The 144,179-nt window shown below is 38.6% G+C and overlaps 1 protein-coding gene across 2 annotated transcripts; it reads left to right on the forward strand.

Annotated features, from left to right (window-relative positions):
- The first annotated feature begins 38,159 nt into the window (after nt 1-38,159).
- LOC124272088 (plexin A3-like) lies at nt 38,160-107,261 on the forward strand. Of its 2 annotated transcripts, none has more exons than XM_046707231.1 (35): nt 38,160-38,277; nt 55,947-56,156; nt 56,805-56,933; nt 59,003-59,103; nt 67,583-67,715; nt 68,560-68,713; nt 72,927-73,023; nt 73,345-73,453; nt 73,864-73,995; nt 74,347-74,451; nt 74,908-75,001; nt 75,387-75,556; nt 77,967-78,118; nt 79,043-79,148; nt 79,808-79,944; nt 80,325-80,498; nt 81,223-81,334; nt 82,135-82,407; nt 82,810-82,977; nt 85,409-85,649; nt 86,171-86,313; nt 86,493-86,623; nt 88,637-88,696; nt 89,458-89,532; nt 90,409-90,475; nt 91,622-91,768; nt 92,905-93,052; nt 93,981-94,145; nt 95,691-95,779; nt 96,883-96,966; nt 97,859-98,019; nt 98,419-98,566; nt 99,999-100,139; nt 100,814-100,888; nt 103,078-107,261. In XM_046707231.1, the coding sequence occupies exons 2-35, from the start codon at nt 56,019-56,021 to the stop codon at nt 103,189-103,191; spliced, it is 4,473 nt and encodes a 1,490-aa protein (XP_046563187.1). In that variant the 5' UTR covers nt 38,160-38,277; nt 55,947-56,018; the 3' UTR covers nt 103,192-107,261. The 2 variants fall into 2 exon arrangements, with proteins under 2 accessions (XP_046563187.1, XP_046563188.1); XM_046707232.1 differs by having other exon boundaries at nt 95,727-95,779.
- Nucleotides 107,262-144,179: the final 36,918 nt, after the last annotated feature.

The raw sequence follows: 144,179 nt of genomic DNA on the forward strand, positions 1-144,179 counted from the left end.
ACCTTATTCATTGTTTCCCTTATTTTGAATCAGCTTCAATATTGTCGAAAACCATACTCATTATATTTAATGTGGTGAAGTTGCCAAGTGTTTGCTCGCCATGCTGTAGACCTGGGTTTGATTCCCCACATGGGTACAATGTAAGAAGCTGATTCCTGGTGTCCCCCCACCATGATATTGATGGAATATTGTTAAAAGCACCGTAAGCGCCATGAGCAACCACTTGGTGATTGGATATAAGGCGCTATACAAATGAACTTATTATTATTATTATTAAGACAATACTCATTCACCCTTATTGTGAGACATCTTCAGTATTGCTAAAAGCAGCATATATTTAGGGTGGTGGGGTGGCCTTGTAGTTAAGTGTTTTCTCATCATGATGAAGACCTGGGTTTGATCCCCACATTGATAATGTGTTAGGCCCATTACTGATATCCATTGCTTTGATTTTGCTGGAATATTGCCAAAAGGAGCCTAAAACCATTGTCACTCATGATCTCGTATATATGAAATCTGATATGTGAACATTATCCAGTGTGTGGAGCTATATTTACATATTAATCCTGTTCTTGCAGTAAATAATTAATGCCATTCTCAATGCTACTCTACTTTTTGGGAAATGATCAAATGTTTCTTCAGACATCAAAGATAATTAAATCCTTGTTTGGAGGAGCATTTTTTGGTTCATTCCTTTGATTTATTCTTTTAACAAATATGAGCACTGTAAAAAATAACCTCAACAAAAGAAATACTGAAATACTAACTGCTTCTGAAGGGCAATCGTATTGGTATTCCATTTAGCAGAACAAAACCATAATCAGCATTTGATATCGCGATAAAAGGGAATAAATCACATTGTAAAAGGAAAGTAGGCATATCAGAGCAATGTGTGAGATAGTAGAAAGCATTTGATTTGGTCTGCTGTATTCTTTATCCTTTATCAATTCCTTGTATTTTCAAGTCCAACAATGATTTAAGTATCTATTTTGGGTCAGTTTGCATCAAAATGTTCTTTAATTTCTATCACATGTCTAGCACGAGTTGTAGCAACAGAAACATACTACATGTACCTGCATGGTCCAGTGGATAGAGTGTTTGCCTGTAGGACAATGGTTGGTAGTTCTATTCCCATCATATCAAAAGACATTAACAGATGATACTTGTTGTAGAGGAGATGAGGCAAAGACAGTTCATTGTGCAGCAAGTATAGTGTGTCTGAGAGGTATACGGTCTTAAAGTATGGAATGGTACAGTAGTTTTCACTGTAGAACTTGGTACTAGCAGCCATGTGCACAAGCAAGTGCAAAAATCTTGAACATGACTTTTAAACCTCATTTCATGTTTAAACCCCATTTCACATTTAAACCCCATTTCACGTCTTGTCATAGCTGTTCAGATTGTAGTGTATCTGAAATGTCAGTTGCAAGGAAAGGCCCATGGTGGGAAGTACTTCACAGTTTTCTCCTACTCTAGAGACATTCCTGTGAAGATCTGCATGCATGCTGAAATTATTACAGAAATATATATAATTTCCTTCCTGATAGTTTGCTTCCATTTCTTATAGATTTGGTTTTTGCTGTTTGGGAGTTTTGAATTCAGCATGTAAATGGGTGCAAACTTAGTTCAAACTGCTAATTCCCTGATGGCTGCAGAAAGAAGTAATTTAATATCTCTGAACAGGGTCGGTAACAAGTGTACAAAACAAGGAAAAACATGGAAATGCTTTAAGGGATATTGCTCTCTGACATTCTACTTCTTGGACAATGGAAAATTGACACTCACTGTGTAACTAACACTCTCATGTGTACTAAGGCAACTCTAAGTCCTTGTTTTGGTTTGTCTCTGTACTTTGTTTTGCAAACATCTATAAAAATATAATATCCTGCAGAAACCATACCTCTATTACATCTTGGCCATGATACTGTATTGTGTCTGTTGTCACACAATTAACATCTTTAGAAAATTCATTACAAGTCATTTACACCATCAGATACTCCTATTTTTGGTGTGTGGGTAATAGTTTTCTTCTACCAATGCTTTGTGCATTGCAAGGCAGGAAGATTTTCAACAGAAGTCCTGTTCACCATCAGATAGTATAGTTCAGTTGTGTGGGTAATAGTTTTCCTCTACCAATGCTTTTGTGCATTGCAAGGCAGGACGATTTTCAACAGAAGTCCTGTTCACCATCAGATAGTATAGTTCAGTTGTGTGGTTAATAGTTTTCCTCTACCAATACTTTTGAACATTGTAAGGCAGGAGTGAGTGAGTTTAGTTTTACGCCGCACCACTCAGCAATATTCCAGCTATATGGTGGTGGTCTGTAAATAATCGAGTCTGGACCAGACAATCCAGTGATCAACAGCATGAGCATCGATCTGCGCAATTAGGAACCGATGACATGTGTTAACCAAGTCAGCGAGCCTGACCACCCGATCCCATTAGTCGCTCTTACTACAAGCATAGTCGCCTTTTGTGGCAGGCATGGGTTACTAAAGACCTACCCCTGATCTTCACGGGTCTGTAAGGCAGGAAGATTTTCCACAGAAGTCCCTATTCAGGATCATCACCTTTATCAAAAACACCTTGCATCACCACTAGAGGACACATGCTTAACGATATTCGAATTGTACACTCAACTGATTTTACCCAAGAATCTGTGTGAATACGGATTTTGTTGATTCTATTTGATATATTTTTTGCCCAGACGTGTTAATAATTTTCCAATGTGTTAGCATCAACCTTTAACTTACTCTTAAGAAGTTCGGAGCATAGGACACCAACACATTTTGATTTTCATGCCAGGTTGGATTTCTTCTGTCTTGATGCAGGAGAAATCCTCTCATCTCTTATGTGCCAATTTTTCCTGGAATTTAAATTCCTTCATTATTATTTTTATGGGAGTTTAATCATTAGTGCCACTTCAATTTGTCCTTCTGTTGCTGAGCTGAGGGCCAGGCTGGTGATTATTTGGTTTCCAGCTCTCAAATTTCATTGATGGAACTCTAAAGTTTCAAAGTAAAAAGTGACATTTCATATAGCTCATTTGTGCAAGAAGTCTAATGAAAAAAAACACTTTTGAATGATTCATTTGAAAACTGTCATCCCATTTGTTCGACTGTAAGGAGGAAGAATTCTGCTGAACAGAAAATGTCAAAGTGCCCCTATTGATAATTAGTTATTGATAATTTGTACAAGTAGTCATTCAAAGAAAAAGATTCAGTTAAAGATTTGTTTATGTAGGCGTGAATGTTTATGTATGAGAATGTATATTTTCGTACCATTTGTCCTTTCCATCTTTACAAGTTTTCGATGAAAAACGATGAATTAAGTCATTCCATAAACATTTCCGAACTTTCCTTTGGTTGTTTATGTGAAGGTGTGGACGTCACCAGATTTTGTGCCCACCTAGCAACAACTTTACGTTGGTGGATCCAGACAGGAGTCGTAGCCTCTGATTGGTTGAATTTCCTCTTGCTGAACTTGCATGGAAGTGCTAGTTCTGAAGCATAAGTGCCAGTGTTGAATAGCTGTGGAATTTCATGGATTATGGTAGTTTGGTTTAATGTCCTAAAATCGTAACCTGTAGACTGTTGACAGGCAAATAGTGTTGTTTGTGTTCGAGGGATGTAACTATCAGGATTAGGTAAGGTTGATTTGATAGTACTGATTGATATGTTAGATTTTGTTTAATCAATGATGCAGTTATTCATTTCAACAATGTATTTTTCTCCTTTCTCGATAGTTTCATTTTACCATGTCACTGGTTTTTTCTAGTATGGAATGAATGTTTGGAGAAATGGTGTCATTGTCCAGATATGTTTATGTAACATGAAGAAAATCACTGGCATTGAGTTCCAAGTTTATTTTATGCCATGGAACCAACAATGGTAAGATAAAGAAGCATTTGCATGAATCATGGACAAATTGTGATAAATACTGGCAGAGAATTTACCATGGGTATTATCTGTCACTGTTTATTGCAGATTTACCATGATTAATGCAGATATTTAGAGTAACGCAAGCAGGTGATGTTGGATTCAGTTGAAGAAAATTGAGAATGTCCCCAACATTGCAATGTCAGGCTGTCAGAACATTAAGACAGATTCTGTTGGCGTAAAACTGTTTTCCTGAAGACATATGCACAAAAATGATGAAAGGTTAGTGATATGACATTATATTAGGATTCCTGGAACAGTTTGCAGGCAGGATGTGATGGAAAACTCGTCTAAAAACTATAAATGCATTGATAAATATTTGTCTTTTTCTGTTCGCAGATGCTGTGAATACATGCAGGTGCTCTATGTGAGGATAAGTGTTTTGGTAAGTATTAGCTGTTGTTATTGTTCTTCAATTGAACGTTGTTTCCTTTAGCTTAACGTCCTTAGCGCATAGCTGGGTGTCTGGTGCCAGCCAAATGCAACAACTTCCTGGGAATTGTGAAAATAAGTCATAATTAAAAATTAATCTTTCATTCGTGTTATGTCTTTGAAGAAATATTTGTTGCTCTTGCAGTAATCTTATTTTATCATGGTGTCTCTGTGATCAGCTCAGCTGTGTCTTTTAGGAACACAGAAGATGCTTAGAGTGTATGTTTTTTGTAAGAATGTCCTATTAGGATAGGTACGAGCATAGCATTTGTAATATTTGGCAAAATTGTCTATTATATATAAAAGTATGTGGAAACAATTCTTAAATAAACAAGCTGAACATTTGTGTTGGTAACTTATGCTTGCTTTAGATTATATTGATGATCTTATGGAAATTTGATTTATGACATTTGAAAAACAGTTTTGATGGAAGCTGATGCAGGTCTGAGGGGATCCTGTAGAGATCTTATGGAGTATCTTAGTGATATTTGAAGGTTAGATGTTAAGGATTCATGCAGTGGATTTCACAGTAGAACATTGTCTATTTCATGACTAGGCTAATGGTTAACCTCTGAATATATATATAATTTTGATTGAAACAAATTATTCCTTTTGGAATTAAAAGGAACCTCAGTGAGAAGGGAGATTCTGAACCTGAGAAAATCTAGACTTGCTTCATTTACGGCTTTAACCTTGCAGTAAGGTTTGGTGGGAGGGAAAATGATGTGGTTCAGGGAATGTGAGACTGAGGAAGTCGATTCAGCAATTTTTCCAATATCTGGTATTAGATGGTGTATTGGTGTTCTTGCCATTATCTGCTTGAAGATCATGGACACTCAGTTTTGTCAACTGTAAGAGATATGTCACTTTTATTACAGCATTCATGAAGTTGTTTTGTGACATGATTCAACAGGTGGTTGTGGATAGAATGAGTACAGAGTGTCCTAATTCTGATGAAACATGTTCAGCAATGTCTGACCTGACATTTCGTTGACATTTCCGTCAAATTCATGATGATTATTAGTAACGACTATTGAAAAGTTTGCAGCAATTAGGGAACATGTATTTGCTGAGAGTATGTAGGATGGTATTTGGCCTAATGGACTATATATTTTGACATGCTGTGAGAAACTGATTGTTCAATCATGAACAATGTTCTTGGCTTAATCGTGTTTCAATTCTGTTTCTCACAGAATTTTTGTCTTGGGGGCAGAATTTGATCAGATACACATAATGTTTTTCTCATCTTGAAGCTTGGGCTTGGCAGTCATTAATATCATATTTCACTTTAAATTATGCAATGGTGGAACCTCCCTATCACAAGCGAGTCATGGCGAGACAGGGCTGGTGTTCCGTGCACTTAAAACAACAAGATTTTTATAACCTCTGATGCACGGAGTTCATGGTTAAGCTGGGAATCTATAATACGAATGACATTCACTTCAGCACTTGGAGGTACCGGTCTCCTTCCCCAAGGGCCGAACATGTGGAAACCATTACACCGTAGAGCACACAAGAACACATTCAGTTATGTGTTGGGAGCTGTCATTGTGGGTAATTTCTGGGGAGAGCTCTTTGAGACAGGTCATATTTTGGTGTAACTTTGCGAGCGAAATGGGTGTAGCATGGAAATGAGGCATGATGTCTTGGTGTGCAGAGATGGAGTCTCCGTTGTGTGGATATGTCAGAGTTATTAGCATTGGTCCAGAACACACTTCCAGACAAGAAAACAGTTGTAACTGATGTAGATATTGGTGAGAAGAAATGTAGCTGAGAAAACCCTTTGGGACTCTCTTAGGAGCTGTTGTTTGCTTGAAGAGGTAGGAGCTGGTCCTGTGATGTTCTTTCTTCTTTGAGTAGGAATGTGATTTGATTGCTGACAATAAACAGAAGTAGAGTCAAACATTTGTCATTTTGAATATGTTTACTTCAGTCAAGTGAATTAAAATCACTGGGCTGAAACAACCTGTGATATGTATTGGTAGTCTGGTTGTCAGGAATAAAACACTGCTGTTTCTGTTGTGAGAAAGATGTATTGGACTATGTTACATGTGTCCTTCGGGGAAGCCAAGGTCAGGTAAGGGAAGCCAAGGTCAGATAGGTCTAGTATCTCCGAACTGACTAACATTTGGATTGGCTGTTCAACATGGATGATTGCATATCATCCTAGCCATGTCATATGCTTCAGTGACTTCAGTCGTAGCACAGAGTTGATTGTTTCCATGTTTCTGATGGAATATTGCTGAATTTTACTTGTTTTGTCTTATATATGATATTTTCTAGATGTTGCGCGAACTTATTTCAACACAATTTCTGTATTAGTACTCTTAGATGGTAGATTGACTTTGTACAGTACTGTAGCTCTAATGTTTCATTTCAAGGTCAACCATGGAGATTCTGGAATAGAACTGGTTCCTAGCAACCTCTGCTTGTGAGAGGAAACCAAATTGGTCTGTGTTAGGCTCAGTGACTTGTTTGTCTGAGTGTCAGAACACCTGCCAGGATGGATTGATGCTCATAGTATTGATCACTGGAATCTGTTGTCAAGACTAATTGCATAGATTGATGTTCCTGATGTCAATCACTTCAATGCCTGGTTCTGACTTCATTATTTACAGACCGCAGTCATATAGCTAGAATATATAGAATATATATATAGAATGTTGTGTGTGACGTTAAACAAAAAGAAACAGAACAAAAGTTTCCAGACTTGAATGGGTGCAGGACCCCATTACAACACATCAGCGATCATTTAAAGGGCACTTGGGTAGCTCCCTGGCTAGTACTTCTACTGATCTGTAAAGACATAATCTTGGTTCCTAGGTTTGTTTGATGTAGATCTTTCATTTTATGATATGTATAAGCAGTCCTTGTGAGATAAATCACACATCTATTTTGTGTTTCCTATCACAGTTAGAATGTTCAGCACATCAGGACGCAAATACATTTACTTCCTCTCCTATTTCATTCAGTGTGTTTCCATAATCGATTTAAGCCATGAAATGCACACTCTCTCAAAATTAGATTTCAATTACCACAATAGCAATAGAAATACGTTTTCACTTTTCAGAGAAGAATTAATTCCTCAATCAAATTAGGTTCTTTTCAACACTTATTGGTAGGTACTTTACAAGAGTCTATCAATCTGCGGCACCATGATGTTAGTCATCGTGTAGTAGCGTAGCCGATGTAATAACTCCAAGATACATTTCCATCAATAGATTTCCCAGAATTCTCCTGAGTCTATACGATAGGCGTATCTCATAGAAGCCAGATTTAAGTGACTAACTTTAGACAAGTACATCAAGGTTAGACGAGCTTGATGTCTTCGTGCACCATCATTCCTTGTGGATTGATGGAGGGGAAGTTTCATTCCCAAAGCACATGTGCAATCAGTTTCAAGTGCAGGACTTGCAGTAATCGCTGGGAATATACTTGACGTCATGTTATCATTGGCCGTAAAGGAGAATTACCTACTGATCTAGGTATATACTTTGAGACTAGTTGATTAAATTGAAGACAGATCTGTAATTGCATTAAAACCACAAAGTAATCCTTATGCATTTCAATATGCGTTGAATGTTACATCAGGTAAAATCGGAACAAAAAGGTTTTGATTTGTTAAAGCATAAATGTCAAATTTTATGCTTGTGCTGAATGTGATATTTTTCATTCTGTCAATACACAAAAAGCCATGAATTCTCAGTTGAGTGATATATATTTTGCCACCACTCATTAAGTGTGGGTCTTTCTACACCAGCTCTACCAGCCTTTTTCTGGTGGTTATAAGGGAGATAACTCACAAACACAACAAATCTGCATACCACTAGCGAGTAGAATGTCAGTACACTGACAAAACTAAAGATGTTTGGCACAAAAACAGTGGAGTTCCTTCCCTTAGACATGCAAGGATTCAAATCCTTGATCCACCTGAAAATGATCATTGGTTTGTTAGCATCGTAACCATTTTTGTGGATTTCACTAAAGTGGATGAGACCTCCATTGCTGACAGTTTTTTCATTTTTTATCCGAATAGCTTTGGTACGACTTCTATAATGTTCTCGAAGGCATTCATCTCTTGCTCCCAAAAAGCGTATTTTACATTTTCCTGTTTTCAGAGAAACATTTATGATTAAAGCATCAAGCGATTTTCATCTGTATTCTGAAGTCAGCCCTTGTTGAACAAAATATGTACTGACTTTTCAGACTAACATATAGGTTCTGAAATCATATATTACATGACTGATCTTTCCTCCAGAGTTATTTTTGTAAATTATGTTTGGAGTGGTAGACTTGTTTTTACAAATTCTTGATTGATTTTCCCTCATAAAATACTTATTCCATATGCAAGACTAGATTGAATGTAGCAGTATGAATTTCCTAATTTCCGAATTCTAAATTTGCCCCAACACTGATTATGAGGCTCACCCTCATTCATCTCATGTCATTTACCATAGAAAATAGAATCTGTTGTCTTCGCTGCAGACAGGTTTCAATTTGGCCACAGACAATTGTCTGGCTGCAATCATGGAGTAATTAACCAACTAGTAATTCAGGCCATCTGTCTATTTTTTTAACTGGACCTTTTTGTTTCAATTTTGGTCAGGAACTGAACTGGAATCAATACGCTCTGCCATCTTATGAAGTTCCTTGCAGTCTGTTTCTAGTTCCTTTCCACTTGGGGCTTTCTACTCTCGTCACCCCTATGCATGGGAATAATGGTCGTTTTTTCACACTTTACGCCTACCGGAGAACTGGGTGTCAGAAGGTGTAAGAGTTTTCAAGAGTCGGTTTCGGTAATGGAGAAAGTATTTCAGCTTCGTTTATGAACCTTGGAAATGTGCTTGCCCACTTGAACTGATTCATGAGAAGAATGAAGTCCAATGACATTTGCACTGAGGTTGCCATAGCTGCAATAACATCCCTGGTCATGCTTGTGAGGAGGTGAAGAGGGGGCATTCCACTGTTTGCTGAGATCTGTCAGTGCAAGGGGTTCTTGGTCTTTGGTTTCAGTAAGGTTCCTGATGGTCAATGTTCATGTATGGCTGGTCTTGCAGAAGAAGCAATAGCATTTGATAGTAGAATGGAATTGATTCTTTTTCTTCAGGAAATCAGCTTCGGTTAAATACTTATGTAAACTTTTAAAGACCTTTCTGAATGTATCTTAAACAGATCTTTTGATACCTTTTTGCGTTACATATTCATTTAGCGTTGGGGGTGGCATCTGCTTGTCATGTCGAAGACCCAGTTTCGATTCCCCACATGGGTACAATGTGTGAAGCTGAATCCTGGTGTACCCCGCTGTGATATTGCTGGAATATTGCTAAAAGCTGCGTGTGACATTGAATATAGTGTAAACCAAGCCAATGGTCCACCCAGCACTCTGGCAGCTCGCTCACTCACTCACTCACTCACTCACTCACTCACTCACTCACTCACTCACTCACTCACTCACTCACTCACTCACTCGCAGAAGAAGCCATAATATTTGATGGAAGAATGTGATTGTGGACTTTGATTTTGGAGAGAAACCAGGGACCTGTTGTTGATTTGGAGATGAGTGATGTGCATCTTTTACTTCATCTGTTGGATCTGATGTACAGGTGGGGTTAAAGGTGTTGCGATAGTTTTGGGTTGATTTTTTAATTATCAGTGAAACATTCATATAATTTTCATAACTGTTTTACCTTTGATAATCTGACAAAACAGATTCCATTGACCTTCAGACTTTATATTCTCTTGCTTCGATATTTAATGTTTGCAGTTGCTATTTGTTAGCAAATTGGGTAACAAAAACGTTAGGGTGGGTTTGCCTAACCTGGGTTTGATTCCTCACATGGTCAATATACGAACCTGATGATTATTCTGTGCTTTGTAAATAAACAGGTTTTCCATCATGACACTGTTTTATAATTGATAGATCACATAATTTGAACAAACATTCTTGAAGACGTGACAGTGAATGAAGGTTTGTACAAGTAAACTGCCACGGGCAACTCCATAAAGAAGACGAGTTTTGTCAGCCATTGATTGACTTCTCAGTATGCGCAGTATTTAAAGGGCTGATGAACTGTTGTCAGGGCTGGTTGTCTTGTGGTCTCATGACTTGTTCAAATATACCCAGATACATTACCATTTGGGCGGGCTGACACTTAAAGTTAAAATAGTGGTTGGATAGGCTAGTGGTTAGGATTTGCTCCTATTGCCAAAGGTCCAGGTTTTGTTCTCATTGTGGGCACTATGTTGGGATATTGCTGGAGTGAGTGAGTGAGTATGGTTTTAGGTTACTTTTAGCAATATTCCAGCAATATCACACAGGGGGGAAGACACCAGAAATGGCCTTCACACATAGGATATTGCAGAAATATTCCTGAAGTGATAAAATCCTGACTCCTTCAATAAATCACTAAATTCTTTCAAATGCTACTGAGACATTGCGTATTATGGAGAGGTATTGGAGAGATGTGCTTATCTTCATTTCATAGTCTTGTCATAAAGAATATTAAAAAAATTAAATTAATTTAGGTTGTAATTATGGTTGATTATTTGTATGTTTCTGTTTGTTTATTTATTTGTTGTTTAATGCCACAGTCAGCAATATTCCAGCTGTATGGCGGCGGTCTGTAAATGATTGAATCTGGACCAGACAATCCAGTGATCAAAAGCATGAGCATCAATCTACGCTATGGGGATACAATGACATGTGTCAACCAAGTTGGCGAGCCTGACCATCCAATGCTGTTAGCAGTGTATGAAATAAGCCAAAAATCCAGCCAGACATCTGGGCTGGTAACTTCAAAATGTTACCAGCCCAAAATAGATTTAACCTGACCAAATATGATGAAGTTACTCAGATGTATGGAACATCTAAAAATTTAACCAGACCATCCTGCTGGTTATCTGTAAATTCGGACCGTCTGACAGAAATCTTGCCCATCTCGGACGGTCGGACGTGCGTTATTTCATACACTGCCGTTAGTCGCTCTTACGACAAGCATGGGATGCGGAAGAACATTTCTGCATTTTACTGAATTGATCTGTGATTTTGGGAAGTCAAAGAGTTGGCAATGGGAGACAACTGTACCAGGGTAGTGAAGGAACACATTCCTCACAGCCAGATCTAAGGAGATAGGAAGTGTTTGTGGTGACATCATACAGTGGCAGAGAATGCACCCTGCTGCTGCATCTTGCTGCATCTCTACGCTCCGCCGGACCGATGAATGCTTCAGTTGGCAAAGACACATAGATAACAGCAGTACGTGCTGTATAAAGTACTCAAGATCTTCAAAACGAGCATATCTGAAGACTTCTAAAAGAGCCTGAGAATATCTAGAAGATGATAGAGACATTATAAGCATCATTTATCTCAAAAGCGAATTTTTTAAATGAAAAAAAGATTAACCCATGTGGATTTGTTGCTTGAAGGGAGCGAAACCTTCTCTTGTCACTCATATGTAAAGAAAGTGTTGACATTGAAAATAAGTTCTGTAAAGGTATGTTGTCAGGAAAGTAGCAGGAACCTTCAGCTCAGTGTGTGAACACTCCATGCTGGTTGGGCTGGAGATTGTTTAGCTTGTCAGACAGCACAGGAATGTGTACAGACACCAGGCTATACTCCGCCTATTTATCTGAAAAATTGCCTCACAGAAAGTAGCATGCAGACACATGGATCCCGGGATGCAATTTGTCCCGGTGTTGAGAAAAACCTCAGCATGTGCTCTGCTCAAGTTATTACAGTTTCTATAGAACTGACATTTGTAACATGGTGCGACATGAGAAATGCCCCAAAAAATGATTTCGGAAAATGTTTTTCTTCTTTAGTTTTGCTCTGTGTGGCTTAAACTGTCGCCAGTAGTTTCGACATCACTTATTATGTGTGTGTTTTCGTTTGTTTTTTGTAATTTTGGTTCTGGAAACATGAACATTAAGAATCGGGTTGCTGAGACAAGATTAATTAAGCCAGTTGTAAAAACAGTTTCTCTAAACAAAGTTTACATTTCTGAAACGAAGAAGCAGACCAATATTCTGTAAGTTGGGCTAATTAGTTTGTCTTTCCAGATGAGCTGGTCCTATTTAGAGGATATGTCTCAGTTTCACAATTTTACGATACTGGCCGTCTCATTAGCATAGTTTTTTCGTCCAGAGTGTTATGTTCAATATTTTTCATCGGACTATCTTTCTGGGTTCGGCCATAACAGACTTGTAAGTCATCATGTGACATTGTTCGACATGGTACTCCTTCAATTGGCGATTAATTTCCTTTCACGTAAAGTTATTCAGAGTTATGTCAATATAAATATTTTGATAGTATCTTAGTAACATTAAGTGATTTTTACGCAGTTTATGTTAGTCATTGAAAGCTTTGTAATCCAAGTTTTCCGGGGACAGTTTAGACCAACAAAGCATCCACCTTGGGCCGATTAGTCAGTGAACTGCCAACCCACCTAGTACCGCCCCGGGCTGCAAATTAAACATTGTAATCACAAGTACTTGTTTGTTGCATTCAATTGTAAGGGCCAATCTTGTCAACTGAACACGGCAACCCCTTTATTTCACTTTTCACTGCCCTAAGGGGATTTGTGTAGGCTCCCTCAACGTTGAATCTTTCCGTCTTAAGGTCAGGCATCCATGACTAAACCCAGTTTAGGATCACACAGTCAGGTGTATTACTGAAGAGAATTAGGGATCCCCTCATCGGGGGATCGGCCTGCCCTGCCACCTTATTGTTAATCAGCCTCCATTGTTGCAAGTGTGATGTAAGAGACGTACACCTTAATTATTTGTCATTCACCTGTGTGGCGGGTTACAGGTAAGCCGAACAGGTAGATTTTACAGGTAGAACACTTAGATAGTTACAGGTGGGTGGCTGTTCGTCGGAAGGTTTATATCACTGGTGTTAGTGTCATCGGACTTTGGAATAGCAGTGGTGATCAAATAATTCATCGTCACATGTGAACAGGTAAGATAAACTTAATCTTGGGGGTTGTTAAATTCTTGTAGCATCAGCAGCAGATTTTGTATATTGATGATTGTGATTAATGCCATAGGTTTGGGTAGGTAAAAGATTCTTGTTGACACAACTGTCATATTTCATAAAAGATTTAGATTTCCGTTTTCAACCGTGGTTGAAAGTGGACATTTTGTATCATACAAAGAAAATGGAAAGGTTGAAATTTCACAGTATTATCAATATCATTTTTAATGTCTTATTCATTCTTTGGTCATTGTTTTTCTGTCTTTAGAGACAGGTATTTATATGATATAAATGTATTTCTTAAGCATAACATTTATAGTCAAGATATGGGTAAAACACTGAAAATCCTAACTCGCCTCATGTAAGTCAGGATCATTAAACTAGTACTGACCAATACTACAATTGATTATATTGGAGAAAACAAAGACTGATGACCTGTAGCATAGTGACCTGTGATAACTGAGCATGGGCAAGTCAAACTAGTGGATGATAGTGTGAGTGTCAACATTGTTTGAACGTTACGATCATTAGCCTCTCGTAGAAACCAGAGATCTGTTCTCACCAGCATTGCCCTAGGAGATTGAAGTGTAAGAGCAGAATGCACAACCTCAGTTAAATTTCAGTTAAACAAATAATTATGCCAATAAGAAAATATTTCCTGAAGGCTTACAATAGTTTCATCCTTTGTTACAAGTATGACAAGGGATTTAAGTTCAGATTAATTTCAACAATCTGTCTGTTAAGGAGGAGTTAAAAATGCACTTAGGCGCCAGGTTGATGCTTGAGTAAAAACTAGAGTATTTTGTTGCCATGTGAAGTCACTGTGATGACACGTGTAAACAGATTCCGTGATGACGGTGGTAAGTTTATGGCCGTGTCTAGCATACATACTGTAAGAGAAGAACATCAGCCAGCCATGCGGATCGAGATGACGAAGATGATAAGGGATGACGTTGTTTCATGTGTCGTTGAGTGGAAAAAGGTTTTCACTGGAGTCAATAGAGATTGTCATCAAGGTATGGCTTCAAGGTGGATGGCTTTGAGGTAGGAAGGTGGCACGTTGTGCTCACGCGTGATTACAAATCCTGACACCGAACGTTTCCGGATATGGGGAAACTGATATCACGGTTTGCATGTGGGAAGTTTTATTACAAACAGAAATTACTTCCATTGGTTTGTCATCTTTGAGACGAGGCGTATATGTGACTAAATTACGTGTTTGTGTTAGATGCTCATATGGTATCTTCGTCACAAGAATAAAGGGAGGTGTGGTTAAGGTGTTGAACTGTTGGAAGCCTGGTTTGAGTCCACACATTCTTCTTCTTGATATCCACGTTGTGTGAAGAGCATTCATCATGAGTATTATGGTGAGTTGAGTTGAAATGGGGTTTGATGTTGTGTTTAATATTGTATGTCGATGTGCTTGAACGTTTTCTGCTTGTATAAAGTTGGTGTTACCTAGGGTTTGTAATGTAGACCACTGAGATTCTGTTCTGTTGAATAATGGACTTCAAAAACTGTATCCATGTGGGGCATTGAACCCAGGTCTTAATTGTAACAACCAGATAGTCTAACTTCTCTCTCTCTCTCTCTCTCTCTCTCTCTTCTCTCTCCCCCCTACTTACTTAGTGCCCATAAAACAATCATCCTTTATATTTTCTTGTTTCTATGTTGGACAAGATATCCACAAAGATGTCCTGGGTTTCAACCTTGTGATAAACATCTAAGATATGCAGCACCTCAGGCTGTCCTACCACATCAAGGGAGATAACCGTGATATCCCTGGAATACTCTTAAAGTGAATTTAAACCCAACTCACTCAGTAACTCACTCACACATGCACAAACTCACTCACTCACTCACTCTGATGATGAATAAACGTAATGAAGACCAGTAAAAGCTATTCAGAATAATAAGTCCTGAATTTCCCGTAACTTTACCATATGCACTTTGAACTATTTTTGTGTACTTTACTGCAATCGGCATAATTGTTTATGATGGGGACTTGTCACCTGAACGGACATTACAAGATGTGAGAAAAAGTTATCAGGACGTAAAATACTTTGAAGGATATTGAAATTATTGTTTCGGCAAAACTGTCTTAAAGTTCTGCAATTGCTAATGTTTTACCATATTCATTTAATGGCTGTCGTAGGTGTCGTCAAACTTGCCGATATTTCCTTCAAAGCTTGCACATTTTGACAGTTTTATTCCGGAACGGTCACATTCTGAGCATATTCTTTTTTATCTTCATATAAATCACCTTCATGAAAAACAGATTTGACAGATTGGAAGAACTTTTATTATTGGCCCATTTTTATGACAACATTTCAAATTAGGATATGTTGTATATTCCGCCATTCTAATGAAATAACCGATTTGCAGTTTTGCTACGGATTTGACTAAAACCAGAGATTCCCAGAGAAGGGTAGACCCGATTTTTCATGTCAGTTTCAACTCCCTCAAGATGTCTGCTATAAAATTTGTTTGGTGAAGGGAAGCTTATAACCAGATTGCTTGTCAAGCTCCTGCAATGAATCCACAAACGTATGTGTATAAATCAGAGGTATTGACCAATACATTAACCAGAGGATCCGTTGCAGGACGATTCATGCTTTCCTTTGTCAGATAGTTGACATGACTTTTCCATAACAGTGATGTATTATGTAACATAATACTCCAATAAATCAAATGGCTTTAGTCTCAGAATAGTTGTAAATAAATATCCCGAGGATTAGAGTTCCTGGATCTTTGTGGGCTTGTTGCAATGGCTGCAACTTTATGGGGCTGGGATAATGGATGAAGATGGGTAGGGCTGCTAAAGTACCCAGGTGATGAAGGTGATAGGTCCCGGGGTGGGATATGGACAGGTGATATGGCAAGTATTCACCTCCCGGCATGGTATATATGACAATTTGCCAGGAATGTCTCCGTCAGCAGGCGTTCGGTGATCAGCAGATGGCAATAAAACTATACTACTCCACATAAACAATGGGGAATGATTAAAGAGGCAAAGCACCCCACCATCTTGGCATGCACCCCCTGTGATCGGGGAAGTAGATTCATTTCAGGATCAACCGCTGCCTGCCACTGATACAGACTGTGGCATTTCCTTGTCTTTCAGTTGGCTAAAGGGCTGTGGATGAGAAGTTGAGAGAGTGAAAATGGTGTTACAAGGCACGGAGATCAGTTACATGAAATAAAGACAGCTTTCTGAACAAAAAGGCAGGGCATTTTGGCATCTATCATCGTTACCTCCGAGTGAGAAATCCAAGCATAACAGTTTATCGTAAGGAGGAGCTTTTTCCAGGAGATATTTTTACCAGCGAATTGGGCAACATTTCTGTGTAAATACACACAATGTAGTTTGTTAGCTGATTAAATTGAGAAGCCAGTGGTTATGAAATCGTTTTGATCATAATTTGATATCTGGTATATAGCCAGATAAAGCTTATCACCAAGCTGTTTGTCTGTCAACGTCTTGGACACACGACACCTCACTGTCACCTTTTAGCTGGAAGCATTAGGGTCGTGTTGCAACAGTTTCGGCAATAAGGATCATATGTGCCTTTTAATCTGATGGGGAGTACATAATGTTGAGCTAGTAAATTGCCAGTGTATCGGATGAATGGTGGGCTACTTGGCACCCTGATCCAGGGGATACATATGAAGGATCAAGTGGCACCAGTTCCATGGATTTCACAGATAGAGGTGGTAGACACATCACAACAACATGTCTTTAGGAAAAGACATAGGATTAAGATCTTTTGTAACCAGGCAACCGTCCAACATTAACCATGGCATTTATACATTTTTGACATATGTATGAATGAAAATGTAGATAAATTTTGATTTTTTTAAATTTTATATATCAGAATATGTTTTTTAAAGATTAATTTCTGAGAATGTTATGCCCATAGAAACTGTATTCCGATTTTTTAGATCAAATATTTTCATGATTAATGTAACATGGCAATGTATGTTGTTAAAGTGCTTTACCTCATTAAAGGGACAGATCATGTTTTTGAATACCCATTTTTTTACGCTTTACCTGATTTGGTTTTTGGAAAGCATGTTTTCATTGTATAATCTTAGAAACGATGAAATATGGTTTGCTGGCTATCGTGGATGTAGATCTTGTTATTCTTAGCTCAAGGCAGTGACTTGCATTAACGATTGTACATGAGATGCCTCATCTTTTTCTCCAAGTTAAGGTTCAAATGACAGTTAGCGGTTAATTTTCATCTCTAGAGAAAGACTTTGGCTGAAGATGGAAGCAGCATCTAGCTTCTGAAGGCTCATCGATGGCTGTAGGCTGTTGTGTTTATTCAGTTCTCGATAACAGCCATGATGATTTGTCCGCCATTATCTCCCAATATCCTATTGTTGAAGTAAACTACCAATATCCTTTTGTTGCAAGTAGAATTGCTCGAGCATATCTTATGAGTTGTTGTGCCTTGATCTGAATGAGAATGCAGAAAGACATGTACAATGCATCTTTGTATCTTCGGGGCGGAATAATGTCTTCTGATTCTATTTCCAGTCTCCCAACGTACAAAGCAACCATTTTCCTTCAAGTCGGTTGTATACGGTTATCGTGCATTAATCATATCATGAAACAGACAACTAGTTTCTGAGGCCAAGACAAAATTGTATCTTGTTTTACTGATTTTCTAGACTTTTCATTGTCAATAAAAGCGGGGGGAAATGAAATGTGAAAAATATTGTTTGGGGAAGATATTCTAACAACATTCTGAAAAACAACAACAATTTATTGAAAATTGAAAATAAAATTCCTTGAAATACACTTCCTCTATTAAGTCATAGAGTATTATGTCAAGTAGTATTCTTAGAATTATACATAACGATGTTGGGTTTTTAGTAAGTATTTTGACATCAAACACAGAAAATATGATTTGGGAATATCTTTATCATTTTTATCAAAATCACTCATTTTATCATAGCTGGTGCTATGGCAGAATTAGTCTTAAGATTCTCTGAAAACAAAACAAACCGATCTGGCCAGAAATGGATTGATATGTTTTTGAAGAACTATGAGATTTTGTTTCATAGGTTCTTCATCGATTGTCAGTAACCATGCCTTGGTTCTCTTTATTCAACTAATCACTAATGCTGTTGGTCCATTTTGGTTCATATACAAAGCAAATACAAGTAATTGACATGTGTTGGTTTTGGCCTGCCGATCTGTATGCAGATTGTACACGTGCATGTTGAACCCTACTGTTCCGATTTTGTGTTACTCTGTTAATTCCTGGCCGCCATTACGTATTCCTGGCGGACCGGCGTTGGCCCCAACAGTCGCACATTGTCCCAGTTCTAGTCAATATGCAATACAAACTTGGCATTTTAATATCCAAGGAAATCAAGCTGATGTCCAGATCATGTGTCTGGTCTCAAGAGGGGAGGGCCTCTGTTCTTTCAGTCATTAAATTGGGACAATCTCATTATTCATACTGGACAATGGGCAGTTTGACCACGTTTGTCATTAACGGCCAGACTGTGTGGTCGGGAATTTTGGTCAGGGATTGGCTGAAGGCCAGTGGACACTCGAGCCAGGCTGAAGCAGGTGTGTCAGGACAAGGATGTGTTGGAGAGGAGGAGAGAGTGAGTGAAGTGTTTGGCTGGTCAGGAAAGTGTTGAGTGAGAGTCGCACGACAGGTGGGAAGTGTGGTCCTTCCAGAGACACATGTGTTTATTGGAGGTCTTCGTTGATAAGGCAAACTTTGTGGAGGGTAGATTCTGTTACAAGTTAATTGGGATTACTTGCAAGTGCTCGTCAACGCCTCCAGGTGTAAATGCAGGTATTGTAGTGTTAATTGAAATAATTGGGAGTTGTGCCAGGGCTTTGGAACTTGTGTTTTTAGCAAATAAAGAATTTATTTTCAATTAGTGAAACAAGACAAATTGATATAGTGGATATTTTTGTGTTTATGTCAACAACAACGACTACTGCTGACTAAACCATAGCCTGTGAAACATTTCTTTTAAATCATTGTTATATGTTGTCAATAGAACCTTTTCTCCTCAAGGAATCAAGGAACTTAGACATACTCCAGTTTGATCAATATCTTCCTTGTCCAAACTAAATTTAAGACCATACATACATGTGCCATGTGACTAGCACAACTGCTGTGGACATTTCTAGTGAAAAGTCTATATTATGATTTGATTGCTTTTCTTAAAGGAATACTTTTCAGCGTAAGGTTATAAAATCTGTCCTCACAAAGTCTAAAGCATGGTTTAGGATCTCCCAGGTCTAATCTGCTATTTAAGATCCTCGTCAAATTGATTTTGGACGAGTAAACCATGGGTTTCCACCATAATGTTTTGTCGCAAAATCCAGCATTACATCGAGGATGGTGAAATACCGTGGATGTTCTCAAGCGACTGTCACAGCCAATCATCAGATGAATATCTTATTTCTTTATCAGACAAGCTAAGACTCTGTCTCATGGCTGAATCCTGCTAATGATACCTTTATTCGAAATTGTTGTTTTGAATGCCCCTGCAAGATCTCAAAATAGGTCTTGTGAAGTAAAGACGATTTTGGCCATCTTTATCAGGCACACCTTGCTATTAACATGTTTCTTGAGAAAATGTCACGACTTTGTGATTAATGCCGTTTTTTCTTATAATTGAGATTGAGGTTGTTGAGGTTTTCCTACGCGGAGGGGAATGGATATATGGAAGCGTCCCTGATTTCTCGAAGGTCTTTGGATGACTGATGTTCAATTACTTGTAGTCATGCAATATTTATTAGTTGTTAGGAACATGTTGTTATTATGATGGTCAGGTACTGTGTTCCTCACCACTGATGATGTCTTGATGATAGTGATTAGACAACCAGGCTCTCGCATGAATAACAGGATGAGCGTATCATACTTCCATAACAACTGATTCAGACACTAGTGGGTGCTTCAGTTGGTCTGAAGAAGACATCATATTCCGTGTAAATATCACGTGTTTCATAACATGTTGACACACTTTGAAAAATGGTGCTTATGTTGCCCCATGCTGTCCTACAATCGCCTTCACAGAAAGTAAAATGTGTATTTTGTATCTATTTAGAGCACTAAATTTCCATCAGCATAGCAATTTGTGCTTAGGTGACAAAAGTGGCTGAGAGTATGTTTTGGGGAAGCCAGCATCAACAGTTTCTATTCTCTGTTGTCATGGGTAACGCCATGCAGACTTTGTTACTCATCATTGAGAACACAGCCGCAAACAGACATCAGAGCTCAACAAATATCCACTGCTCATATTTACCATACATATAATACTAAGTCCTGATGAGGATGCTCTATCGACTCTTGGAGTAATTCTCATGCTAAGTACCATATTTGACTTGGAAATTATTTTACTGTCTTTGATCGTGGGTTTTACAATTTTTTCTGTTGTTATGGCTACCATAAATTTGGAATTATATTTATTCACTGCAGTCATATCACTTGCATATCAATAGTTTTGTTTTACTTACAGTAAAATATTCAAGTTTTTAGGAAAATATCACCAAGAGCATGCATTCAGAATTTCAGAATTTTAAGCTTTCATGTGTGAATAGAAGAAATTGTTGTGCGTAAGTGGAGTTTTTAGGACACTATCACACATAGTTTCATAATCTTAACCTTTCATATATGAAAGATTATTTGTTTTCTTTCATGACAAGCATCAAGACATTTGTGAGGTGTTAGAGACAAATGTCTGAGTGTGAAAGAGCCTGTTCAGAAATGAAGAGAACAGTGATAGTATCCTATCACGATTCGATAAGACAGCCATTTTGTCTGACCATTAATTGTCAGTTGATGCAGTATACCTATCAACCGACCAGTCGTAACAAGGCTACAAGTTTTCTCGTCAATTCCGCGATAATTGTTGCAATGTTCACCTCTCCCAACCGAGCAACTACGATGGTTAGACGCTCTTCAATGACTGCCCCACGTTAATGTAATTGTGTGCAACATTACAATTGCTGGCCACTTTCACATCAGAAAGAGCCTGTGAGATCAGCGAAGCTAATCGGCCTTATTGACTGTTTCCGTCAAATTGGCGATGTTCCCCACATCCCTATTCACTAATGGAATCTACATGGTAGAACATTTTGTTTGAAGGTATATTCGTAACCTAAATGTGAATTTATCACATTGACATAACAGTACATCAATATGAAATGATAGGTTTACAAAGTTGTTTTGGGTGTGTGTGTTACTGATTCCAGGCTGTCTGTGATGCAGATTGCCGCTAGATTTGAGGATCACTGGCATATATGCATACGGGTTTATGTTTTGGGGGCTAACAATGTTATCAATGTGATGAAATAGATCAATATGATACTGTACCTTACACGGTGACAGAGCCTGTGATATCGATGATGGTGAAGCAGTGTAAAAACGGGTGTTGCCGGAGTTTGTGGCAATAATTCTCTGAAAGCTTCCGCCACAATTAGAAAAGTACCTGCTCTTTCTCAATTACTGCATCCCAGTTGAAATGGGCTTAGCAATGGCAAGAAGTCGTCCCCAAGATCCCTGACTGGAGAACGATTTCTATCCCATGATGATGGGAACGGCAGTATTGGGTAACTGAGGCAGGGTGTTGGCATATTCGCGGATTTAATACTGGATCTGGAGGTATCTCTGTTCATCCCTTGTTAATTCTCGTGGTTATTCCTGGTACGAACTGCTGTAATGATGTTAATTTGATACCCATAGAAACAGCAAACCTGTGGAAGAAAAACAGGTTTGATATTGTGAGGACCGAGTCCCCCTGCTGCTTACAGTGCAGTGTGTGGAGTTTACACCGGCAGGATCGGATTGCCGCAAGTTGGACGGAGCAGATTGTAATTCTTGGAGTTGGATACTTCACTTGTCTGGGGCCCCTTCCATTAGACCCGGAATGGCTACAAGTTGGACTGTGTTTGTACAGATGTTATTGTTTAACATAGCCCACTGAAGCAGTCAGTTTTGTATGTAATGCAAATATTTTGAAGTGAACGTGTTACTCTTTGGAACAGTTGGTACTTAGAGAGTTGTGCAGGCCTTACTCTATCACGGACCATGTGCTCTACTTTATATTCTGTGTGAATCAGGTGAGTTGTCTTAGTTTTGTTAGATTTCCATCATTTGAGGATTTTCTGCCCTCTTTGAGGATTTTCTGGCCTATCTCAGTCTGGGTTTGAAGTAGGTTCCATATAGACTTGTTTTGAGTTTGTAGCAAGGCACTTGTTGTTATGCGAATGTAAGAGGTGCTTCATGATGGCTCGTTATCAGGGTTAGCGGTGATGTTAATTAGCGCATGACTCGAGTATCGGCCCACAATGTCAAGTGGCTCTGCCATATGGGACGAAGGCACTCGAGTGGCAGGAGGCACGACTCTTTATCAATGATGGTTGGTTGGGACCTGCTAAAGAGGAATAAATATTATTCCTGGAGGTTCCAAAGCTGGATGGCTGTTTGTGTCTGGGTGTAGCGATCTCTATCTCCCTGTCCAGATTGTTGAGTTCATCCTCCAGCTTTGACACTGGATCCTAGTTATGTAAGTACATGAATAATAATTAAGAATAATGGTTATATGCGCATGGTTTTGGAAACGTGATGGCTGTGATATAATTAGCCAGGATGGTCACGATACTCAGACATTTAATGGCCTGGTGATAGACATGTCTTGCTGTTTTGCAGCATTAGTCAGACAGGACATTTAAGCCATGATGTCACCTACATTTTTCCTATTACACAGAAAAGCACTTTCTGATGTTTATATTTTGACACATTAGTAATGAATCTGATGATGACTTTTCATGAGTGATTACGTTTTGTAAATGAGAGGTCATCACTTTTATGCAACACAGAATAGCTCTTTATTGCATTTTGTTAATTATTTTCTTATGAAAATAGATAAAAAGAATGGGAAAGAAACTGCTTTTTATGTAATGTTAATGCAAATTGATTTCAAAATTTGAAAAATGATAGGGTGCGACTTTTCTTAGATATGTTGCAGGGGTTCCTCCTTCTGTGGTACATGTAATAACAATATATACATAATTCCTATTCTGGTAGATCTCCAGACCTGGGTTACTTGTACTCTCATCCCTGCATGATCGGCTAGTTTTATAGTGTTCACGTCTAGCCACAGACATTGATATGATTCTGGGTGTGACATATGTGAGAGATATATGCGGCTCGTCAGTATCCAGTTCTGTGTTTGTGTGTGGCTTGCTGCCGTTTCTCTGCAAGAGAGTTGGCACTTGTGTATGTGCACCTACCCTTGGTTTGAAGCAATCTGTTAACCAGACTTTCTGACGGACTGCCTATTTCTTGATGCAGCACCTCAACTTCATCTTTGTAAACTCTGACAATTCCGACAATTGCAGGTAATTTACACGCACATATATTATTCTCCTAGGCACAAACTTTTGACAGGTACTTTTTACCACTGCAGTTTATGCATTCTCAAAATGCTAATATTATCCTATTATTGTCAGTCTCAGGAAGGTAGTACGTAAACTGAGACGCTAACTGGTCATGCTCTAATTGGAGTAATTAGCTAATTAAGTGCTTAATTTAGCCAGGTTGTGCAGTGCAGTTGTTAAGGCACATTGTGAGAGGAATGGATCTTACAGAGATTAAGAAATCAACTTAATAGCTATGTCAACTGGTTTGAACAGGGGATTATGTCAGGAAATGAATACTACAAAGTTGCTCAGTTGTGGATAGATATTCTTCAGTGTCCTCTTGGTCTGTGAAAACATGTCTTTGTGTTCCTGTTGATCAATTCTTATGATGTTCCGGCAGTGTATAGATTGATTGTTTGCAAAAGGCTGGGTTTAGGAGTAATATCTCTGTAGTGAGTGGTGTTTGTATCTGCAGTGCTTTGTTTATCTTCATCAGATTTGTCTTGTAATAAGGTAGGTAATTACTTGTGAGTAAAATGTTTTGTTTATTTTCATTGACCTCTGTAGTAGTCTTTAGGACAATACTACAAAAATTGTCAAAACTAACTTGACATTCTTGGGAGATGGAGGATGTGTGTTGAACTGAGATTTGATGCAAAATGGATGTGAGTTATTTATTTACTCAAAATTGATTAATATTTTAAATTTACTACTGTATTAAGTATTCTAGTGTTGTATCTGATCTTCATCAGAAAGTTATTAATCATGTATGCCACTCAGAATCATTACTACACCAGTTCACAAGAAGTACACATAATTACAAGTGAAAGTCTTATTAACTTGAACATGACTTAACCAACCATTATGATTTTGTTGCAATTGTCACAATATTGTGATTCAAATTGGTTAATATTATGCAGTGGAATATTGCAAAGTATGAAATAAAATACATGTAATATTAGAGCAAGATATTGATATCAATACAGTCATTATCACATACATGACCAGTTGGTTGGTAATCTACTAATCATTGTATGAAATGACATTTCAAAAGATTTTTTTTTTCATCCATTCTGTATATCCAGACGTGTAATAATGATTATTTTCTAGAACAACTACACACCATGTCTTCCAGATATTCTTAAAGGACTCAGCTTATAGTTACTGGTGTTCATTTAGTTGTCAAAGGTTGATCAGAAGGTCAAAATGTGTAAAGAACCAAACATAAACCATTTTTGCCCTCCTCTCAACTTCGCAAATGTTCTAAATGTGTTCAAGCTTATTCACAACATACTTGGAGAGAAAGATTGAAGGTAGTGTCCTTTTGAAAATGTAGCGCTGATGTTAATATCTGTGTGTGATTTTGTTAGTTGTGATCTGGTTTTAGTGAAGTTAACATTGAGAAAACAGCAAAATGTGGTTGATGATATATTTTCCTGATCAATTGGTTGTGACGATCGTGATTTTGCAACCAAATCTCTGTTGTGGGCATCTTTTTAAATCCAAAATTTGTATTTATCATGAACAACACTAGAGAAGCATAATGATCAAACATTTAAGATGTGGGTAAACATGAGACAGAGTTGAAGCAGACATGACACTTTAACACACCAACTGATGTCGACAATGGCTTTCACAGAAGTCAGGAGAGGCAAAGCTCACACATTGTGATGATATTGCGCCAAGTTTGATAGTCTGTCTCACAGTCTCTGAACCATCATATGCTCTTCCGCCTTACAGTATTCAAAAGACTTAAATGCATGTCTAGATTTTCCTCAGGTCCAAAATGTCCAATCTCACTAGGGTTTCTCTTCAATTTAATTTGAGCAATTTGTTTCTATCAAAATCTTGTTATATTTTCAGAGGTTGTGTGTTAGTCTTTGAGTCTGGTTGACCTTCAAGAATTTCCTGGCAGCCATTACCATATGAGTGTGCTGTTTTCTTGATGCCTGCTCAAAGGTTGTTTTGTTTGATCTTCAGATGTTTGTAAGGTGTTTGGGGCTGTGTTATAAGTATGATAGATTTATACAATTGTATATTCAGTACAATCTGTCACAGTACAATGACTGACTCATGTAGAAATGTCGGCATTTCTGGAAACATTATTCCATTCAAAGTGCCAGTGTTGTATTGGGATGAAGAAAGGTGTTCTGTGATAGACACTGAAACTACTTTCATAGTGACAAGCTGTCTTGTGAAATTGTATGCATTCCAACCCATGAATTCTTTCCATTCTCTGTGTGATATTTTTGAAGTTGTATTTTTATATCGAATTTAAGAATGTTTTGCATCTTGAAATTGTATCTCTCTCTGATTAGACGATGCTACTCTTCACAGCCATTGATTTAGTTATCAACTTATTATGTAATGGACGAAAATGGTTTGATGTAAGGAGCTTTGGGGGAATCACGAAATGGAGTATTTTTTCTGTGTGTTTATTTTCAAGCCTTGTCACCAATATGTTTTACCATCATTGATAAGATACTGCCATGCTTCATTGAAACTAATTATCTTTGAAGTTATACAGATATTGATGTTAGCTCCAGGGCTGTGGAAAAATTTCAAACGTTACCCAATTTTATGAGACTATCAAAGAAGTCTGGTAAAGCATGGAAAACGTTCAACTGATATAGGTTCCAACAGAAGATGTCTCTGGCTTCATATAAACCTAATTTTCTGCACATTTGTAGTTGGTATTGAGGGAGATAGTATCTTTGAAGATTGTCCCTGACTCCTGTGATAGTGGAGAGTTTATGCTTTGTTTATCAAGTAATCCGTCGCGCTCTCTGTCTCGAGAGAAAAAGTCGTGTGAAGGGTGGTCTTCGGTTGATGACATGTGTTGGAATAATGCCAATCATCTGTGTACCACCCATTGTTCTCAGCTATTGTTTTAAGGCTCTCTAACACATATGTAAATCATTCTAATAATCTTTCAACATTTCGGCTATGTTCATTCAAGGTTCAACATGTATACAACTGATGGAATTGAGACATGTGGAAACTATCGTTTATCCATAGTCGCAAAAACAATGCTGCTACTCCGTTGTTGGATTTTACGGGGTTTTTTGGAGCTGCTGTCTTGGTTATATTTAGGTGTTAATATATGTGACAGGTGCTGATTGTTTATTTTTGCTTTGAATGTAGGCTGTATTGTTTGTGTTCCATTGTTCAAGTAAATATTGACGGTGATTTGTTACATTTCCTTTTTTCTAAGTAAACAGTGGAATAAGACAGGAAGTGTATGTCGATTTCCATCACATTTTTTTTCTAAAGAACCAGGTTTTCTTATTGTTTAGATGAAAATATTTGGTAAGAAAAACTCAAAGAATAAGCAGCAATTTTACTGCAGCTTTTGTTCTTTCTTTTTTTGTTGACATCTTAAATTTCACTCAAGCAGAGTGGTTTGTTGTGAATTTGTTTACGAGAGAAAAATATTTTTTTGTCTTTTGTTGTCATCGTTACGGCTCTTTATGAAAGTCATTGTGGAGAATTCTATACAAAGATTTCAAAAGAGTTTAATCCAGCAGGGATAATCATAGGCAGATAATGAATCAGGAATTATGGGCAATTAACTCATTCATTGTTGTCCTCAGGATGATCCAAGCTTATTCCTCAAGCTTAAGTCTTCTAAAGCCAGGAGCAGATCTTAATCACTCTTTTCTCATTACAAACAATTTCCAATTTGTTTTACGACAAGCCTGCTTGTGAGGTAGATGACCCAACAGTCTGGAGTCACCCTTGATTTGGTTGCTCATGTGTTTATGCCAGGTCTTGGCCACTTGGCGATCTATCTTGCATGGATTGTAAGTGTCTTGTATCATACCACAAGCGATGGGAATGCACTCTATGGGTAGTTTACCGGCTAATGCATTTTCTGATCAAAGCAAGTCAGGAGCTAACTAAGAGGTTTTCATGTGAGGGATAGGTGTGCTCCTTGATCAATATTGCCCGAGAAATTCACAGGTTTTGTACATGCACTTTTCAAGGCCTCTTAGATCTTTATGGGAAGGCGATGGACCGTGACGGTAAGCACATGTATTAGAGCACACAACTTGCAAATTGTAAGTGAATAAAGTGGCCATATGTCCAGTGCACATCTCTGCTGAATGTAGTGTTAATGGTCAGAGAGAATGTGGAGGAGGTCTTCAGTTGTGGATATTGAGGTGGAAGGAAGAATTGTGGCCTTTTTGAGATGTGAGTAGAATATAACTGCATTCTTAAATTATGGATATGAGTTGATCGAACGAAACTTTTTAGAAAATTATCTTATATTTGAGAAGAATCAAAATGGAAAGCAAATGAGGTTCATTGTTAATGAAAGGGATGTTTATTATCAGGCATCAGTACATATTTAGATTGATGCTGATGGTGTTTTGTACTTTGAGGGGGAAGTTGGGTAGCCTAATGGTTCAAGCTTTCACTCATCATGCTGAAGACCTGGCTTTGATTCCCCATATGGGTACATTTCTGGTGTCCCCCAACACGAATGTTGGTGGAATATTGCTGAAAGTGGCAGAAAACCATACTCACTCCCTCAGACTTTGACAATTTTTTTACGCAAGTAACATCAAAACTAATGCAACGTTTAGCAATATTTACTCAATCTGTGGATGAACATTTATTTTATTGACTTGCCTACTGATTATATGACTCAAACTCTTTGATTCTAATTCAACAAGTTCTCCCAATCAGGAAAATAGTATAAACGCTTTCAAGGGCTTGCTTATTATTCAATTCTGAAAGATATTAATTTTCTTGGAAAATCCCATGGCATTTTCTTTTGTTTGCTTAATATTATTCGTTCCGTGTAAGATACAAATTACAGTCAACGTATCTTACTGGTCTGGTGATAATGTCCTTTACTATTGTTAATAATCAATTTACTAGCTTGACACCATTCGTAACAGAATATGGTATTCTTGACCCCTGTCTGTGATCACAGGGTGAACAGTAGGCAATAACAGAAATGCCTTGACCACATGATGGGATATCTACTGGTCATCACTCGCCTTATTGGTCAGTGCTTCACAGGGTGGGCAGAACAGATTGATATACACAGTAGGCTTGCTGTGAGTGGTCATTGCTGTGTTCAATCTCTTCCATACTACTTGGGGAACAACTAATAATGATAAAAGTTAATGAATCGCCTGTGGTGAGTGCATGTTTAGAAGCAGCCAGGCTGCATCAGGATGCTGATAGAATAACCATCAACAAAAGTTGTTAATGGATCTCCCGCAAGAACCCTGATTTTGTTTGTTGAACTTACTCATGTAGTATATCACAGTCTGTCATGGTAGTGGAATAATCTTTAAACAAATGTCAGTAGTCTGTTGTATGGACTGTGCATATATAAGAACATCAATCAGCCTTGATCTGCTCAAACAGTGTGCTGTATCAGTGATTTGTACAATTGATTGGACAGTTACAACAATCAGTTTCAATCAATTATTGGTCCTTAGACTGTGAAAGCAATGAGAAATGCCTCTTAGTATGAATTTATGATTGTCAGTAAGAGCTACTAATAAATTATTGATGATGCACTGAAGAATTAATTTGCATTATCCTCAAGTACCGACCTTTAAGCGGTCAGAAAGCCGGTGTTATTGTTAGAAAACAGAATATTTTTTGTTACTGCACTGAAACAGTTTTATTCTCTAAAAGAAGGATCCAAACAACTGTTGTTTATGCGTAATATTTTCAGTATATCCAACTGATCGAGTGAACAATTTTATCATTTTTTTACATCCTGCCTTCAAATTATTATAAAAAGATATACCCCCAACATCAAATATCAAATGGTCTGTCCCATAATACTATTTTATTATTTTCTAACATCCTACCTCCAAATTATTGTACAAAGATATACTCCCCACATCAAATATTAAATGGTCTGCCCCATAATACTATTGGTTGAACAACTAATAATGTTTGTAGTATATGAGGTAGATGCAAGCAATCATGTGATAGGCAAATAGGAGACAGGTGTAGGCAAATTGTTATGGGATATTCAATAGGCAACATATGTATAATGAACTGTGTGAAGTGCATTTGTCTACAGTTCAGTTGACCACCCTAGATAAAGTAAATTACTAGGTAAACGGGTGCGATTGGTTGATTAGCTACACAGCAGCTTTGATCTCAGCAGGCTAGCTTGGTTTGATTGGTCAGTGCAGCACATGTAACAGATTTCACTGACCAATGTCCAGGGGCGGAGCCAGTACCATGTGATAATGATTAACACATGACCATTGTGGAGACTACAGCTGGGATGGATTACTATAAACTGCTAAACATTTAGGGAATGGACAGCAAGCTGATGTGGTCAGTGAGTGGACAATGACCCAGTGTGGGGGTGCATGTGGTTTCAGGGGAGAGCGACACTGAAACTGTAATTAATTGTAGGCAAGAATGTGGTGAAGGGTGCCTCCCGTTACACAAGCAGGAGAAGGAATGCTAACTCTCTAGCTCCTCCCACTTTGGTATGAAGCATGACCAGTGGCACTGAAGGTCTTGCCGAGACTCAGTGACCAGTGACTAGGCGGAGAGACTCCATGACTTGTTCCTTGCTTCCTACTTGAGCAGTCATACACTCTGGATATTTAACGCACCAGCCAGGTAGATACAGTTTTATGAAGATGAGGCTTACCACAACACTATGCTATGCTATAACATCCATAGCGTCCCTGCCAGCTTTATAAGGAGTGTCAAGGTTTCTTCTTCACATGATCCAGGAATGACTGATCCCTGATACATATCGATTCTCTGTGTTTATAAAGGATAGTATGTCAGTCTCATTTACAGGTAAGCATAAAATGTTATCTTTCCTTGACCAACTGCTGTTGATTCTGGGAGATCAAGTTCTTACATCTCTCATCTCTTTTATAAGATAATGGTAACATTATTCATTGCAAGAGCTCAGATCATAGCTTCATGAACAAGAGCGTGTTTTATATGTCAGTAATACTAATTCCGTTTGTTTCTAATGTTTGTTTGCTTAGAGGTGATACAATCTTGTAGTATTTTTCCTTATGAAACGAAAGAGGGCCAGGCCTTGCTGAACAAATAACGAATTTGAAAGATAACCTGTGCATATGACAGCGATGCTCTAGACATTGATATCTTTCCTTTGTGAAAAGTCAAGTGATGCTTATAAAGCTTCTTCTGTTGCTATGGGATACATCATCGTTAACGTAGCCTTAATTACTTACGTATTGTGCACGTATATTGTCGGTTGTATATAAAATGTTATTTTGCACACATAGAAGATGAAGCCGGGAATATATCGTGACATTTCCTAGACTCGGCAGCGCCCTGCTCGTACCAAAGGAACCTCTTTACTGCCCTATTGTTACGCTTAGGGAAGTAGTGCGCACATGTATTTATTTACAGCCACTTACGTTGGAGGGTTCCGTCATACTTGGGGGATCGTATTGTTCCCCGGTAACATATGAGAGTGATCAAGAAGAATATCATTGTTGTCGATAACCTTTATACCTCAAGAGGGAGATATTCCCTCGTAAAACTCTCCACATACCTAAAGCAACAGTCTGTCTAGAAATGTCTCAGCCTAGCATTGCTTCAGGGTTCTGTTAAGTTTTGTCACCATATCAAAGAAACCGTTCACTATCACTTGCTCAACGACAGAACAAGCCAACTTTGTCAACTTTTAAAGACTTGTTGGCATTTCTGTTAACTTATGTTGACCTGCAACTTTAATGAACTGTTCCTTGTTCATGTTTAAAGCTAAACGATATTTGATATAACAGTAGTTTCTATGCAGCAAAGGCTTGTCAATATTTAATGGGCTTTAATAAAATTATTTTTGACATTTATGTTAAATTTATATTGGCTCGAAATAATCTTGGAGTCTTTCATGGCTTTTGCAACATGATAAGGTACCAAGTGTTCCATTGTTTATGAAAGAGCTCTAGTTGAGCCCCATTAAATTAGAATAGTCATAACACGATTAGTACCGGTGTTACTGTTGATGTGGTAAACCATCTATTTAATATCGGGTTCAAGAAGCTTTACGTGGTTGTCATTTACCATTAAGCTCAAGGATGACTGTTTGGTTATCAGGATGTAATGAGAAGTACTAGACTGACAACTGCTTCAAATTATTGAAAACATTTATGACTGAAAGTCGGTATGAAACTGCAGCATTTAGCTGATATGGTTTGAAAGTTGTAGAAAATATGAATTATATTAAGTTTTGATTACATAGAAACTCTTTAACTTTTCAGTGTTGATAAATATAAAATATATAAGTATCCTTTTGAAAAACATCTTAATGCTAACTTATCCTGAAGCATATTTGTTTGAAGAATTAATATTTTAGAAACACTTAAATATTTTCCATTAAAGATAAAGTATATAATTTAGATAAAGATGTTTTGGTTAAACTTTGCAAAGTGTTATTCTGGTTTGAAAATATTTCAAAGAATATTTAATGAATAGCTGTTTTATGTTCGAAAGTTTGTAATATCCCTGAGGGAAGTAGTATAACTTTATTCATTTTTATCACATTCTGTGTTCGCTGTTTGCCAAGTCAACAGGAGAAACATGTTTAGCGGGCATGTTCCATATTCCGATAGCTTCAGCGTATCTCATGTCAATGTGTTGCGGTAAAGACCCAGGAGAGTGGCTAACGTTGAGATTGAAATGTGGAATCCATTCATATCCACCAGCTGAAATCTTGTTTAATGGCCACCATGTGGCTTGTGGAATGTTTTATAAGAACACAGCATAGAGCCATGATATTTTAATGTAATTTAAATTGCTCGCCAGTTGACAGGAAAGCCTCCCAAAAAATCTGCTTCAGCCCAGTTCCTGGGAGCTGTGAGTCGGCTTGTGTGTATTTCCTTTTGTGAACACTCTCAGATTTCACTTCATAATTTGGACATTTTTCTGCGACGTTGTACTGGGCAAGGTTACACAAAGTGGGAAATAACTGTACGCTGAGACTCTGGACTTGGGTGTTGTACTGTTTGGTGACTACTCGTGACATATCGCCTCAGATGGGTGAGAAAATATGGCTTCCTTCGGGATTTGACGGTTGATGTGTGAAAAAATCTGTAGAAGGTCTTCGCTTCACCTGTGTGAACTCGGTTCTGAGTTTGCTTGTACCATGTTGTTTCAGGGAGGTGAAATTACCCGAGTTGCTTATCTTCATGTGCAGATTACGTCTGTCTGTTTGCTGAGCGATGACTATGGTGCTGTTGTTGTCACTGTTGCATATCCTGGAACTTAGATGAGCCAGAACACTAGCAGAACGCTGACATAACACGGCGGAACACAAGCAAATCCTTGTTCTGATTGTTAGCATTTTTATGCTAGTCTCAAACAGAGTCAAGTACAAGCTCTCTGACGTTGTTTGTGATGGGTCGACTCCGAATTACTCCGAAAGATAAATGGATGTTTGTCCGTGTCGGAATAAGTAGAATCGACATTGTTTGTCATGCAAGAATTTATTGCTCCTGAAAGCCTACTGAAAATGTTTTTCTTGTTGGGAATTTTTTTTCATTACAGCTGTGAGGATGGTGTGAACAGAACAGGAACATGATAGTTTGTTGGATGGCCGATAACTACAATTGTTTTGTGTCGGCAGTTTGAGAACGAGTTTGACAAATCACCTTGTTTGTTTGTGATTGTGGCATTATTATTTTCTGTTCCATTTGTCTCTTTTCTGCCTGAGGAAGATGGAGATGGTAAGGATTCTGAGAGGAAAACGCAATTTGGCTTTTGTTTGTTTTCACAATTAACTGTAATTGTGCTCAGGGCAAGTGGTAGTCTTCAGGGCAAGTGGTAGTCTTCAGGGCAAGTGGTAGTCTTCAGGGCAAGCGCTGGCTCATCATGGCGTAGATCCGGGTTCGATTCCCCACATAGGTGCAATGTGTCTAGTTCCTTTCTGGTGTCCCCTCTGTGATATTGCTGGAATATTGCTAGAAGTGGCGTAAATAGAGATGTCACCCTCGTGTCTACTGATATCAGTTATATCAACACGAGTTGATAAAGTTACAAATATCCGAGGCTTGCCAAGGATATTTTTACCTTTATCAACGAGTGTTGATATAATTGATATCAGTAGACACGAGGGTGAGATTCTATTTATCTTTAAAAATCATTCTTCATTTGTTTTCAGTGAAAATGTACATCTCTCAACACTGTACTTCCATTAGACTTGCAGTGCAGCGATGTCATAGCATTGTGATGTCATCAAGTTGATGACATCATAGCATTGTCAGGGCATTGTACAAAATCTAGTCAATATGATATCTCCTAGGAGATATCATATGGTCTCACACAAGCGATATCTCCTGTGGAACATAGTTTTGGATGATAAAACCATACTCACTCACTCAGCAGGTCAATAAGTAGTCTCAACAAGTCAAATACCAGTTTACTTACTTTAGCTTTGTTTTGTAGATCATTCTAATAGTTAATTTTATAGGGACAGATGCAATGTTGAAGCAATTGGCAGCAAGATGGAGCAACACCTGTTTCACATAGGAAATTAAGTTTAAATGTTTTAAGCAGTACTTGCTGTCTGTGTACAGGAGTTTGAATCAAATAGATTTTAAGACAGGCTCTACACTTGATAATAAGTCAAGTTCGTTGTGAAGTATTCTTTTTAAAATGTGTTTGAAATTGTTGCTTGCTTCTCATCTTATTTTAATGTTTTCAATTCTCTTTTGTTTTAGGAAATGTGACATGGCTGATGTTCAAAGAATTTTTGTTTCCTTTTTGTGAATGTCAGATATGAAATATCTTCAGAAATTGCTTGATGCTTTGGATCACATCAAAATGAGATCGCATTTATATTTGTTTTTCTTCTGATGTTTTGTTTCATTGTGACTTGACAATTTGATTGAAGCTATATTTAGATGTGATGAGTTAGACATCAATGGTAAATTCAATATGAGGCTAAATTAAATGGGCATTCATAAAATTTTATTTTATTTTGACATTTTAAATGTCAGCTACATTTTGTCTTCAGATCAATTTCACAGATTTGAATAAAGCATTTGCATTGAAGAAATAAAATCCTCACTGTGAAATGCCATAACTGAATTTATCCCAAATTGACTATCAAGCATGCATATTAACCCTATCAGTGCCAGTCAGAACTGTCATGTACACTGTTAGTTAAGTTGTATGTACAACACAATGCCAACATGGCATGTATTGGGTTAAATGTGTCAGTGAAGTTTCGGCTGTTTATCTATTCATTGAGTTGTGTAATCAGATTATAGGATTAAGTCCACACTATCTAATCTCCTTCTGACTGACCTCTGCTACAACAACTGGACATTGGTCAACCTGTCTGTGCTGTGGTCAATTAGTATCCATGCTGGCTTGGCATGCTGACCAATATGGCAAACAAACCAGGAAATTGGAGAATTACAGTTTAAAAGCCTCGTCCCGGTGGTGGTAAATTGTCAGGAACTTTTACATCTGATCAACATGGGTAAATACTTAGGTTTCATTAATGACCTATTTAGCACTGTATTTGGTTACTGCTGCTTTTACTAATGCTGAGGATATAATCCGAGGGGGGTCGGAGCTTATAAGGAAAGAACTCCCTAGGGGGGATGTATGTTAAGAGAAAAGTAGCATCAAGGGACCTCACTCAAGGGGTTTATGTGACCTTAGGGGGTATTTAGGAAGTCTTTGAAGGGGGGATTAACAACTGACCTGCGGTCAGATGTTAGAGTAGCGGGCTGACCAATGTTCAGGGTAGTCATGTGGTGGAAGGAGGTGAAGCAGGTTACACCTGAGACAGGTTAATTGGACAGGTGTGAGATAATTACAGGTGAAAGTGTCACAGTCTTTAATTAGTGGTCTTGGTAATTGGTCTAAATTGTAAATGGTTCGAGGCAGAAGTAATTGTGTAATTCCAGTTGATTTGTTTCATTGTGGAGACAAATGCACTTGTGAACTGAATGTGGATGTGTTAGAAGGAAAGTAGCATTGAGGTGTTGTGATAATTGGGAAGTTTGCTACTTCTCAAGACCTGCTGTTGACTGTCAGGGAAATTGCGAGTGTTGGTAATATTGTATCTGTTTCTTGTAATGTGGTTAAAATTTTGGGCAGCTCAGCATTTTTAATTTTGGACAGGTTCAGGGTGTTTCCTGTCACAGAAAGTAGAACTTGAGTAGAAACTGTTCATGTTCCATGTGTCATAATATTTACCCGAAGACTTATCATGCCTCGGTGTGTGAGCCATGCTGGTTATACAGTATATCCTGCGGTACTTGTCCACTCAAGTAGCACGTGATAATTGGTCACATGTTACGGAAAAACTGGCCATCTTGTTGTAGCCAACATGTCTGTACCAGTGTACTGGCTTCTTCTTTCAACCAGTCAACCAACGGCTTCAACCAGTCACTACCATTTCTCACAGTCTTCCGGATTTACTGCAGTGTTCGTTATGACTTTAACTTAACCTAATTGTGCTCTTGGGAACCGTAATCAACTGGAAATGTTTTTTCATGAAGTGAAATATGATATCTCCCCGAAGGGATGTCATTCTTCATTTGTCATGGTGTAAACTTCTGATCTTTACAGAAATCTGTTTCCATTTCATGAAAGGAATTTCGACTTCAAATGTTTTCATTAGCACAGTCATTGAATTTTGTCATTGTCTCTGATGTACATGAATGTTTTGTGTTGAAAGTGATGGAGTACTGAAATCTAGTTCTGCTGATTTTGTGAAAAGACAAGGATTTTCTAATTACACTGAAATTTTTGGGTAACCCTGGCAACCAAATTCTGATATTTTCTCTCAGCCAGGTAATTAGATAAGATTTTTTTCAAATGATGCTTCTAAGATTTTGTCTATCAATCAAAATGAGATTTGGGCTGTTTTGAGTGATAGAGATGTGTGCATCTAATAGAGGGATGGCTGTACTTGTGAGTGTTTACCAGATTTAGATAAGAGACATATGTTTTTGTAAGTGGGCTTTGCAGGATTTGAAGTGTGTTGTGTTGGGACTGGCACCACAGCGGCTTGACATGAGATTCTCGACAAGTGCTTTTCTCGCAAATACACAAATTACTCATCAGAATGTGTTTTTATTCATGTGCTCATGTAGAACGCAGAAAATAAAATCTGTTTGAAGAGCTTCAAAGGGAGGCAAGTTGGAAGTGCCCTTGCTGGGAAAATGACGGCAATAATTGCCGCCAAGTCTATGTTAAGTGGCAACCACTTGGAACACAGTAATGGTATAACTGCCTTCTTTCTGCTTTCAGATTATGTGACATGCTCGCTGTTGCTACTTTGAAATACGTGTGAGGAAACAGAAAAGGCGAGAGAGAAGACACCAAAAATGGAGAATTGATGGTACAAAGTATTAATTCGGAACACATGTGCAGAGGATGAGAAAGAAGCAAGATGTCAACTAAGATGGGTGTTAAGATTGCCGCGATGTCCTTGGTTCTGGGACTCTGCGGCCATCTTGTTTGTGGGATGTATTTGGGCCGTCATCTAACACACATGGCTATTGACAATGAGACAGGTGTTGTTTACGTGGGTGGGGTCAATCGTATTTATCAATTGGACTCTGAGTTGACGTTGATGGTTGAAGCCGAAACTGGTCCGAGGAATGACAGTCCCAACTGTGCTCCTCCTCCCGATTCCTGCTCCTATGAAAAACATGAAACTTCCAACTTCAACAAGATATTGCTGATTGATCGGAACAGGAATAAGCTTGTCACTTGCGGCAGTGTGTACCAAGGGGCATGCGAAACGAGGAATTTAATTAATGTATCAAAAGTTAAGGAATTTTATGATGGCGACCAAGTCACTGATTATGCTGTAGCAGCCAATGAACCCAATGCGTCGACAGTCGCCTTTGTCGCCCCAGGCCCACCACCAACCAATCACGATGTTCTCTATGTAGGGACCACCTTTACAGGACGAACGCGTGAAGATCGTATCTACAGAGACGAATTGCCCGCAATTAGCAGTCGTAGTTTACGGAAGGACAAGTTCTCCCTAGCTGCAGTAACTAATGCTTTACAAGGTCGATCGTCATCAATTTATCTGAAAAGAGAAATCAGTCCTGTGTATCGAATCAAATATGTCTCCGGTTTCAGTTCAGGGAACTTCAGTTATTTTCTAACTGTTCAGCGGGATTCTCTTGATGATAACAGGATGACCAAAAATGTATCCAAAATTATTCAGCTGTGTCAGAAAGATCCAAATTTCTTCTCCTATGCTGATGTACCATTGAAATGTGAGCATAATGGTGTGGATTATAATGAGATTCACACATCTACTGTGATAAAACCTGCATCTGAACTACGTGATTCTCTCTACCTGGGTGAAGACGACGAGATTCTCATCGGCCTCTTCTCCCGCTACAACGATGACATGGACCGAACCGACGCCGCTATCTGTGTGTATCCCATGAAGGATGTGCGTGCTAAAATTCTGGAAAATATTAAATTGTGTCACCAAGGCAACACATCAGTGAGCGGGGGTGGATACCTAAGAGTTGGTCCCCCGTGGCAACTGCAACCAACAGGTAAGAAAAGCGTCATTTTTTTCCACCATTGCCATGCAACACTGTTGCACCTTACACAAACATTGACTGTCTGTCAAACTTTACAAATAGGTAAAACATGTACAACCCAGCAATATTGTCTGTAAAACTCATGTTGTGGGGGATAATCTTCCAACAGAAATAGTCACAACAAAAATATCCCCCAAACTATTCATGTTAACTAACTATTTTTGTTCAGTATATGAATTACCAGAAACCAAAACAATACCTTGAAAGTACAAATGTCGACCATGAATGAACAGAATATCCCCCTAAATGTTCACAATCCCTGACTTCCTTAGTTCTGTACATAAATTACCTGAAGTCTAAATAAACTATGTTGTAGCATCAATGAACAGAATGTGCCCCCACATATTCTCAATCCCCGACTAGTTTTGTTCAGTATTTGAATAGCCCAGAGGCATGAAAACCCTTCTAAATACAATGGTGAAGCATTAATGAACAGTCATATATTTCGCAGACATTAACTTGAGCAGTGAATTAAAGTCCCAGGAGGGGAATCATTATATTTGTTTGATTTCTTTTTCTCATTTATAACTCCATTATGGAAGCAACAGGGAAGTGATAAAAACCAAGACATTGTGAATTGTACAGTAATGAAAACCACACACAGGTAACAGCTGGTTTCAGGAAAGTAGTACCTTGATTGTGTGCTGGTTATTATTGTGGATGTAAATGAGCAAGCTGATGAAACAAATCAAAGGAATAGGGATGTTACTCTGTGAGGAGGAAACGTCCACGTGAAATAGACGAAATCAATACTTGAAACAGAGTGGCGAGTAGATGTCTGATGTTGTTGCTGTCGCTGCAGCAGGTGGGGACATAATGGACGTGCTTCGTCACCTGGCTGTTGTTTGAAGGAAGGAGGGGATAAATTGTTCAAATGGGAAAATAATCTATTGGAATGAAAGTTTAGAAACTATTTGATATGTTTTGTGGTGTTTTAATATTGACTGGATTTTACTAAATGTAAAATATTGGTATCTTTCGTGTTAAAAATTCGAATTGATGGAAATAATTCCATTAGAACAAAAAAGTATTAGTATTGGGTTGACTGAATAAAAATTCATAAAAAATAATTGAAGCATGTTTGTATGTTTTTGGAATCGCAGATACAATCAATATTTAGCACCAAGATTCAATTTATATAATTTAACATTAATGCCAGAGAAAACCCAGTCTAAGGATATAGCATTGAAAATGGTTTGAGTGGATTACTGAAATTTGATAATGACACCAGGTGTTCACGTGGAGGGTACTTCACCTCTATAAACATAAGGCATCATGCATGCTTCAGACTTCATCTGTTTTGTTTAGGTACAGTGGTCACTCTGGGACCCAAATGTTCTTCCTGTTGCCCCCAAATTATTACTGAGAGTCCCCACAAATACACCAAGATAGATCCCTGGTAGTTATTTCAGTAACTTAATGAATTTAGTTGATGGGGTAGCCCAGTGGTTAAAGCGTTAGCTCATCACGACGAAGATCCGTGTTCTCCACATAGGTACAATATGTGAAACCCATTTCTGGTGTCCCTCCTGTGATATTGCTAGAATATTGTTAAAAGCGGCGTAAAACTCAACTCACTCACTCAGCTTACTGAATTTGTTTGCCCTTTTGTATTAATCATTGAATTGATTGCTTGAAATTATTCGTGATTTCATCTATTTCTTGTATTAATTAAATATTACTGTGAAATAAATCATTGAAATATGTAATTAATGTTGCATGCAGCTTCAGAACAATGCACAGAGCAGTTAATTTGGCAGTGGGTGGCTGTGTGGTTAAAAGCGCTGTATTGTCTTGCCTATGACCCGAGTTCAGTTCTCCATGTGGGTGGTGTATTTAAAGCAGTTATCTCCTGTGGTTATATGGCTTGAACAGTGGTACAATCAATAAAACAATGCACGCTTGTTCATCTGTTACAGCACCTGAACATTTAACTAGCTGCACGTTGTATGGTAATTAATATCATATAATAATGGCCACAGTCCATTGTCTTCATAATACGGTGAAACTGGAACATTAATGATGATGAGTGTGATGTATATCATGTGATGGTAAGGATGATGGGTCTCTAAGTATTACTTCTAGAGCGTGGGGGGCGGTGGGACAGTGGGGCAGCCTAGTGGTTAAAGCGTTGGCTCGTCACACCGAAGACCCGGGTTCGAATCCCCACATGGGTACAATGTGTGAAGCCCATTTCAGGTGTCCCCTGCCGTGATGTTGCTGAAATATTGCTAAAAGCGGCGTAAAAACTAAACTCAGTCAGTCAGTCTAGAGCTTGGGTGGTTTGTCCTATAAGGTGCTACAAATTAATTCACAGAGTTGTGTCCCTTGGAATGCGAGGCACCTGTGGTCATGGGTTCTAATAGCAAGGTTCTCCATGATTGTGTGTAGGTTTGTCAGCATATATTAATGATTAATGGTTTCAGGGAAGTAGTATACATCAAGGGCCTACATTATTTAGAATGTCCTCCAACATAAGGCGGAAACACTCACTCACTCTTTGACACTCGTGCAGGGATGGCAATTTTCCGCGTATTTTATTTCAAATTGTTCAATTTTGAATCGTCTAAATCCATTGTGAAACCCCCATTCAATGACACAATATTAAGTTTTCCGCTGAAAATAGATTTTCCTGTTGCCATCCCTGCATATGGGGCGGTGGGGTAGCCTAGTGGTTAAAGCGTTGGCTCGTCACGCCGAAGACCCAGGTTCGAATCCCCACATGGGTACAATGTGTGAAGCCCATTTCTGGTGTCCCCTGCCGTGATGTTGCTGGAATATTGCTAAAAGTGGCGTAAAACCAAACTCAGTCAGTCATGCAGTCATGGCTGGGCTTGTCCAAGTTAACGTAGTCATGACTAGATAATCGTATCATTAAACTTGATTGAAACAAAATGAATATGATCCTATAATGTGTCATACTAGATTGGAAATGTCAAGATTTGGTTATGTACTGGAGAGTAGATGCAGAATCAAACTCAGCCTTCCAGCTGGGGCGGATGGGTAGCCTAATTGATTAAACCATTTGCTTGTTCCGCTGAAGACCCAGGTTTGGTTCTCCACATGGGTACAGTGTGTGAAACCCATTTTGGGTGTTCCCTGCTGTGATATTGCTTGAATATTGCTAAAAGTAGCATAACATTCACTACAATAACAAATATAGCAGTAGCACACTAACCACTGGGCTACCGCCAGAAAACCCAAGTAAAACATTATAATGGAAGTAATCCCCAGAATGAGATAATGGTATTGGTAGTTTTATGGCATCAACATGAAGACTTAAACGTCTCTCTCAAACCACCAGAGACATTAGAATACGGAACCAGATAAAGGGTTTTGTCGGCCGTTCCTGTCAACTTCCAGTTGACGGCAGTACTAGTAACGAGACTGTTTGCACATAGATCAGTGTACAGTATTGAATTAGGGTTTGATTCCTGGCTGACTAACAAGCCATTATCCGCGACGTGCCTTGAAGGGGAGATTCTCCAACCTCGAATCATTATCCTCGTCCATGGGAGTCCACGGGAGGCTGGATCGGAACCCGAGGCACGGCCAGTATGTGCCAGAGCACTTACGTCTGGGACAGCCCGACATTTAATCAGGGCGATATCTTCGTTAGCCATACTTAATTTGGCGGCTTGAACAAGGACTTGAGACAATTTCCTGCTCATTAGACATAGATATGAAATTGTATATTGGAAATATACTGGAGCAGACGTACGCGAGATTGAATGTCGAGGCAGAATATCATGTAGGTATCATCCTCGAGGGTTACTCTAGTACAGTGTGTTAAATGTCAGAGGATGTTTAATTCAAAATGTATAAAAACAGGTATTAACCTACATTAATACTCATTTCAGTCATGACTCTTTGTTGTACTGTCTGACATTTCAAAGATATTTATTTACAAAACTGCCATGCTCAGCATTTTGACAAGACATTCGGATCAAGGAGTACATTGTACCCTGGTATGAGAATTTCCAAAATGGCTAGATTTTTCAAATTCTGTCTTCTAAAAGTGTGCAGATGTCACGAATGTTTATATTTATTGACAGTTGAAATCCCCAAACTTACACCATCCTTTGAAAATACAACATCTTCACTGGAATGATCTATAATCCATAGTCAGGGCTTGTCTAGTTCACATTCCAGCCCTTCTCAAGGATCCAGTCATCAATATGAGTCCAGACGAAGTATTTCAGCCTGGGAAAGATTTCCTTGTTTTGACACGACTTGAATTTTACCCTTTGTGGTGTTTGGCTAAGATCCTTGATGATACAGTAAGACTGTACCCTAGCAAAGTGGCATCACATAATATCACTAAAAGCCATTTGACTACAATGCTGCCCAGAAGCTCACCAATTCCTATTCTGTTCCAACAGAACTTATCTTATTTCCAACATCGAGCTTGTCTTTCCTTGTGCATCAATTTGGTTCATGCTGGCTTTTTGTGGTGTTAAAAGGCTAGGAGGATCATGCACTACTGGATTAAGTCATTTTTATTAAGTAGACAGATATTTTCATTTTCAGAGAAATTAGATTTCTCATAGAAATGCCAAACGGAACTGTGTAAGAAGATGCTAAATTTTTTGGCCAGCCATTATCGTAATGTAATGATGGCCGTAGGTTGCCAGAGCAATCTTGTTTTCTATTAACAAAGAGGTGGTTAAGAGCAATGGGCTCACTTCTTCCAGTGAAGTCTATGGGAATTTTTTCTCTGTTCTGTGTAAAAACATTGCGTAGATATGCAGTCCTTGATAACTGGGTATTGATTTCTAAATGTAAATAAACTTTCTTGTGTGATTCAGAAAGCTTATGTGGATCGATTGCAGTACTAAAAAACCTGTTAATGGATGAGCACTATGTCTATGGAAACCCTATTCCTACTCGCGTTTCTAAGTATATCAATAAATTTGGAGGTTGTTGAATTCTGCCTAATGGACTACGGTTCAAACAGGTTGGTATATTCCTGTACAGATTTGGTTGTACTTAGTCATTGAAACATAAAGTGAATTTCGGTGCTGAATGAGTAATGGCTGCCTTCCCTCTTTGACAGAAGAGCTCCGCTGTGAACTTTTCAGGGGAGAGAGATAGGAAGGAAGTCCGATGCCATGGGTCTATTTCTATCACCAGCATTCTTAAGAGTTTGCGTTTTATTGGTATCTGAGGTGGTGGGTAGCCTAATGGGTTAAGCGTTCACTCATGATGAAAACGTGGGTTTGGCTCTCAATATGGGTACAGTGTGAAGTCTGTATCACTCTCACTCACTCACTCACTAATTGCGTAGATCGATGCTCATGCAATTGATCACTGGATTGTCTGATGGAGACACAATTATTTACAGACCGCTGCCATATAGCTGGAATATTGCTCTCACTCACTCACTCACTCACTCACTCACTCACTCACTCAAGTAAGTGCTGGTTCATCTTTGAGCTTGCTACATGAGATAAGTGTGTATGGCAGTTCCATCACTAGTGAGGAGGCTGCTGGGGGTCAGTGCACTCATTGTATAGAAGAGCTGCTGCATATTGTGTGAGAACAGCTGGCCCTCATCTCCAGGCAGAGTCTAGGGTTCAGTTGGTGCCGACCTCCGTTACTTCAAACATTCTCTTCAGGGCTCATTGCATGTCTTTTTGAAATACAATTTCATTGAATTTCTTCTTCATTGACCGTCTTAGCTATAAACTTGGCTAAGATTTCTTTTTCTTAAATAGCATCCCAGTTGATGTTGACAGGCGAAAAACAGGATTATATGCTCTTTAATCTCAAATTTCTGAAACAGATGTTCATTTTTTGAGATGTCCCCCAGCATAAGATCAATATGTCTTTGTAAACGTAGGCAAGAAAGATGAGGTGGTCAGATAGCTTTAAACCTGGAAGTGTGTGATCTTGTTTTTACAGTTTTGATGTCATCACATCTGATGAAATGTGATCCTAGTGAGCAAGTTATGAAGCCTGGAATGCAACATCAAACATGGCCGCGTGTCTTTCTGTGGGAACCGAAAGAGTTAATGACTTAATGAGTTGTTTTCATGTGGTGGATGCATAGCTTCTTCAGCCATGGTGGTCAATGTAGATCATGCTCTTTATCACTAGGAGCTCCAGACAATGAGAGATTCTGATGGGAAATTGGAAGGTTAACAAATTATCATTAGGTGATTGAATCAATAGATTGTCCCTGCCCTGCGTCACTGTATAAGATGTTTATGTGATAGTTATTGAAAAGAGGATATTTGTGGCATGACAACAATTCCATTATTGAAATTAAATATGTATTTTTCATTAATGAGAGTTTAGCAGGTAGAAATTGGCCTCCTATTGAAAATACATTATAGGTCCCACATAAACTAGAATTTACATTTAAATTTAAAGAGTAAATGATTTTTTTAATTGGATTAATTTGTTTGACATTGTCGTTCATGACTCATCAAAGGTTTCCATCTATTTTATGTGTGAGGTTCATTTTCAGTCTTGCCCACATGTGATTTAGCTCTACAGTCTATTAGCGGTGGTGGGGTAGCCTAGTGGTTAAAGTGTTCGCTCGTCACGCTGAAGGCCCTGGTTCGATTCCCCACATGGGTGCAATGTGTGAAGCCCATTTCTGGTGTCCCTGCTGGAATATTGCTGGAAAGGAGTAAAATTAAACTCACTCACTCAACTTACTGAATTTGTTTGCCTTTTGTATTTATCATTGAATTGATTGCTTGAAATTATTTGTGATTTCATCTATTTCTTGTATTAATTAAATATCACTGTGGCCATTGCTGGTGTCCCCCGCTGTAATATTGCTAAAAGCATCGTAAAACAAAACTCACCAACTCACTTCAGTCTACTGAAAACTACACCTTAGCAGTTTTATTTCATCTCATACAATCTCAAAATATTGGTTTCAATTTATGGCTTTAGAGGCAGACTGTCTTTATCTAAACTGACATTTAGACGATGGAACTGCTCCTGCTAACACCGAGGGACAGTTAGCAGTGTAAAGAAGATGGTTAAATAGACTACAAAGCTGCTGCTAACACCGAGGGACAGTTAGCAGTGTAAAGAAGATGGCTAAATAGACTACTAGCTGCTGCATATTTCATAAAGCAGCATAGAGGTCTGTACTGTATACAAGGAACAAGATAGATGAAGCTAAGGAACTAATGGAATCTTGGACCTGAAGTGATCTCCAAGTCATATTCTTCAATAGGTCGGTACCTCCCAATCGATGTGGGGATAAGGAAAGGTAGTCATTAGACGCGGAGCTCTCTTCCCCAACAATGGCTGCTGTCAGTGGGGAAGGAACTTACTTCGCTCAGGTAGAGCCGGACACAATCAATCAGGAGTAAATTTGACGCGAGGAAATTCTCTGACAAAATGACAAATGGATGGCAATTCGAAAGATTTCTTGGGATTAATGTTAATTAGATTTAGTTTGTGAAGGAACGGGACACTGTGTTCAACAGTAGATGCATCATGGGTAGTATAGAGGAGCATTATGGGTAACGGAGGACGACATCGAGTCAAGTTGTCCGATACAGGGAGATATCTCAATCACAGTGTAATTGGTGTCATTCATGTTTGTTATTAGCTTGGTTAGCGGGAAGTTGTTCAATGTACACAGAGTAGGGGTGTGAGGACCTTGGGATGTCAGATAAATGATAGACTAGTCGGCTAGTTTAACATCTGAACGACTAGTTGCGAAGTTTAACATTTGAAGGACCATGGAATGGTATGATATTACATTCCGCTAACATCTGCTCCTTGTTCATTTACACGCTACATCAAATTCAAAACTTATTAATACTTGCAATTTTTCTGACTTATTTCACATTTTACGTGTATGATTATTAATTATGGAAATTTTGACATTTAATTGTTCTTCATATATCTAATCCTTGTTAATACTGGCAATGTTTTGACCTAGTTCACATTTTAAAGCCATTTTATTTTGTTACGAATATGAATATTAATATGAAAAATTAAGTTTGAAAAGTTCTTGGTACATCTATTGGATGTTAATTATCACACTACAACATTCAAAGCTTGTTAACATTTGTGATTTTTCAATCATATCCACATTATGTTTGAAAGCCTTATAATAATATCTTGTTACAAATATAGTAATTAATTATTGAATATTGGACTACTAAAATATTTATTTTCGTATCTTAAAAGTAAAAGTCAATGATTATAAACAGCTTATCAAATATATTAAGGGAAATGTTAGGTACTATTGATAGAAAATTGTTCTTTACGACTTCTTCCACTCAAAAGATATTTGATAATGTAACAATGAAATCATGCATATCTACTTTCTGTATATTAACCTATAGTCAATTGGTGATATGTGCTTTCTTAAACGAGATTAGTATACATCAACTTGAGTAGAATATAGCCGGTAATCTGTTAGGCAAAACTAATTACATGGCTTTAATATTTGATTCTTTAAGACTTCTGTTGAACAATCTGTTTTTGTTGGAAATGAATGATGTGATAATATACTATTCTGGGATTGAATGCTAGAAAATATAAAGCTTGAAATGTCGTAGGTTTCAATCCGTCAGCAAATGAACAGTATCATAGGAGATTAATCTTGCAGAGATACTTAAAAAATCTTTATGTATGTTGTAATGTTTTCAAAAACACACCAGTGTATTCAAGGCCTTGAAATGATGTCTGGGAAACCGGGGAATATGTTTTTGAATAAACCATGGCGCAACTTGGCAACGCTTGTTAAACTTATGTGTTTGTGAGGCATTTTCCAAATGTCAGATATATCTACATATTTCATTATAAGATTATGTTGGCAGTGTCGCAGAGATTTAGCAAGCATTTATGGCTTACATTAATATATTAAAATGTAATTCTGAAAGTTTTTTTGTGATAGGAACATCAGTACAGATCGGTGATAGATCCACACAGTGTCATAATGATGATGTTGGTTATAATCAGACTAGGATAATAATTGCCAGGCAAAAATTAAAATGGAGACAGCATTTTATCAAATACAATATTTTCAGATGTAATTGCCATTGTTCTCAACTGGATTCATGTTTGATATGTTAACTTGCTCGCTCGCTCACTCACTGACTCACTCACTCACTCACTCACTCACTCACTCACTCACTCACTCACTCACTCACTCATTACTCGTTAAAGTAAGTGGTGGTTCATCTTTGAGCTTGATATATGAGATAAGTGTGTATGGCAGCTCCACTCACTCACTCACTTACTCACACAGGTGGAAGTGATACACTGTCTGAATTCAAGATTTAAAGTAATGTTTTTAAACATGATGTGTATGCATTCAATACCAGTACCCACCCTATTAAAATACCCCTAACAAATAAATGCATAGTCATGAATTTAAAAGAGTAGAACTGAATGTGTTGAGACAAGAATGTTTGGATGTTTATTCAGATGTTGGTTGAAGTGAGTGAGTGAGTTTAGTTTCACGCCACACTCAGCAATATTCCAGCTAAATGACTGCGGTCTGTAAATAATCGAGTCTGGACCTGACAATCCAGTGATCAGCATCATGAGCATCGATCTACGCAATTGGGAACCGATGACATGTGTCAACCAAGTCAGCGAGCCTGACCACCCGATCCTGTTAGTCACCTCTTACGACAAGCATGGGTTACTGTAGATCAGTATTCTAACCCGGATCTTCACGGGTTGTGGGAGGAAAGAAAAAATGATGGTCTTGGAGTGTTTCATCTTATGTAAAATCCAAACAGGTATAATGCTGAAACTTACACTGAATCCAAATTGACTCCATTACTGAATGTGACTTTAATTTTTGGTTAGTTTCAAAACAATGTTAGGGACAAACAGAAACAGCTGTAGAAAGAAACTGAAAAGTACACAAAACATAACTATCCAAAATCATACAAAAAGGCCTAGATCTACAGTGTGGGTTACTGAAGATCAATTCTAACATGGATCTTCACGGGCCTAGTTGAAGTGACCTCCACGTTGGTTCAAGAGATAATAAAACAGATGAACACTTGACTTCCCTTTGCATGTGTTTGTGATGTCACCAGTGATTTTGCAGACACCAGGCAGCATCGCTATTTAGTAGTCATTCACAAACACAGGCTTATTATGCGAAAAATAAGACTGGATCATAATATGGATTAAGCTTAAGCAGAATTTTTTTTACGATTATAGAAAGGATCTTGTTGCTTGTATTATCAGTATTGAAATGGCTTTGTCATTTTTATGCAGCATCTGTATGCCTGTTATCCGAAAATATATAGTGGAATATTTCCTGAATTTAGAGAAAAAACATTGTATCGGATAAAGTGAGAACTGACATTTTTTGTTTTAATATGATTCTCCAAAAATTGGCAAAAAGGAAAAATGGCAATTCTAGAATAAGCATTGAAATGCACCGTGGTGATTGTCACATTTCAGAGACAATTCAATCTGTGCGTTGTATCTGGAATTCACATTCACTTTGACAAAAAGCCTCTCGCTTTCTCCTCAGAGCTTGTTCAAGTAGCGCATGAGGTGCTGATGTATTTATAGGAGCCTGTGTTTGTCTTTGTTTGGTGGTTTTCCCCACATTTGTTTGTACAGAACATTACTCACGTGGGTCGTTACATCATCATAAAGTTACTGTTTCGCTGGTGAGTTAATTATGTATGTTCGAAGAACTGTCGTTAAGTCGAACTGCATAACACTGCTTCTGGTTATTGCCTGGCTGGGGAAGAAGTTGCCGCAGCAACTGAACTCGGGAAGAAGTGCTGTAAACATCAACTTGTACATTGAGCAGGCTTGGTGAAAAAGAAAATAATCTGGCTTTCTTGAAGGTGTGTTTATGGGATGTGTCTGTTTAACATGTGTGGTAGGGTGAGAGGGTTGGGGACATTAGTTGTGGTTGGAGCTGATTGAGTTGGTAAATATCAATTGCTCTCACTGGCATCACAAGGAGTGAGTGAGTGAGTTTGGTTTTACGCCGCTTGTAGCAATATTCCAGCAACATAACGGCGGGGAACACCAGAAATGGGCTTCACACATTGTACCCATGTGTGGATTCGAACCCGGATCTTCGGCATGACGAGCCAACGCTTTAACCACTAGGCTACCCCACTGCCCGCATCACAAGGACTGTGTGTTAGGCCGATGGTTGGTGTTGACTTGTCAGAAGGTCTGGGTTTAGATCCCATCTGAGTGAGTACCCATGTGTACCCATGTGGGGAATCGAACCCGGGCTCTTCGGCATGACGAGCAAACGCTTTAACCACTAGGCTACCCCAGCTACAGTTGAATGATGACTATGAACATTAACTATGGTCAAATGGAACAATTAAATGTTCTTTAACTTCTTTAGATAAGTGGGTGGTGTGGTAGCCTAGTGGTTAAAGCGTTGGCTCATCACACTGAAGGCCCGGGTTTGATTCCCCACACTGGTACAATGTGTAGAGCCCATTTCTGGTGTCCCCGACAGTGATATTGCTGGAATATTGCTAAAAGTGGCGGAAAACCATACTCACTCACTCTTTTGAATAGTGTAATATGTCTTTCTGGTGTTCCTTTTGGCTCTGTTGTTAAAAACATACTGTATAAATGGTGTGTCATAAATAGTCTTTGTAATTATTGAGGAACTATAATTGCCATCAGCCTGGCATTAGACAGTAAGCACCCAGCAAGACTGGCAACAGAAATAATATAGATAAACTGGAATCCCCATTTACTGAGTATCGTATCATAAACAAGATTTCATCAAATGAGATACAACTGATGGGATTTGGGATCCTACCAGCTATCAGCATCGGTAGCCGATGATGATATGCAATCTTCTTCAGATTCTAGGTGAATACGAACATGCCATACCCTATGTGAGACATATGTAGGCCATCACATGTCTGTCAGACAAGCCAGATCACTGATAACGTGTTATTTTTATTCTGTAAACATCCTATGTTTCTTAACCCCATGGAAAATTACAAAATACTGGACCAGATAAAGTTCAAGATGTGTTGTGTTGAGCATTAACCAAGGTTGTTAGGAAGCTATTATTAGTCAAGAGTCCAATATGGCCGTCATATTTTACTAGCTTGAGTAGAACAGGTTTTTAAGTTATGAACAAGTAATAAATATATGCTAGCATATATTCCAGGATAATATCCAGTTTATTTGTAACAGTGTTAATTCATGAGATAAAGATAAAGTAAAATATATATTGTGCAAACGTTCCATACAGAAACAGTGACAATATTGTATAAACTACATATGAACTACATATGAAGGCAGGAATCTGTCACAGATACATCAGTGGGAACTGGTTCTTGAAGTTGATGCCAGTAATTGTCCAAACTACAGCCAATTTGTGGTCAAATACCAGCAATAGCTATTGACACACTTTCTTCCATTGATGGAGCCCCCTGTAATTGGAACGCACCGAATTGTCTTCGTATGAATCGCGGTAGCAGCATTGTCAGTTAAGAATGCAAATGTGGTGGTCGTTGTCAAGGAGCTGTATGTGGATGTAAGGTGCAGAGTAGTTATTTATGTTAACGGTTCCATCATCTGTGTCCGAAGGGCATGTAAGGTGGCCTTGTGGTTCAAGTGGTGGTTTGTTGTGTCAAAGTTTAGTTTGAATCTGTGTGGATATGTAGTGAGACCTGTGGCGGGTTCCTGCAGTGAAAGACCCGTGAAGATCCGGGTTAGAATATTGATCTTCAGTAACCCATGCTTGTCGTAAGAGGCGACTAACGGGATCGGGTGGTCAGGCTCGCTGACTGGGTTGACACATGTCATCGGTTCCCAATTGCGCAGATCGATGCTCATGCTGTTGATCACTGGTTGTCAGGTCCAGCCTCGATTATTTACAGACCACTGCCATATAGCTGGAATATTGCTGAGTGCGGTGTAAAACTAAACTCACTCACTCACTCATTCCTGCAGTGAAATATTGTGCTTGCTATCTTCACTCAACCTCACTAATCCTCTCACTAATCCTCTCACTAATCCTTTCATTCTCCTGCTGTCTTTCATCCCCTCAACCACTGGCTCGCTCACTCTCACTCACTCATTCATTCATCTTCTCATTCGAACTCATTCATTTGTCTTCTCATTCATTCACTCACTCAAACACCTTACTCACTCAAAAACTTAGACATTCACTAGTCCTCTCACTCATTCCTCAAAGCACTGGCTCGCTCATTCTATCACTCTCTCACTCACTCACTCATCCACCCACCTACTTTCTAAAAATTCACTCAGCCATTTTCTTATCCTTCCTCTAACTCGCTCACCTATTCATCCACTCACAGACACACTCACTCATTCATCCGTCTGCCCACTGAAACTAGTCCAATAATTCCATCTTTCTTGCCAAAACATCACCATTCCTCCATTCCAGCCAATTCTGCCCACTTGTATATCAAATATTCAGTACCTCATTTGCATATTTATTACCCTCCATACAGCCATGCTTAATTGATTACCACATATGCTAATGTGTGACATAATGGGACGAATGTATCAGATTGAAATGTGTACATGTATATTCATCAATTTTATTTTAATCTCCAGTATATTCAGTTTCCATTAAAAATACAACGGCCATTTGAATCAATTTATGCAATACATGATGATCTCATTTCAAAAGTTGTACGGTTAACCTAGCCTATGTACACATTTCTGAAGTCCTGTTTCTGGTTTGATGAGTAACAGGTCAGATATTGATGTAGGTTTGTGGAAAATGGTATCATGATGTGCCAATGAATTATGCAGCGCCTGACAGGGAATTACTCTGTTTCTGCACGAAACACTTTTGTCAGCAGTACTATAATTGATTGAGATGATTCCTACAACATCAACAAACATCCACGTCCCTAATTCAATTATTCTGTTGACTGACACAATTACCTCTGTAAAATGGAAATGCTGCTTCATAGTGTGAAAACATATTCCTAAAAACTACTCTGGAACAAAAAGGTCAGGATGAACTTTACTTAAGCTGGTAGTGCTATTTTCCTAATAACACAGGGAGTATTTATGCCCAGCATGACATCTCCCTGCTTAAAACGCGGATGACATTTCCGAGCAGTTGTGAGAATGTAACACATTTTTCAAAATGGAAACTTTGCAGTTATAAATTGGCCCTTGTGACACTAATATGAGAGCCTTTGTTAGGGAAACACAAGGTGTGTGGCATTAAACCCAGCAGCCGATACAGTTCAGCTGGTGTCAAGGATGGGGACTTTTCCATTGTTATGCAAATGACACACCCTGTGATCATTTAGATAGAATTGCAAGAGATGATCTAGTGTTAGCCATCTTGGAGAGAGGGGTCAGATCAGGTTACAGCCAACTAGCCATTTGATGCTTTCTGCAGCAAAAATCAATTTTTTTAAATGCAATGTTATGATTTTTGGGGGGATATGTCACGCAGATCTTCCCCAAAATGACTTGAGATTGCTGTTTGAAAGGAGAGTGCTTTTGAGTGTGTTTACTTTTTGCACGTCTGCTCCGCCAACAGTTTGGTGTAACCTTTTAAAAAATATCTCCACTGATTCTGCTCTCTCATCCTCGGTGGGACGTCACCATTGTTTGACACTGTAATTATCATAATTGCGAATCAAAAAACGTTGCTCGTGCTTTTCCCGTTTTGTCCGCTTCACATGGATATTTTATGGAGTCGGCGGAGAAGTTTGGGATTAGAATCCTCGGATGGCCATGAAACATCTCTGGTCAAATATTGCAATCCCTCTCAGAAGGGGCTAATTACACAAAGCTGTATCCTCTGAATCATGTGGTCACTGTATTTGAGTGGCAGATGGTTGCAGCCGTATTAAACTACAAAATTAGATATTTTTTAAATTAATCTTAGACTCAGCTGCTATTGGTAAACACAGAGTTCCATGAACTGTGTTTTATGGTTGGATTTGGGTTTCGGTTGCAAGACCTTGTTCACTGTCATAACCTTTCTGTCCTCAGGGTATGTACTGATGCCACGCTTTCCGATGTCGCCAAATTTGATCCTTTGTTGGACCTGATTGGTCAATTTATACTCATTTATGAATTTTGTGAAAGTTGAGGATTTATGCTATCTTAACAAACCCAATTTCTATATTTGTCCCACCTTCATGGCTTATGTTACTCCAGGAAGGGCGGGAATACAGGGAAATCTATAGATTGTCTGAAATTGCCTCTTTTCTATCAGTTTTGTAATTATCTGCTCGCTAATGAAAACAGCTTTATATTTTCTCAATGTCGTTGCAGATACAATTGGGAAACTTAAAACAAAAAGTTGGTTTTGAATGGGTCTGGTTTAATGCCGGAACTTTTAAGAGTTTGTTATGTTTTTGTGCCTTAGCAGGAAGTGCCAGACTCGCAGTATTAGGGATTTGAAAGTTTGCACAATTGATTATTTTAAAATCAACCAAAAAATTGTAATTGAAGTTTGATTTTCCACTCAGGGTTTGAGATAAAATACTCGCCCTTGGTTATTTTCGATTTCATATATTGATCTTTTTTCATGTTTTCACAATGTTTTCGCAATGTTTGTGACGTGAATCGTACATTTTTTAATCTTTTAACTAGATGTCGTTGAGATGAACCCCAAACAATACAAAAAATAAGGTAATACAGACATGTTCTAGTTAAAAAGAAAGCAAAATAGTGAAGTCATTAGAAAGGAATATGGAAAATAGATAAAATAAAATGTATTCTTGGTTTGCTATGTAATTGGAAACAAGGTTGTCCATTTCTATATTCCTAGCACTTCATCATTTTATCTTGTTGTTTGTGTACAGTGTAGCTTTTGTCTTTTTCTGTCAGTCATACAAGATTTTATTTAAATGTTAACAGAATAATTCCTTCTTAGGTGGTTTTTGCTTCCTTATAAAAAGGATTCTTGATTAAACTATTTCCATTTTAAAAAACTTTTGTTTTTAAAGCTAAATATTTCTTAGAGTGAAATTCTTACTTGTTATATTTTCATAATGGAATGAAATTCCTTGCAAAAGCTAGACCTTGCCTGAAAATATAAAGTACAGTTTGATAGAATGTTTATCAGTTTTCCGTTTCCTGTTGACAAAGATCAGTCAGTGTTAGAACTATGCTTGAGGGCAGTGAGGTAGTCCAGTGGTGAAAGCTGTCACTGGACACTAGAACCAGGGTTTGATTCCCCTCATGGGTACAATGTGTGAAGCCAATTTTTGGTTTCCTCTGACATGTTGGTGCAGTGCTAAAAGTGACAAAACACCGTACACAGACAAGGTAATGTCATGATTGATCTAAAATAGATCAGGGTGCCGTTGTACAAAACTACCTTAGCGCTAAGGCTACCTTAAGTCTATGTTAAGGTATGGGAGTTACGGTCACCTTAGCGCTAAGATCGTTTTGTACAACGGCACCCTGGTCAGTGTGCAATAAGACGAGTAATCATCCATGTATTTGTCTCCTAGTCTATGAGGGGCACAGGTTGCCCTAGCATCCATGGTGTTACAGTTTGTTGTCTAGAGTAGCTTCTCATAGTCAATCCAGCTTCCAATGATGGGTTTAAATCCCAAATTCATTTTGATTTGGATTCTTGGTTTTTCAGCGCCATACTTGACCTTTTACCTCAGTATCTTTGTAAATATCTACCTGCAACATTTAGACTTTGTTCCCTCGTCAAGTTGACACACAATGATATAATTAAAGGAAATATACCAAGGACATTCACCATAGTTGAAAAATGATATAAAATTCAATAAAAACCTGGTCACTGAAAATATGGAAATATCGAGTATCTTTCTAAAATAAGATCGAGTATCCATAAATGAATCATAGAACATGAAACACACAAATACTCATGCTTGAAACTGAGACTGTGAGCTACACGTTCAAATTTGTATGTTTGTTTAATGCCGCATGTTGCGCAGTGGAAAATAAAACGATTGTGCAGAGCTATGCAAATTAACTGAAAACCTAATCAACTAAAATTTTGAACTTACCTTTTGGCCTAAAACAAGGAACTAAACGTGACAACTATTATAAGTGAGAAAACTATGGATGATTTACAAAGAACTAAACGTTATTCTCTTAAGTGATTCTAAATGAACTTTGAAATGAAATGACCCGCTAAATACCGCTAATTGCCTAACCTTAAACATACTAATGCAAGTTCAACAAGCTAACGCCACAATAGCCAATTGAACCTACACATCTAACAACAAAGTCATTCGTAGTCTAAATGCCTAAACACGAACTGGAACGAATAGCACCGAATGGCAGAAAGGAGCGAATGCCCCGTGTATCGCTGACCACCGTCTTATATATGCAAAACCTATTCGTTTTTCAGCGTGCACTCATTTCCAGGTGTGTTCAGGCGATATCGTCTAGTATGCACTGAGTGCATTTGAGCGAGCAGTTTTAGTGATAAACCAAAATGCCTTCAGAACACCGCACTCAGTAATAACCATTCCTGTTCGATAAATGGTTTACTGGGATCTCAAAAACTAATGCTTCATGTATCCTTTGTGCCTTAGTATCAATGATATCCTAGGTATTGGCAAGTGTTTATACCTTTATGTAAATAATCCAATGACCAGACAATCCAGTGATTGACGTCATGAACATCGATAAAGTGTTTAGTGGATACAAGAATTATGTTTCTTTTTGATTTCCAGAGTGGCCTTGTGATCAACAATATTGAGGATGACAATGAATACCTGTGCAACACCGTCCTGGAGAGTTTCTCGATGGTGGTCGGTATCAGTCCTATCATCAAAGCCCCCCTCCGGACGTTCCAGAACACGCTTCTCACTGCCATCGCAGTCACCACCGTCAACGAGCATACCATCGCGTTTATCGGAACCAGTGATGGCTACCTTAAGAAAGTGAGCTGCTGTTTTATTTCAGATCTCTCTAAGGGCGGTGGGGTAGCCTAGTGGTTAAAGTGTTCGCTCATTACACTGAAGACCCAGGTTTGAGTCCCACATGGGTACAATGTGAAGCATCATTTCTGGTGTCCCCTGCCGTGATATTGCTGGAATATTGCTAAAATCGGTGCAAAACTGAACTGGACCACTCGCTCAGATCCCTGTATGTCACCATGACTAGTCACCATATTTAAATATCTCTTAAATGACTAAACATTTAACTCATAATATGTTACCTTTAATTAAAGGGATTAGTTTCAAATAAATCAAATATATTGGTGATTATACAAGTTATTTTAAGCATCTGCAGCATTTAATTGTAGTCATGGAATGTCATTAAATTTAGAAAGCAATGGAAAATAGAACAACATAGAAAATAATTTCATCTGAATTGCTTGCCTCTGAGAAAACAACATTTGCTTGATATTTAATTTTGGTTATTATGTAATCTGAAATGTGTGTGTAGAAATGATCAATATTTCATATGATATTCTTCTAAATCTTAACAAATTTGAAAATCGCTGTGTGTCCGAGAAGAAATTCAAAATGAAAACCATGTAAGTTATTGCCACTGACATGTAAACTATTGTTGTTTTCTGCCACCAGGTGGTGCTCAAGTCAGCTGAGCGTGGCCATGAGTATGAGGAGATTCTGGTAGATGCCAACAGCGCCATTGCACAGGATATAGCCTTTGACCCGAAGGCTGAATACATCTATGTTATGACAGAGACAAACGTGAGTAACATTTGAACCCCACTTCTGTACATTTGTACTGTATTGTTCTGACTGTGATGTAGGTGAAGCCATGATGTATTGGTCATCGGTCAAAGTCCACAAGGTGATTGTTGGTGTGGAATCCTGTTTCCCCCCCTTTCATGTCTGCCATCACCATACCAATGTTCAGGGGTTTCTCTAAAGCATTAAAAGTTGGAGACTTTGCAACACTTTGGGATTTTGTGTGACATTAAGCTGATTCGCAGTGATATTTCTGGAAAACTGTGAAAAGTGGCTTTAAACCAAACTCACTCACTCACTCACTCACTCACTCACTCACTTGGGATCAGTTTCTCGAAAAGTTTCCACAGATCTTACCTCAGGCAATAACAAACTGTAATAGTCCAAGCATACTTCTTTACTCACTCACTCACTCACTCACTCATTCGGGATTGGTTTCTAGAAAAGCTTCCACAGATATTACCTCAGGCAATAACGAACTGTAACAGTTGACCCACATTCACTCACTCACTCACTCACTCCTTAGAATGCTATAACCCCCTGCTGACCATTAGTTGTCCTTTAGTTATGACCTTCACCTTGACTTATGGTAATTGCAACAAAGAGATTGCTTCATGAAGAGAGCCCAGGTTTTGTTAGAGGTAATAAGCTAGTGATCAGGTGTCCCCAAGACAGAAGAATATAGTAGTACTTAGAGAACAACTGACAGTATTCCCTGGCGGTTAGCATCTTGCCGGCTGCCATCATCCATCTGTGGAGATGAGTTTTGTTCTATCTATAAATTCTTAAGTTCTTTTCTGACAATATCTTTATATCCCAATGAATTGTTACATCTGACCAAATATGTCACCAAAAACTTTATCCACTGTGAAACATCTGTCCAGATTCAGTGTGCATTTAATATGGTATTATGTGAAAGTATTTAAATCACTATGTTGCTTCTTCATGCTCATTGAAAACGTATCATATGGTGTGTCAGTGTTTCCTTGTTCGTTCCATTGGTGTTGTTTTACTTCAAACAATGTTAACAAAAACAGTAAACGATAAACTATCACCCATGCCCACTCACTCACTCACTGAGTTCTCACTCACTCACTCACTCACTGTGTTCTGAATCGGGAACTGTTTCTGGAAAAGCTTCTACTGATATTACTTTAGGCAATGATAACATAAACTGTAATAGTTGATCCTCACTCACTCACTCACTCACTCACTGACTGTGTTCTGAAACGGGAACTGTTTCTGGAAAAGCTTCTACTGATATTACTTCAGGCAATGATAACATAAACTGTAATAGTTGATACTCACTCACTCACTCACTCACTCACTGTGTTCTGAAACGGGAACTGTTTCTGGAAAAGCTTCCACTGATATCACTTCAGGAAATGATAACATAAACTGTAATAGTTGATCCTCACTCACTCACTCACTGAATCGGGAACTGTTTCTGGAAAAGCTTCCACTGATATTACTTCAGGAAATGATAACATAAACTGTAATAGTTGATACTCACTCACTCACACACTGTGTTCTGCAATGGGATCACTTTTTAAAAAAACTTCCACTGATATTACTTCTCTCCATGATAGCATTAGCTGTAAAAGTTGACGCACACCCTCCTTCCTCTCTCTCTCTCTCCCTCTGTCTCTCTCTCTCTCTCACTCACTCACTCACTCACTCACTCTGTGCTGTGACACCCAGAAGTACATCATGCTCACTTCAACCCCTACTTTTCAATCAGTCCTAAGTGGATTCAAACTAATGACTTAATTTCAGTTGTGTGTCGGTCGGCAGGTAATTCTGGAGTATGTTAATTACACACACTATTTTCGTGCTGATGCGTCTTCCGTGGATTTATCCTAAAACCACCAGGCTGTAAGTTGGGTGGCAGGGCCTAAAATAACTGACAGCTTTTGAAATCGTGCTTCCTTCTCAATTAACTGGTAATTTGTTTGCTTGTATGTTGGATTGGTAGCTAATTATTGGCGCTAGACATCAGTGAGAAAAATCAAGGTGTTTTCGCAATGTGGACCTGACCTCCTTGCCAATGTGTGATGTTGTTGTTGCAGGTGACGAGGCTGAAAGTGCAGAACTGTCTGAGGTTCGGAAGTTGCAGTGACTGTCTCTCGGATGGGGATCCATACTGTGGATGGTGCTCACTGGAGAAAAAGTAAGACATTGAATAAAAACTTTGTGGTCAGTTTCATTATCAGTTGCATCATGGTCTTCAGTATAAGTTTCATCATCAGCTTCATCATCAGTTTCATCATCATTTTCATCATCATTTTCATCATCTGTCAGTATCTGTTTCACTTAGCTGGACATGTGAGATAGCCTTCATTGCCCATATTTATGATGAAAGGGTTAGTGGTCCAAGTGTCCGCTTATATTACCTAAGTTCTGGGTTCTACTCCCACGTGAGTACAATGTGTAAAGCCATTCTGGTGTCCCCATCAATAACACTGCTGGATTACTGATGTGAACTAGCCCTTAAATGCACATGTACATGGTTCAGGGGTCCCATAAGTGTTTCCTGAACATTGAAGTTATGGGTTCAACATAACTCATTGCTCATGAATCCTGCATCATCATCATCATCATCATCATCATCATCATCATCATCATCATCATCATCATCCCATGATGGAAAACTGAATCTATATGGAAGCCTACTTGTAATCTGAAGACATTCAATAAGACCCCTTGACCAACCGAACAGAATAACATATTCATGACCATATTAGTCATGGTCAGGCTTTGTAGGAGATTTCAATCTGGTATTAATCTATCCAGAGTTAGTCGGCCACAAAACAGATCCAGACAATGGCTTGGTCCTCTGTGTATTGTCCAGTCCTCTGGCAAATGTCATCCTGATTCATGGCGGTCCGGCAGGTGCCCTATCAATGGTAGGCCTATGTATGGGACATCTATCTTCATCACGAAGGTTGGGAGAGTGAGTCACATGCGATAACTGATTGCCCTTTTATGAATGTGCCATTTTGGGGAGAAAAGTATAAATTGTACACGCTTGCACAGCATTAAGCGATATACAAGCACTGGGACATAATGCACAGGATGAAGAGTGTCTTGGGGCTGTTTAGTCAGTCAGTTTGATTGGAACTTCTTTAATGTTGAATATGGAAGTTAACGGGTAAAACCTCATTAACGAGGGGTTAATGAGAGTTGGGAGGAAACTGGAAGGGTTTGCAATTTCCCTTCCGTGTAATCAGCAGGACTAAGCAACTGTTGAATATCTTTTGGATGAAGCTCTGAAACTTTAAATATTTAACAAATTGAAAGTAGCTTCGGCAGATGTTTGGGAAGCAAGCAGATGTGGTTGCAGGGATGGAGGTGTTAGTTCTGCTCCATTTCATGAGATGTGAGCTCAGTAGGACCTTAAATGTATCGCCCTGCAAACTCTCAAGATGAGCTTTTTTCAAATTGATTTTCATGTTTTTGGCGATCTTTTGTGATTCTCTGTTTGGGCACCACACAAAACACATTGCCTGGTTTATTTGGTTATTTAGAATGAATAGAAAATCAATGTTCACGTAATTGTGAAAACTGACTGGTTTTGAAACATCCACTATGACCTTCAAAATGTCCTTCAAATAGTCAATATTTGATTCCTCACATATGTCAATTACCAAGTGTTTGTTTCCGATCCCGGTGATACATCACTAAAATGTTCCAAATGTATATATGGATGTACACAAAACTTTATGAAAGGTAGATTTCAATCTTTAATAGCAAAAATCTTCGAGGTTTGAAATTGTTTGTACTTGTCGATCAATTGTTGTAAGGATATTAAATATCAACTAATGGATTATACGCTGATGTCGCGGTGGTGCTCTGGTAGAATACTAGCTCGAGGATAAATCATTCAGTAAATGGAAACATAACTTCAACAGATAACATATTAACAGAATTTTCAGATCATCAGTCTGGGAATTGACAGCAGACATTTATCGGTGAAAATATGAGCTCTTGCCGACATTGTTGACGCTAATGAGACAATTTTAATTAATGATTTTCTTCTTATCTCTCAATGTTCCCAGTTAGCGAGTGAGGCAAGCTTATTACATTGATTAACATAAATACCGGGAATAGCTATGTTAATAACTGATGAATACTTTGACGACGGAATGTTTGATCGAGGCTATATTGAGATAAGGCCATTTTGACAAGAGTGCTATATATTTTATTTAGACTCTGAAAATGCCAGCCGTAATTCAAAATTTCTCGATGGGTTCACATGACACTTTCATTATCCAACATTGTAAATAATTAGGCATTTTAATTAATTAATGTCTTGATTGATTTTACTAATGACTTCTTCCAAGCACACCTGAGGTTTTGTTAGACTAACCGTAAATTAGAGAAATGTTTTGAAAGAAGCTGCTCTTTTAGTCGTGATTACTGGAGAGAATTAAGTCTTTCGATGTTGGAGTTATAAATCTCTGTCTGTTAAATCCATACAGATTTCACTGGGACTGATTTAATACTGCATAACTGTTCATTGTTCGAAAACAAAGGTGACTTGTTGAATGTTTCGATGGTATAAACATATCAACTCTGACGTAGAAGAAGCATTGTTTATCTTTAAGAAGAATTATCGTAACAAAAAAGCTGACTTGGATGGGTTAAGGTATTATGGAATTGAGTGATATGTGAATTAACAATGACAGCAGTTATCTCAAAACATCCATCTTGTTTTAAGGATGAGACTGTGTTTGATTTAGTGGACATAGTAGATATAAAAATTCTGTTTAAAACTTTGTAATTCTCCTAGTCTTATTTTTAAGAGATTAGTTTTAGAGAAGTAAAGAATGTTAAAACATGTTTTAATGAACAGGCATCTTCAAGAGGATATATATATTCAATTGTTAAATTGTTGCATTTGTGACTTGACATTGGTTGCCTCCCTGATAATAGCCTAATGGATAAAGTGTTTGCTCAACATATCGAAGGTCTGGGTTCAATTCCAAATATTCTGTAAATGAAGCCAAATTGCCATGTCCCCGGCTATTGATGGAACATAACACTAAGAATTTGATAAGACCTCACTCACTCACTCAACTCACTCCACCAGCCTGGCAGCCAATCAATCAAATCATTGGTACTTGACCTCCAATGAACTTGTTCAAAATTGATTTTTTTACTCTGACCCCAATCCACGAGACTAGAAGTGGGATTGATCTGTCTTGTGATAAAATATATACAACTCAATTACTTACACATACATCCTTGACCATTTGTGCCAAGGGTGGTTGTCATGGCAACCAGACTTAACACACTACACTGAATAATGCCTGTTCTTGTGAGTGGAAAATGACATTATTGTGTTAGAGTGTTACATACAGTGAAATTGCATTACTGGGTATACCATTCCTTGTTGAATCATCTAGGTCAATGTCAATGTTATATACAGCGATTCTGTGTTAATCCGGGTGCACCAATAATTGTAAAACCATACAGATTATAAACCTCCCATTTGAGGATGAAATTGTGTGTGACAATTGATATTTTTCTTGTCCATATCAGGCGGTTGGGTAGCCTAGTGGTTAAAGTGTTCACTTTACCCAGGTTTGATTCCCCATATGGGTATGATGGGAGAAGACATTCCTAGTGACCCTGCTGAAACATTGCTAAAAACTGATTAAAAACTCACTCACTCACTCATTTTCTCATCAATGATTATTGACTGAAAACAGCAGTGCAGGAGAGGTATTAGACTAACAACTAGTCTCTGAAATGAACATATTTTACTGAAAAAAGTTCATAGTAAAAAAAAATTATAATATAATGAAAAGGATCCCTGAGACTTTAAGAAATCTAGACTTGCCACATTTTGAAGACTTGCGTGGGCTTTCTTGGATATATTTGCTTCAGGGTCTGTACGACAGACTAGAGAGGTATATACTTTCCTGATAACATTTAGTTTCATCAATGTTTTAGCTACCTTTGAACAATATATGGTTGAAATATACAACTCCATTTAATTTGATAAAAGGAACCCCAGTGAGATGGATGATAGGGAACCTGAACCTGTGGGGAAAATAGACTTGCTTGCAAAATATGATTCATGGATTGTGAGACACACTGCATGTATGGTATGGATTGTGAGACACGCTGTATGGTATGTGAGTGCAATACATCGAGAGGGTGTGGGTTAATCACCACAGATGTCTTAGAATTTCAATTACATCTCGGTAAAACTGTATCTGTTAGAGCCCCAATATGGCTTCAGTGGGTTGGTGCAAGCTTCTGGGCAAAAGAAAGTATACAAAATAGAAATGGCTAATCGATAAGGATATATTTGGCATAGGTGTGATGGTTGTGGTTCAGACCTTAAGTTTTGCAACTGTTTACACTATTGTAACATTTGATAACGTCTATGCTGTTTTGAACAACTATAAGAGTTCTATGGATATACTTCTTTTTTATTGTTGTAAGCTACGTTCATCATACCAACTTTTGAATGCCACTTAAAGAAGTTATAATATTTTGGTCAAATCCAATTTTCAAGTGAATACTTTCTTTTGACTAGTAGTGTATGTATTATGCAGTTAGCAGCCTAGAAGTCAATCCAATTGTATTGGTGCATCGTTCAGAACTGAATCATTTATGTAGAAGGTATGGGTATCAGTTTAGCTTGCTCAGCATATGCCACAACCTTGGACGAAGGTTTAAAAACCCTGGAAAAATCAATATAACCTGTCTTAATGGGTTTCTTTGCTTCAGTGTATTTACTGTGTTGTGGGTTGTGTGAGGAGGTAGGGGACATGAGGACTATCTACAGCTTCTCTCCATTAATGCCTCTGGAAGATTAAGTCAAGTCATGTTCTCGGGACCCTTAGACATGGAACTCTTGGACATCTGTTGGCGTTGACATAAGCTATGAGATTAATCCCTGACAAGGCCACATTCAGCTTGGTGTGGAACTTGAACATACTTCTACAATCTGAGGGGAAGAGTCCTTCCTTCATCCAATATTTGGTCTTGAGTTATTATTGTGAATCCTACTTGAATATTTTTTTCCTGAAACTGGAACCATGTAATGGTGTACTGGAGGATGGATATTTGTAGAAGTGGTACTTAAACATCCCTTGTCAATACTTATTCACACGACTTTTCAAATTATCCAGTTTGATATGAAATAAAACATGACATATTTTTTTATTTCATGGAAGATAATTTTGGCTGTCTTTTAGACTAATTTATGTCATGTATCTTCTTTAACAATTTCTACAAAAAACGTGGGTGGCACTGTGCTGTAAGGTGCAGGAATTCGCTGTGTAGAGTTGTATCCCTTTGGCATCCTAATGACAGGTTTGAATCCCGTATAGGTTTGTCAGCACCATACCTGCATTCATGGTCTTACCAAATTGGTCAATGTTTGACACCTGCATCAGTTCTGCATTTCCTATTCCACCATTGAGCTGCCATGTCATGGTATAGCTTGATTATTGTTTAAATCAGAGTTAAACCCGACTCACTCACTCACTCAGTTCTGTTTCCAGACATCAATACTATTAAGTGTAATTTTTTTTACTTCATAATGGAAATTAACATGGTAATGCTAATCATATATCATAATTACAATATCTTGGGTCCATTCACTGACCAGATGACTACCGTGATTTATCCACTGGCAACACAGACAGTTCCTATAATGGAAATCTGAGCATGAATTGCAGCAATCCTTTAATAGACGTTATCTGCTACTGCCAAGGCAATAAAATACTGATTGTGAATGTGGAATTGTGGGTAGCTTGTGCTTTCCCTTGTTGAGATAGGTTTTATGAGACATGCGTCAACATGCAGACAATGGCTGAAACGATGTTATCTATTTCACCGTCTGTTAATGGTAGCGAAATAGTATAGACACACGTATAGAATAGTCAGACGAGTCCTCATGCATATTTGATTCAATGTCATTGAATATCCTCAACAAATGATTATTTTTACGCATGTATTTTTTTTTTCGAATTTGAACTCAATGGTGTTTGTAATGATAGAGAGTCTCCACGCCTCGGTTGACCTGTTCTGTATAAAAGAATGATAAATTTGAACACTTCTGTTCATCTGTCGCGCCATATTGTCACGGAGCCCAGTAGATAAAATCAGTCTCGTGCTGTGTCGATCCTTTGAGGACAAGTGTTTGATGGTTGTGGAAGAAAATTAAAAATTTACACGAAATGTTATGATGTTATTGAAGTGATGTGTTGGGATGGAGATTCCATCTCTGTATGAATAATCATCATAATTGACGTAGCTTAGTCAGGCTGTGAGATGGCACGAGGGAAATGGCCGTGTGTCAGTATCGTGCTGTCATTGTTCAGAGTTTAATAGGAGAGCATATGCAACTGTCAAGGAATTGTGGATTAAATCTTCATCTGGTGATTATTTTTTTAGTTTGACTGAAGTAATATAGATCGTTTTGTCTCAAGGGACCTAATGACCATTTACTAAATACATTGCCAGTATGTTAATGCTGATTTGGCGATGGCAGTCGTTTTTGCAGTGTTGTAATCAATGTGTCATATTGATGACACGCAATCGTCAGTCATCAACTTCCTCCTCTTTGTCATTATGGCAGGACGGGGGGGTAGCCTAATGGTTAAAGCGTTGGCTCGTCACGCCGAAGACCAGGGTTCGAATCCCCACATGGGTACAATGTGTGAAGCCCATTTCTGGTGTCCCCTGCTGTGATGTTGCTGGAATATTGTTAAAAGCAGCGTAAAACCAAATGACAGTTTGTCATTATGGCTTAGGGTGGTCCTGTGGTTTGAGTGTTAGCACATCAATAGTTTGATTCTGTTATGAATAAACCTACGAAAGTATGTAAGGCCATGTCATTCAAAGTAGTTTTATATGTGGCGGTTACTTTTTTTCACTGTATTTTTTATTCTATTTGTTGGCTGAACAAATGATCAATCGCTTGTGATTATTGGGTAGTGTACACCTGACTGGATTGCAAAGGATCATCATCATCATCATCATCAGTATCATCATCATCCCATGATGTAAAATGGAATCTATAGGGAAGCTCATTTGTGATCGGAAGACATTTGATAAGACACCGTGATGAACCGAACAAATTGATATATTCGTGACCATATTGATCATGGCTTTAGAAGCAGATTTTAATCTGGTATTAATCTATCCAGAACTACATTAGTCTACCACAATACAGATCCAGACAGTGGAACATTTACACTCACCATTTTAGATTTCACTCACCTTGTTCAATACACTGAAAAGGAAATAAATTTAAGGTTACTTATGAAAAAAAGTAATCAGTATCATCATTCAATTATTTAAAAAACAGACAATATCAGGATGGAGTCTGAAGACATCTGTGTAGGCAGTGTTCGGCTAAAAATAACCTGGTGTCTGGAAAAGTTATTAATTAGCAGTAATAAACCCCAGTTAGAGAAGTGTCTCCACCCCTAGGATATTATTGACCTTTTATCCCCTACTCCCGTGTAATCCCAAAGTGAGGCTAGCATTCCTGCAGAAACACGGACAGCCAAGTCGGCAGTGTCAAACGATGAATTACTTCATCAGAGGCTTATGTTTTATTTATGATCTGTTAAATATCCTTGAATATTTCATTACTGTTTTTGCGATGATGCATTGGAATTAATGTGAAGATTCGGCAACACAAATGGGACTCCTGAAATATGTTTAAATGTTTGGAACCTACGATGTCAAGATGTTATGTGATAAAATAGATGTTTATGTTCGTTTGAGATGCTGTACAGACATGTTTATTGTTTTACAGGGAAATTTAATAGAAATTTGAAAAAGTATATTGTAAAAACAGAAAGTTTAGCAAAATCTTAAATCTTGATTATCGTTTAGACAGTATTTTCACACTGGGTTATTTTGTCGAGAAGGTTTTAAGGGGGATCTTTATTGCAAATATGAAATAAACTGTGGGTGGTCTTAACTGTAAAGTGTGTTGATATTTGAGGTCCCTTGGGCCACATGGAAGGTGTTGTTGACTAAACTGTGGATTGATTGGACACAATGTCTGGCCTGGATGGTAATGTGTCATCAGTGTACACTGACTGGAATCCTGCTGTTCAACACTGATATAATTTGCCTCGCACATTCTAGTCTTAATTTGTCTTCAGCAACCCATGCTTGTGGTAAGAGGCGACTAACGTTCAGGCTGACTGACTTGGTTGACACATGTCATCGGTTCCCAATTGCGTAGATTGATGCTCATGCTGTTGATCACTGGATTGTCTGGTCCAGACTCGATTATTTACAGACCGCTGCCATATAGCTGGAATAGTGCAGCGTAAAACTAAACTCACTCATTCACTTAATTTTTGACAGACTGATGGATAATTGGTCATTGTCTGGAAACAAAATTCACTCACTCGATTCACTATATGTGTGAGTGCTGTCTTGAGATACTGTCTGTCTTATACTGAAATTTATCCAATATCTGGGGCGGCGGGGTAGCCTAGTAGTTAAAGTGTTTGCTCATCGCCCCGAGAACCTGGGTTCTATTCCCCACATAAATACAATGTGCGAAGCCTGCACCTGTCCCCCACCATGATATTGGTTGAATATTGCTAAAAGCGGCATGAAAGTGACAAACTAACTATTAAATGTGTCTTGTATTACAGATGTGTACTGAGAAGCAGCTGTCCGAACTCCGAGGATCCATCGATGGCAAGATGGCTGCATGGTCGGGCCAATCAGTGCATCTACATCACAGAGATCTCCCCCAAAACTGTCTCAGTCACAAAAGTGGAAGAGGTCAGTAGTATTTACTAAATTTCATATTTAATGTAAACTTGCCCTTGTACCTGATGTTCCTGATCGTTCCACGCCAGTCGTATCTATGTTAAAGTGTTGTTTACGTCATCTTAGCGAGGCTTTGAACCTGGAGGTATATGGGTGTTGTTTGTTCAGGATGGAACCTGGAGGTACTTTTGTAGGGTCAGTGTTAGGTCATACATTCTTTTAACCTACTTGGGTGGTGGGGCAGCCTAGTGGTTAAAGCATTTGCTCGTCACACCAAAGACCTGGGTTTGATTCCCCACATAGGTCCATTGTGTGAAGCCCATTTTTGTTTCCCCCACTGTGATATTGCCGGAATATTGCTTGGAACGGCATGAAACTAAATTCACTCTCTCACTAAGATCTGCATCATGTTGTCTTTCCTCACCCATCAACGGAGAGCGGAAGGTCGCGGGTTCGATCCCCGACCGCGTCATACCAAAAGACGTTAAAATATGGTACTTGTTGGTCCCTGCCTGGCGTTCGGCATTAATGGGTACAACAAGGACTGGTCGGCTCGGAGTCAGTATAATGTGTCTGAGTGGGGTATTCATGCTTCACTGCGGCATGGTATCTCAGTGAGCTAGCACTATAAAACCAGCTTAAGTCTGGGCTAGTACAAGCAGCCGCACATACACATACACACGCATGCACGTCGTCATATGAGCGAAATATTCTCAAGCACAACGTTAAACCCAATTTCACCTCACCTCACCTCACCTCACCTCACCTCACCTCACCTCACCCATCAAGCAGACATGTTGTGATGTAATGGAGATACTGAAGCAGATTTGGAACCAACCCACTTGTTCTGTTGCAGCTGCATCTGACCATCCCACAGCTGCCGATGACCAGCACCTACAGCTGTGTGTTCCAGCAACTCAGCTGGAGCTCCAAGGCAGAGTTCTGGTACTTTGGCGCCAAGTGCATGACGCCCAACTTCACCGATCTGGGACTGTCACTCGGAGACAAAGGTAAGAGCTTCCCACACAGTTAGAACATATGTTTCTGTGTAGAAGATGCAAGACCCAAGATCCAAGCTCAACAAGCAACTCAAGTTCAAGGGTAGTGTTGAGCTGAAACTCCTAGTTGCGATATGCTATGTCAATGTAGCAGGGTGTAGAGTCATCCCATAGATGACATCGCTTCCTTGTCAGCTTGCTGACGGGTAAGCCCTTTAGTCATGTGGACAAGATGTCCGATTTCAGATCAGAAGGCCCGCACACACACACACACAGGGGTGGGTCACACACACACCCCCTCATTTGTCCTGAAAGTTTATTAAATGACCATTGAAACTTTGGTGAAAATGTGGTGTGCACCCTCCCTTTTCTCAATAGTGTGCAACCCCCCACCCCCACCCCCCCTTTCTCAAAAAGCTGTATCCGCCACTGGGCCACTACATCAACATGTATAATATGCTTAGTATATTTAGTGTAATACCACTAGACGTATGACGTCTTAATGGTTTACAGTTATGATGTCACAGTGGTAATACCTCTGTCGCAATGGCATTAGGCCTTGCTTGACTCGTTGAAAGCTCAGAGTCATCACACTGTAGGCAGTTTCTATCAGTTTATGTTGGAGAGTAATAAACAGAATACTAAACTCGCTCTTTCTCGTTTGATACCAAATCATGAACTCGTTTAATAAAAATGGTATTCCACGGAAGGTCATTTATCAGTATTAAAAACCTCTGGACCATCTTCGCAACTCTTTTGGTCTTCCCAACTTAAACTAAGTCAAGGAACAACCGGTTACCTTACAATGCTAACAATGGTTCATCTGTCAGGCCATACAAACCGATAAACTACAGTAATATGTCATGTGAATCAGGTGTACATGAAAACAATCAATATACTTCTCAAAAGAACTTACAGAACACCTGATTGTATCATGTTACTAAAGATAATTTGTCATGCCATTCCAAGATATTAACATGAAAGAACAGGAAGAGAAACATATGGACTGACATCTTCTTTATTGCAGTAGACACGACGTTTCGGTGTAGATGCCACATAAAGAAGTTTTTATGTTTGACCTTTGACTTTATGGGCTAGTATACATAGGTCAGTAATAGATTATCATCCAAGTCCATATGATTGCTTTTACTACAGGATTTTCATAGTTTTGTATTAAATAATTTGATTATGGCCAGTAAAGGGTATCTTGTACTTAACAGAAACAGAATTAGTATTAGAACTCCTGTCTTCTCCCCCTTAAAACTATAAATCACAGACATTATGGCTGAAAAAAATAATTTAATTTCTGTTGTGTTTTGTTTCATTATTCTAAAGGACAGGCTGCCGATAAGTGTAAAAAATTGGTCAATACCTCCATCCATCATAGGCGACAGACGGGGTTAAAACAAGCTACCCTGTCAGAGGGTGTGACGATTCCGGAACGACCATCAAGTCCGGCATCTGTCAGTCGTTCTATCTTCCCTCGGTGTTGCAATACAGACTGTCACAATCCTACCACACACTGTCAGTTCCTCACAAAAATATCTCCCTGTCACAAGACCCTTGTGAAAATATTGCATGCTGGGAACTTGTTCAAAAATAGCCACTTGTCACTGAAACAGCGTGCAAAGCTGCAGGCTCTCCTGGTGTCGAGTCGGCACTGGAAGATGATGAATTGAGAGGGCATACACCAGAGACGAAAAGTGTTTTGTCTATTTTTGAATGGTGAAGGTGTACTTCCTAGAGACTTGCCTTCATTGGCGTGGGCAATAAATGCTTGGTGCCAAGTCGAGGCATAATGGTGGTCTCAGCCAAAAACAGGTTAGATGGCTGCCAATTTAAACTTGGTTTAGTGCAATTGAATCAAAATGTTTGACACCATCCATTTGGAGTTGATTTTACCGTCTTGTGCCAAAGCCAAGATTTAGTGTCCTGGAGTTCTTCAGAGTGTTAACACTTCTGTGGAGTGTTGTCAAGACACGATTAAACCTAGCATGACTAAGGCACTTTGAAAAACATAAAAATATCATCCCAGACTGCATATTTTTATATAAAGCAATAATAAGAAATTTAGGGGTGGTGGGGTAGCCTAGTGGTTGAAGCGTTTGCCTGTCATGTCGAAGACACAAGTTCGATTCCCCACATGGGCATAATGTGTGAAACCCGTTTCTGGTGTCCCTGCTGTGATATTCCTGGAATATTACTAAAAGTGGTGTAAAACTAAACTCACTCACTCTTGGAAAAATATTGCTGAAGGCTAAACCATGTGAGCTCGCTGATGGCAAATCTCTCAGCTGTTGCAGTATTTGCATATCACTTCCATCTATCATTTCTATCCAACGTATGCTGATAGCATGATGTGCCAATAGTCAGGAACTGAAATAATTTATGCTTCCTGCCCATTATTGTCCCGCTTGATCAGTGTAATAACATCTCAAAAACAGTTATGTGATACTGCCATCTGCTTCCAACACAATATATGACCTTCAGAATATGGTAAGCAGCACTGTCAGCCAATTGTTTCCTCTCAAAATGTTCAATGTTGTTGATTCATCACACCTCGTGACAAAGAACACGCTTACATTACATATTGGCCCAACAGCTGTGATGGTTTTAAATGCATGTATTAATTATAAGTGTGATGTGCAAATAAATCAATAGTTATCGTGCGTGATAGTTTTTTTATTCTTGTCATTGAATTGTAACTAGATCCACTGGTTTTAATAATATCTCAGTTTATAATTTATGCTTCTGTTTGGTACAAAGCTGGACGTTTTAAAAAATTTGGTTAACAAATCCTAGACTATGAACAATTTATATTTGACACAAAAATTAAAATTAAAAGCGTGCATATTTCATTCTGCCAACCAGAAATAACTTATGTTTAAAAATATTTACAGTCGTTATCAATATGAATGAATTATTTAGAACACTATCATCACAACAAACAAAAAAGTCTTTTATCTCCCAACCCTACGTTTATCGTACCTGCTTAACATTTTGAGGAAATATGAAACAATGAAAACGTATTATTCACTGACTTACTGACCTGGATTTCAGCACAAAATATATAAACAAACGAAAAAAGCCTGTCCTGATAGCTGAGGAAGTTCCGGGTGAAACTTGACTTGCGTACAATCAGTTATGTTGAGTGTCAGAGATAAAGCTGTTTCTTTATGGGCAGACCGATGTTGTTGAGATTCTGTGTCTTATCAGGGAGCCCTGACTATCTGGGGCTCTTAATGCATTATCAGTGGCAATAAAATACATTATCTGGTGTAGATACTAGAGCTCTGTGCTATCTGAGGCGGTAGTTTATTCAGATGCATCCTCATTCCTGTGAAACAGGTGGTTGTAATGGTATAAATTGAATAATATTTTGAAAATTAGCAGGATGTTATGGTAAATAATTTAATGCATCATAATGCATAGAGATAAGTGAATGGGATTGCATGGTGCTCGGGGAAAAAATTATTTTAGTTTAATATTGATGAGTATAGGAGCAAGGATTTGAAACATTTGATTATTTTTTTTAATTTAATTTAATTTAATTTTTTTTTGACGTCACTTTGTTATTATCAAAAGACATGAAAGTAAATTCAGTTAGGTCATGTGACCATTTGCTGAATGGTTTGTAGATATACTGAACAGAAAATGTTAAGGATCATGACTGCTTTTGTGGATCTGTTCATGACATTATGTAGTCAGTTTCTCTTTGAAATAATATCCCCCAAATATTCAGGATCCCACAGTTTATTTGTTAAGTATACGAGCAATGTATATGGTAGGAAATGTTTTACAAAATACTAATTCTCTGTTAGTAAAGAGTTTTCCATAACCACTTTGATAATTATTGATTCTTGTCTGCCAATACTGAAATCTGAGAGGATTCTGTTTCGGAATTGGTCCCTTGACTGTTGTTCATGATATCAATCACTAGGATTATCTGTCCAAGACTTTATTGTTTACAGACTGAGGTCAGTCATACAGCTGAACTATTAATGAATGTGGCTTTAAAAATATGAATGAAAGCTAATTATGGGGTTTCAATGGAAATATATCCATTACATGCATGTGTTGAGTTTGTATGTCCCACAATGCATTGTAACACAACTCTATGACCCAGATAGGTGTCACATCACAACGATGAGCGTCATTACAGGACTAGTACATGAAAGACTTGGTGGTATATCACAGTGTAAAACCATACCCTCTCATGTTGCAGCCTCCCAAACTGTCACTCTGGCCCTCAACTCCAGCGAGACCGGAAAACTCTTTGTCACCAGGAAGTTCACCTTCTACAATTGCAGCAACTTCAAGACGTGAGTTGTCTCCCCTTATGTTTCAATTCCAAAATTATGAAACTATAAATTCTCAGTGTTACTGAAATAGTTTCTAATATACTACTCCACTTTTATTAGGGATCTTTGTTGGATTCGATGATACACTAATCATCAGAATGACGAATAGTGAGCCTTATCAAAAGTTGAGTAGTTTTTCTAACTGGAATAATGGCATATTGATAAATGTTTTCAGTATTCTCCAACCTGTTTTAAATTAAATCGTGTGGGGGTGTCCCTGTACGTTTCACTGCCCTTTGTCAACAGGATCTTATTTGGAGTTCTGTGTTGTTGATATTGCAGGTGCTCGTCCTGTGCAAGTTCCCCGTATGTGTGCGACTGGTGTATCTATGAGAACTCCTGTCACCACAACACCCTCCAGTGTCAACAGGGCATCATCCGGTCACAGGCAGTAAGTAGATGACCAACCATCAACTTAATCTCATCATTTCTTGGACACCCCCCTGTGGTCATCTGGCTCAAAGATGTGTCCAGTATCCATTTCTTGTAAACATTTTCTCCCAAAATTGACATTTAGCGGCCATGATGGTGATGAGAGTGGCTAGTATTGGCATGACCATCTTTGACTCTTCAGAGACACAGATAGCACAGTGGGTTATGGTGTGCTATTCACTGTCCCTTAGTGATCAGTAAGTGAGGATCAAGGGTTTGAATCCCATTATAATCCTTGGTTTGTCAGCACCTTACATAGTTTTTATCAAAGTGTTAAAAATCTGCATCACAACTGGATTTCCTCACTCACTGAGAAAATATTAAGTTTTATTTGCACAATTTCAGTGAACTATTTTCTTCAATTCCCAGAGCACCTTGCCAGGTAAGCGCGGGGCTGTCCATTGCCCACGGATTGAAACCAAGGTCACAGACAACATCTATCTGCCTGTTGGAGTCCGCAGGAAAGTGCTTCTCAAGGGATACAACTTCCCACGCCTCGGGGTGAGTCGCCTTTATCAGAGCCAAGATTCTTATATCAGGAATGACATCTTACTTGGAATTCCACAGATTTGGAATCCTGCCCATAAAAATGTCTGTAAATCTTTTAAATTGTTCCAGTTTCCAAACCCAGACCCAGTGAAACATTTTTAGCAATCGTCACCCCTCGAGAAAGCAACTGCGTAACTATCAGATAGTTGGAGCTATTTCTGAGGCAGCAGTTCTTTATTCACTTAAAACCACATTAATTTCTCTGCTGTGTTTAGTCTCTTGATAATAGACTTGTAACATTCTGATAACAAGAATCTTGTATGTCATCGTGTAGACTTCAGGGAATATTTTTTGTGCTTCCAGTCAACGTTTGGTAACTATGTGTGCGAAGTGGACACAGGGTCTTACACATACAAGGCAGCGGCTGAGAGACTGGACGATACCCACATCACATGCGACATGCCAAAGGTGGGCATATTCTTAAATATTGCTGACTCCATAGTGGAGACTACTTCACCAACAAGTCCTCTAAGAATAGACTTTACTAAGCATAGATAATACTTCCATATTGACTTGACTCATACATATGTCCCTAGTATCTCATACAAAGTAAGAGCTGCTATATTGGGACTGGGTGGTCTGTTATGGGTGTACCCTGGGATATTAGTATTCTTTCAAACACTGTTTTCCCGGCAACTACTCAATAATTACTTACAGGCCACAGTTGTCTATTGACAATATTGCTAACCCCAAAATAGCATATATCTTCTTATCAGACATTGATCACAATGCATCTTTTAATATATTTTTATATGCATGACAATCATAATATTTGTTTGGTGTGTGAATGTTTAAGGGTGCTTTGTCTTAGAATATGTTTTATGTTTTAGGAAATAGTATCTTTTAAATGGTAATGTGTTTCAGATTGAGTATGACCAGGCCCAGGGTAAGCTTGAAGCCCTCATGAAGGTCTACTGGGGCAACAAGTTCTACCTGGAGACAACGACACCCCTCATAGGTGAGCCTAAAACTTACAGTCGTTAACAAGTCAAAGTTTTTAGAATTTATTATCACTGAATGATTCATGGTTCCAACCAATTTAAGGATGTTGCCATAGCCCTGTGATCAGACATGGTGTGCCCAGGTTCGATTGCCCACATGGGTACAATGTGTGAAGCCCATTTCTGGCGTCGCTCTGCAGTGATATTACTGGAATAATGCTAAAAGTGGCGTCAGTCAGTCAGTCAGTCAGTCGTACCCTGACCATGTGTGGAAAAATACTCAGGATATCACAGGATTGTCTGGTCAAGATTGGATCATTAGTAACCTGCCTTATGAAGTTTGTATATTAGTGCAGTATGAGTTCTAAACAAACCAATTTACTCCTGTCCATCTTTCCCCAGCCACGGTGTACAAGTGTGACGTGTTGGCCAACTACGAGTGTGGACTCTGCCTCAACCTCAACTACACGTGGGCGGCGCTGGAATGTATGTGGTGCGACAACACCTGCAAGTACAGCCCCAACTGTAACTCACGATCAGTGTCCTCCTGTCCAGCGCCAGAAATAACTCGGGTATGTACTCAACGACTTGGACTTTCTGGTTCTGTCTTAGCCATTAGGGTGCAGTTGTCCAAAAAAACTAGTGCTTTGACTGTCGTATGCCATATTAAGGTAAGGGAGTTGCGATCACCTTAGTGTAAGATTTCTTTGTACAACAGCACCCAGGTCCTATTCAGCAGAGCAATGCCAGTACTACTACTGTCGTAAGTCAGTGTTAAAGTTTAGGAGTTTCAATCTTCTTCGCGTTAAAATTGCATCATGGGAAACGCACAGGATCCTGTTCAATGAAGTGATCTATGGCTGTCATAGCTCTTTGCTGTAAAATGTTTCTTTGAACAAATTGTTGTTGTCCGTTGTTATTGTAATGTAGTCCTGAAAGTGGTGTAAGACCTTTCTCATGCTCTTAGAATGTGAACAGCTCTGATACTGTTCACTCTTTCACTCACTCATCCACCCACCCACTCATAGATGTTCAAATTGTGTAGTCTTAACTCCCATTCCCTGCGATCGCTCTATAGAATGGACCCTAGATCTAAAGGATGTCTTGCTAAATGCTGACTGACTGTTCAGCTCCTGAACAAATAATATTCAATCAAGCAGAAGAATCTCTTTACAATCACTGTCAGGAACACACCTACAACATGCCAATAAATGCTCCCAGAGTTGACATATCCACAATTATCTAGAATTCCTGTTTTCTAATTCCGTGATGGGCAGAAAGACTTGTCGGACACACATCCTGCTTAAAATTCCAAGCATATCTTTCCCTTCACTTCAAACCATTAATTCCAGGACAGATCTGAGCTTTTGTCTTTGAACATGCACCTATAGGAGATTGGCTCCCCACATAGTGACACAGTCTGGAATATCTCACAGCACTGACATCAATAGGATTTCCGTCTGCTGTCTCCCAACAATATTCATTAATGTCCTTTGAAACTGTGCACAAGAAATAAATTGAGATTAAAAGGCATGCAAATATCTCGCCCAGGTTATCAGGGTGTAGTTAGGATCTTCTTTCCAATTTATCATGTAACATGCTGGTGTATGAATAATGAAATATGGTTGATAGTAACAGCATGAAGTAGACGATGCGTGTGCTGGTCCGACTTGTTGCCGTTAACGAGGCGGGTCCAGTTGGGAGGGTTACTTATGCAGACGTGACATCAGCCATTATAGGCATGTTTGCAGACAGAGATCTTTGCAGATGACTCTGGGTTGTTTCAAGAGTACTGTTGCTTCGCTGCCTGGATTAACAAGTAGTCCTGAACTGTGTACAGATGTTGGCGTCTGCTTCAGCGTTTGCTTGCAGTGTAGTGCAGTGGTTAAAGTTTTTGCTTGACAGTTTGAGAGTAGGTTTTATTGTAAACGTTGTGTGAAGCCCGTTCTTGGTGTCCCTTTCTCAGTCTATAGTGAATCGGTACAAAATGTATTAAAGTGCAGAGTTTCTTTTTGCTTGACAGTATGAGAGTGGGTTTATTGTCCACATTGGTTGAGTGTGTGAAGCCTGTTCTTGGTGTTCCTTGCATTAATGTCACTGGATGCTGCAGGGAAAGACCCCTTTTCTCAGTCTATAGTGAATCGGTACAAAATGTATTAGTTAAGAGTTTCTTTTAATACCCTGTTTCACTTGCTCACACTGTATTTCAGTCACTGACACTGTCATCACTAAATTTTCCATCCTCACCCAGGCCCTCACTTCTATTTTTTTATTCACCCAGTTTTATATTTAGTCACTCTTATAGAATAGAATAGAATAATACTTTAATGCCTTTTCAGGAATTTGTGAATAATACAATTTTAATAATAATAATAATAATAATAATATAATTATTTACCTACTCATTGACTCACTCACTCGCCCACTCACTCCTAGACTAACGCAAGTCTCTGAATATATATAATTTTGATTGTAACAGATAAACCTGTTTAATTTGAAAAGGAGCCCCAGGGAGACAAGAGGAAATCTACACTTGCTTCATTTAGGGCTTTAGCATTGCAGGGAAGGCTTGGCTGCGAGAAAATAATATGGTTCAGGGACTGTGAGACAGACTAACTCACTCCTTTCTTCATTCGCTCACCCATTCTCTCCTCATTTAATCACTTCCTTCCTCACTGACTTCCCCAGTCACTCACTCTTCCTTTCTCAATCAAACATCAATCAATCAATCAATCAATCAGTCAGTCAGTCAATCAGTCATCTAGATGTTGCAAGAACTAAGCTGCCTGCATGCATGTCATCACCCCCCTACATCATCAATTGTCATTTATGTCATCAACCTCTGGTTTGAGATCCAGAATTACTGACATACCTCATGAAATGGCTTAAATATTACACATGTCACTAACTCACCTGCAACAGTTAATAAGTTCTGTCAAATTTGAATAAAAGAATTTAAGAATGGTTGAATATGTTTTTCAGGTATTTCCGTTATCGGGGCCCATACAAGGTGGAACAAACGTTACCATCGAGGGAAGCAATCTTGGCTCCACGTTTGAAGATATTGAGAATTCTGTATTCATCGCAAGTGTCAAATGTATGCCATACCGCCATCTCTACTCTCCATCAAAGAGGTAAGAAAAAGACATTCATTCAAATCTTTGCCGATTACAAAAAGAAGCCATTTAAATTGAAGCGCCTTATCAGTTTGTCAAATTGTATATTGACCAGACGGATTGAGGGATATTTTTTCTCGGAATAATAAATTACATCTGTCATGAAAATGAGAGACAATATTTCTGCATTCGTTTAAGCAGAATTCTGCGAAACTTCATATGTCAGTTTCTGATCAATGTCTTTATATGCAAAAGGCAACATATCAATTTGAGATCATTGAAGAAAATATTGCAATATTTTAAAGGAACGGTTTGTAAAAAATACACTCAAATGATTAGTTCCGAAACAGCTTTTGTGTATCTGCCAAACATGTAATTTGTCCATTGGTTTGACAATGAAATTGCCTTGCGCTGCCCCTGTAGTTTTGAAATGACTTGCTTGTCATTTAAAGAATATGATGTTTTGTCTGAATACAGCTGTGTAGTGTTTGGGTTTTGACACGGGCGTTTTGATCAGTTGGTAATTAATCTACGGAGGTTGGACACATTTGTTTAATGTTGCCAAGAAGGGATTGTGGGATGGCCGACCAGTGTACGCATTTGTTCGGCATGCAGAAGGGTTCAATTCTCCACATGGTACAGGATTTCAGAGAAAGACTGACAGCTATTGTCTGGGTGAAATGAACAGTAGATGGTCTGAAACAGGGAGACATGGCTTGAGGCTAGTGATGCCCATATCATGCCCTCACTATTATATTGCTGGAAAAAATGATAAAACTGCTGAAAACTACACAAACATTGATATTGTATGTAGATTATATTATTTCACACAAGCAAAATAATTCAATCTTCAAACTTTTCTGATAGATGAAGTATTTAAAGTTCAATATATATTATAAACAATTGTCCATTTTAAGGCTTGTAATTATTGGTTTCTTCCAGAATCGTGTGTCGTGCCGATTGGCGAGGTCAGGTTGCTGAGGGTCATGTGACAGTGAAGATCGGTGGCTCTGAAGCACAGTACGGCAAAGCTACGTTTCACTATCAGGTACACACTAAGACCAATGTAGACACTAGGTACAGGATCCATCCTCGGTTAACAAGGGTAATTCATCATCTAAGTAGCCTGGACAGGTTCACCATACCTTTATAACATCACATCTCATTTTTCAATCTCGGTGTAATTTTCTGGAATAGTTTAGATTTGCAAATAACTTTTGTAAACTAATATGTGGAGCTTGTGGTAACAGGAGCAGATGAGGATGTCTTTATATAACAAGAATAGTAATATTATCAATTATTGTTATTGAATGCAATATTCCTTGCTACATATTTTCTGGGACATAACAATTACTTTGGTCAATGGGTGGTGTGGTAAGTCTAGTGGTTAAAGCATTTGCTCTTCATGCCAAAGACATGGGTTCGATTCCTCATATGGGTACAATGTGTGAAGCCCATTTCTGGTGTCCCCTGCCATGATATTGCTGGAATATTGTTAAAAGTGGCATAAAACCATACTCACTCACTCACTCACTACTTTGGTCAAGTATACACTCCAGTTGAGTTGTCAGCTTCCTGGGGAGTATTGAGTGATCCTCCATGTTAAATAATGGTTTAAGATGAACAAGGCTGAAACATTCACCGAATGTTAAACTCTTTGACACAAATTAGAAAAGTGTTCCAACATTTTGTACTTGATGCTGACAGAGTCCCCACCTGGAGTCCATCTATCCAGTGAATGGTCCGAAAGCAGGGGGGTCCCGGATTACTATATCTGGACGTAACCTCAACACTGGCGGACATATTGAAGCCGCCTTTGGAGATGTTCCTTGTCTTGTGGAGAGGTAAGCATTACTAGATTTTATTGGTTTGTTCTTTAACGTCACACTCAGCAGTATTCCGATGTGCTCATGCTGTTGATCACTGAATTGTCTGGTCCCGACTGGATTATTTACAAACCATTGCCATATGGCTGGAATATTGCTGAGGGCAGGGTTAGACGACAACGAAACAATAAATCATATCTGTGATATAACTGAAATTCACTCACTCACAGAGTGAACACAAGAACACAGGTGACAATTTATTAAACCCAGTGCAGTTTTGCTCGTGGTATGTAATCTCCATTTCATGTTGTCTAATTGAGTTCATGGAAGAACTATGAATCTGGTGCAGTCTTAAATCCTGTTTTATCCTCATCTTCCTGTTGACGATGTTGTTCCAGCTCTAGTGTGACGGAGAGCTCCCTGGTGTGTGTTACGACCGGTGTGTGGGACGCCACGCCCAGATCCCCCATTAAGCTGTTCTACGATGGAAGAGAGTTTCCTTTAAGTCGAGATTTCTTCTACCGAGAGAACCCACTGATTGAGAAAATATCCCCCCTCAAGAGCATAGCCAGGTATTATAACTTCATGAACACTGTGAACACACATTTAACACTTGAATTATGAAAATAGGCAAGCCAACCTTTGTGACAAGTTTTCTTGATAGTTTCTCTGATACGGACCATGAAACAAAAAATATACAAATACCAAAGCAAGTTTATACTTATGCAAGTTTAAAATTCTTCTGTTTAAGAGACTGTTTACGATCCAGAGATTAAATGTTTAATCTTTTGATAATTGCTTCACAAGTTTTTCTACAACTGCTTTTCTAAATTTGGTACATTCTGTTAATTTATTACAACAGTGGAATTTGAGTATTTTTGGCAATTATTTTGTTATAGAGTCTGCATTTGTAAAGCAGAGATACACTGAGTCTTGTGTCTGTTCCAAGTAAACGGCTGTAATGTGGGATTAGAATGTCCAGAGAAACCCAACTCGATCGTATTGACAAATTTATAGAGGGTTCATTAACGCGTGTTATGTCTCTGGCTGAAAACAAGTCGTGGTTCTCAGATTCCACAGCCTGGTAAAAACATTGTCCCTTCCAGGAAAGCATTTTATTTCTGCTTCAAAAACAATTCTGACACCGAATAGCACTGGTTTTTTTCTTCTCTTTTAAAAAACCCTACCATCTTCCAGCCTCCTGTAATGTTTTTAAAGAGAGAACAGTTTCTATAATTGAAGTACCATTAAACGGTCTCTGAAACTAGTGATGTTATTTTGTTTCTTGTTTTTCAGTGGTGGGCGTTACTTGACCGTCCTTGGACGCCATTTCCGCTACATCCAGAAGCCTCAGATGTTTGCCTACATCCCCACTGAAGATGGAGAGTACTTCCCCACCAAAAGCACTGTGAGTGTCTGCAGATGATATGTCTCCTATGATATTGCTAAAATCTAAAAGCAGCTTAAAACCATGCTCACTCATTCTTTCTTGATGGTGTACTATTATTTCCCTGGTCAGTGGATCAGTGTACTCTATAAATCCCATTCTGAGCTCCTTACAAGATGCTAGAAGGTATGCAGTCCTATGACCATCCTTCCAGGTACCCATACACTGTTATGCGAATGGAGGTTTATTTTGAAGGCACTTGCTTTAAGAACCATCACTTCTAACTCATGTTTAAGGTAGATTTTTTTTTCTGTGTCTAACACTGACTCAACAAGGGCATTGCTTTGGCTTGAGTATGTTGCTTTGTTTGAATATGTTTTATTGTGCAGGGTTATGTCCCTTCTGTATACCAGAATACGGTGATTGTGGGTTTGAATCCAAAATTCACACTGATTATGTTTCTTGTTTTGTCAACTCGTATGACTGCTCATGGATTCACTAAAGTGTAAATGTCGGGGGGGGGGGGGGAGGTAGCCTAGTGGTTAAAGCGTTGGCTCGTCACGCCGAAGACCGGTTTGATTCCCCACATGGGCACAATGTGTGAAGCCCATTTCTGGTGTCCCCGCTGTGATATTACTGGAATATTGCTAAAAGTGGCGTAAAACTAAACTCAGTCAGTCGGTAAATGTCTAAGACGCCGATCACTCATATACCTCACTCACTCAATCACTGTTTCAGATATATTATTATTTCTAATTTGTAACTTATCACCCTTTTCCTTAAAACCCTTCTCTGCATCAATATACTTTGTCTTTTCACAGGACTGCTTTATCAAGCATGGATCCCAGATGCAGTGCCCGACCCCATCACTGCCTCGTCTTGTGCGTTACCAGGTGCGGCTGAAGCGTGACACAGAGCAGAAAGCTCCCCTGGTCGTGGAACTTGGCTTCATCATGGACGGCGTGCTGTCAGTCCGCAACCTCTCCGGCTCCGGGATCGATGCCCAGCTGGAGTATTACCAAGACCCTCAAGTGTACAATTTCACAGAGAAAGACAGGACGAAGATCTTTAAGGGGGAGATGCTGATCATTGAGGTATCTCAAATATTTTCTTCTTTATTTGAGTGCACATGTCATCGTATCCCAATTGCGAAGATCATTTCTCATGATGTTTATCACTGGAGTGTCTGGTCCAGACTTGATCATTTACAGACTGCCGCCATATAGCTGGAATATTGCTGAGTGCGGCGTTAAACAACAAACCAACCAATCTTACCATGCTTCTGGTTTATGAAGTGTTAAAATGGCTGAGACCTGCATGATGTTGGTACTTCCGCCAGACTTGTACTTATTGTAGCGTTACTTACATATCTTATAGAGTTGTAGAGCCAAATTCTATAAACAATTCTCATAGATTTTGATGTTGCTATCTTCTAAATAAGATGTTTTAACAAGCACTGACACTTGCTGTAATGAATGTGACAATTTTCTTTCCAGGGTCATCACCTGACATTGGCAGCCAACAAGAATGACGTGGTGGTTCTGATTGGTCAGCAGCTGTGTAACGTGACCACCCTGTCCTCAAATCAAATCGTGTGTGCCCCACCCCCAAAACAACCCCCAGCCGTTAACGGGGAGAATGGCAGAGAATACCCTGATGTCATTGTGAGTAGAAACTGAACCATAGAATACTGTACTTCACTGGGAGTCCGAGTTAGAACTGGTCCTCACTGGTGTAGACTGGTTGTAAGGGGTAACCCAATGAATTGGGAAATGAGTTGGTTGTGATTCATTGAACCTCAATAATGGTGAATCATTGCTAACACTATGAATCACTGGGTTGTCTGGTCAAGACTTCATTTTTAAAGACCTGATTGTCAGTACCTGGATTGTCTGGTCAAAACACCTTTATTGTCAGTAGTTGCCATCATGGAGGTGAAGTAGTGCTTAGTGTGGCCTTAATCAAAAGATAAACAAAATATCCCTTGCTACAAGCCTGTCCTCAAGTCCCATACCTAACAAGCCAGAGCCCTGTTGCACTTTTAGTACTAAGACAGTCTTTAAGCCAATGTTAATGTGTAGCAGTTACAATCGCCTTAGCACTAAGATAGCTATGTGTAGCTATATTACAATGCAGTCATAGCACTATGACAATCGTTAAGCCAATGTAAGTGTATGGGAGGTAAGATCGCCTTAACGCTAAGATAGCTATGTGTAGATATGTTTCAAAAAGCAATCATAGCACTATGACAATCGTTAAGCCAATGTAAGTGTATGGGAGGTAAGATCGCCTTAACGCTAAGATAGCTATGTGTAGATATGTTTCACAAAGCAATCATAGCACTATGACAATCATTAAGCCAATGTAAGTGTATGGGAGGTAAGATCACCTTTAGCTAAGATAGCTATGTGTAGATATGTTTCAAAAAGCAATCATAGCACTATGACAATCGTTAAGCCAATGTAAGTGTATGGGAGGTAAGATCATAGCACTAGACAATCGTTAGCTAAGATAGCTATGTGTAGATATGTTTCACAAAGCAATCATAGCTATGACAATCGAGGTAAGCCAATGTAAGTGTATGGGAGGTAAGATCATAGCCTTGGCTAAAGTGTATAGCTATGTGTAGATATGTGTAGATATGTTTCAAAAGCGATCATAGCACTAAGACAATCGTTAAGCCAATGTAAGTGTATGGGAGGTAAGATCACCTTAACGCTAAGATAGCTATGTGTAGATATGCTTCACAAAGCAATCATAGCACTAAGACAATCGTTAAGCCAATGTAAGTGTATGGGAGGTAAGATCACCTTAGCGCTAAGATAGCTATGTGTAGATATGTTTCACAAAGCAATCATAGCACTATGACAATCGTTAAGCCAATGTAAGTGTATGGGAGGTAAGATCGCCTTAGCGCTAAGATAGCTATGTGTAGATATGTTTCACAAAGCAATCATAGCACTATGACAATCGTTAAGCCGATGTGAATGTATGGGACTCATGATCACCTTAACGCTAAGATAGCTATGTGTAAAAGAGTCCAGGGCCTTCTTTCACAAAGCACTAAGGTGATCGTAAGTCACTAAGGTCACCTTAGTGCTATGTTAAAGAATGGGAGTTAAGGTTAACCTTAGTAAAGGTTGCTTTGTGAAAGGAGCCCCATGACTGTGGGCAAACAACAGTCTCTTTCACAGCAAGCTTGGTTTCTGTCCTCAAGTCCGGGATACACTTGACAATCAAGGCTGTGACTAAGTGCTGCATCCAGCATGGCTGCATCAGTTGCATCTTGTCCTCCTGAGATGAGGCTTGTGCTGAGTATGGATTCTGCTAATTGCTGTCAATTAGAGCCTCTGTCTTGGTCCAATAATCTATCAGTTGATGCAAGTCTGCTGTAACTCGCACGATGTGATGTTCAGATAAGTCTGTGTAATGTCACGGCCATGACAAGTCTTATGTCAGTGGGTTCTTGTTTAATGAAAACCCATGCTGCCACAGATCCAAAGTATAGTGTAGCAGTAAATTACATAACGCTAGAGAATGACCGGTCTCGATTATCGGTAGAAACATTGGGCATTGAAAGCAAAATCTCCATGATAATTGTATGACTGGATCACTGAAAATCTGTGATGACACCAGGTGTTCATTGCCAGACACCAGACAGTCGTACTTTGGGCATGTAATGGCAGCTTGTAAACAGACTTTCAAGTATGGTCATGCCAGACACTTAGGTCCAAATCCAAAGTGTTTATTTTGTCACGCCTAAGTCCTGGGTTCAATTCCCCACATGGTTAAAATATATGACACCAATTTCTGATGTCCAACCACTTGTTGGAATATTGCTAAAATTGGTATAAACCCCAACCCACTCACTCACCCAAAAGTCAGCCTGATTACGGTCATGTTTGTTAACACCATGCTTGTGCTTTCACCAAAGTGGTAAATGCCTGAGACCTGCATCGCTTCAGGTTTTCCTCCCTCATTTAGCAGACAATGACATGATATTTCTGGAACACTGATGGCATGAAACCAAACCTCAAAACTCATTGGGTGGAACTTTCCAAAAATATCCTTGACGAATAATTTATTTTTTTCCAGGTGAAGGTCAATAATCTGAGTTTCAATGTTGGCCGCGTGAGGTATGATGTTCCCGAACAGTACAGCTTCCCGAAGGAGGCTATCGCCGGCATCGCAGCCAGTGGCGGGTTCCTCCTCTTGATCATCATCCTCATCCTCATCATCTACAGACGACAGAGCACGAAGGCCGAACGCATCTACCGCAAATTACAGATACAGCTTGATAACCTTGAGAGCAACGTCCGTAATGAGTGCAAACAAGGTAGGTAGCAATCTAGATGTTGTGAAGTATTATTATCATCATCCATTGGAATGATCAATAGAAAGTCAAACATAAAAAAAAAATTATGCACAGTTCTGAGACAATGGTGTTTTGCATTTGGTAAGAGAAACTTCAAAATAACTTATTTCAGAATATATTTTAACTTTGGGGAAAATTCATTTGTGCATTCAGCATCCTAAAAAAGGTTAAGTTTTCTGTATTTTAGTAAATTGGAATGTTAATATTAAGATATTTAAAAAAAGGCAATATTATTTAAATATAGTTAATGTTAAAATAAAATTTATTAAAATTACCTAACTTCTGTTACATTTTAGCCTTGAATTCCTGTTTGGGCAGTCGCTCACTCTATACAATCTTTTATCATCCTCTTGACTGCCTGCATATCTGTTAGTTGTTGGGATAACACTATTTTATATTAACTACTGCTGGTGACAGAATTTTACCATGCACAGTGCAGTGGGCGTTCATTTAAGTAAATATGTTTTTGTTTTCTATTCCAGCTTTTGCTGAGCTGCAAACCGACATGACAGATTTGACTGGTGACATCATAGCTAGCGGAATACCGTTTTGGGATTATCACACCTACACCTTCAAGGTCCTGTTTCCTGGGATGTCAGACCATGTGATACTTCACCCACCTCTGGTACGTCATCGTCATCCCTGTTCATCCATCATTGACGAAACAGGATTTGATAATTAGTGATAATATTATGTACTGTATTGAACATTAAACACTGGCTTTGAATATCGCTTTTTCTGTCCAAACAGATGTTCTTTGATGAAATAGATGAGAGTACTTAAATATATTGATTATTTTTTCAGCAAAAGAATGGCCGTATCAAGTTCTCGGATCAAGGCTTGGTGTTGTTCCAGCAGCTGCTCAGCAAGAAAGTGTTTCTGTTGACCTTCATCCGGACCATGGAGGACCAGAGAGGCTTCTCCATCAGAGACAAGTAGGCACCTTGTGTTGTGTAACTGGGGTTCCTTGACTGTAGGTGTCCATCAGAGACAAGTAGGCACCTTGTGTTGTGTAACTGGGGTTCCTTGACTGTAGGTGTCTATCAGAGACAAGTAGGCACCTCGTGTTGGGTTGGGTTGGGTAACTGGGGTTCCTTGACTGTAGGTGTCTATCAGAGACAAGTAGGCACCTCGTGTTGGGTTGGGTTGGGTAACTGAGGTTCCTTGACTGTAGGTGTCAATCAGAGACATGTAGGCACCTTGTGTTGTGTTGGGTTGTGTAACTGGGGTTCCTTGACTGTAGGTGTCCATCAGAGACAAGTAGGCACCTTGTGTTGGGTTGTGTAACTGGGGTTCCTTGACTGTAGGTGTCAATCAGAGACAAGTAGGCACCTTGTGTTGTGTAACTGGGGTTCCTTGACTGTAGGTGTCGATCAGAGACAAGTAGGCACCTTGTGTTGGGTTGGGTAACTGGGGTTCCTTGACTGTAGGTGTCCATCAGAGACATGTAGGCACCTTGTGTTGGGTTGGGTTACTGAGGTTCCTTGACTGTAGGTGTCAATCAGAGACAAGTAGGCACCTTGTGTTGGGTTGTGTAACTGGGGTTCCTTGACTGTAGGTGTCCATCAGAGACAAGTAGGCCCCTTGTGTTGGGTTGGGTTGTGTAACTGGGGTTACTTGACTGTAGGTGTCATCATGGTCAAATAGGCACTATATATAGGACTAAATAAGTCTGCCTATATGTTTTGAGAGAAATTGTGCAGTGACAAGCCACTTCACTGACTTTCTTATGACTGCCCATCAGAGACAAATAGGACAAGTTGTCCTCCCTGTCTTCATCTTCTTTCTTTCTCCTCCTCCTCTTCTTTCTTTCTCCTCCTTTTCTTCCTCTTTCTCTTCTTTTTCCTCCTTTTTTCTCCTCTTTAGTTTTCTCTTGCCCCTTCCCCTATTCTTCCTTCTCCTTCTCTTCCTCCTCCTTTCAATTTACAAATAACATTTCCAACATGAAATCAGATAAGGAAGTAAGTTATAAACTGCAGTAACATGATTTATTGACTTCAATGCGAAAACAAAGCACATGTTTGGAAGAAGAACGATTTAGGGTGACCCTGCTAGACGCCAACATATCTGACATTTTGTGCCCTGCTGTTCTAAGCGCCCAAGAGGATTGTCATGCAATAAGTCATGTTCCAATCTGGTCCTCCCCTAGCCACACTGTGCCCACTAATCTGATTGAGACGGACGCTGTCGACTAAATGCCATTCTCTTTAACGCATTTCAGAGTTGAGAGATCATCATTATATTGTCTACATGTTATGATAGAAGTACTACTGTGATAAGGGCTGACATCTGACATCCTTTGTCAGTTCACGGGCTTTTTATATATTGCTGTTTGAGTTGTAAAACTTCAACAAGTAGTCTTGGGAACCATTTGTAATATATCACTATATGTGGTTCAAGACTTGGTATGCCATTATTAGACCATAGCTTCATAGATTTCACTGGAGTCTTAAAGTCATAATGTCTGAGATGAAACCTTGAATGAATTTTGTTTTTTTATTCACTTTTTCTATAGTATTCAGTGAGTACTCAAAGTATTGAATACAGTATACTTTGAAGTACAGCTACAGCCTATATTCCCCATGGGGATTTCAGATTAGAGTTGGTCTGCGGCACCCTTTGTTGTGAGGGTCGACTAAATGGATGGTGTTTTGGGGTTCTGTGATTCTGATTGATGGTACCTGACAATGTCAGTCATTACTGACAATCGCAGTCACTGGATTGTCTGAACCAGACTGGACTTGTTCAACAAGCTGTTGTCATGTAGCTGGAATGGTGTTGAGTGCCGTTAAACAAGAACATTTCTTACACAGTTTTCATGATTCAGTTGCTGATGCAACTCCAAATCTGGTGCTGTTGAAAATGAAGTTTGAGCCAAATTATATTTCCGATATTGTGCTTATGTTTTTTGTGGTCGACTGTAATTGAACATATACTTTTTTCTGCAGAGTAAATGTGGCGTCTCTGCTGATGATAATCTACCAGGGCAACATGGAGTATGCTACAGAGTAAGTACAAGCCAAGCATCCTAAATGTATTTGATGTGGGGATAGTAAGAAATGAAAACTTGTCTTTCTGGACACAGACTGCCTCCATAGTGTTGTAGATAGAGCATCTGCCTGGAGAGCAGAAGGCTAGAGTTTCTAGATCTGCATCATACCAAAAGTTGTTTAAAAAATGGTACTTGCTGTTGCCCTGCCTGCCCGGATTAAACAAAGACTGGTGGGCCAGATGTTGAATTCTCAAAATATTCAGCCACTCACTTGTACACATTGTATCAAACAGGAATACAGAAAGGATAACCCTTCCAGAGAAAATGATCCTGTTTTGACTTTAAATTGTTTTGAATACTATCTTGATTAAGTCTCAATATGACTTTGATGTGACCTTGATATTGGCTTGATGTGACCCTAAAATGACCTTGAAATGTCCTTGATATGTCCCCATGGCCTGTTACCTAGACTACATTGATGATGTAGATAAGCGTGTATTCCAAGACAGGAGGGATACAGACAGTAGCCAGTCAGAATCAATAACAGTGTCACTGTCTGCCGATTAGCTTCCGATGAAATTGACCTAAGTAAAGACCTCAATTGTCTGTAATTACCTCTTCTGGAAATAACAATTAGTTGTGTAGTAATTACTTGGAAACTGATTCACTCATGACAAAGTCTGATGTTTTCCCAGATGAACATTGTAGGGCAATCACTGGACTAAAACTGAAGGTCATCTATTTGCAGATGTTTTAAAAGAACTTTCTGTTTTTCAGAATTTTGAAATGCCTGTTAGTAGAACTGGTGGAGAAGTCTGTGTCAGGTCGACATCCCAAGCTAATGCTGAGAAGGTAAGAAATAGGACATTTTCTCTATTTCAGGGATTATCGGGTCAACCTATAAATAGTGAAAACTTAATCTGGAAACACCATCCTCTAGAGGATTACAGCTGGGAATGCTTACATGCATACAGAGAGTATATTTCCCTGCAACCATGAATCATTAATTCCAAAATCTGTTAATCTGGATGATTTCACTGGGGATGTCATGTCTTGAATAATGGTGTTTTCCTTTATTGAGGACCATGCAATTCGAAGCCATGTAAATGATTTTTATTAATGCAGCTGTTAATATGTGCTTGAGCCAGTGGAATGTTGATAATCGCTGCATCTGTCTGGAAACCTTTTATGATGTCTCTGCATGAATGATAATTGATTGTTCCAAAATAATTGTTTTCGGTTAAAATGTTTTAAATGAATTGTGGATGAAAAAATGACAGCTAAGTGAATCAGTTTATACATGTGGTACATTCCCTGATATTCATTATCTCGGAAATAAATTATATTTAATGTGTGGATTAAATGCAGCATATGACTTCATTACATTCTGTTGTTTTTTAATGAGAAATTTATTGAATTTGAACAGAAACATTGCTTTTCCATGGTTTGAAGCTCATATGTAGTTTTGAATAAATCTGATAATCTTCGTAAATTGGGTTATTCAAATGTTAACATCGTGACCTTTCTGACGGTACTGAGTCAATCTGTGGGCTTTAATCTTATTTTACTACTGCCTGTCTCTTAACAAGAACATAAAATCAATATCGATCAAATCTCAACGTTTTTAGTTGTAAAATATATCAAGATTACAAGGCTTGGGAGTATGTTAAAAAAAGAAACGATTTAATAATTAATTGTGTTTTTGATCAAAATGGGTTTTTATTTCAGGACGGAGTCGGTTGTAGAAAAGTTACTTAGCAACTGGATGTCGCTCTGCCTGTACAAGTATTTGAAGGTAAACAGAAAGAAAACTGCTCTCTTCATGTGCATGAAATATTCATCGTAGAACATCCTTGAGATATATGTCAATTTAATTTAAGCTTTTATGCGATGTAATTTAAATGGATATTTCCCATACCAATGTTATCAGTGACATTATAATAATATTTTCTTACAAAGTTGTCTTCTATTTTTATTAAAGGCTTTCTATGTCTCAGATCATTTTGCTTGAGTCGCAGAACTGTTTTATTGGCTTTTCTGCCCAAGGAAGACTTCAAAGTTTGATCGATGAGATCTGTTAATTTAAATTGTTTTACTCTGTCCCAATATTTGTGACAAGGCTTGTTATTATGAAGCTGTTGTTTTCTTTGCCCAAGTCTCCTATTACCCTTTTGAACCTGAAAATAGGTAGTGTTTTATCATAGTATTTCATCTTATTCCTGAGATAAATATTCAGCTAAATATTTTCAGTTTGGAACCCTGTCATCATTATCAAACTTGTAATATATTTATACAGTGTATTTTCAGGGATGGAAATATCTTTCTGTTTATATAATGCATACCATATTTCACCCAATAAATGACTACATGAATAGACATTAGGACATGTACAGATCTAGAGGGAGTATGGAATGAGTGTCCCCCTCTTCCCCTTCATTTTGAATACTGAACATATACACTTGTCAGAATGTATATATACCAAATCATTTGGGTAACATGATTCCTGGAGAGGACAAATCTCTATTACACCATTGCCATAAATCAAAAATTTTGGCTGTTATCACACCAGAAAAATCTCATAATCAGTTGTGCACTTACTAGTATCTTGGATGGGATGTTCTTGACAACTATATTTAACTGACTGTATTTACTTTCTATTGAATGCATTATTTACACTTACATGCAAATATTTTGTGCAGACAACCTTAAAGAATGCCTATGTTCATATTGAAGGAATTCTTGGTCCCACATATTTGTAATGGTAGGAAAAAACGTTAGGGCATCTTTTGCAATAAATATGGCAGCAGTGCTTTGTTCCTTATCCATTTCCAAGCTGTTGCCAAAACATGATTACTGTCCATTTGAAATGACATCCAAATAAACACCAGGTATTACATCATGTGACATGTATCGGTAACACTGGGGTAATGTTGTTTTGCAGGATCACGCAGGATCTCCTCTGTTTATGTTATACAAAGCAATAAAGCTGCAGGCAGAAAAGGGGCCAGTCGATTACGTGACAGGAGACGCCAGATACTCCCTGTCCGAGGATAAACTGCTTAGAGAGAAAATAGAGCCCAAAGTGATGGTAAGAATCGATCCGTGTTTCGCAATCCAGGAAAACACTCTACCTGTATTGCTGTTTCGTGACTCAGGATTGATCGTGGTCGAGAAGTTCAGAAAAACACAATAACTGTTCTTGTTGTATAAACAAACAGGACAAGGTCCAGTTGATGTTGAATAAACACAATATTCAGCCTCTGTATTGGAAATCATAACAAGCATCTCTACTTATTTCTCAGAGTTTTGGTCCAATTGCATAACTTAGCTTATGTTTTAAGGATTAGAATCTGTTTATGGTTTTGGAATTGTGCCGAGAACTGTGGTAGATATTATTTCTGGCTGGAACATGGCTTTAATCTGTTATTTTGAAGTTGTGACAATATAATCCATGTTTGCGGAATCGGAGATGATGTTCATTATTTGTCTTGTTATGGCTACAACTTCTCAAGAATTGATCCTTACTTTGGAAATTTGAAAAAAACGTTATTACCTTGGATCTTGTTTTGGTTAAGGTTGTGCTTCATGCTTTAGGATCTTACTCAAAACCGCAATAACAAGCACCTGTTGTTTCTGGGACTCATAACACTTTCTTGCTTGCTTGTGCCCGGTGTCAAGGTCAGATGAATGCTTATGGTCAACTTTGTTATTTGGAATAACGTTGTTTGAATTATGTGAAAAAAAGTGTTAATTTGTGCTTGACTAACTGGATATGCTTTCAGTTTGAAGTATTTTGGTTGTTCATTGAAAGGAAAAAATACTGAAGTCTGATATTTTGTGATTCAAGAGACAGAATACTGTTTGTCCTTCAATATGGATAGGGTGTCATTAAGATGAAACTGTTTTAAAAATGACCAACAATATTACAATTAGTTGCCTCGAAGAATGACAAATTCTAAACAGTATCTTCATAGGTATTTCAGGTGTTAAATAGGATGACATCAGTATTTCAACGTGATGTGTGTGCTGACACGTCATCGTATCCTGATAGTGTAGATCGATGCTCATGATGTTGATCACTGGATTGTCTTGTCCAGACTCAATTATTTACATATAGCTGGAATAATGCTGAGTGCGGCGCTAAGCAACCAACCAACCAAACAAACAAAGTGATGTGTGTGATGTCTGTGTTTTCGTATTGTATAATGGTTGCTGTTTTTGCAGACACTAAACGTGGAGCACAATGGCGAGATCACCCAGTGCCGTGTCCTGGACTGTGATACCATAACCCAGGCCAAAGAAAAGATGTTGGATATGCTGTGTAGAAATATTCCCTTCTCACAGCGGCCATCTGTACAAGACTTAGATCTAGGTACGTGGAAATGTTCCCTTTTCATATACTGTCTTTTCAAGACTTAAATCTAGGTACAGGGAATTGTTCCCTTCTCATAGTACTGTCTGTACAAAAACAGCCAACTGATCAAAACTTAGATTATTAACCATTTTTAGCCAATGGTAATGACTCTGCAGCGTTTGGAAGAAACTTAAATATCGTTCAATTTTTAGAAAATTTCATAATTAAGAATCTGATAAAATGTTTAAAATAAGAAGTTTGGCAGTAAGTGATTGGTCACATCTGGTGGGAGATGTTCCTTTGGTGATTTCACAGGTAATTTATTTTGGATGCTCAAAATGTTCAAGTTTGAAATGTGAAAAGTAACGGCCCATGAAACAGGTCACGTGATAGAGTATGTAGTTTTCAGTGGGAGTAAAACGCAAGCTGGATCAGCAAAGTATGTGGTCCTCTCAACAGATTCTTTATGAGCAGATTGTACGCAGCTAAACACCAGATGCTCTCTTGTTGTAAACATGCGATACAATATCGGTGTCTCATCTTTCTGCATCATTACAATATCTGTGCACAAGAAATGATGAAGTATGTTTTCGTTGGAATCTCTTTTTAAAAAAATACAGGCTTTAAATTAACTCCATTGTCAAAAAATCCTGTTCTAACAAAAACAATTTTTTTTTAAAATGTTGATATAATTTAGTTAACATTCCTTCATAATGCTGATGTAAGGATAAAGTTGCACTTTTCAGACTTTTTTTTAAAGTATTTTTTCATTTTGGTGGTAAGACTGCATCATTGAGGGTCGTACAACCATGGATGTTTTAGTGATGAAAGATGTGCTGGAGATCAAGAATGTGGGGGTTTTAACATAAAATGTTTGTTTGTGAAGAGAATTGGTTCTGTCGAGTTGTCCAAGATAGATATTCCTCCACATGTTCCTTGATTCCAGAATGGAGAAATGGTCCCACTGGCCCTGTTCTGCTCCAAGATGAGGAGTCTACCACTCCTTGTAAAGATGGTTGGCGCCGCTATAACATGCTGTCATATTACAAAGTAACAGATGGCGCTTACATGTCTCTGCTGCACCGGCAACAAACCATCAAGTCTTTGAATGGTGAGTGGAATTTTCAGGAATTCTTCAACTTTGAGAATATAACCAAATCTGATTTATTGAGATTTGAATATGACTTCCTGATACTGGTAGAAAACGGTTAAAGTTAAAATTGATGTTATTTAATGTTGTGTTTCTGTAATACCTGAATGGGATGTACATTTTCCATAGAAAGGTTTAAGGTTATGGAAACTACTTTGAAATAATTATGTAATTGCGGTGAATGGAAAGATATTGATAGCAAGTTATGCATGTGTACTTGCATGTGCAATAACATTATTGTCGTGCAGTATTCACATTGTTCTAAAACAATAGGCTTCTGATCATGATTGATATTGTAATGAAGTAATAAATCCCTATATTGCATGATGTGCTGCCGTATTCAGAACGTGGGTTTCGACATATGACATGGCTTGATTTATCGTCAGACACAATCAGTGATTATCATCGTCATCATCATCATAAATCTTTTGTGAATTCCTTCATAATGCTTCCATTCCATCTTATAATCGTGCCATAAACATACTATCATGACTGAAAAAATTTAGTGTGTTTTAGATAAGGTTATTAATTCTTAATGTGGCTCGGGAATAGCAAGACCAAAAAATGTTAAAGGCTTTTTAAGTTGTCAGGTGAGGATATTTTCCTAAGTAATCAAGAAAATGGGAGAAAAAAGTTATTTTAAGTTGCCTTGAGTGTTTTAACTTTCTGAAATTTCCATCAGTTATTGTTTATCTATGACAGTATTTGCATGAAAACTATTTTGGATCAGCAAATTTTTATTTAGAAGTATTTAAAGTTTTTGCTTGAGTTGCGGACTCAGTTTTCTGCTTTTCAAACTAATAAATAAACATAGCACCAAATAATGTGAAAATAAATGAAGTATTATGAATTATTAACAAAATATTTCAAGTAACCAATCCCCTTTCCGACTTCAACTTCTTGCAATTTTCCCTATGAAAAGATGTATACTTCTCAAAAGAAGTTAAGAACATCCAATTCTTCCATATGACCATAGTTTAGTTGTCAAGTCATAACAGAATAACTGTAGTCAAATAGAAGAAATTGGCAGTTCTGTTTTCCACATTCCTATAATTAAGCTCTCATCTTATGACAAATGACTGTAGTCACTTTGATAAATAGGGGTTCTTTAACATTTTTTGAGTAGTATACAATTTTCCAATGCCCTACCTCTATTCATCATTGCCAGTATTGTAACTGTCATCACACAATAAAACCCTTTAGATTTTCAACAGAAGTCCTCTTCACTGTCAGCCATTCAAACTAGTCTTTAGGAAAACCCTATTTCATGCCCAATAACTTGTCAAAAAGTTGGCAAGGCAAATCTGTGATCAAAGAAGAAAGTCTTTCATTATTAAGCACTAGATTGTTTTAATACATTTAAGCATATATATTATCTATTTTCTTGCATTTTTACCACGCTGCATGTATAGATTAATAGACTTTGTGCATGGTCCATTCATGTATGGAATTTTGAATGCAAGCTTATTATGTGAGTACAGATTTGTATTTGGCTTGGTTTCGCAGGTTCATTAGATAACTCTGTTATGTCTGTGAATTCAGCCTTCCCAATCATGAAGATGGACAGCGACCCTGGCATTCGTCACTGGCATCTCGTAAGTACCATCATCCAATAATGATCATCACTCATTAGCCTTTCTGATAGGACAGGTGATGATTAACCCTCTCTGGCTTGTCAGTCTCAGAGTATTGCTGTGGTATTAACCCTTCTTAATGTCATTTGGCTTAGGTATGACTGATGACATTATCAGGATCGGATTTAAAAATAAAAAAAATAATTATGTTTTATTTCTTTTATTGATTTTAATATTTTCTGGAATCATGTATGATGTAGTATAATTAACGGTGCAGGGGTTAAGTTATGAAAGCTACTTGGGGTAAGAATAATTATTAGATTGTATGGTATTAGGTGTTTTTTATCCCTTCATTGAAATAAAACCACATTATGTCAGTGGTGGACTTTTTCTAATGATTATTAACCCAATTTTGTGTTATCACATACGTCAAAATTACCCTTTGTATTCTAGAACCTGATGAACTTTCATGACAGCTGCCTTTGATCATGGTTAAACTGTCTAGCATTGATGGTTTCCAAAACTGTTGATAGGTTTAAATATAAGCTTGCAGATATATTATGGAATTCATTAGGGTTAGACAGCAGAATCCTGGACTAATAATATTCTTGATCTACTGTTTCTGAAACTGTCACAAAAGATTTCACAGTTTACATAGGGCTTAGGGATGGTTTGATAGGCTTGTGGTTGCAGTGTTCACTTGTCATGGCAGAAGTCTGAGTTTTATTCCCCGCAATGTCTGAAGCAGATTTGTTGTGTTCCCCACTCTGATACTAGTGAAGTGTCAAACTATACTTGTACAGGATAGAGATAAGAGCCAGATATACTACTCAATTTTATATGAGGATACAGATGTTTCATTCTGTTAACAATTTATCAACACACGATAGGATATGTAGATATATACTATTTTCCATACCACTTGCAAGTTATATAGTACACCTATTGATGTTATTAGGATATCCTTGTTTGAAGCGTTTGCTTGATTTGTCCAAAAATTCTAACATGAGTAGTTTAGAAGAGTTGTCTGTAATTCCTTGCTATAAATGGTGCTTCATTGATAGATGTGTATAGCTCACCTTACTAACTCACTCACTCACATTAACATTGTGTGCATGTTTCAGGCCAAGCATGATGATGCTACACAGAAAGATGGGGGGGTCAAAATGATATCTGAAATCTTCCTTACCAGACTTTTATCCACGAAGGTAAGTTGCCGCAGATAATTAATTCAGATACCAAATCGACCTTCCACTCAAGCCCTTGTCCGCATACCAATCTTAACGCTAAGACTCAAACTTCCGTACTTTAACATCCCGTCTATCCCTAGACATAGCTTTGAGATCCACACACTGTAGATCTAGACCAGTTTGTATGATTTTTGATAGTTAGGTTTTGTGTATTTTACCATTTCTTTCTCCAGCTGTTTCGGTTCGTCCCTAACATTGTTCCATTCAGTAATGGAGTCATTTTGGATTCAGTGTAAGTTTCAGCATTATACCTGTGCTTGTGGATTTAAGCTAGGAAGAAACGCTCCCAGACCAGCATTTGTTCTCCCACAACCCATGAAGATCTGGTTTAGAATTGACCTACAGTAACCCATGCTTGTCGTAAGAGGCGACTAACGGGGTCGGGATGCTCGGACTCGCTGATTTGGTTAACACATGTCATCGTATACCAATTGCGTAGGTCGATGCTCATGCTCTTTATCACTGGATTGTCTGGTCCAGACTCAATTATTTACAGACCACCACCATATAGCTGGAATATTGCTGAGTGCGGCGTAAAACTAAACTCATTCACTCACTCTTTCATCCCACATTAAGTTAACACACATTGATGTAAATTAAATATTGTTCAAAGCAGGTTAATTTCATCTTGTTCACCCACTCAACAAGGGTCTTGATTCTTGACCCCTTGACACTCAGGCCCCAAGACCATCTAGAATGGCTATACACTCTCCATGGACATAATCCCCTCGACCTTTAACAATTCAAATATATATGAAGCTCAGATATGCTTATATATAAAAATATGTTTTTCAATTTCTTCAAGTTATTTTTGTATGTTGTTTATGATTGAAATGATTTGTTTTTGCAGGGAACACTACAAAAGTACATTGATGATTTATTCAAGGCGATGTTGAGTACAAATCATACGATGCCGCCGATCATCAAGTACTTGTTCGACTTCCTGGACCAGTCGGCGTCACATTACGGGCTGACTGATCCCGATGTTGTACACACGTGGAAATGCAACAGGTAATTACTGCTCTCTTTCGCTTGAGAGAGAAACTGTGAAAAATATGCCGTTTCCTCTCTTTAATGTCCTCTTTGATGTGTGATTCTTAAATCCAATAGTTGCCTTTCCAACGTGTTGGCTTTGGAAAAACGTGGTTGGTAGTTAGCCAGTTACATGCTTTTGATATTATTCTGGTATTAATGCGTAACTCAATATATCTGAAACAGATGCCACGTATGAAATGAAAGAATTGATTCTCAATTTGGCGTATCAAGACATTCTGTTTCCTTTGATCTCTAAAAGCAGAAAATTGAATATTAGCCATCACATGAATAATGAACTTAAATACAGCAAATAATCTGAACTCATACGAAATGAAAAATTGAACATTAAGTGTGTTACTTTGTTTTCTTGAACAGCTTGCCTTTGAGGTTCTGGGTGAACATTGTGAAGAACCCCGACTTCGTGTTTGACATCAACAAGCCCCATATCGTGGACTCGTGTCTCTCAGTGGTGGCCCAGACGTTCATGGATAGCTGTTCCACCTCAGAACACAGACTGGGCAAGGTATATAACTTTTGGAGGAATATTTATGATAAAACTGACCAGTTGAACTGCCAATCCCTGTAATCTGTACTCATCCTGGTCTCACAAGTCTGGAAGAACATCAGGGTTGGTGGCGTAACCTCGTGGTTAAAGCGTTTGCTCGTCACGCTGAAGACCCGGCTTTGAATCCCCACATTAGTATGTGTGAAGCCAGTTCCTGGTGTCCCCTGACGTTATTTTGTTGGAATATTGCTAAAAGTGGCATAAAACTAAACTCACTGTACGGACACCATGACGTTGTGATGTTTGATGTGTCATCACCTGCTTGTCATGTTTCTATTGTCCTTGTATGTACTTCAAGTTACCATTCGGAAGGTTTCATGGCAATATCAGATGAGGCTTTACAGCTACTGAACTCACTCATAAAAGCGACTAATTGGAACACTGACTTGGTTGATCCAGGTCATTGTATTCCAATTGTGAAGAACCTTTTGTGTTTATTAGTAAGGATATCGTATACATGATTTCACCTCACCTTACCTCACCCTTTGTTTTTTATGATTAAGGATATCGTATATGCGTTTTCATCTCACCCCCACCTGACCTGACCTGACCCTATGTTTATGAGTAGGGATATCATACGTGTAATTTCACCTCATCTCACCCTTTGTGTTTATGTGTAATTTTTTATCTCACCTCACCCTTTGTGTTTATGTGTATTTTTTTATCTCACCTCACCTCACCCTTTGTGTTTATGTGTAATTTTTTATCTCACCTCACCATTTGTGTTTATGAGTAATTTTATTATCTCACCTCACCTCACCCTTTGTGTTTAATCTCACCTCACCTCAACCTTTGTGTTTATGTGTAATTTTATGATCTCACCTCACCCTTTGTGTTTATGAGTAAAGATAAGATATCACCTCACCCTTTGTGTTTATGAGTAAGGATATGATATCACCTCACCCTTTGTGTTTATGAGTAAGGATATCACATCACCTCACCCTTTGTGTTTATGAGTAAGGATATGATATCACCTCACCCTTTGTGTTATGAGTAAGGATATCACCTCACCTCACCCTTTGTGTTTATGAGTAAAGATAAGATATCACATCACCTCACCCTTTGTGTTTATGAGTAAGGATAAGATATCACCTCACCTTTTGTGTTTATGAGTAAGGATATCACATCACCTCACCTTTTGTGTTTATGAGTAAGGATAAGATATCACCTCACCTCACCTTTTGTGTTTATGAGTAAGGATATCACATCACCTCACCCTTTGTGTTTATGAGTAAGGATATGATATCACCTCACCTCACCTTTTGTGTTTATGAGTAAGGATATCACATCACCTCACCTTTTGTGTTTATGAGTAAGGATAAGATATCATCTCACCTCACCCTTTGTGTTTATGAGTAAGGATATCATATGTATAATTTTATCTCTGCAGGATTCTCCATCCAACAAGCTGCTGTTTGCCAAAGATATCGTCCACTACCGCAAGTCTGTGGAGAAATACTTCCAGGACATCCGGATTCAGCAGGCAGTCAGTGATCAGGACATGAACTCCTTCCTGGCTGAGGTGTCTAGGGTGAGTACTGTACCTGCTGTGCCACCTTGTGCTGGGTGTGGGCTGTAGGGTGGGATAGTTTGGGTGTTCAAATCCCCACAGAGGTGAAGTCCATTTCAGTGCCCCCTGATGTGTTATTGCTGGAATATTTGCTTATATATTTGCTAAAAACTGAGTGTGACATTAAGCAACAAATGGTTCACATTCGTCCATGTCTTTGCTGGAATGGGTCCCCCATCATTGCCCATGTTTGTTATTGCAGAATAATGGGGATTGGTTGGTTACAGTGCATGTTCTCAGTCACTGTGTGTGCTCATGCTGTCACCCATGGTTTCTCTGGGCCAAACTCTAACTGGCTGGAGTGACATAGGGGAATATTACTGACAACACTGTTGAATATTACATCTCTTTAAATTGTAATGTCAAGTACTCTGAAATATCTTCCAGATAATATCTTCCTACTGACACTAGAATATTCATGCTGTCTTACTTCGAGTTTGTGCTATATCTAGACCTTTTTTTCTTGTGATAATAAAAAGATCAATGTGAACTTTCTCTTTTTAAATATTAATTCTTCACTATTTAAGCTTAATGTAGAAAGCAGTATGAACAGAATTCTTTCTATAACATGGATGATTTTTCATTTGTTTATGGGTATATGTTTTTTAATTAAATTTTCTTTTTATCTATTGCAGATGTGTACAGGGAAGTTCTATATATCTAGTGCTTTGAGGGAGTTGTATACTTATGTGTCCAAGTATCATTCAGAGGTGAGTTCATCACAGAGGTTGTGGTTCAAATTGGTTTGTACTCTCCCCAGGGAGCTGAGAATATTCTGGTGAACAGTGATCCATTGATTTGGCTATTACTATTTTTGCTGTGAAATACATGGAGGGATTCGGTGCATTTACAAGTGTCATCCATCATCATCATCATCATCATCATCATCATCATCATCAAATATAAATAGTTAGTTTTAAGATATTTTAACACACAGATATGAAGCTTGAATTATCTTATTTCCAGTTGTTGATGGTTTATTGATGGTCTTCATATAAAAACACCCAACATATTTCAAAATATTTATTTCGAAATCTGAAACATTTATGCAACTTTCAAAAACCATTTCCTCATATTCTCCGATAAATTGGAGTAACAGCAATCTTACCAGATAGTTCTGTGTTAAAAATATATTGATTTGTTTGGTTCAAAATGGATGTATTTTCCAGTAGACACCATAGAAAGAAAAAAATGTAAAATGCATTAGCTACAACATTGTGCATGCAGTTCCGAATAATAAAAATGGTTTTCAAATGGATTCACAAGTCGGCCAACAATCCTCCAGAAGAATATATATAAAACACTGCCTTGGTGCCCAACTCGTCATCACGCACAGAAGTCAATATTCAGCTTTTTATCATCTTTCCTATTTTGATTATGTAGTTTCAGATTCTCATCACAACTTGGCTACAAAAAAATAAACCTATTTAAAATCACTCATTTTGCCATAACTGTGAGTTTCAGATGGTAATGTCTTTTGATAGATGATAGGCCTTAGTGTAAGAAGTGCCTTTATTGATTTCTCTGTTTTTGATCATTGGAAAATAAATTGTAAAGTCATCAATTTGCGCCAGGCAGCAATCAATGTAAAAATGGCTTAGTTACTTAATGGAGAGCGGGGGTATTTTTGTATGTTTCATGAAATGGCAGCCGGAAGTGCTCAATTACACATGACGTCTATTTTGGAATATTTTCTATGGAAATTTCAAATGTTCTGAAAAGTAGTATGTGGTAAATATACTGTTTGTGTCGCTAATGGGGAATTAATGGTAAACCATGGAATGAGAGGACGGTTTATCATTTCGGAGGATTCATAGTGTGTGTATTATATATAGTAATGGTTCTTTTATGCTGATAAGTTTCAGACCAATTCAAACATTAACATGATTATGACATCATCGAGTATATTTGGATAATTCAGTTGAAAAATATTCTTATTTCGATAATATGACTTGCTATGGTTAAGTTCTGGAAAATGAGTTATAACAGTAATGAAAGATACTTGTATTCCTAAAACTCCAAATATATTTCATTCTGTAAATATGTTCTTTTGGAATATGGTAGTCTATGATCTTACTGCATCCAGAGGTGATTGGGTGAGTGGTTAAAAGGTTTGTTTGTCTCGTTGAGCCCAGGGTTTGATTCCCCACATGGGCAATGTGTGTAGAGACCATTATTTATTTCTCTGCCAGACTTTGACGGGAGCAGTGCTTAAAGAGGCGTAATGCTGCACTGAGTCACACACTCTAGTTGTAAAAACATATTTTGCTTTGAACAAAAAATGCTGCAACAGACTTTTTGCAAGATGATGAAGAGAGACTCCATACTTTGGTGCTGTAGAGAATTGTTCAAGTCTTATAAGGACAATAACAGGCTTGTTGCAGCTGAATATAGGATGGGTTCGATATGTGATCCATTATCAGACTATCATCCTGACAACTATGTATGTAGTGGGCAAAGCTCCAGTATCACAGTGTGTTATTTCATTGATCATATTCCCTTGACAACTACTGTTATATATGACTGATCTTAATTGTCTTGGTGTTTTATTTCTTCAATAATCATATTTCCTGAAAAAATACAGTTATACATTACAGATGATTTTGTTCTGATATTTCTTCAGACATATTCCCTAATAACTACAGTTATTCATAACAGATTTTATTTGATTTTGATATGATTTGTTTTAGCTTATTCGCTAAATACTTTTGTTGTACATTACAGATCTTAATTTATTGGTGTGTGATATTTATTCAGACATACTCCCTAACAACTACTTTCATACATTACAGATCTTAGATAATTTTTGTGTAATATTTCCTTAGACATTTTCCCTAACAACTATTTTTGTGATATTTCTTTAAACATATTCCCTAACAACTACTGTCTTTCATTACAGATCTTAAATGCTCTGGATGTGGATAACCAAGCAAGTGCTCAGCAGCTGTCAATGAGACTGGAGCAGGTCATCACTAATATGGAGGGGCCATCCAACAAAACTGCGTACGTGTGATACCCACACACGCACACACATGCACACACTCTAGTCCGTCTTCTTGTGCTGGCCTGTTCTGCTCCTCTTACTGGACTGTATTCCACAATCTGATTGCAGATCCTTATCAACATGATGAAGATTAGTGTAGTGTTCGAGGATGATTGAGACATTCGGTAACTAGAACCAGCAAATCCGTTTGACGGATTACTATGAATATCTGTGAGTATGTAAGGCTGACTGGGATCTGTGTTTCATACGGACAATGGTATGAGAATTTCTGCGATCCCATAGGATCATTTCAAGGAGTAGTCTTTGCCGAAGGATCTGATATATCGAAAATATTTGCCAGTCATTGAAAGAATGAGTTTTCCATGGTTTTCTGAATCAACTATCACTGTCACAGAGTGCGGAATCACCTAGAACGGGACTAATATTGCTCCTTCATCTGTGATGTAGCTTCATCGTGGGATCAGCGTATTGTTGTGAGATGAGATGCTAGACCACGGCTAGCTTTAGAGACTTATGACGGAACTAACTTACTGGCTGATTTGTGATGGTGCTATGATATTGCCACGCTCCTGACCAAATGTCTTTCAATTTTTTTTTTCGCCTGGATAATATTTCAACATTGAGATTAGGGGATGCAGTTTTGGGGAATTACAAGAGTGAAAGACACAGTCTTGCCTTCTGAGCCAAGTAGCCATAGCCCCATCAGTACCTTTTGTGGATGAAGAACGTTCGTGTGTTGTATATTCGCTGTCATGAGTGAATCCTGTTTCTACAACAACAAGGTGCTACTTGGAGCCTGCCTGGAGATTTGACAACAAAATGGCTGCCTCTCATCTTCGTGGTTCTTTAAATCACAGGTGCTTCTGAAGGAAACAGTAATGGCTCTGGTAGTCCTGTAGAATCCTCTCTTCTGTGCAGGTGTTCCTTCTGGAGATGACGCTGTCAGATGGTTACAGCCAATGTTCAAGACTTGCAGGAACAAACATACCCATGGCCATTCCATCTTTTCTACAATCTGCTCTGAGGAAAGGATGGACTATGGCCGATTTTGATGACTGTAAAACAGTAGTGTAATGATCATATCACTTTAACATTGACTGTGTGGTGAGATTGTAGACAATCATTGTAGACCCCTGTGTAGAGGATATCGCAAGTTCAAGACATATAGGTGAACATATGCTGAGTGGAAGGGACGTACAAGTTTTGTAATATTTGTGTGACCTTCAGCTACCATTGTGAACTAGGCAGTGGTAGAAAGACAGCTTCATATAACTAACTTTTGTCTGACTGTCTGGACGTAATATTACAATCTTCAACCAAGATGAGATGGCAGTGATTACTAGGATTTGTTGTCAGTATTGGCTGGCTCAATGGTTAAAGTATTGGCTCCATGCAAAGTTTAAGGGTTTGATTTCAAACTTGAAACAAATCTGTTTCAATCAAGTAAAATCCTTTGGGTTTTGATTTGTCATTTTGATTCTTGACCTTTTCTGAATTTTTGGTTTGTTAAGTCTGTAAACAAGGAAAAAACGAAAACTCTATGATCAATTATGATAGTGTAATATTTACTACGCACAAGTTTATATTCATAAAACTTACATCTGTCTTCTGGATCAATAGTATAAAACACATGCAGACTGAAATGACTGTTTGTTGAGACTATTTAAGGCCATGAAAATGATCTTGTATTGTCTTTGAATCCTGATTCTGTTGTTCTTGTCCAAGAACTACCATCCCATCTTTGATGAAGAGTTCTGACCAAAGTCTCTTTGACACTGCTAGAGCAATATGTCAATGTATATCCAACAGAACAGCCACCACAAGTAGCATCATCAAGACCTCGTCTTCATCACTTTATGCAACAATGCCGACATTCCCAAAGGTGCCCTAGCAAGTGACTGGCGGAGACGTCAGGTTAAGACAGTGTGACATCATAACCACTTGTATTCTTGTATCTATGCATGTAGACTTGTAGTTCACATCTAGGCACCATTGGCTCCATTGTTCTGGGTTAGCAGGAACCAGTTGCACAGCAAGTCTCCGAGAGATCCACTGGATTGGTCACACTATGAATCATTATATTGCTTTACTAATCAGTTTGTTGCTCTGTTATATGGAATCTGAGATACTACCGACCTGCTTGTTAATCAAAACAAGACTTTGTTATTTCATGATTGGTACTTTTTGCACAATTAACTGCTGTATAATTTAGCCTGTACACTAGTGGCCGTGTTCTCCCTTCAATGTCACTTTGAAAACTATTTTACTTAATACTGAATCCACAGTGTAGGGATTCATATGTAAGTACATTTCCCCCTCTTTGAAATGAATGGTTACACTTGTTAAAAATTTGAATGAAATTTAAAATTTGTTGCAAATGTTGCATTAAGGGAGAGCCTGCTTGTTCCACCACCATGAGATTATGCACTGTATTGTTGAGCTATCTCCCCAAAGACTTATGCAAATGACCAGTATTATCTGCATACTCCCCAGCTCAAAGTCCCCCACTTCTGGAACTGTGGCAAATCTTGCCAGGCATGTGTCACATTTAGAACCAGTTTACCATTTCCTTTTGTTATTGCTAACAAACATTTCAAATTCGGCTTTTTCCTGTTTGAAGATACAGTGGTGCTGTTTAGACTGACATCTGTGTGTTTAGTGGTGGGATAGCCTGATGGTGATCATACCAAAAGTCTGGGTTTGAATCCCGCATGGGTAAAATTTGAGGAGATTTTCTGATAGAGCAGAACATGCTTACTTTATTCATGAACACCAGGGCCCTTATTCTCGAAACGTTCGTAGCCCTAAGAATTCTTAACTTTGATCGTAGCCAATGTGTTAAGAATGGACTTAAGAAGTTGATAGAGTTACGAACGTTTCAAGAATAGCTGGCCTGGTGTTGTCACTGATGTTCAGTGATCTGGTAAGTTTCTCCACCATTTTTGCTTTATGCTCAAAGGAATCTTAATTTGTTACATAACGAAGACAGACTGATCTCAGGTGTAAGTGTTTTGAATTCTACACAAACAGATGTCAGTTTACTGCCTCAGCTGTAGACAGCATTACATATGACAGCTGGTCAAAGATCCATATCAGTTAAGACTGCCATGAGAAGGTTAGCCCCAGTTCCTGAAGGAGCATTGTATACTTATATATACATATACATATATATATTTTGTATATTCTCATGGAACCATCTGTATATGCCCATTATGACTTGCCTAAATCTTGTAAATACCACTAATCCGTCATAACTTTACTGTTACTAAGCAACATTTTTATCATTAAAATTTGCCCTTTTGTATTGGAATTTCTGAATCTATCTTGTACATTTTGCTCTGAGTGTAAAACTCTGTACAGCCAACTTACTCTGACAAAATGTGCTTTGTTCAAGAAATGAGAAAAACGTCAGAAATCTTTAAGCGTGTTTATGTGTTATTTATTACTATTTTCATAATAACTAGAGGACCATTGGATTAATTTATGTCATTAAATTAATTTCTTTAATGATTATGTTGGTTTAATTTAATTATCAAATGTCAGATTTAAGATTATTTACTTCGCTACTGACATTGGTGTAAACATGGTGTTTCATATTCTCATTGCCATAACCAATGTTGAATGTTGTCACGGTATTCTGAGTTTGATTCTTATTTATTAACCAGCCAAATTCAGATAGGGAGTTTTACCCTAAAAAGAGTCCCCTGTTTGAGTTTTTGTTCTCAAATCAGAGTGTGTATTTGCATATATTTTGTCAGATATATTGAGATTTTTGTTATATCTAACCAAAGGATCTTGAAAGCCTCCGATATTAGTGCTTTTTAAAAAGGATTTGCATTGAGAAGATTCTCCTAATATAACTTTGCTATCACAGCATGTATTGAAATGTATGTTTTCTTTGAAACTGCATCTTTTGTATGTTGAGATGGTTTTACCATATTTGAAGGTTCATTCCATAGTGTACTGATGACATGTATGCTAAGATGTTAGCTTGCTGTATATGTGTTGAGGGTTGGTCAAGAGAGTCTGGCTCTCATGGACTTCCATTGTCAATAAATAATTCATTTTGTACAAATTAACACATTGTCTGGTGTTTTGGTGTGAGGTTGTAGACTTACGTTGAACACCTGGATCGAGAGATTTCAGACTGTCTGTGGTTCTGTAAAGTGGTAATGACTTCTTCCTGGCACCTTCAGCAAGGGTAATGGTGTCTGGGCTATCTGTTCAGGAGACATGCTAGAAGGGGGAAGTGATTCTGTAATGTCTTGTGGGGAGGGTGCTTGTGACTCATGCTTATTGCTGAAGGTGACAAAGTGAGGAAAACTGAATCTTAGGGCATCGTCCTGTGGTAAACCATTTACCTGGTTGTGAAAATCCAGTTTCAATCCTTGCAGAAATTTGAGGAGTGGCTATTACAAGTTATGATCCAGCTATCATATCAGTAACTCCCTTGCCCATGGAAGATGCTCTTTGCGTTAAACGCAGGTGGTCATGTCGAAACATAAATTACGATGTGAGGAGTTTCTGCCTTCAGGGTCAGGATTTGCTTGTCTTATAGACTGGAACGCCAGATCCACATGATAATAATGAGCTGATCACCTCACAATGTTGGTCCCCGAACAGTGTGGAGGAATGAGTGACTGAAAAGTTATTGTCGCATCAGCAATATTTCAGCCATATTGTAACCTGTCGAGGACTGAACCGTAATGGACACGTTAGAAACGTTCCCCTCCATGACTTGGGTAATGTTCCATCATGACTTTGACATGCCAACATCTATGAGATGAGACACGCTTATTCATTGGCTGACCTTTGCGTGTTGTGATGGCTGCCTCTGGCAAACAGGTTCATCTGGTATGGGGCCATGGGGTAGCCTAGTGTTTAAAGCGTTCGCTAATCACGCCAAAGACCAAGGTTTGATTCCCCACATGGGTACAATGTGTAAAAGCCCATTTCTTGTGTCCACCACCGTGCTATGGCTGGAATTTTGCTAAAAGCCGCGTAAACCTAAACCCACTCACTCATCTGGTATCATCTACATATTTTACGGTGATTTATAAACACATGCTTATGATATAGTCAGCATCAAACAACTAACTCTTCTCTGGCAGGGATTTCCTGTGAATGGCCAGTCTGCAGTAGGATTGTCTTGTTAGAATTGGTTGTCAGAAACCCATGCTTGTAAGAGAAGACTCAGGTGATCAGGCGCGCCAGCTTTGTTGATCATTGTTATTGTATCCCGGTTACAAGATCGATGCTCATGATGTCAATCACTGGACTGTTTCCTGCTGATGGGACTATTTACAGTCAACAGCTGAAGCATTGCTTAGTGCGACGTTTAAAAAAACACAAAAAATTACTTCGGACTATCGATGAGTCTCGATCTGGAAAAAGTAATGATTGCGGCCAATGTCTCTCATCTGACAATAACAACAGTAGCATTTGCCAGTTAGCGTGGCCAAAAGATCCAACTGAGTCCTACAAGCAAGGAGTGCTGTCCACGTATTCCAGTAAATGCTCCGGGGCGGTGGGGTAGCCTAGTGGTTAATGCGTTCGCTCGTCACGTCGAAGACCCGGGTTCGTATCCACACGTGTGTACAATGTGTGAAGCCAATTCCTGGTGTCCCCTCCGTGATATTGCTGGAATATTGCTAAAAGCAGCGTAAAACTAAAGTCACTCACTAGTGAATGATCCAAGGTTCCCAGTTACAGACCAGAAAACGTTCAAACAAATTCAAATTCTACAACAAACAGTTTTGATCTCGGTTAAAACCATTACCGAAACCACATCTTGTGAACAGAATTATAGAATGTATAACACAGGCCCCAGCTATTAATGTCCGTCATACTGCCTTCCAATATTGACAGAAGCCCGATAGCAAGGGCGTTGTTAAGATGGAAATTTATGTCAACTTTTGAAGTACAAGAAACAGACGGCCGTACAACACACCTAGAAATTGGGTCGCATACATACTACAAGCGAATCAATTTCCCAACGAATGTCGTATCAACGGGACTTGCCTTCTACATTTTCCTACTCAGCTTGCCAGCTTATGATCTCGTTTACTGCTGAGATTTGCGCGAATCGATATAGCACCGACACCACTGTTCTATCATGTTCAGCCATTATTTTTAGTCGCCAAAAAAATGATTCCTTGGAAGTAAGTGCTGAGTTCGTATGTTCTCGCTACTAATTATATTTGTAAATATGATATAATTCACGAAATATTAAACTGTACGACATTCATGTTTGAAATTTAGAGTATATTGATTGTCTTTACACAGTCTTCTTTGAATCGTGAAAGGGAAATACTGTTATTTATTTGAGACATATTGTTCGTTGTTTAAGCTGCATTTTCTTATGTGAAGATGGTCTGTAGATAAGACGGGGCGGTGGGGTAGCCTAGTGGTTCAAGCGTTGGCTCGTCACGCCGAAGACCCGGGTTCGAATCCCCACATGGGTACATTGTGTGAAGCTCATTTCTGGTGTCCCCCGCCGTGATATTGCTGGAATATTGCTAAAAGCGGCGTAAAACCAAACTCACTCACTCACTGACTGTAGATAAGAGGACCCGTGAAGATCAGCGTTAAAATTGATCTTCAGTAACCCATGCTTGCCGTAAGAGGCGACAAACGTTCAGGCTCGCTGACTTGGTTGACACATGTCATTGGTTCCCAAATGCGTATATCGGTACTCATGATATTGATCACTGGATTGTCTGGTCAAGACTCGATTATTTACAGACAGCCCTCATGTAGCTTGAACACTGGTGAGTGCGGCGTAAAACTAAACTCACTCACCCACTGTAGATAATATCTCGACGACACAATTCAGTGATTGGTACTGTGAACAACAAACTACAATGGCGGGATACGAGGAAACTCAATCAACCCAGTCACAAACCCTGCCCACCCGATCCAGTTGGTCCCCTTTAAAACCAGGGGCCCGTTCCTCAAAGCGATCGTAGCGCTAGGGTGATCGTAACTCCCACACTTAAACATAGACTTACGACTGTCGTAGCGCTACGATCGCTTTGACGAACAGGGCCCAGGACAGGGGCGGTGGGGTAGTCTAGTGGTTAAAGCTATCGTGGGTTCAATTCTCCACATGAGTGCAATGTGTGAAGCTCATTTCTGGTGTCCGCCACTGTGATATTGCTGGAATATAGCTAAAAGCGGCGTAAACTAAACTAATTCACTCACTAAAACAAGGATGAGCTGTTGGGGACCTGCTCTGAAAGGAATCCCCAAATTGACAGATTTAAGACAATAACGGCAGGAGAATAAATCGTAAAGGGCCGCAAGGTCAACTTGCACATATAGTAATCTTCTGAGGTTCCTCTCGAACATGTTACCAATTTGGAGGAAAGTGATTGCCTGAATTCTACAAAGCCGTTCGGAGATTTTTACACAAGTATCATCTATCTTCTAACATTGACTGTCTAAGGTCTTTTGGTGTAGAGACGCGTGAAAGGTCAAAGCGAAAAACACAAATGGATAACCTCAATTTTCCGTGGTATTTCCAGCAGATTGGTTTCATCGGTTTACTTTGGTTTCGCTTTGTCCATAGACACAATAATATCGGTTCCTACAATAAGATCCTTACTATTCATACTGAACACATCTCTGATGTGGACCGGTGATTATCATGGTGACACGGAGATCAATAATAGCTATGATCACACCAATCTTCTTCATACACAATCATAACCCATTGACAGAAGCTCTATAGCGCTCCGTATGTACTGACATGCAGGTTCCAGCATCACCGGATATGACCTGTCATATCTGGATTCAGCCTGTCACGCCTAGCTCAAGTCGTCTGCTGTAGACAAAGACCGCCTAAAACCGGATCGCCAGAGTCCTTGAGTTGAATAACATGAAAGATGGTAGGCCGGGTGATTACATCGCTTTGTTGGTGATTATGTCATGAGGTTTTAATGCCTGTACATGGGCGACATTCCTCTAAAACCCATGTCTGCTGTTCTGTAATGAAATGGTTTGAGTAAGCAATGTTCTGTAAGGATGAAACGAGTCCGTCTGCACCAATAACTGTAAGAAAACCTAAGGCATGACAAAAACCAATCTTGTTTCCACTTACCCTCAAATTGATTATTTTAGATCATCTTCTTTTGAGCGATTTGAACGAATTGGACAAGCCTCAATCTCATGGTGAGATCCTAAATTACTTAGGCATTTCAAAAGAGGCCTTATCGTCAGTTCGAATCGTGTAATTTATGTTCTCAAAAACGTTTCTTGTACAACTAAATTCGAAGTGTTGACACTCGGCGACCCTGCTTCTCATAGCCCGGTTTTAAATGGCGAGGTGAGCTGAGAGATAACGATTAATACCCTGCTCTGTCATTTTATTTCCAGCTTTCCTCGGCTGTTCTGGGTGTAATTTGAACATCAATTCCGTGGAAACACGCAGCCCTGCCAATGAGCCCGGAACCATGGCAAACATGAGTGTTTCTGTGAGACAAGGATCATGCCACATGTTTGGGAAATGGGTGAGCATATCCTGCCATCTGCCATGAGAATTTCCAGTATGAATTATGGGCCAAATTAAGTTCGCAGAGGTCTTTGTTGCAAGGTGTTATGTAATGGCAGTCGAGTGGTGATAACTGGCTCCTGAATGCTGTGTTATTTGGATAGGTAACCGTCAGAGATACCAACTCTCCATTGTCCACTACGAACAACGTGAACGTGGTACATCGAGGTAATTACAAGGCCCTGAGGTCATGGGCAATGTCATTTCGATTTGTATAACGCTTCAGTCAGCCGTAGGCCAGCTAAATGGCGACGGTCTGTTAATGATCGAGTCTGGACCAGACAATCCAGTGATTGATACCATGAGAATCAACCTGCAGAACTGGGATACGACATGCACCAATCAAGTCACCGACGTATGTCGTCTCTTAGTCTTGGGTCCTGAAATTTGACCAGTTGGGCAATTCTATAAAAGGCTCTTCCCAGGTTAACATTAAGAGTGTTTAGGTTGGGTTGAGTTTGACATGTGTACTTCATTTGGTTCTCAAATCATGTTGAAAAAATATATGATGCTCTAAGAAATTTAGTCAGTTACCGGGCTAACACGCTTGTCGTCCGTAGGGGGATTACTCTTAGTTAAGTTTGTTCTCAGCTGCAATGTGACGCTATTTTCACCTTACGTCTCATTTACTTTGACTTTTTGACGGCGCTCCCAGCCACAACCCAGCTATGTGACAAGGGTTTGTAAATATTCGGGTCTGGACAAGTCAAACCAGTGGTTAATACCATGAACAACGTTCCTAATTGTCTAATATCAATAACGCATGTTGTGCACGAGCTCTATGTTATAGCATAGAATGACTGAGTTTGAACAGTAGTGAGTGATGGATATTTGGTTTTACGCTGCCTTGAGTTTTATAACAACACTCAGCTTGGTGTCAAAAGAACAAGAAATGTCTTGAAAATTTACCACCCTGCATGGAACCGCGAGTAAGTGTAAGGCGCTGAAAAACATGCACATATCATCGGGGGCGGATCGGGATTCGAACCAACGATCATAGGTTTCTGGACGCAACTCTTCACACTGCAGAACTCCTCACACGACCGGGCCACCCTCAAAGCGTTTGAACTCTATTTCTGTTCTGTTACGGGGTGTCAACGTTCTAACTTTCCAAAAGGCATCTGAGCCATGTTCATCATTTCATCACCCTTAACACTTAGCAGTTTAAGGAAACTGTGAAGATCCAGGTTAGAATTGGTCTTCAGCAAACCATGCTTGTCGTTAGAGGCTGGTCAGGCTCACTGACTTAGTTGACACATGCGATTCGGATGCTGTCTGGGCCAGACCGCCGCCATATAGCCGGAATATTGCTGGAGTATTTTAAACAACACATAGAAAAGGATGAGGACTATTTTTATGGATATACAACTTCTTTATTCTGTATAGGCGACGTTTCGACAGAGATTCTAACATCGTTGTCAAGCAAGTGATACATGGGAAGTAATTTTGGGTGATATATATACATGAGATGTTTCGACAGTAGATACGGATGAGGCGAGAATGAGTTGTTTATACAATAGAAGAGGTTGATAACACAGATGGTATACATGATAAACATTCTCATATATCACTTGCTTGACAACGACATTAGAATCTATGTCGAAACGTCGCCTATACAGAATAAAGAAGTTGTATATCCATAAAAATAGTCCTCATCCTTCATCTACCCAACTTCTAGAATGCCAGTCAAAGAAGTAACACATAGAAAAACAAAGAAAGTTCGGGTATTTCAGTGATTTCCATATGGTGTGTTCTATGGTGACTATGTAACAAAAAGTATGATGTGAGGTATTTAGTTCTCGATTTTGTGTTCTCCATCCAAGTCCTATTCCAACCCCGATCCCCGATCGCGTCATACCCAACGACGTTAAAATATGGTACTTGTTGGTCCCTGCCTGGCGCTCGGCATTAATGGGTACAGCAAGGACTGGTCGGCTCGGAGTCAGTGTAATGTGTCTGAGTGGGGTATTCCTGCTTCACTGCGGCATGGTATCTCAGTAAGCAAGCACTATAAAACCAGCTGAAGTCTGGTCTAGTACAAGCAGCCACACATACATACGCATGCACATCGTCATATGAGCGAAATATCCTTAAGTGCGACGTTAAACCCCATCTCACCTCACCTCACCCGTGTCCAAAACCGCTCCCAGACAAGTTCATCTTTCCACGAGGCAGTGAGTAAGGAAAGGTTGAAGCACTAAACCCACAAGCAAGTGTATGGTGCAGACAGATCTAGACATATGAACGGGGCAAATCGGTTTCGAACCCATGATCATAGTGTTCTGGGACTCCAAAGGGACGCAACTCTGCACATTGGCGTTTCAGACAAGCGGGTCATACGCTGACCCAGCATTTGCAAACATGATTTCAGTAACTTGAGGGGTGGTGCAGGACACCCCGGTCAGAAATATTATGCCCTCCAAACACTGATCATAGCATTTTGACTCGACGGTGAAACGAAACCACGAGTAGAGCGCCCTAGAGGAACTGGTCTCTCGAGTCTTCTCATTAAAAAATATATATCATAATTGGATGATTACTCATACAATTATATTTCTAGGGTGGCGATGATGGATTATACTTATTTAGCAGTTTTACCGAAAGCTTTCTCATAAGAACATGACTACAAATATCATTAGCGGTGGTAAGTTCTCTAAAGTTTGCATTAAGGTGTAGAATGTCTGCCTCCGATATGCGAACACCGGCTGTCTCGGCTTGAAAATATTTCTCACTTGGCATTGGAAAGTATTTACTCTGTATTCAATGTCGTTTTACGACCATGTTGGAAAATGTCAACAAGGACGTTAATCACAGTCAACATGATTTACATAGTCAGAAATATAAGACTTAACTGGAAAACAGCGTTTTTTCACTCTGTTTTGAAACCATAATGTTTAAAAGTGGTTGAAAGTTGCGCGTCAGTGACCTACTATCTTGTGTTTATTACTTGTTGAGATGTGATCACCATCAATAACCATCGCGGTGGTTCCTCTTACTGGTTGGCATCGCCATCCCAGCACACCTTCACACCTGCAAGTAGCACACCTTCACACCTGCAGGTAGCACCGATTCACACCTGCAGACTTGGTGGAAGTTGCAACTAATGTTTTACCGTGTACGGTTCATAAATAATAACTGCGGGTAACTCACTAGCAAAATATTCAGCATAGAAGCGACAAAACCTTCACATTACATAAGAAATCTCTGCTAAAATGCTCTGCATGTAATGTTACACAAAACATGAAACCTGCGTCAATTTGTTTCCGTGTTAAATGACATCGGTAAGAAATAATCGTGTTCGGACTAGAACTTCCACTGACCTACACCATGAGCGTTGTTGCTTTTTCTTTTGCTTGTTGTTTCACGCCGCAATATTCCATGGCGGCGGTCTGTATATAATCGAGTCTGGACCAGACAATCCAGTGAGCCTCAGCATGAGCATCGATCTACGTAGTTGGGAACCGATGACGTGTGTCAACCAAATCAGCGAACCTGATCACCCGATCCCATTAGTTGCCTCTTACGACAAGCATGGGTTGCTGCAGACCAATTCCGGATCTTCACGGATGGATACGATGTTGATTTTCCGCGAGTCGGTTCGATCCTCGGTAAGGATTGTCATCTCAATAATCGATATTATAAAATCAGGTAAATCATCACGCACAGACGCATGCAGACAGAAAGACAAGCCCACCCACCACACGCACGCACATACGAATGCACGCACGCACACACGTATATAAGTGCAATAATCTTGAACGTAACATTACTCTGATTTCACCTCACCTCACCTCACCATGCTCACCTCACCACACCATGCTTGGCTAAGCACAGCCTTTTAAAACATGAGCGCCTTATCTGAAAATTGTCGTTCCACCCATTGAACACGAAAACTCTTCCTCTTTGAAACTCGTTGCAGGGTTCGACCCAGATGAAATTTCGATTAATTTCAAGTAGAAACGAAAGGGCAGACATCGATAATTCAAGATGGCGGTCTTCGGTCACGTGCCTAGAAAACACGTGAGCTGACCTCTCCGGGACCCCTGTGTTGTGTGAACAGGATATGCACGTGCGGAAGACAAACACTCACATGATGCGCGTCGATCCACACAGTTTGTCCAGAAGGGTGGACAGACCCATGATGACCACTTCGTGTCCTGTGAAGCCTCGCCGCCCTCAGTGGGGCAAGATGTTAACAAGTGGTGCTGTTTACACTTCCTGCAAAACGTGTTTAATCTGTAGATCCGCAAACAAATCTGTATTGAAAGTAGGTGTTGTGTTGGAAGGTAGGGCTACCTGTAGGACATTAATGTCATGGCCCAAGTACTTCGACAGCTGTTGGGGTTTGGGCTTTTCGCAATGGCAGTCCCGACATCATACATACTACTGGAAACATGTAACTGTGCTTTATTTGATGTTATGCCATTTAATGTAATGCACAGTCACTTTTTTCCGTTAGTATATAAGGCAAATAAGAAAACACCACCATCCCCCGCTACGAGGCACTTAAGAACTTTGTGTGTTCAAATAGTGGTAAATAATTATGTAAATAGTAACAATGAAAAAAGGTTTCCATAAAGTCTTTAGAAGAGATTGGCCCTAAAGTCACTTTATGTCATCCAAAGAAAATGATAAAAAATGAAGTTTATATACGTAAAAGACGTCTTGTCTGGAATCAATAAGTTATGGCACCAATTTTCGAACTCTTGATGAGTGAACCGTTCAGATAAGATTGCGAAGTTATATTTATGTTAGGTTAGTAGTTCCCGAAGAAAAACTGTCAGACCATTGCAGACACTATGCATTACAGTATATGAAATCGAAAATGGTAGCAAAGGAATTAACTCGCCTAAAAAGAGTTTTGGATACCTATTTTCGAACTTTGTTTCGATAGATATCTCTCAGATAATCTTGCAAAGTTTTCTTTGTGTAACTTCAGTAGTTCAGTTCATTGACCACCAGTTGTGGATGTGTGGGTGGCTTCGTCAGTAACCACATTATTGTCCATCAACTGTAGACGCAGACGTAGTTGAGTCATAAACCAAATCATTGTCCAGACCATGTAGACGTGGTTTCAGCAGTTGCCACGGGGTTGTTCTTCAGTGACGGATGTGGGGGTCGCATTGTCTGAACTACACAGACGTTTAAGGCGAGGGTGAATGAAAGAATGAATGAATGGGTTGGTGGATAGATGGAAGGGTGGATGAATGGATGGATGGGTGGGTCGATGGATGAGAGGTGATGGATGGGAGGATGGATGGATGGATGGATGGGGGGTGGATAGATGGAGGATGGATGGATGAGAGGGTGGATAGATGGATGGATGGATAGATGGGGTGGATGATGGATAGGAGGGTGGATGAATGGATGGGGATGGATGAGTGGGTAGGTGGGGTTGAGTGGATGGAGGCATGAATTAATAAATGAATTAATTAATTGATAAATTAAGTTGAACATTTACGCCAAGCTCTGTAGGCTACGACGCAGATAGTTTAATCAGTTATAACAGGCCTGCCATCGCCACATTCTGCCCACCGTGATCAACATGACGTCATTACCAGGCGCGATCTGGTTAAACCAATTTGATCTTTCCTTTCAAATGCCACTGTAAATCATTATTTTGACAACAGTAAGAAACAGGTGTCACAATAATTTAATCGCAATCCCATAACGAAGATGGAATGATGTACATAAAGACTCGTATTGGCAGGCTGTCTGCAGCTTCAGTAACGACAACCGACAACACAACGTCTACCTGATTAGTGAGATGAACGTGCAGATACCGAGTTCAACGATTATTGCAAGGGTAACGCAGTAGATTTGTCTGTTGGCAAACTCCAAGGTGGCCTGCAATGATAATACACGAACCTACTTCGGGGCTGCACATTGGATGTGCAAGAAGTTAATTGCCTGCAGTGATTGGCTGTTGCAAGAAAGATAGGCCAATTGTTGCAATAAAACGTTTAAGCTGAAGAAGCATGTCCCTTGGTAATGGCGCGGATACTTCATCTTGTATTATTTCTTTGATTTGAATTCAATCTAGGATTGAACGCCATCGTGAAGAATGAGGTACATATCTCCCTTTCTACTGACAGTGTTATGGATAATGATTGCTTTAAGGTTGTAGGATATATTGAGAAGAGTTGTAATATCAGGGTTCAGAGTCATCAGTTACGTGACTCAGCAGATGACGTTAACCAACGCTTGACGTTAATTATCAGACGGGAGTGGCGGAGACTAAAGAGACTATTTTGGTATCTGTTTCATAATGATGTGATATGGACTGATATAAATAATGTGTGGTTACGTGGCATTTGAAACCGAAAATGGTAGCCCACACCCATAGATGAATATTTCCCCCCTGGCTGGCTGATAATAGAATCCCCAGGGCTTATATTCCGTTTTTGCGTGTATTATTATTATTTAATGAGCAGAGTGTGGATATAATATATTTTAGGCATATAAACTCTTGACTAAAATGGGTATATCAAATCAGATATATTAGACACTGGCGGACTGTAGTTGCATGGGTGGCCGTACTCCGCAGTTTCACCTGAGCGTCTCTAGGGCTTTGGTCCTGCCCTACACTGAAGCACAAAAAGAGGGGATGGGGTGGGCCATGTATTGTCGTCACCTTATGCAGTGAGTGAGTGAGTGATTGGGTGAATATTGCTTAATGAAGCATGAACAGTTTTATGGCTATTCGCGGCGATCACTTTATGCAAGTGAATTTGTTCGAAATATTTGTTAACTCAACAATGAGTGGGTACCCGGTAGGATAAGACAGTATTGTAAGCATTAACTTCTCGAGCCAAGCCACTGCTTTGGTTTATACTTCCCAGGGAGCTGAGAATAGAAATCGAGTCCACATTGCTCCTTTGACTGGGTTAATAACATTGTAATGTCACGAGCATTCCCTTGGCGAATGGAATTTGGTGCATTATAAATGGACGTGTTAAAACGTAGAAAACCGGCGCGCACTCTGTAGGTAAGTACTCCTCGGAGATCTACACAGTCAGTATGCTCATCGGTTTTTAGGTGTACACCTTCACAAGGCTAAGAAATATTGACGTTAATTCTCAGATGGTCCCAGCTGTCATTACAGTCCCGGGTGTCGTGACGTCGCTACAACGTCTAGGTTTCATGGAAGATTGCCAATTTCCGGTAACTCCAAATATTACCATATTCTCTTTGGCATCACCGGAACTGCCTCGGACATACATGTCGGAAAGGTTCCTGTCATCCAATCGATGCCAAATGATCGACTTATCCGATTAGTATTGCGCAAGGTCAATCAGCCCATCTATAAGTCTGGGAATTGGCAAGGAACCAAAACCAATATTGAAGATTATGATATTCCATTTGGGCGTCTCTTCCCACCCTGAAGTGTTCATGTGTGTTATAGTGGGCACGTTCAAGGGATTGCTTGTACTCTGCGCCACGGCTGGATGCCATCCGTTATTTCCTTTAGGTGTGAGGTCATATTAGGTGATCAATTTCCAGCTTATTTTCCTTCGCCAGATGGCCAAATGCAAGAATGGAAACGTTCCATCTGGGCAAGAACGTTCTTACAAAAAGAATGTGGGTTTTAACGCAGAGAGTATTTACACTGAAAACAACGTTTCATCAATGATCGATGAATTTCTGTTTTGTTTAAATGCAAATTAAATGTTAAAGAGGATCTAGGCTTGAGCCAATTTGCAGTGTGATTCAAGTCATTTTAACACCATTTTACATGTCAGCGAACTCAAATTTTATGGCGACGATTAATCTTACAATACACGATTACTTTAATTACATTGAGACAATGTGTCAATTTCACACAACGCACTAATTACAATGTCTAGACCTAGTCTGGAACTGGGATCCAGACCGTGGAACGAAGTGTCTCTTTAAACCAAATGCCGTCGGCAAGTATCCTCTGAATGCATGCAAAGCATTCGTTATCCCATAGATGTACTTCACAAACATCCCTTCCGATACCTTTACGCCTACGATACTATGTGCTGTATATTTGATGGAGGCCTTTGATGAATCGACACCAATAATCGGTTACTACGTCTGCATATTAATGAACAGGTACGACTCCTCGGTGTTCCTGCCACTACCTTCGTGAGAACGTATTTTCCCGAACAGAATCGAATGCGGTTTACGGAAACAAACGAGCGTTGACGACTAACGTTTCTTCTCAGTATGGATTGTCAGTCTAATGGCCCTGCCTACAAACCGCTTCACTGGCAAATTTTCCACTAGTATCGCTCTATATGTTCCGAAATACCACGAAATGGGATTTTATACAATACGTATGGGTGCACCTATGATGATTTGTTATACTGACCGATTCTATCAAGAAAAATCGTCATTGCTTCTCATAGATTATTCCAAATGAATATCTGAAGGTGAAACCGACCGTATACATTAAATACCATTTACCTCCTCCATTATAAGCCTGAGTCAGCCAAAAAAAGCCATTATGTGCCAGAACCCAAAATCCTTGTCGAATTTATCAATATCATTTTCAATTGCAAACTCGTTATTTCTCTCTAAATAAACACCTTCGGTGATTTCCGATAGGTGTACGTTTCAACTCCTCCAATCAGGAAGCTCCCTGCGTAGACTGTGTCGTTAATTTACATATTGGCTGATTAACACCGTTCATGGGTAGCTGGAGGCCAAACCTGGGAAATGTGTCTTTTATAGGTTCCGGCTGAGGAGCAATAAAGCACAGAGAATGCAGAACACGCGCAATGTTATTCACTCTTTGTATCCAAACAAAATTATTTTTTCAAGTTACATTCTTTAGGAAACTATTACAGGGACAATCGAATTCTCCAAAGATCTTTTTTGATTAAATTTGATTTATATTACTTGAAGAGGGTTTGGTGCTGTGTTTAATGGTAAATAAACCAGTGTAGGGTATGTAAAGGGTTAATGTCTCGAGAATTGACGTCGCTTGGCTACCATTCATAGCAACAAGTAACTTTTGTTTCTTTTCCTTGAGAAAAAACCAGGGACGGGTACCACAGAATGAAAGCTCTAAGTGCATATGCGTCTTAAACTACACTTGTGCAGGCTAGTAACAAGTAACAATTCGACCTTGAACCTTGAGGTCAAGTTACAGTATAAGACAGTTCCGATAACATCGGAATGGCCAATCAACTCCTTATGAATATGATGTTTCGTTAATTTGGAATATCACGGATTTCATATACGCCAAGATTTCCTGCACCTGATTGCAGTAGAGGCTATCGACAATACCATCTCCGGTCAATAATACACATGATTGGGTAATTATACCGTGTAGATTGAAGATGTTATCTTATCCGATGGTCAAGCGAATGGACATCGGCGTTGTTGTCCTTGTAACCAGTCTTCTGTCGTCTTCAATCACTCACGGACAATCAGGTGGGTATTTTGCGACCATTACTCAGATTTTGTAATTTCGATAGATCACACAAGGTTTGTTTGTGTAGAACTATTCAAACAGTGACTCATTTGTCAAGTGTAAACATTGTAATGTTTCGCTTTACAAAGGAAGACATTATTAGTGGTAAATCATTCGAAGAATTGAAATTTGGAACCACGTTTCAGAAAATCCCTGGAGAATACTATTTAAGTGAACGGCATCCTTGAAACTTGTTTAGTTATGAATAGTATTGTTATAACTTTTTATCACATCTGGTTATTTAAATAAGTACTTGAATTTGAGATTATAATGTATGTTTTGTTATAAGTGTTCCAGTGTTAAAACTGCAATCAGGATATTTAATTTCCGCATTTTAGTCCACGTCAGATATTTAAAAATGTTATATTTTTCTTAAAACGATAGCTTTAAAACAACTGTTTCGGAATTTTGTTTATTTCAAAGGTCGGCAAGTCGACGCGCTCAAATAGGGAATGTAGACTTAATATGACGTATTAGAACACCTCAGCCCAAAGTCAGTAATTTAAATACATCACATTGGAAAAATCACAATCAACTCTCAAAAAGCAGAGAAACCGACGTGAACGTATATGATACACAAATGCACTTCGTTACAGGAATTGCTACTGCGAATCTTTTCAATCTACTGTTTTTTTTCAAATCGGAATCCATCCAATTGGCTCCCAAAGCCAGTTAGTTAAATAAATACTTTAGCCTGACACGTTTATTGCACCAACTTCTCACACTGGTGGAAAATCTATGACTATTGATGTAATGAGATGAACTCTTCAACAGTAACTCTGAGCGCCCGTGTTTTAATGTCAGGTACTGAAGCTCACCCTGATTAGTGAGTTAACTGCTCATCCGCAGCCGCGGTTGAACTCACTGTATAACCATCAACGATTTAGGACAAAACATTAACACTCTTTAACTACTTTTCAAACAGATTAATTGATATTTCCACATGATTTTCCGATAGGTCGTAATGTTGACCCTACGTTGTGCATCACGATGAAGGAAATTACAATTTCATTTAGACTCCCGTGGTTTTGAAATATTATTTTCATTTGACGTAGAGGTTTAAAGTTTTTGAAGGCTTCATTCATGTCTCATGATGTTCTGACTGACTTGGTAGAGGAAAACAAATGCAACTTGTGAAACTATGTGATTTTATTTTCTAGAACTAACAACGTCCCCGCGTGCTATAACGATGTTTTAACTTTCTAATCAACGTTTTTATTATACGGCTTTTAAAACTAACACTGGACTCATATAGGTTGCTTTTATGCGGAGGAAAAGTTTACGCTCATGTTCTGTTGCAATATTCGACCCACGCGAGCCCTTGATTAACAAAAACTAGGCTACTGATAGTTGCTACCGTAATCATACTAATGAATGTTGTTTTTCACGAAGGTAGCTCAAACACTCCTCAACCATTCCAGAGAAACACCCACGCACTTAATGCAAAGAAATGTGCTTAGAAGATCATCATCATCATCATCATCATCATCATCATCATCATCATAACACACTTGTAATGCGCTGGTATCCATGCAGTCCATGCTCAAAGCGCAGAAGATGATACAAACTTAGGGCAGTAGGAATGTATCTCATTTTGTTCTTCATTTTGCTTATCTTAGATGTGTAATCGAACGCAAGTCTTTCTTATCTTTAAGACTATATTGAGACAAGTAATCTGAAGAAAACACGGTTTCTCTGCTAAAGATTGGTCATGATGACACAAAGTCGTAAAGAAACAGAGGTATTTTCCTTCGCAACTCTGGCCACCATGATAAGAGGTCGTAAAGAAATGAACAGACAAGTTTCCATAACGATATTTGACCAGAATGGCTCAGGTTTTTAACGAAAGGAAGAAGCATTATCTTTTTGGCAAGAATGATCACGACTTCACAATGGATTTTCGGTCATATTTCGTTGTATTAGTAACATAATGATGTATAATAATGATTATATAATGATGATTCATAGCAATAATTATCCAAAAAAGAAAACATACGTCAGGAATATTAGGAATAAAAGTATATTATTCGAGTCTGTGGCATAATCAAATTTTCATGCTTCTGACATATATTTCCAATGGTAAATTACCCAGGGGCATAATCTCCTTTACATATGATGCCATTATGTAATAATGGATGTTTCCAGGCGCAAGTTCACTTTTTTTCAAACGCGTATGAATACAACGCTAGCGCGAACGGCCCAATGTACGACAGTGATATCATAATATAGTGCTACATGATAACGTACGAAGCCATGTTTGTGTTTAAGCGCACACCGAGATTCGCTCATTTAATAGTATTAGGAACGCTAGGAAATTGTATACTGAACAACTAGTCAATAAATGGATGAATGCACCTTATTATATACATAAAGTAGTACCGGTTAGGGTACTTCATTTGCATATTTATCGGATTATGACACAGTGCATATCGCATCTTAAACACTCGCACTATCCTTTATGTGTCCTGTGTTTACGAAATGAACGAACATATATCTCGCCTAATGAATAATGACGGTACAAGGTGTTCACGGACTGGGCAGACGCTTTTGCCACGGAAACGTTTTCACTAACGCCATCATTTGTTGTTGATAACTGGACTGTGTGTTAGCACCGTGGTCTGAGTCTCGCGCCAACTCTCATCAAGATAACGTTCACGTAACGCTATGATTATTCACATCCTGTTTGACGCCAGACTTCTGTACCCAGAAAACGTCTCGTTCATCTGACCAATAGGCCCGGAATGAACTAATCAGGTGCAATTCTAACAGAGACGTGGTCTGTGTCCTGAACAGAAAACATTACACCGTCCAGTAGGTATGGTAGTTTTGAGGGATGGCTTTATAACCTTACATAGATGTACATCCAGACGGTAAACAAAATCTGTGCATACTGAAGGTCAAGGTTGCTTTCAAACCAAGTATTTTGTTCTTTGACTATATTGATATTGTAACTTTACTACTGACCCGTTCCGCAAAATGATCTTGGCACTACCTTGAGGTTAGGTGGGGTGAGGTGAGGTGAGGTAGAGTTGAGGTGGTGTGGTGTGGTGTGGTGTGGGGTGAGGTGAGGTGAGGTGGTGTTTGACGTCAGGTTCAAGATTACACTTTGTTATTTCATGATTTATACATATAGTTGGACTCTTATATACGCTTTAAGCGATTTTCTTATGAATATGAAAATGGTTTTGTCGCTTGAAGTTCCTGAGAGGCATTTATATGTTGGGCTAACATAAATACATGACACAGAATAAAACGAAGTTGTTATCCATAAAACCTGCCATTTATTCAGGCTCTGTCGCGTGTATTAATACAGCACGTATGAGCAGGTGTGCGTGTGCGCTTGCGTATGTGTATGTTTGTGCATGTGTTAGTCTATCTCACAGTCCCTAAACCACATTATTTTCCCTACAGCCAAGCACTCCCTGCAGTGCTACAGCCCAAAACACAGCAAGTCTAGGTTTCCTCAGCTTCTGAATCTATGGTCTCCCTGGGGCTCCTTTTCAATTGATATGGGTTTGTTTGTTACTGTCAAAATTATATATATTCAGAGACTAAGGGTTAGTCTAGTGCATGTCTATGTGTGGCTGCTTGTCTTAGTCCGGGTTAATGAGGTTCTATAGTGCGAGCCCAGGGAAACACCATCAATCAAGGCCAGTCCCTTGACTGTCAAAGAATCATCTGTTATTTTAAGACAGCATAACGGCAAAACATGTTAAAGCACAACCCCGTTATTTGTTTAGCTTTTCTCGTGCTTCTTTAGTGATTATACAATACAACAACTGATCGCCAGCAGAGACAGCAGAGTGTTTGTACAAACAAGCTCCCACCGAATTCAACATTAAGAGACAAAAACATAAGCTATTGCCCTTTAGGAACAATTTCTTCCACACATTATGTTCCAGCAATCCACCAAATTGAGTAACTGAAGATTATCAAGGCCCTAAAAAAATGACTAATGCTCGAGTTCCCTCATATTTCGTTCACCAATGTTTGCCTAAAGCTATTTAGTATCTCCTTTGTCTTCGTGTACAACCATATATATCTAAGCACCGTCCCTAGATAGACGACTCACCTCCAAATGTCCGGTCTATGCTAGTATTTCATAAATCATGAAAACTGATCGAGCTTGGCTATTTCTTTACTTTGTCTCGAGGGAGACCGATTTCTCCCCGATAAGCGGCTCCAGTGGTGTTTTGTGCTTCGAAATGAAGGGGCGTTGTCGTGTGAAGACAGAGCGCATCGTGTACAAGAATTTACGTATCGGGCAATAATAATTTCAATTCCACGAGAGCTTGGGGCCCAATTGTCGTTGAATTTACAACTGATTCGCCCCAACTCGTCTTACTATTATATTTTTTGAAGAAAATCGACGTGAAAGAATTGTCATCAAAGCAGATTAATTGCCCGTAGCTTCCAAAGATCTCGCTAGAAGAGATAAATCCTCCGGTTTCTCAAATCAACAGGGGACAAAGAGACTGTACACATGGACTAGATGTAGCTGCAATTTTATGCAATTAGTGGCTTAGCGGTTGAAGCCCACATGGGATACGCCATACTTTACTGAAATCGCAAGGGAGAGAGATTCCCGAACAGAGTGATTTAACCACAATCTGATGTAAGTGGTGAACGATTTTTTTCCGGATATATTTCATCAGCGCTGATGAAATATTCACAAGAAGTCCATAAAACGAAATTATATGCTGGTACCAATACGTATGCGGTTTTATATTAGCTTGATGTCTCTGCTGGATACTTAAATGTTTCTGTGCTTGTGGCCAGGCTCCCGGTACACAAACCTGTGTTATTGCCCCAACATTTTAACTCACGTATTAACGCAGTTATCATAGACATGGGCTGTGCGGTGTAATCGCTTTAAGGATTGTCGTAAAACGACCGTAACGTTACGTGAGTTAAAATTGAGCCCTCCACATATTTACATAACCTTTCCCACAGTGACAAAATGTATACGGTTAACGAAACTGAACCCAGGCTTTGTTCTAAGGCTTATTAACTGAGATATACGTCTTTATCAATTTTTAATTAGCATGGCTGACACAGTTGGATAAGGCACTGAAATTCGCTATGCAGAGTTATGTCCCTTGGGCACGCCAGAAACTTATGATCGTAGCTTGGAAATCCCGGTTCGCCCAATTATGTTTCTTGGTTTGTGAGCACAGTTCTCGTGCTCGATGTTTCACCAAACCGATAAATATATGAGAAGTCGGGGTTTTTCTCCCACATAACTGGAATATTGTTCAAAGAGTCATAAAACTGAATCCCTCACTCATAAACAATGAACTCTTTACTCATGCGTGCACGATGAGGTTATAGCGAACTCAAAGACACGAGATGGTATACCATTAGTTCGTTCAACCAAAATATACAGAAAGTGGCCTGTGCAGAAATATACAGAAAGTGGTCTGTGCAGAAATATACAGAAAGTGGTCTGTACAGAAATATACAGAAAGTGGTCTGTACAGAAATATACAGAAAGTGGTCTGTACAGAAATATACAGAAAGTGGTCTGTACAGAATTATACAGAAAGTGGTCTGTGCAGAAATATACAGAAAGTGGTCTGTACAGAAATATACAGAAAGTGGTCTGTGCAGAAATATACAGAAAGTGGTCTGACAGAAATATGCAGAAAGTGGTCTGTGCAGAAATATACAGAAGAGTGGTCTGGACAGAAATATACAGAAAGAGGTCTGGACAGAAATATACAGAAAGTGGTCTGTGCAGAAATATACAGAAATATACAGAAAGTGGTCTGTGCAGAAATATACAGAAAGTGGTCTGGACAGAAATATACAGAAAGTGGTCTGGACAGAAATTATACAGAAAGTGGTCTGTGCAGAATTATACAGAAAGTGGTCTGTAAATATACAGAAATATACAGAAAGTGGTCTGTGCAGAAATATACAGAAAGTGGTCTGTACAGAAATATACAGAAAGTGGTCTGTACAGAAATATACAGAAAGTGGTCTGTACAGAAATATACAGAAAGTGGTCTGTACAGAAATATACAGAAAGTGGTCTGTGCAGAAATATACAGAAAGTGGTCTGTGCAGAAATATACAGAAAGTGGTCTGTGCAGAAATATACAGAAAGTGGTCTGTGCAGAAATATACAGAAAGTGGTCTGTGCATAAATATACAGAAAGTGGTCTGTGCAGAAATATACAGAAAGTGGTCTGTACAGAAATATACAGAAAGTGGTCTGTGCAGAAATATACAGAAAGTGGTCTGTACAGAAATATACAGAAAGTGGTCTGTGCAGAAATATACAGAAAGTGGTCTGTGCAGAAATATACAGAAAGTGGTCTGTGCAGAAATATACAGAAAGTGGTCTGTGCAGAAATATACAGAAAGTGGTCTGTACAGAAATATACAGAAAGTGGTCTGTACAGAAATATACAGAAAGTGGTCTGTACAGAAATATACAGAAAGTGGTCTGTACAGAAATATACAGAAAGTGGTCTGTGCAGAAATATACAGAAAGTGGTCTGTGCAGAAATATACAGAAAGAGGTCTGTGCAGAAATATACAGAAAGTGGTCTGTACAGAAATATACAGAAAGTGGTCTGTGCAGAAATATACAGAAAGTGGTCTGTGCAGAAATATACAGAAAGTGGTCTGTGCAGAAATATACAGAAAGTGGTCTGGGTGCCGTTGTACAAAACGATCTTAGCGCTAAGGTGGCCGTAACTCCCATACTTTAACATAGACTTATGGTAGCCTTAGCGCTTAGGTTGTTTTGTACAACGGCACCCTGGACAGAAATATACAGAAAGTGGTCTGTGCAGAAATATACAGAAAGTGGTCTGTACAGAAATATACAGAAAGTGGTCTGTGCAGAAATATACAGAAAGTGGTCGGGACCCAAAACAGTTCGTCATATCCGTCAGTTCGATATAATCGTGTTCACAATAAACGTAGTTTGCTGCATGTTTTATGGGCCCAGGCCTGACTGTGTTTTAATTATATAAGCATTCAGTGACGTTATTTTGGCTATAAAGCGTAAGGCTATATTACATTGGCACAGGTCGGTGCCGTAACACTGGCTCGTGTTAGTTCTAACGCTGCAGTGTCGTTTCACGAATGACGGTTGTTAGACCAAAGCTAGATTTGCACTAGTCTCTAAGGTAATAATAAATAGTTCAAATGATCATTTCTGAAAAATATAAATAACAGACTCGATCTAGACTTGCCTCCATGGACTCAGCATTCAGTACAGTCTTGGGGCAAGGCTAGACCAAAGCCTAAACACTGACTTACGGTAGTCGTAACTGTCCGAACCTTATGAGAAACGGACTCCGTTTCACAAAAAAATCACCGCTGGGATTTGTTGTGGAACCAATGTTTTTTTCAGTTACTGCATGAGAACACGCCATGTTTTTTTTTCTGCGAGCTAGCAGTCGATTCGGAGATGCAACATGTCCAGCGAACAGTTAAATTCTTTGTGTAAATTTTTAAAAAAAAATCAGTTTCATTTTCTTGAAATTGTTTTAAAAAGTATTGTAATAAAAACAAAATCGGTAGTAAAAAACATAGTAATATGTCTCAGCGTATTAACGAGCTTGTTTTTTGCGGTGGTTCATTACCAGAGAGATTTTTCAGCAACTGATTGTATTTCAGGAGACGTGCAATTTGAGGGCGATATTACCATTGACGACCCCTTGGCCTTCTACAGACGAGGTGACAACGTGTCCTTCACCTTCAACGCCAGCATTAACATCACAGATGACGTTGCCAGTGTGAATATTACTGTCAGGTCACTGACGCTTAAGGTGGGTACAACAGTTTGGGTTAGTGAGTGTGTTTGAATTAGTGTGCCACATTTTGGTCATATGCAGTTTTAAGACATGTGGTGCAGCAGTTACTGAAACGCAGTCTTCAACGATATTCGACCCGAGAAGATCCGGGTTAGAATTGATCTTCAGTAACCCATGTTTGTCGTAAAAGGCGACTAAAGGGATGATGTGGTCAGGCTCGCTGACTTGGTTGACACATGTCATCGTATCCCAATTGCGTAGATTGATGCTCATGCTGTTGATCCCTGGGTTGTCGGGTCCAGACTCGGTTATATACAGACCGCCGCCATATAGCTGGAATATTACTGAGTGCGGCGTAAAACTAAACTCACTCACCCAAGTGACATACCGTATCTGTTGCATGTATGCATCTGTCTCTAACGATATTCTGCAACAGTTACTGTGATGCTGTCTTTAACGATATTCTATAACAGTTACTGTGATGCTGTCTTAACGATATTCTGCAACAGTTACTGTAATGCTATCTTCAACGATATTCTGCAACAGTTACTGTAATGCTGTCTTTAACGATATTCTGCAACAGTTACTGTAATGCTATCTTCAAAGATATTCTGCAACAGTTACTGTAATGCTGTCTTTAACGATATTCTGCAACAGTTACTGTAATGCTGTCTTCAACGATATTCTGCAACAGTTACTGTGATGCTGTCTTCAACGATATTCTGCAACAGTTACTGTAATGCTATCTTCAACGATATTCTGCAACAGTTACTGTAATGCTGTCTTCAACGATATTCTGCAACAGTTACTGTGATGCTGTCTTTAACGATATTCTGCAACAGTTACTGTGATGCTGTCTTTAACGATATTCTGCAACAGTTACTGTAATGCTGTCTTTAACGATATTCTGCAACAGTTACTGTAATGCTGTCTTTAACGATATTCTGCAACAGTTTACTGTAATACTGTCTTCAAAGATATTCTGCAACAGTTACTGTGATGCTGTCTTTAACGATATTCTACAACAGTTACAGTTACTGTGATGCTATCTTCAACGATATTCTGCAACAGTTACTGTAATGCTGTCTTCAACGATATTCTGCAACAGTTACTGTGATGCTGTCTTTAACGATATTCTGCAACAGTTACTGTGATGCTGTCTTCAACGATATTCTGCAACAGTTACTGTAATGCTGTCTTTAACGATATTCTGCAACAGTTACTGTGATGCTGTCTTTAACGATATTCTGCAACAGTTACTGTGATGCTGTCTTCAACGATATTCTGCAACAGTTACTGTAATGCTGTCTTTAACGATATTCTGCAACAGTTACTGTAATGCTGTCTTCAACGATATTCTACAACAGTTACTGTAATGCTGTCTTTCAACGATATTCTGCAACAGTTACTGTGATGCTGTCTTTAACGATGTTCTGCAACAGTTACTGTAATGCTATCTTCAACGATATTCTGCAACAGTTACTGTAATGCTGTCTTTAACGATATTCTGCAACAGTTACTGTAATGCTGTCTTCAACGATATTCTGCAACAGTTACTGTGATGCTGTCTTTAACGATATTCTGCAACAGTTACTGTAATGCTATCTTCAAAGATATTCTGCAACAGTTACTGTGATGCTGTCTTCAACGATATTCTGCAACAGTTACTGTGATGCTGTCTTCAACGATATTCTGCAACAGTTACTGTAATGCTGTCTTTAACGATATTCTTCAACAGTTATTGTGATGCTATCTTCAACGATATTCTGCAACAGTTACTGTAATGCTGTCTTCAACGATATTCTGCAACAGTTACTGTAATGCTATCTTCAACGATATTCTGCAACAGTTACTGTAATGCTGTCTTCAACGATATTCTGCAACAGTTACTGTAATGCTGTCTTTAACGATGTTCTGCAACAGTTACTGTGATGCTGTCTTTAACGATATTCTGCAACAGTTACTGTGATGCTGTCTTCAAAGATATTCTGCAACAGTTACTGTGATGCTGTCTTTAACGATGTTCTGCAACAGTTACTGTAATGCTGTCTTTAACGATATTCTGCAACAGTTACTGTAATGCTGTCTTCAACGATATTCTGCAACAGTTACTGTAATGCTGTCTTTAACGATATTCTGCAACAGTTACTGTGATACTGTCTTTAACGATGTTCTGCAACAGTTACTGTAATGCTGTCTTTAACGATATTCTGCAACAGTTACTGTGATGCTGTCTTTAACGATATTCTGCAACAGTTACTGTAATGCTATCTTCAACGATATTCTGCAACAGTTACTGTGATGCTGTCTTCAACGATATTCTGCAACAGTTACTGTAATGCTGTCTTCAACGATATTCTGCAACAGTTACTGTAATGCTGTCTTTAACGATGTTCTGCAACAGTTACTGTGATGCTGTCTTTAACGATATTCTGCAACAGTTACTGTGATGCTGTCTTCAACGATATTCTGCAACAGTTACTGTAATGCTATCTTTAACGATATTCTGCAACAGTTACTGTAATGCTGTCTTTAACGATATTCTGCAACAGTTACTGTAATGCTGTCTTTAACGATATTCTGCAACAGTTACTGTAATGCTGTCTTCAACGATATTCTGCAACAGTTACTGTGATGCTGTCTTTAACGATATTCTGCAACAGTTACTGTGATGCTGTCTTCAACGATATTCTGCAACAGTTACTGTAATGCTGTCTTTAACGATATTCTGCAACAGTTACTGTGATGCTGTCTTTAACGATATTCTGCAACAGTTACTGTGATGCTGTCTTCAACGATATTCTGCAACAGTTACTGTAATGCTGTCTTTAACGATATTCTGCAACAGTTACTGTAATGCTGTCTTTAACGATATTCTGCAACAGTTACTGTAATGCTGTCTTCAACGATATTCTGCAACAGTTACTGTGATGCTGTCTTTAACGATGTTCTGCAACAGTTACTGTGATGCTGTCTTTAACGATATTCTGCAACAGTTACTGTGATGCTGTCTTTAACGATATTCTGCAACAGTTACTGTAATGCTGTCTTTAACGATGTTCTGCAACAGTTACTGTGATGCTGTCTTTAACGATATTCTGCAACAGTTACTGTGATGCTGTCTTTAACGATATTCTGCAACAGTTACTGTGATGCTGTCTTCAACGATATTCTGCAACAGTTACTGTAATGCTGTCTTCTAACGATATTCTGCAACAGTTACTGTGATGCTGTCTTTAACGATATTCTGCAACAGTTACTGTAATGCTGTCTTCAACGATATTCTGCAACAGTTACTGTGATGCTGTCTTTAACGATATTCTGCAACAGTTACTGTGATGCTATCTTTAACGATGTTCTGCAACAGTTACTGTGATGCTGTCTTTAACGATATTCTGCAACAGTTACTGTGATGCTATCTTCAACGATATTCTGCAACAGTTACTGTGATGCTATCTTCAACGATATTCTGCAACAGTTACTGTGATGCTGTCTTCAACGATATTCTGCAACAGTTACTGTAATGCTGTCTTCAACGATATTCTGCAACAGTTACTGTAATGCTGTCTTCAACGATATTCTGCAACAGTTACTGTAATGCTGTCTTTAACGATATTCTGCAACAGTTACTGTAATGTGCTCTTTAACGATATTCTGCAACAGTTACTGTGATGCTGTCTTTAACGATATTCTGCAACAGTTACTGTAATGCTGTCTTCAACGATATTCTGCAACAGTTACTGTAATGCTGTCTTTAACGATATTCTGCAACAGTTACTGTGATGCTACTTTAACGATGTTCTGCAACAGTTACTGTAATGCTGTCTTTAACGATATTCTGCAACAGTTACTGTGATGCTGTCTTCAACGATATTCTGCAACAGTTACTGTAATGCTATCTTCAACGATATTCTGCAACAGTTACTGTGATGCTGTCTTCAACGATATTCTGCAACAGTTACTGTAATGCTGTCTTTAACGATATTCTGCAACAGTTACTGTAATGCTGTCTTTAACGATATTCTGCAACAGTTACTGTAATGCTGTCTTCAACGATATTCTGCAACAGTTACTGTGATGCTGTCTTCAACGATATTCTGCAACAGTTACTGTAATGCTGTCTTTAACGATATTCTGCAACAGTTACTGTAATGCTGTCTTTAACGATATTCTGCAACAGTTACTGTAATGCTGTCTTCAACGATATTCTGCAACAGTTACTGTAATGCTATCTTCAACGATATTCTGCAACAGTTACTGTGATGCTATCTTCAACGATATTCTGCAACAGTTACTGTGATGCTGTCTTTAACGATATTCTGCAACAGTTACTGTAATGCTATCTTCAAAGATATTCTGCAACAGTTACTGTGATGCTGTCTTCAACGATATTCTGCAACAGTTACTGTAATGCTGTCTTTAACGATATTCTGCAACAGTTACTGTGATGCTGTCTTTAACGATATTCTGCAACAGTTACTGTAATGCTGTCTTTAACGATATTCTGCAACAGTTACTGTGATGCTGTCTTCAACGATATTCTGCAACAGTTACTGTAATGCTGTCTTTAACGATATTCTGCAACAGTTACTGTAATGCTGTCTTCAACGATATTCTGCAACAGTTACTGTAATGCTGTCTTTAACGATATTCTGCAACAGTTACTGTAATGCTGTCTTTAACGATATTCTGCAACAGTTACTGTGAATGCTGTCTTTAACGATATTCTGCAACAGTTACTGTAATGCTGTCTTTAACGATGTTCTGCAACAGTTACTGTAATGCTGTCTTTAACGATATTCTGCAACAGTTACTGTGATGCTATCTTTAAACGATATTCTGCAACAGTTACTGTGATGCTGTCTTTAACGATGTTCTGCAACAGTTACTGTAATGCTGTCTTCAACGATATTCTGCAACAGTTACTGTGATGCTGTCTTCAACGATATTCTGCAACAGTTACTGTAATGCTGTCTTCAACGATATTCTGCAACAGTTACTGTAATGCTGTCTTCAACGATATTCTGCAACAGTTACTGTAATGCTGTCTTTAACGATATTCTGCAACAGTTACTGTAATGCTGTCTTCAACGATATTCTGCAACAGTTACTGTAATGCTATCTTCAACGATATTCTGCAACAGTTACTGTAATGCTATCTTCAACGATATTCTGCAACAGTTACTGTGATGCTGTCTTCAACGATATTCTGCAACAGTTACTGTAATGCTGTCTTCAAAGATATTCTGCAACAGTTACTGTGATGCTGTCTTCAACGATATTCTGCAACAGTTACTGTGATGCTGTCTTTAACGATATTCTGCAACAGTTACTGTAATGCTGTCTTTAACGATATTCTGCAACAGTTACTGTAATGCTGTCTTCAACGATATTCTGCAACAGTTACTGTGATGCTGTCTTTAACGATATTCTGCAACAGTTACTGTAATGCTGTCTTTAACGATGTTCTGCAACAGTTACTGTAATGCTGTCTTTAACGATATTCTGCAACAGTTACTGTAATGCTGTCTTTAACGATATTCTGCAACAGTTACTGTGATGCTGTCTTTAACGATATTCTGCAACAGTTACTGTAATGCTGTCTTCAACGATGTTCTGCAACAGTTACTGTAATGCTGTCTTTAACGATATTCTGCAACAGTTACTGTAATGCTGTCTTTAACGATATTCTGCAACAGTTACTGTAATGCTGTCTTTAACGATATTCTGCAACAGTTACTGTAATGCTGTCTTCAACGATATTCTGCAACAGTTACTGTGATGCTGTCTTTAACGATATTCTGCAACAGTTACTGTAATGCTATCTTCAACGATATTCTGCAACAGTTACTGTGATGCTGTCTTTAACGATATTCTGCAACAGTTACTGTGATGCTATCTTCAACGATATTCTGCAACAGTTACTGTAATGCTGTCTTTAACGATATTCTGCAACAGTTACTGTAATGCTGTCTTTAACGATATTCTGCAACAGTTACTGTGAATGCTGTCTTTAACGATATTCTGCAACAGTTACTGTAATGCTGTCTTCAACGATATTCTGCAACAGTTACTGTGATGCTGTCTTCAACGATATTCTGCAACAGTTACTGTGATGCTGTCTTTAACGATATTCTGCAACAGTTACTGTAATGCTGTCTTTAACGATATTCTGCAACAGTTACTGTAATGCTGTCTTTAACGATATTCTGCAACAGTTACTGTAATGCTGTCTTCAACGATATTCTGCAACAGTTACTGTGATGCTGTCTTTAACGATATTCTGCAACAGTTACTGTAATGCTGTCTTCAACGATATTCTGCAACAGTTACTGTAATGCTGTCTTTAACGATATTCTGCAACAGTTACTGTAATGCTGTCTTTAACGATATTCTGCAACAGTTACTGTAATGCTGTCTTTAACGATATTCTGCAACAGTTACTGTAATGCTGTCTTCAACGATATTCTGCAACAGTTACTGTGATGCTGTCTTTAACGATATTCTGCAACGATATTCTGCAGTTACTGTAATGCTGTCTTTAACGATATTCTGCAACAGTTACTGTAATGCTGTCTTCAACGATATTCTGCAACAGTTACTGTAATGCTGTCTTTAACGATATTCTGCAACAGTTACTGTAATGCTGTCTTCAACGATATTCTGCAACAGTTACTGTAATGCTGTCTTCAACGATATTCTGCAACAGTTACTGTAATGCTGTCTTTAACGATGTTCTGCAACAGTTACTGTAATGCTGTCTTTAACGATATTCTGCAACAGTTACTGTGATGCTGTCTTTAACGATATTCTGCAACAGTTACTGTAATGCTGTCTTTAACGATATTCTGCAACAGTTACTGTGATGCTGTCTTTAACGATATTCTGCAACAGTTACTGTAATGCTGTCTTTAACGATATTCTGCAACAGTTACTGTAATGCTGTCTTCAACGATATTCTGCAACAGTTACTGTAATGCTGTCTTTAACGATATTCTGCAACAGTTACTGTAATGCTGTCTTTAACGATATTCTGCAACAGTTACTGTAATGCTGTCTTTAACGATATTCTGCAACAGTTACTGTAATGCTGTCTTCAACGATATTCTGCAACAGTTACTGTAATGCTGTCTTTAACGATATTCTGCAACAGTTACTGTAATGCTGTCTTCAACGATATTCTGCAACAGTTACTGTAATGCTGTCTTCAACGATATTCTGCAACAGTTACTGTAATGCTGTCTTTAACGATATTCTGCAACAGTTACTGTAATGCTGTCTTCAACGATATTCTGCAACAGTTACTGTAATGCTGTCTTTAACGATATTCTGCAACAGTTACTGTAATGCTGTCTTTAACGATATTCTGCAACAGTTACTGTAATGCTGTCTTCAACGATATTCTGCAACAGTTACTGTAATGCTGTCTTTAACGATATTCTGCAACAGTTACTGTAATGCTATCTTCAACGATATTCTGCAACAGTTACTGTGATGCTGTCTTCAACGATATTCTGCAACAGTTACTGTAATGCTGTCTTTAACGATATTCTGCAACAGTTACTGTAATGCTGTCTTTAACGATATTCTGCAACAGTTACTGTAATGCTGTCTTCAACGATATTCTGCAACAGTTACTGTGATGCTGTCTTCAACGATATTCTGCAACAGTTACTGTGATGCTGTCTTCAACGATATTCTGCAACAGTTACTGTGATGCTGTCTTTAACGATATTCTGCAACAGTTACTGTAATGCTATCTTCAACGATATTCTGCAACAGTTACTGTGATGCTGTCTTCAACGATATTCTGCAACAGTTACTGTAATGCTGTCTTTTCACGATATTCTGCAACAGTTACTGTAATGCTGTCTTTAACGATATTCTGCAACAGTTACTGTAATGCTGTCTTTAACGATATTCTGCAACAGTTACTGTAATGCTGTCTTTAACGATATTCTGCAACAGTTACTGTAATGCTGTCTTCAACGATATTCTGCAACAGTTACTGTAATGCTGTCTTTAACGATATTCTGCAACAGTTACTGTAATGCTGTCTTTAACGATATTCTGCAACAGTTACTGTAATGCTGTCTTTAACGATATTCTGCAACAGTTACTGTGAATGCTGTCTTCAACGATATTCTGCAACAGTTACTGTGATGCTGTCTTCAACGATATTCTGCAACAGTTACTGTAATGCTGTCTTTAACGATATTCTGCAACAGTTACTGTGATGCTGTCTTTAACGATATTCTGCAACAGTTACTGTAATGCTGTCTTTAACGATATTCTGCAACAGTTACTGTAATGCTGTCTTTAACGATATTCTGCAACAGTTACTGTAATGCTGTCTTTAACGATATTCTGCAACAGTTACTGTAATGCTGTCTTCAACGATATTCTGCAACAGTTACTGTAATGCTGTCTTTAACGATATTCTGCAACAGTTACTGTAATGCTGTAATTCAACGATATTCTTCAACGATATTCTGCAACAGTTACTGTAATGCTGTCTTCAACGATATTCTGCAACAGTTACTGTAATGCTGTCTTTAACGATATTCTGCAACAGTTACTGTAATGCTGTCTTCAACGATATTCTGCAACAGTTACTGTAATGCTGTCTTTAACGATATTCTGCAACAGTTACTGTAATGCTGTCTTTAACGATATTCTGCAACAGTTACTGTAATGCTGTCTTCAACGATATTCTGCAACAGTTACTGTAATGCTGTCTTTAACGATATCTGCAACAGTTACTGTAATGCTGTCTTTAACGATATTCTGCAACAGTTACTGTAATGCTGTCTTCAACGATATTCTGCAACAGTTACTGTAATGCTGTCTTTAACGATATTCTGCAACAGTTACTGTAATGCTGTCTTTAACGATATTCTGCAACAGTTACTGTGATGCTGTCTTTAACGATATTCTATAACAGTTACTGTATGCTGTCTTTAACGATATTCTTCATGCTGTCTTTAACGATATTCTGCAACAGTTACTGTAATGCTGTCTTCAACGATATTCTGCAACAGTTACTGTAATGCTGTCTTCAACGATATTCTGCAACAGTTACTGTAATGCTGTCTTTAACGATATCTGCAACAGTTACTGTAATGCTGTCTTTAACGATATTCTGCAACAGTTACTGTAATGCTGTCTTTAACGATATTCTGCAACAGTTACTGTAATGCTGTCTTCAACGATATTCTGCAACAGTTACTGTAATGCTGTCTTCAACGATATTCTGCAACAGTTACTGTAATGCTGTCTTTAACGATATTCTGCAACAGTTACTGTGATGCTGTCTTTAACGATATTCTGCAACAGTTACTGTAATGCTATCTTCAACGATATTCTGCAACAGTTACTGTAATGCTGTCTTTAACGATATTCTGCAACAGTTACTGTAATGCTGTCTTCAACGATATTCTGCAACAGTTACTGTAATGCTATCTTCAAAGATATTCTGCAACAGTTACTGTAATGCTGTCTTTAACGATATTCTGCAACAGTTACTGTAATGCTGTCTTTAACGATATTCTGCAACAGTTACTGTAATGCTATCTTCAAAGATATTCTGCAACAGTTACTGTAATGCTGTCTTCAACGATATTCTGCAACAGTTACTGTAATGCTGTCTTTAACGATATTCTGCAACAGTTACTGTAATGCTGTCTTTAACGATGTTCTGCAACAGTTACTGTAATGCTGTCTTTAACGATATTCTGCAACAGTTACTGTGATGCTGTCTTCAACGATATTCTGCAACAGTTACTGTGATGCTGTCTTTAACGATATTCTGCAACAGTTACTGTAATGCTGTCTTTAACGATATTCTGCAACAGTTACTGTAATGCTGTCTTTAACGATGTTCTGCAACAGTTACTGTAAACGATATTCTGCAACAGTTACTGTAATGCTGTCTTTAACGATATTCTGCAACAGTTACTGTAATGCTGTCTTTAACGATGTTCTGCAACAGTTACTGTAATGCTGTCTTTAACGATATTCTGCAACAGTTACTGTAATGCTGTCTTTAACGATATTCTGCAACAGTTACTGTAATGCTTTAACGATCTTTTAACGATATTCTTCAACAGTTACTGTAATGCTGTCTTTAACGATATTCTGCAACAGTTACTGTAATGCTGTCTTTAACGATATTCTGCAACAGTTACTGTAATGCTGTCTTTAACGATATTCTGCAACAGTTACTGTAATGCTGTCTTTAACGATATTCTGCAACAGTTACTGTAATGCTGTCTTTAACGATATTCTGCAACAGTTACTGTAATGCTGTCTTCAACGATATTCTGCAACAGTTACTGTAATGCTGTCTTTTAACGATATTCTGCAACAGTTACTGTAATGCTGTCTTTTAACGATATTCTGCAACAGTTACTGTAATGCTGTCTTCAACGATATTCTGCAACAGTTACTGTAATGCTGTCTTTAACGATATTCTGCAACAGTTACTGTAATGCTGTCTTTAACGATATTCTGCAACAGTTACTGTAATGCTGTCTTTAACGATATTCTGCAACAGTTACTGTAATGCTGTCTTTAACGATATTCTGCAACAGTTACTGTAATGCTGTCTTTAACGATATTCTGCAACAGTTACTGTAATGCTGTCTTTAACGATATTCTGCAACAGTTACTGTAATGCTGTCTTTAACGATATTCTGCAACAGTTACTGTAATGCTGTCTTTAACGATATTCTGCAACAGTTACTGTAATGCTGTCTTTAACGATATTCTGCAACAGTTACTGTAATGCTGTCTTCAAAGATATTCTGCAACAGTTACTGTAATGCTGTCTTTAACGATATTCTGCAACAGTTACTGTGATGCTGTCTTTAACGATATTCTGCAACAGTTACTGTGATGCTGTCTTTAACGATATTCTGCAACAGTTACTGTAATGCTGTCTTTAACGATATTCTGCAACAGTTACTGTAATGCTGTCTTTAACGATATTCTGCAACAGTTACTGTAATGCTGTCTTTAACGATATTCTGCAACAGTTACTGTAATGCTATCTTCAACGATATTCTGCAACAGTTACTGTGATGCTGTCTTTAACGATATTCTGCAACAGTTACTGTAATGCTGTCTTTAACGATATTCTGCAACAGTTACTGTAATGCTATCTTCAAAGATATTCTGCAACAGTTACTGTGATGCTGTCTTCAACGATATTCTGCAACAGTTACTGTGATGCTGTCTTTAACGATATTCTGCAACAGTTACTATGATGCTGTCTTTAACGATGTTCTGCAACAGTTACTGTAATGCTGTCTTTAACGATATTCTGCAACAGTTACTGTAATGCTGTCTTTAACGATATTCTGCAACAGTTACTGTGATGCTGTCTTTAACGATATTCTGCAACAGTTACTGTAATGCTGTCTTTAACGATATTCTGCAACAGTTACTGTAATGCTGTCTTTAACGATATTCTGCAACAGTTACTGTGATGCTGTTACTCTTTAACGATATTCTGCAACAGTTACTGTAATGCTGTCTTTAACGATATTCTGCAACAGTTACTGTAATGCTGTCTTTAACGATATTCTGCAACAGTTACTGTAATGCTGTCTTTAACGATGTTCTGCAACAGTTACTGTAATGCTGTCTTTAACGATATTCTGCAACAGTTACTGTAATGCTGTCTTTAACGATATTCTGCAACAGTTACTGTAATGCTGTCTTTAACGATGTTCTGCAACAGTTACTGTAATGCTGTCTTTAACGATATTCTGCAACAGTTACTGTAATGCTGTCTTTAACGATATTCTGCAACAGTTACTGTAATGCTGTCTTTAACGATATTCTGCAACAGTTACTGTAATGCTGTCTTCAAAGATATTCTGCAACAGTTACTGTAATGCTGTCTTTAACGATATTCTGCAACAGTTACTGTAATGCTGTCTTTAACGATATTCTGCAACAGTTACTGTAATATGCTATCTTCAACGATATTCTGTCTTTTAACGATGTTCTGCAACAGTTACTGTAATGCTGTCTTTAACGATATTCTGCAACAGTTACTGTGATGCTGTCTTTAACGATATTCTGCAACAGTTACTGTAATGCTGTCTTCAACGATATTCTGCAACAGTTACTGTAATGCTGTCTTTAACGATATTCTGCAACAGTTACTGTAATGCTGTCTTTAACGATATTCTGCAACAGTTACTGTAATGCTGTCTTTAACGATATTCTGCAACAGTTACTGTAATGCTGTCTTTAACGATATTCTGCAACAGTTACTGTAATGCTGTCTTTAACGATATTCTGCAACAGTTACTGTAATGCTGTCTTTAACGATATTCTGCAACAGTTACTGTAATGCTGTCTTTAACGATATTCTGCAACAGTTACTGTAATGCTGTCTTTAACGATATTCTGCAACAGTTACTGTGATACTGTCTTTAACGATGTTCTGCAACAGTTACTGTAATGCTGTCTTTAACGATATTCTGCAACAGTTACTGTAATGCTGTCTTTCAACGATATTCTGCAACAGTTACTGTAATGCTGTCTTTAACGACATTCTACAACAGTTACTGTAATGCTGTCTTTAACGATGTTCTGCAACAGTTACTGTAATGCTGTCTTTAACGATATTCTGCAAGAGTTACTGTAATGCTGTCTTTAACGATATTCTGCAACAGTTACTATGATGCTGTCTTTAACGATATTCTGCAACAGTTACTGTAATGCTGTCTTTAACGATATTCTACAACAGTTACTGTAATGCTGTCTTTAACGATATTCTGCAACAGTTACTGTAATGCTATCTTCAACGATATTCTGCAACAGTTACTGTAATGCTATCTTCAACGATATTCTGCAACAGTTACTGTGATGCTGTCTTTAACGATATTCTGCAACAGTTACTGTAATGCTGTCTTTAACGATATTCTGCAACAGTTACTGTAATGCTATCTTCAACGATATTCTGCAACAGTTACTGTGATGCTGTCTTCAACGATATTCTGCAACAGTTACTGTAATGCTGTCTTTAACGATATTCTGCAACAGTTACTGTGATGCTGTCTTTAACGATGTTCTGCAACAGTTACTGTAATGCTGTCTTTAACGATATTCTGCAACAGTTACTGTAATGCTGTCTTTAACGATATTCTGCAACAGTTACTATGATGCTGTCTTTAACGATGTTCTGCAACAGTTACTGTAATGCTGTCTTTAACGATATTCTGCAACAGTTACTGTAATGCTGTCTTTAACGATGTTCTGCAACAGTTACTGTGAATGCTGTCTTTAACGATGTTCTGCAACAGTTACTGTAATGCTGTCTTTAACGATATTCTGCAACAGTTACTGTAATGCTGTCTTTAACGATATTCTACAACAGTTACTGTAATGCTGTCTTTAACGATATTCTACAACAGTTACTGTAATGCTGTCTTTAACGATATTCTGCAACAGTTACTGTAATGCTGTCTTTAACGATATTCTGCAACAGTTACTGTGATGCTGTCTTTAACGATGTTCTGCAACAGTTACTGTAATGCTATCTTTAACGATATTCTACAACAGTTACTGTGATGCTGTCTTTAACGATATTCTGCAACAGTTACTGTAATGCTGTCTTTAACGATATTCTGCAACAGTTACTATGATGCTGTCTTTAACGATGTTCTGCAACAGTTACTGTAATGCTGTCTTTAACGATGTTCTGCAACAGTTACTGTAATGCTGTCTTTAACGATGTTTTGCAACAGTTACTGTAATGCTGTCTTTAACGATATTCTGCAACAGTTACTGTAATGCTGTCTTTAACGATGTTCTACAACAGTTACTGTAATGCTGTCTTTAACGATGTTCTGCAACAGTTACTGTAATGCTGTCTTTAACGATATTCTGCAACAGTTACTATGATGCTGTCTTTAACGATGTTTCTGCAACAGTTACTGTAATGCTGTCTTTAACGATATTCTGCAACAGTTACTGTAATGCTGTCTTTAACGATGTTCAACAACAGTTACCGTGATGCTGTCTTTAACGATATTCTACAACAGTTACTGTAATGCTGTCTTTAACGATATTCTGCAACAGTTACTGTAATGCTGTCTTTAACGATATTCTGCAACAGTTACTATGATGCTGTCTTTAACGATGTTCTGCAACAGTTACTGTAATGCTGTCTTTAACGATATTCTGCAACAGTTACTATGATACTGTCTTTAACGATATTCTGCAACAGTTACTGTAATGCTGTCTTTAACGATATTCTGCAACAGTTACTGTAATGCTGTCTTTAACGATATTCTGCAACAGTTACTGTGATGCTGTCTTTAACGATGTTCTGCAACAGTTACTGTAATGCTGTCTTTAACGATGTTCTGCAACAGTTACTATGATACTGTCTTTCAACGATGTTCTGCAACAGTTACTGTAATGCTGTCTTTAACGATATTCTGCAACAGTTACTGTAATGCTGTCTTTAACGATGTTCTGCAACAGTTACTGTAATGCTGTCTTTAACGATATTCTGCAACAGTTACTGTAATGCTGTCTTTAACGATATTCTGCAACAGTTACTATGATGCTGTCTTTAACGATGTTCTGCAACAGTTACTGTAATGCTGTCTTTAACGATATTCTGCAACAGTTACTATGATGCTGTCTTTAACGATATTTTGCAACAGTTACTGTAATGCTGTCTTTAACGATATTCTGCAACAGTTACTGTAATGCTGTCTTTAACGATATTCTGCAACAGTTACTGTGATGCTGTCTTTAACGATATTCTGCAACAGTTACTGTAATGCTGTCTTTAACGATATTCTGCAACAGTTACTGTAATGCTGTCTTTTTAACGATATTCTGCAACAGTTACTATGATGCTGTCTTTAACGATGTTCTGCAACAGTTACTGTAATGCTGTCTTTAACGATATTCTGCAACAGTTACTGTAATGCTGTCTTTAACGATATTCTGCAACAGTTACTATGATACTGTCTTTAACGATATTCTGCAACAGTTACTGTAATGCTGTCTTTAACGATATTCTGCAACAGTTACTGTGATGCTGTCTTTAACGATATTCTGCAACAGTTACTGTAATGCTGTCTTTAACGATATTCTGCAACAGTTACTGTAATGCTGTCTTTAACGATATTCTGCAACAGTTACTGTAATGCTGTCTTTAACGATATTCTGCAACAGTTACTGTGATGCTGTCTTT

Source organism: Haliotis rubra, unplaced genomic scaffold, assembly GCF_003918875.1.
Source record: "Haliotis rubra isolate DU_JTF1 unplaced genomic scaffold, ASM391887v1 Scf166, whole genome shotgun sequence".
Classification (NCBI taxonomy): Eukaryota; Metazoa; Mollusca; class Gastropoda; order Lepetellida; family Haliotidae; genus Haliotis; species Haliotis rubra.

Coding starts and splice junctions, on each gene's coding strand:
- LOC124272088 (XM_046707231.1), top strand. CDS start 56,019: ATGGTGGTCGGTATCAGTCCTATCATCAAAGCCCCCCTCCGGACGTTC. Junction 79,149..79,807: donor AAGCTACGTTTCACTATCAG/GTACACACTAAG, acceptor TGATGCTGACAG/AGTCCCCACCTGGAGTCCAT. Junction 98,020..98,418: donor CACACGTGGAAATGCAACAG/GTAATTACTGCT, acceptor TTTCTTGAACAG/CTTGCCTTTGAGGTTCTGGG.